This window comes from Amborella trichopoda, chromosome 2 (genome assembly GCF_054954075.1).
Source record: "Amborella trichopoda isolate Santa Cruz 75 chromosome 2, AtrichopodaSantaCruz75HAP2 v2.0, whole genome shotgun sequence".
Taxonomy (NCBI): Eukaryota; Viridiplantae; Streptophyta; class Magnoliopsida; order Amborellales; family Amborellaceae; genus Amborella; species Amborella trichopoda.
In genome coordinates this window covers 61,550,628-61,694,806 of record NC_142337.1, presented here as the reverse complement: position 1 = coordinate 61,694,806, position 144,179 = coordinate 61,550,628, and the positions used below count along the sequence as shown (strand labels likewise).

At 34.5% G+C, this 144,179-nt stretch overlaps 5 protein-coding genes, 3 long non-coding RNA genes and 2 pseudogenes across 61 annotated transcripts in view; 5 read left to right on the top strand and 5 right to left on the bottom strand.

The window, feature by feature from the left end:
- LOC148783405 (cytochrome P450 78A4 pseudogene) overlaps positions 1–618 on the bottom strand; it is a 2,650-nt pseudogene extending 2,032 nt beyond the window's left edge. Inside the window, exon 1 of the transcript XR_016050427.1 lies at positions 1–618. This exon is cut by the window's left edge and continues 321 nt beyond it. The product of XR_016050427.1 is annotated as a cytochrome P450 78A4 pseudogene (transcript).
- Positions 619–19,264: 18,646 nt separating this feature from the next.
- On the top strand, positions 19,265–22,576 carry LOC110008191 (uncharacterized). Of its 2 annotated transcripts, none has more exons than XR_002282803.2 (2): positions 19,265–19,376; positions 22,035–22,576. It is a non-coding gene; the product is annotated as an uncharacterized LOC110008191 (long non-coding RNA). The 2 variants fall into 2 exon arrangements; XR_002282804.2 differs by having other exon boundaries at positions 19,276–19,376; positions 22,026–22,576.
- An 8,742-nt stretch (positions 22,577–31,318) lies between these two features.
- LOC105421517 (uncharacterized) lies at positions 31,319–33,698 on the bottom strand. The gene is made up of 2 exons (XR_967038.2): positions 33,532–33,698; positions 31,319–31,620 (listed from the first exon to the last, which is right to left on the bottom strand). It is a non-coding gene; the product is annotated as an uncharacterized LOC105421517 (long non-coding RNA).
- A 14,704-nt stretch (positions 33,699–48,402) lies between these two features.
- On the top strand, positions 48,403–51,968 carry BMY3 (beta-amylase 3). The gene is made up of 3 exons (XM_006855348.4): positions 48,403–49,199; positions 49,770–50,249; positions 50,800–51,968. Exons 1-3 carry the CDS (start codon positions 48,969–48,971, stop codon positions 51,661–51,663), a joined length of 1,575 nt encoding a protein of 524 aa, XP_006855410.2. The 5' UTR covers positions 48,403–48,968; the 3' UTR covers positions 51,664–51,968.
- Positions 51,969–56,676: 4,708 nt separating this feature from the next.
- On the top strand, positions 56,677–58,573 carry LOC148783404 (uncharacterized). Its single transcript, XR_016049936.1, has 2 exons — positions 56,677–56,912; positions 57,910–58,573. It is a non-coding gene; the product is annotated as an uncharacterized LOC148783404 (long non-coding RNA).
- Positions 58,574–60,583: 2,010 nt separating this feature from the next.
- On the bottom strand, positions 60,584–70,536 carry TLP3 (tubby like protein 3). Of its 3 annotated transcripts, none has more exons than XM_011629111.3 (6): positions 68,996–70,536; positions 66,952–67,039; positions 65,218–65,347; positions 63,275–63,454; positions 61,709–62,244; positions 60,584–61,217 (listed from the first exon to the last, which is right to left on the bottom strand). In XM_011629111.3, exons 1-5 carry the CDS (start codon positions 69,347–69,349, stop codon positions 61,731–61,733), a joined length of 1,266 nt encoding a protein of 421 aa, XP_011627413.1. In that variant the 5' UTR covers positions 69,350–70,536; the 3' UTR covers positions 60,584–61,217; positions 61,709–61,730. The 3 variants fall into 3 exon arrangements, with proteins under 3 accessions (XP_011627413.1, XP_006855409.1, XP_020529780.1); XM_006855347.4 differs by having other exon boundaries at positions 60,584–60,924; XM_020674121.2 differs by having other exon boundaries at positions 60,584–60,921.
- Positions 70,537–82,783: 12,247 nt separating this feature from the next.
- LOC18445205 (SCA7 domain-containing protein SELMODRAFT_431321) lies at positions 82,784–100,782 on the bottom strand. Of its 48 annotated transcripts, none has more exons than XM_088859203.1 (16): positions 100,668–100,782; positions 100,059–100,177; positions 97,135–97,266; positions 96,776–96,862; positions 95,128–95,193; positions 94,914–94,960; positions 93,528–93,585; positions 91,639–92,201; positions 88,634–88,786; positions 88,386–88,494; positions 88,102–88,196; positions 87,795–87,923; positions 87,041–87,270; positions 85,465–85,699; positions 84,811–84,882; positions 82,784–83,081 (listed from the first exon to the last, which is right to left on the bottom strand). In XM_088859203.1, the coding sequence occupies exons 8-15, from the start codon at positions 91,745–91,747 to the stop codon at positions 84,830–84,832; spliced, it is 1,113 nt and encodes a 370-aa protein (XP_088715329.1). In that variant the 5' UTR covers positions 91,748–92,201; positions 93,528–93,585; positions 94,914–94,960; positions 95,128–95,193; positions 96,776–96,862; positions 97,135–97,266; positions 100,059–100,177; positions 100,668–100,782; the 3' UTR covers positions 82,784–83,081; positions 84,811–84,829. The 48 variants fall into 48 exon arrangements, with proteins under 48 accessions (XP_088715329.1, XP_088715332.1, XP_088715315.1 ...); XM_088859206.1 differs by having other exon boundaries at positions 88,658–88,786; XM_088859189.1 differs by having other exon boundaries at positions 92,088–92,201.
- Positions 100,783–104,732: 3,950 nt separating this feature from the next.
- LOC105421516 (pentatricopeptide repeat-containing protein At1g08070, chloroplastic pseudogene) lies at positions 104,733–107,512 on the top strand (annotated as a pseudogene).
- Positions 107,513–109,585: 2,073 nt separating this feature from the next.
- Positions 109,586–112,723, top strand: LOC18445203 (pentatricopeptide repeat-containing protein At2g33680). The gene has a single exon (XM_006855344.3). It carries the CDS (start codon positions 110,048–110,050, stop codon positions 112,655–112,657), a length of 2,610 nt encoding a protein of 869 aa, XP_006855406.2. The 5' UTR covers positions 109,586–110,047; the 3' UTR covers positions 112,658–112,723.
- Positions 112,724–113,575: 852 nt separating this feature from the next.
- On the bottom strand, positions 113,576–125,876 carry LOC18445202 (sodium/hydrogen exchanger 1). 3 transcript variants are annotated; one of them, XM_011629104.3, is made up of 15 exons: positions 125,659–125,876; positions 124,648–125,102; positions 124,376–124,494; positions 123,933–124,030; positions 122,768–122,827; positions 122,566–122,612; positions 122,284–122,478; positions 122,063–122,109; positions 119,661–119,727; positions 119,418–119,518; positions 119,173–119,274; positions 115,356–115,494; positions 115,214–115,276; positions 114,547–114,630; positions 113,576–114,275 (listed from the first exon to the last, which is right to left on the bottom strand). In XM_011629104.3, the coding sequence occupies exons 2-15, from the start codon at positions 124,837–124,839 to the stop codon at positions 113,952–113,954; spliced, it is 1,638 nt and encodes a 545-aa protein (XP_011627406.1). In that variant the 5' UTR covers positions 124,840–125,102; positions 125,659–125,876; the 3' UTR covers positions 113,576–113,951. The 3 variants fall into 3 exon arrangements, with proteins under 3 accessions (XP_011627406.1, XP_088715291.1, XP_006855405.2); XM_088859165.1 differs by having other exon boundaries at positions 124,648–125,124; positions 125,821–125,876; XM_006855343.4 differs by having other exon boundaries at positions 125,821–125,876.
- Between the last annotated feature and the right edge of the window lie 18,303 nt (positions 125,877–144,179).

The following is a 144,179-nucleotide window of genomic DNA, read 5'->3' as shown; positions in this document are numbered from 1 at the left end:
CATTATGTCATAGAAAGCAGCTTCTTGTAAGTGTTTACGTAAACACACACTTCCCTCAATTCTAGCCTCATGCATGATATTACTCATTAGTCTTTGCACCCCAAGCTTTCGGGCCTGGGCCTGGGCTTGGGCTTTGATGGACCTTTGAGAGAAGAGATGGGTCCACGAGACCTTTCTCAAGAGGCGCCAGTACGGCCCGCTAGGAGCGAACCCAATGGCTCGACCGAACATCATGTGGTGGGCTGCTTGTTTGAGTGGGCGGTCGGCAAAGAAAGCCGAGCTAAGCAACTCATGGGCAACATCTGGGTCCGAGGTCACGACTAACGGGCTCGTGCCTAGGCTTAGCGCCATGAGCTTCTTTGCATTATAGTGGGCCGCCATCTCGGCAAGCTTATGGTGGGATAGGCCGTAACTTAGTTGCACCAAGCTACCCAGTACTGGGAGGCCACGAGGCCCGGGAATGCGGCGTTTCCCGATGGGCTTTCCAGCCCACGCGGGCCCACCCGGAGTGAGAAGCCATGAGAAAACAAGGTAACTAAGAGAATGAACAAGTGCAATAGTGAGTAGGAAGTATAGGGAAAAAGGGCAAAGGAAGCTAAGGAAAGTTGGGGCCATTGCTAGAAATGGTGAAGAAAGGCTTAGAGCTTTTGATGGTTTGAGTTGGGGTGGTGGTGGTGTTATATAGAGGTAGAAAAGGTAAAAAAAAATGGCTTTATTTTTGTGAAAAGGAAGAGAGAGAAAGATAAATAATTTGTCCATAGGATTGAGTTTTGACAATCGCATGTAAGAGGTATGGGCTTTCCTAGAAAAACTCTTTCATGCTGTGAGCCTTGTCACCCTGTCCTAACGTGCCACCACCGGCAAGCTGGCCACCATCACCCTCCCTTATGACTTTTCCGGGCATTTTCAAAACTTTTCGGCCATTTTACTCAACTTTCCGGCTGTATTTCTCACGTGACAATTGACAAGTGGGCTGTTGCTTCCTCAATCGACTAACTCCACATGCATGAGAAACAACTCCATTGCACCCTTGCATGTGGTCGATGGTGCATACACGTGATTGTGCACAATAATTCCGATTTCTTTCGATTTCCGGTGTACAATTATGTTGCAGCCATGGATCTATTGGCCTATAATGATCCACTTCCGAGGCATTTCCTCAAGGACACATTGAAAGACGAGTTAAACATGTATATGTGTATGCTCAAAATCATATGGAAAAAGTTTATATTAAGTTATTGTCAAAATAGAAAGAATTTATAATAGGTTGCACCCCTATAATTTGAAAATACAAAACAATAATACAAAGCAATAGAGAGTTCCACAGTTGAAAAACCTTCCAATTGAATATCTTGATCTCGATATGTATGGATATAAAAGAAAAAATGGATTATATGTCTTAAAAATAGTACATTTTGTATTTTCAAGATTTTTCAAATGTTTATAGATCTGCTCGATTTGTACTGATTTTAAAATTTTAAATTTTATAAATAAGATTCAGAAAAATATACAATGAGGTCATTTATCCTTGGTACAAGGGAGTCATAATTAATCTTGACTATTAGATGTGAAATTAAATGGTTGTATTTATTCCATTGACCAAGCTCAAACTTCAAAAGAAATTTTCTTGAATTTTGTGACACACCCAAGCTATCAAATTTCACATAGATGATTGTGAGTAATTGTGATTTTCTTGTATCAAATGTAAATGGTCTTATTGTATACGATCTCTTAAAATTCAATATTTTATTTTAGATCCATTGTATTAGATTTTCGACATCAAAACTATATTTTCAAGTAATATTTACTTGTACACAATACAATACGTGCCCACCGTATACAAACTAGTATTGAAGTTGATGAGAAACACATGCGTATTCTCAAAATCCAATATATACAGGCGATGAGTATAATCAGCTTCCTGTTCTTGTGTTTTTCTTGGGCTTGAGCATGCTTATTTTGGGCAATCGTTTTTGCCCGTTTTTTTCTTAGCGGTTGTTCGCGCATGTGAAGAGCGGGAGCGAGTGGCTGATAGAGTCAGGGCACGTGCGATGGACGTAACGTGGCAGGAGCGGGAGGACAGGTACGACAGCTGTGATGTTGACGGTTGCGGCTGCAGTGAGATGGAGCGGTGTCGGCGGCGGTCGGATCTCCGCCTGCCTCCCCCGCCCCTTTCTGTCGGCTTCCGGTCGGAATCTACAAATAAACCATCCTCCGTTGACCTGTTTGACCCGTAAATCTTGTAGGGTGACCGGTAAATGTGGGTCAGAATAGGTAGTCCTAGAATAGGTCATTTAGGCGTCCACGTGGCCCCTCAATTTATATTGCCGGCCGGATTGAACGGTTCTGATTTTTTTTGGGGCGGGCCACGTGGGATCATTATCTGCGACAGCCAGTCCATGGGATCAAACCGTAGTTCAAACTAGCAACTGCTTCGATCCCCATTAATCTCTAATTCTCGATCTCAATCAGGGATTAGTGGGGATTAATAGACGAGAAGAATGTCAGATTTATTATGGAAAATTTTATATAAGGTACCAACCTTACATTGCACAAGAAAGGTACACCTAAAATATCCATAGGAGAAGGTCGTCCTAACGTTGAAAAACTTTTCAATTGATGATTTTGACTTTGAAATTTGTAGCTATAAAAAATTAAAAAAAAAGACTTCGAGTCTTAAAACACTTCATCTTTTTACTTATTATTTGGATTATCTAAATTTAAGATTTTTATGTATATATAGATCTACTTGACCGTCACCGTTTGCAAACTTCAAATTTCATGGTAGGGGATGGCAATTGATTTTCATTCTAACATAGGGCTTTATGGCTTTAAAACTGCATCTTTTGGAATATTTTGAGGTACACCTTATTTCAATAATATAAGTTTTTGAAATGTTATACAAACCTCACCCAAATTTTGGGGACCCCACCCCTCTATAACCGTCCGATGCGTCTGGATCTCATTATAGGAGCCCTATTTTATTAATCCAAAATAATATGGTCCAATTACAAATCATAATATTGAATTATTGATAGATTTGGGTGTAATCTTAACTAACACCATCCATAATTGTGCCTTTTGGCTATTAAATTTCTTGGTTAGGAGAGAGCTTTGTGGGGAAGAAACAGGACCCAAAAGATCAGGCATCCTTGGATATGTTATAGGGACATGTACCCAGCAGACACCATGACACCAAAATTAATTTAAACATAATCACACCTTTCTGTCTCCCTATGCTCTCCTCCTATTAAATGCCCATACAGTTGTTCTTATTATTGAAATCCAAACAATCAATAAGAATGAGAGGGAATATCTAATGGCTCTTATTTTTCAAATAAAAAGAGGAAAATTAAGCATGTGCTTCCTGTTTTCACAGTGGTCCCATCCGGCAGAGGGGTGTTATTTTAATGACGGCTGTGATTTCGTTTCGTCATAAATAGACGGTTCATAATATTTTTCAAAACATGGAAACGGCACATGTACTTGCTTTGTAATGCGGGGTATGGTTCAGATGTAAGCTTTGCTATGTGTGCATGCATGTTATATATGTTTGGTGCCTAATATTTTTTAATGTTTGTTTGGGGTACGTTTTATGTATGGAAACGCAGCATAGATGTGAATGCCATGTGCTTGTGTGTTTTAGTACCTGGGAGTGCATTCCAGTGGATTCATATTATGTATGTGGTGACGTACGCATGGAAACGCATATGCGGGGCTAATCGGTTGAATCAGTGTTTAAAAATTCAGTCAGACGTAACAATCAACTTGTTTTTGAGTTGAACTAGTAGAAATAATGAGTCGGCTTAGCCAATTTTTTTTACAAACTAACTGGAAATGGAAACAATGCTCAAAAAGTTTAAAGAACCTTAAATCAGCCTGAAAATGATTTTTTCGGTATACTGGAACTTTTTAATGTAATTTTATCATAAATATATCCGAGTCTCTATATAGGGAGGGACTTGGACCGGTCGCCGACCGTTTCCGAGTTGAACTAGAAAAATCGGTGGTTCCAGTACAAATTTTTAAATCTTTAGGTTGAAAATTGTCATGTCCACCTGATATTGTAAAAACATCCATTGGTTTACGTCATGGGGTTTGGGATCATTGTTGAATTGAACAAGTACTTATATTTGTATGAATATATAAAACTGTGGATACACTAATATAAATTTGCCTCAATGCATTTAGACGCATCATCACAATCAATTATGAAGACATCTACATCAATATTCACTCATATAAATGTTTATGGCTTTATTCAAAGAGGCAGGAATATACATGGGCGCATGAATGCATTGTCATATACATGGGTGCATGAATAAATATGTTTATGCAAAGTGGCATAATTATAGATGGGAAAATTTAGATATGACACTAATAGGCGATAAGGTCAGAGAGAGTACACTTAGGTGGGTTGGCTATTTGTGGCGCAGACCCAATACAACACATGTTACTAGGTATGAGTTAATTCAAGTGGAAGGCTATAAAAGGACAAGAGATAGGTCCAAAAGGACATGGTTAGAAATAGTAAGAAAATATATAGGGAGTAATGACCTCACTGAGGATATGACTTTTAACAAAACAGAATGATAGACCAGGATTCATGTTACAAACCTTTTAATTGAAAAAAGTCCATTGATGATGATGAATGCATTGTCATCGTTTTATAAGTGCTAGTTGGTGTTGAAATTATGACCATTCCTGATAAATTTTCTGGACAATATGCATTCTAAACCATTTAATCGACACCTAATATGATTTAGGATTTAGGATCACAATTAAACCTTAACCCTTCGCGTATGTCATCAGAACGTCTAGGAAACTGGAAATTCTTATTATTTTTTTCTGTTTGATATGTTAATCATGAGAATAAATAGTGGGACGTTATATTGAGACATCCACCCCCTAACCACCGATGCCCAACCCCATTCCCATATGCAACTAGATCCTAACGAGGAAACCATTGTCTACTTTCCCATGCAAGGAATCTACCCTGTGGCTCACCTGTCTCATAAGGTCATATTTAATTTCAACAAGGCAAGTTCAAATACTGCAGGGATACCACTATACTTGAAAGAAAATCTAGTTTAACTCCGACAAAGGGAAATATGTCTTCTTTGGGCCATAATAATGGATGTTCTTCTCAATTAGAAGAAGAAGAAGTCGATATTGGCAAATGAAGTATGTGAGGAGAAAACTAAGGCTGAGAATTTACCCTGTTTGGATCTTAAACTTGAATTTTAGATCCTATTCGGATCTGAATATGGATTCAATATTTGGATCCAACGGATCGGCTCCGTATCCAAAATTTGGATCCAAATAGTAATTCGGATCTGATCTAGTATAGGTGGATCCGATCAAGATCCGATCAAATTATTCAATTATTATATATTATTTTATATATAATATAATAATATATAAAATAATTTTTTAAATCCAATCGGATCCGGATCCAAACCCCTTGTATATTTTTTGGATCTGGATCCAAATCTGAATATTCTGGATCTGATATGATTCATATCTAGATCTCATGTATACGTTTGGATCCGAACCCAATCCCACCCATTCTAAACCCTAGAGAAGACTAGTCATAGTAGTGACGTGGGGCATGTGCTAACCATTAGTTATTGAATGTAATTTCTTCAAAGGAGTTGATTAATGGAGTGCCCTTGATGGGCAAGGCTAGACCTGGTTTATGAGTAGTGCCAATATGGAAGGGACATACCCTTACATTTGACCGTTCATCTGGCCGAGGAACTAAACCATTGTAGTTGATGTGACCTGACCTACTAGGGCCTTGTCAAACTCCAAGTTCTAGTGCATTTTATCATGGGAAATTTACATACGGACCGGAAATAAGGTTCGTTATAATAGAATGCCTCACAATTGGGCCATTATTACAAAGAAAAACGGAATCTCATTTTTTTTCTTTTGCGGTTCAATGTTTCAAACATCGGACTACTTTATTTTAACCGCTCTCTTGACACAAAGAATGCCATCAAGTGATGAAGCTGACTCATAGTTAGAGCCCGTTGAGTTGCCAGAATCTTGACCTAAATCCTCAACTGAAAAGTGGGTTTGGTCAGGACTTTCACTGGAAAAGTAGTTCTTGCCTGAACCAAGGGTGGGGCAGCCAGGAAATATGGGTTTCTGGTGAGGCAGGCAGCCTCCACGAAAAGAGAGAGCAAGAAGGATTTGGAGTTCTTTGATCTTCTTTTTTTGTAAAGAGAGAAAGAAGGCTTGTTTCTGATATTTCTGTTGGTTTTGGAGAAAAACAAGGCGTTGGGTGAGGCAATAGGAGCATATCCATTGTAGAGGGACAAAGGGGCTCATCAAGTAGCTGGGGGTGCTACATTCTTGGGCCACGGTCATGTGCTCTCTCTCTCTCTATATTTCTGTCTATCTCTTAGACAGAAAGCTAGCAGATTCCAAGCTTTCTCTCCTTTTTTTCTCTCTGTGAAGATGCCCAAGATAGTAGTCTCTTGGTAGATTTTAAGTAAGTCAGGCCAAGGCTATACCGGTAAAAAAAGAAGGAAAAACTTAACAGGAATGTGGGGTAGTTTTGCAGTTTGATGTTTTTAACATCGGACTGGAAGGCGAACTTGTCAAAACAAAAAATGAGATTCTGTCTTTCTTTGTAATAACGGCCCAATTTTGAGGCATTCCGCTATAATATACTTTATTTCCGGTTATATGTTGGTGGTGGGTGATTCTCCAAGTACAAGTCGGTCTACTTCATGAAGGGGAACTTGGATGTTTTTTTTTTTTCTAGTTTATCGAGTTTAAGAACTCAGTTGAGGAGCTTTACATGTAAATTACGGATAGAGGACTAACAAGTCCAGAGAGTAACATTAAAGATGTTAGGTTTAACTAAAAAAAAAGGGTATTTGGTGGGAAAAGCCATGTTCTTAGACTCCACAACGTAATGCAATTACTTAAAAGTTATAATAATAACAATAATAATAATAATGTGAACAGTAAAAGAAAATTAAAGCACATTCTAGTTTTTTTTTTTTTTGACAAAAAAAAAAAATACTTCTATGGCCGATGCAGGTCTCGAACCTGCGACGTTCGCGTTAAGCACATTCTAGTTATGAGTTTATTATGATTTCATGATAAGAATCTTCCACATGAAACATACGCAGAGGCAACATAGAGTGTTGAACATGTGTTAAAGGAGTACGTCCAAATTCGGGTGAGGAAAAGTGCCATTTTGAACTAAGTTAAACCCTGTACAAGTTATTTTTATGGATTTTGTTCAACTTACTATTTAGTCCCTTACCATAAAAGATCAACATAGAGCTAACTCAATGAAGTATATTTTCATTCGCTATGACACATATTGAAGACTATGGAAATGCATGGAGCCATAGGCAAATATGATTATTATGCCCTGGGATGTAATATTTGATGAAATTTGATCTAATAACACAAAATGGTTAATGCTCTCCTGATCATAATGAGACAAAGAGCGGGGTAGTCATTGTGTAGAGGTCAACATTGGCCTGCCAACACTTCACATACACCCTTTTTTTTTTTTTTCTCGACATGCGGTGCCGAATATGTTGACGAATGGTCATGAAATAGAAGAAAATGAGGTGCACCGCCGGTGCACCCAGCTATGAAAGGGAGGAGAGATCACGTAGGGTGTGGGGAAGTGAAGAGGATGAGTGCTTGAGTGTGAGCGGGGAAGTGAGAAGTATAGAGAGAGAAGGGGGTAGACAGTAGAGAGAGGGGTGAGGAGTAGAGAGAGAGTGTTGAGATGTGATGTGGGGTGGTAGAGAGAGAGAGAGGGAGAAAAGGTGTATTGAGATGTGAGATGGTAGAGAGAGAAAACGATTGAAGTGAGAGTGAGATGGAGCTTAAAGGAAAAGAGGATGAATAGAGAGAGATGGATGCTAGAGAGTTAATTGTGTGCGTAGGACTTGGTATAAAACCCTAAACACACTGAGTGGAGGAGTGTGGGGCCTTCCGTTGGGCGGTGACCCAAGGTGTGGCCCTCACAAGATGTAGTGACATCATTGACATGAGGTACAAGAAGATATCTCTAAAGAGAGAATGAGGCCGTTAGGGCTGTGAGATAAAGAAAGGCCCAATAGAAGTCATGAGAGGGAGAGAGTCCCGGGAAGTACATACTTGAGCGAGAAGGATGTTGTGTGGTGCTTTGTATGTATGCAACTTGTGTGTAAAGATGCACTCGTGTGTGTCCAAGTGTGGGTGAAGAGTATGGTGAGTAGTGTGTGGCATATACATGAGTTGTACATGGTAAAGATAGATGTTTATGTGTATGAGTGATGACATATTTTGTATAAAAAAAAATCTGAAGTAAAAAAAAGGGTTTCTCTCTCTCTTCCAATTTGTTTCGGGCCTATTCTCAACCATTGGTACCAGAACTTCCAAAAATGAGGTTGCTGCCAAAATTTCAAAAAAATTGGGAGATACCTGAGAGACTACGAAGTTTATAAAAATTATTGTAGTATGTTTGCTTGTTTCTTTATTAGTCAAATGGAAGACGAAGAGCCTTCTTGCTTTGATGAAACAATGAGAGTAGGTGTGGCAATGGACCTGACTCGGGTCTGGGTATGGGTCCAAAAATTGGACCCGGCAGGTCGTATCTGCGTGCATGTGGATCCGACCCGGACCCGACTTGAATAGTTTTATTATTGAAATAATATTTAATATATAATATTTAATTAATACTTAAATAAATATAACTACATATTTTTAGTTATAAAATTATATATATATATATATATATATATATATATATATATATATATATATATATATATATATATATATATATATATATATATATATATGTGTGTGTGTGTGTGGATGAAGTTTCTATAAGGCCTAGGCTTTATAAAAATAAAATAAATCCACGCTTAAAATTATCTTCTGAAAAGCACTCTCGATAGAAGAAATATCTATGGTGGCTCTAACATCAATTTCTAAGACTGACAATGAAATTTGAAATTCAAAAAATAGTACAGATCTTGCAGATCCATGAACACTTAATTTTAGGGCGAAATGGACAGTCTAGATAATTTGTTACAATACACAATATTTTTAGTATTTAAAATCCTAATTTTTTTCACAACCATAATATTCAAGCCAAGATGATCGATGTAAAGGTCTTCCGATACTTGAATTGCAAATTCCGATGACTTATGACTAGAGGATTTACTTATTTTGATAGGCCTGCAACCCTATCAAAGCATTTTCACACACACACACACACACACACACACACATATATATATATATATATATGGGATTGTTTCATGTGGGCTAGACCGGATGACTAAATATGCAGTCCAAAAAGTATAAAGCACCCATCTTAAAGATGGATGGAAGTAGGTGTTTCATCTAAGAACAATGAAAACTAACTATTCAAATGTTTTCTTATTAGAATTATTATTTCTAATTTTTAAAATTTACTTATTTTTTCATATTCATGATCTCCAAGTTAGAGAGTACATGTTCTTAAAAATGAAGTCCAAAAATCCATCTCAAAAATAGATTTATTAATAGGCCCGCATTTCTACATATGCGGGCTTGGCCACATATAAACTAGGTCTCTCTCTCTCTCTCTATATATATATATATATATATATCTTTTTTTTTTTTTTTTTTTTTTTTTTTTGAGTTGGGTTCAATCATGTCCAGGTACCCCTATGTCCCATAATCGTTTTTTTTTGGGTCCAGCCGGACCTGAACCTATTGCCACCCTAAAGGAGAGCTGTAGAATTGAACCCCCTGTTAAGAGTTGGTTCCCAGGCTGGGTAACATGATACTGGACATGGAGGTGAGTCTCCAAGTTGAAGAATAAGCCCAAAGGTATAATTTAACGATACAAAGATCGATTTGTTTCCCATGGTTTCAGGCAATAATAGTACGGGTTGGATTATGATGAGGCATTTAATATGGTTGCAATGATGACAAGGTCTGAACCATATTCACCTTGGCCACTACTAAAGGTTGGAAATTATAGAAACTCAATTTAAAGAATGTGCTCTTCTACTGTGAAGTAGATTAGCAGGTGTATAGGGACCATCCAAGGGAGTTCGTGTCTAGGGATTTTCCTCATCATGTGCATCAACTAAAGAATGAATTTTTGAGTATCTAATTTGCTGGAATTACATGATTCTAATTCCAACTTTGGCATGTGTATGAAACAAAGATGCATTTGATTGTATTGAGATATGCGGATTTTTTTTTTTTTTGGATAATTCAATGGGATAACATGCCCTACCCGTTTTTTAATTAGTTAGCGTTTTTTGAAATTGTCAATAGGAATGGAAGTCACAACGTGCAACTGAGGCATGGGGTGTGTTACCACCCCGGCGAGTCCTTTTCCCCATTGCGACATGTGGATGATGCATTTGTTATCGATAATGTGGATTAATTATTATATTATAAATTTGGTTGAGATGATAAACTTGGGGGTGGTTAGTTATATTCTTAGGCTTTCAATTGAGAAGGCAAAAGGTATATTTTTTTCAAAATAAGTATTGCAAAATTTTGTTAGATTATCCTGGAGTGGGGAGAGCAAGCCAGTGGCTACAACCATGAACCTCATCATAGTTAAGAAAGGATGCAGGAAGTTCTAGAAGCTTGAGAAAAAATTTAAGCAACTTATGGGTAGGTTGATATACTTAAACTATTGCTCATTCTTTAGGGTTTCCTCTCATTTTAAACAGAGTTCTCAAGTTCCTTATTTTGCTACAATGGAATGTATTCTTAAAGGCGCTTTCGAGTATAGTTTAATTTACAAGAAAACGGAGATTTTCAATTATTGGATGCAATTCGGCAAGCAGAATTAATGGCAGAAGTTCTACTTTGTAGTTTTGTTATACTATTTCAATACGGGTTCGGCTATAGTTTTGTACTGCTCTCTAGCACTGAGATAAAGTGAGTGGTTGCAAGCATGGCTGCACAAGAGTTTGTATGGCTGAGGCGCTTAGCGGCAACATTTATCAAAAGGTTGACTTTGTGGTGTCGATCCACTATGACAATGAAAGCGCAACTAAATTCACATCCAAACATGTTTTTCAGCCATGGATGAAGCATGTCAAATACCGACACCTTATTTGTGAGATAGTTTTATAAGAAGATATCAAGTTAAAAGTGTTGGGTTTATGCGGCCTTTAAAGGCCCTATGAGTGTGTATTGAAATACTTTCATTATATTGAAACATAAACTCAATGGGAGTGTGGTTCCTCAATAACCATGCTAAGCAAATGATGTTTGCTTATACCGGACTGTGCTTAACAATCTAGGCCAGACGGTTGGAAAACTAAAGTACTTGGCCATAAAGAATTAATCGATGAGGGTTTTGGGTTAGCCCTTAATGAGGTCGGAGCTTATGCCTAGATGAGAGAGCCAAAGAGACCCTTATGTGTGATGGTAGGCCTACTGAGACGGGATCCAAAACCTCATTCATGTTCCATCATATGGCATGCATATTGAAAGATCGTTCGCAAAAGCCAAATATCTACCTTTGGGTGAAGCGTATGCGTGTACAAGAGATACCCTTATGCGCCATAGAGCGGTGGTCGCATCAGGTTGTACTGACCTTGAATCGTCTCTAGGGGAGGACTTATAATCCACAAACTGGGATTGCGATCCCTTGGTTTATCGGCCAGAGTTTGGTGACCCGCTAATGACCCCCTGCTTGGACTGTGGATCATGGGAAACACTGGGTCAGTTTGATAAAGTAAGTGTGGTCTGTAGTCCACAGTTGAAGGTGGAGTACCCCCGTGATTGTTGATAGAATTCCTGAACTATATGGATCCACTTCCCACATATTAATTTAATTGTGTTCATTTTATTATTAAGTTATTTTAGATTTATTATTTGAATTTTTATAAGTCATTTGATATTTTATTTCTTATTTTTGGACTTATAAAAATAAAGTTATTGCTTTACGAAGTTATAATGTTTTAAAATTCATTTTCTTTAATTTTAAAAATATTTATTAAAAAAAGTATATGAGGCCCATAGTGCACATGGGCCCACCATGTGGGTATTAAGTGGGGCCCCACATACCATACATGGATGGCACGCCCCACCCTTGGATACCTTCTCTTGTTGCTTTGTCTTCAAGTTTATTAAATATGATAACTATATCTTGTAGCATATGGTCAAATATTGATTAGGAATATTGACCAGATCTTATCTTGATTATTGAAGGAATATCTTTACTTGATATTATTGAAATATTCTTATAGAAAATATTAGATGGAATATGCAATTTATGGTCTGCATTATATCTTTAATGAATTTAATTTATTTAAACATATAGATGGGAAAATGGTTAAAGGAAAGGGGGATAATGGTTCATACACCTTCCTTAATGTTGATGGCCCATCTATAAAATGGATGGCTCAAATCTCTCACCCCACAAGTCACATTGATCAACGGTCCATATTCAATCTCAAAAAAGAGACAAACTATGTGATACCCTAAAAAAACCCTAGACCTAAATTATGTCCAGGGTTTCTCTCTCTAACCTTCTCTCTCCTCTCTTGACCTAAGAAGAAACTAGGGTAAGAAATCATATGGATGCCTAGAGTTATTTTTTTGGGGGTTAGGGTTTTATAGAGATTTAATGGCCGTTACCTAATTTGGCCGAAATTAGCTTTCTCGGTTCGAGATTGAAGCTAGACCGCTGATCCCACGCCATTGGATGTGGTGACTCGATGTGGGGCGTAAAATGCCCGGTTGAGGTAATCTCCGGCATCTTTTCTTTTATTTATTAGATATTTTATTTGTATTCTCAAGCACATTATTAGGTTGTAGAATGGCATCAAGTAGTTGAGATTTATTTTATTGATGTGTTATTTATTTTTGGAATTTCTATTGTTTGTAATAAGACCATCTGTGAGTGATCTTGTTGCCAAAATTATAAAAAATGATTATTATTAAAATAATAAAATAAAATAATTATATTTCCCCAATAGATCTTTCTTTCAAAAAGAGTATTTGAATTAGGGAGTGTTGAACACCTTCACAAAAGCCATGCCGAAGCTAAATTTGAACTACTGAGACTTCAGAGTCGCCCTTGGGCTGATGGACTACAAGCATCGATTAAGGAGTCGTTTTGAAATAAAAACATCATGTGAGGACTAATTTATTATTGGTTTCCTACACTTGTGATTTCAGTTATGAATCTTCAAGTAAATTTATGGGGGCTTGGATTGGTAAATTACTCACTGGAGAATGTGAACAAGTTATATGAGAAGAAGCTAATGATTAGGGAAAACTTGAGATAGATAGGAAGGCGTGGCTGCTATGTTGAGTTGTTCAAGTCTGGGTCTGACCAACATGGACCTAACTGGGTCTAGGTTGACCCTTTAGACCGTCGAGTTAGGTTCTGGTCGGCTAAACTCAACCCATTTGAATTTCTCTACGTGTGGCCTTTTCATTAGTCCATTTGAAGCGAGTATTTTCGTGTATTTAGCATACCTTATTACCTCTCTCATATATAGTTGTTGCTAAAATGAAGAATAAGGCACTAAATTTGAAGTTCTACCTTGACCTTTATCTTACTGTAGTTTCCTCTCTAGATATTTTAGACTTCAATCCCCTTTAGATGAGTAAGACTCTCATTTTGCTGAAGATTTGGCTTATTTAAATGAAAAAGCAAGAGTTTCAAGGAGTTGTTGCATTTATCAATGCTTTCTTATTACAGTTGTGTGACCTATAGGGGTCATTTGATAATTAGAAATTTTGGTGCTAAATGTCAATTTTTTTTTCTAAATACCGTATTAATTATTAGAAATGTCTACAATAAGACCATTTATTTTTTACACAAGAATGTTGCAATCATCATTGACTATTAGATTTAAAAAATTGAAGATGTGTCATTATTTAGGCACAAAATCTAAAATAAAATTTTTGAATATTATGACACAATTCCAATTATTGGATTAATATCCAATGGTTGTAAATGTGATCTCCGTCTTATAGTAAACAATGCTTAATTACTAGTGTGCCAACTAGGAATACTTAAGTGAGGAGGGAGGTGCTGTGGGGAGGGTGGGGTGTGGTAGACCGCGTTTCTCAAAAATGAGAGACTCTCACTTGTTATTGCCATATTGAGAAAGAGAGAGATTTTCAGTAGGTCCCTCTTACAGCAAGCAATGAATTTTTTTCCGCAAAATTTCGGGGTTCATGTCTCCAATTTTTTATTATCAAATGAGCCCAAATTTCTGTAGGTTGCTCCTTGATATATGGGTTTTCATCCATGTACAGATTGATGGGTTCTTCGACTTGGATCGAGGTCTAAGCAAATCAAAAAGTTGGAAGTTCGCAACAAGGGATGTATATCAGTCCCCATGAGTTCTGCTCACTTTCACAACAATATCTCGCAATCCGTATAGCATTTCGAGCCAAATTTTTGCAAGGAGCTTCCTAATACAGAAAAGAACGTATCCATATATAACAGTGCATTGATTAAATTCAACTAAAGGACGAATATTAATGAGAAGTTACTTTAACTTATGGGGTTTTGTTAAGCTACACCACTCGATGGTGTGTACCTTTAAAGTCCTCGATAATTTTAGACACTTAGATATCGTTGAATCATAATACAAAAGTATGGGCATTTTTGGTCATTTAGAAAGGTAGAATTGATATTTATATAAGAAAATAATGGCATTCTACCTGTAGTTAAAAACAATTAATGCATCTTGAGGGTGATGTCACATAGTATGTGGATGATGTCATTGTCTACTATTGTTAAAAAATGCTTTTGTTTTTGCTATACATTTCTATTTTACCATTGACTAATTAGAAAAGGGTCGTTTGGGTAGAGATAGGTAATTTTAGGAAATATTCGTGCATTTTTTCTACCCTATCTCTGATTAAAAAAAATCTTCTCAGGTAAGCGTTCTCTCTATAATAACTAGTATAAGTGATCCGATTAAAAAAATCTTCTCTTAATAACTAGTATAAGTGATCCGATTAAAAACTCTTCTCTGGTAAGCGCTCTCTCTCCATAATAACTAGTATAAGTGATCCATCTCTTTTTAAGTTCGTCCCTTCATCTGAAAGCATCAACTGTAGTATAAAAACAAAATTAATAAAAATAAAAATCGGTAATCAATGATAAATTACATAACACAATCATGATAAAAAATTTCACACAACACAATCATAATAAAAAATTTCAGACAACATGATCCTCATAAGAGATTACTAAAATCTCAATTGAAATAACATACCTCATTAGTAGCCATCCAATACCTCAAAATTTTATACTTCAATTACCAAACTTTCTAGTTTACTAGTCAAACTTCTTCCTATTTTTTAACTCGTAGCATAGAGATTTTGAATTTAGTGTCATAAATTTATTGTTTATTTGAAATTACATAGAGAGACATTTGAAAGACTTTTATAAAAAATAAATAAAAATAAGGCTTATCATAATAAAATCATGTTATTCCAATCATATTGCTCCAATGACTTATCATGTTGAAATCAATGTTATGTTAGAAGACATGTGATTCCATGTAAGTGCCAAACACACGTAAAATAAGTAGGAAATGGTATCATGATGACTGTAAAATGGTACAAGTTATTATTAAAAAATCTTTTTGGAATGATGATGATGATGTTATTATTAGAAATCTTTATGGAATAGTGTGATGATGATTTTAATTCCATATTTTAATAGAATTTTGTAACAAAAAAGAAATAAATGATAATTCTACATTTTAGTGAAATTCTGTGACAAAAAAAGAAAGAAATAATATTTTATAGGTACATGCTGGTAAAATATTGGTAATGCATTTTTTATATTTTTTCTAGACATAACCAAACAATAACTATGTATTTCCCAAGTTGCATTTAAATACTACCCAAACAGTAACAATCCATTTACAGGTAATGTATTAGGTCAGTAATATATTTCACAGACAATATGTTTTCAGGTATCCAAACGGGCTCAAAACGTTTTGTTAGGTTACACCACGTTTGGCGGAAAGCCTTATCCTGCACAACACTTATGGACAAAACAACCTATCAGGCTAAATAAAAGTTGTTAACTAATATGGGATGCTTTCATCTTTATTTTTAATGCCAGAAATTTTCGCCGGATCTCTCCGCTGCCACCTCCCTCTCTCTTTCCTCTCCTAGTCATAGAACCTCTATCTCTCACACTCTCAAGAACCCTCTCTTTAAAGATTGCCTCTACCAAAACCATGACTTTATCAACCCTCTCTCTCTCGATCGTGGGCTTTCACTTAATACGATTTTCTGTCCACAGACAGGACCAATCTCTCTCTCTCTCTCTCTCTTTCTCAAGAATGGTTGAATGTCATTTCCTGTCTAAGATCGTTGAATGCCATTTGCTATCCACAGAGTGGACCATTTCCTCACTCTCAAGAATCCCTTCCCATTCCAACTGCCATCCTCTCCATTGCATCTCACAAAGCTCAAAAAATCAGGCAAACAAGTGAACTCCAATCTCTCCATAAGACTTTTTACACATTCAGAAAAGGTGGGAAAAATAGCCCCCAATGAAACCTTGAGCAAAAACAAATCACAATTCAAAATAATTGTACAAATAATCCACCAATTTTACTCAATTGAATCCAAACATTGATAAAACAATGGTGTATAGGGAAAAATCATTCTCTTTAGAGAGAAACAAATAGATTATCTAGAGAGAGATATAGAGATATGGCTTTCAGCCCTCTAGTCTAGTATTGCAGGCCCATTACAAATGGGGTGTGGGCAAAGGTCGTGGACAATGCTTGCGGGGCATACACACTCCATATGGGATGGACACTCCAATTCTCTACATCTCTCATCTCAAAGATGCAGAGCGAATGGCAAATTGGGAACCACGACTCTCTTGGAGAGAGATTTGGGGGAAAGTTTTCAACTTAAAATCTTAATGAATATAAATGACTAAAATGCCCTCACAAATATATAAATTATTTGATGTTTTGTATAATTTTGGTCAACTTTTTTTGTGCAGGATAAGGCTTTACACTAAACGTGGTGTAGCTTAACAAAACCCTTATATAAAATACGACAAAAAGTTACTACACTATTGAATAAGGGTATCTAAGTATCCAAAAATGTTGAGGACCCTAAGGTGTTACACTACCGAATAGTATAGCCCAACAAAACTCAAACTTATAAGACCAATTATCAAAAATATTTTAAAATAAAAGAGTCATTATCTCTCCAATCCGGCATCATCTTGAGCTAAAATTTTCATTAAACATCAATCTTGGTTTCTTCAATAAGAATCTACTGGATCATCAAATAGCAGCCATATTTGAGCACAATGACGAGGTGTAGAAATGGGCTTGCAATTTTTATTGAAAATGGAAAATCGAAACTCAAAATTAGGGACACTTGACGAATCGACATATTTTATTCAAAATCATTGCAAAATGATCATGATTGATTGCTCTACAATTTTGTGGAAGAAATTTGAGCTAAAATGATAAAAAAAACAATCCGATTTGATGGGTTTCAGTGAATGAAGAAAGAAGCTCCCTCAACAGTACGTCATTGAAAATTCTAAGGTTTGGGCATCATTTTTTTCCATTTTCATCCCTAGCCCCGTTTTAATTTTAATTGTCCACCTTTCTTTCATATTTTTTCATTTTCCACCCCCCCAATTTTAATATTCCACCCATATTTTTTCATGTCTATAAAAGTTGTATTAATCCTCTATATTAAGGGTTAAGATTAAGAGCCAACTTAAGAGAGAGTAAATATACCCAATTTCTCAAATTACCCCTAAACCTCTATCATACAACCCAAATTATCCTCACATCTTTTTAAAAACTTCAAAATACCCTTCAAGTGCCAACAGAACCCAAAACTTGTTAAGAACCTCTTATTCTTAGTCTTCATCCTTATGAAGCCCAAAATCCAAAAAAAAAAAATTCCCCTAAAAAGCTTAAAACTTCCAAACACCACAAACTTCATAACTTTTTACTTCTATTCCCTAGCCACAGAGTGTGTGAGGGTTAGGCAAGTCCTGAGTATATCATGGTTGCTTTGGGAAGTGACATTCTTCAGCCGGCTTGAGGGTTGCCCTCGTCAGGTTCGATACCGTCGCTCATCCTAAAGAGTAGGGGCATCTCAAGTATTCTATAAATCGGAGTTTTAAGAGGGTCGGTTCTACCGGAATCAGAAGCGAACATCCCCACTTTGCATTTGCTTTATTTTCAGCAATAAAAGATTTTCTATTTAATTGTGTGCATCTGGTTACCGGCTTTTTTATCCAAGCAATTGAGTCATGCAACACGCAAACACGGGCACTCTTTAAGTGACACATATCCCCAACCACCGGATTTCACATCTAATTATTAATTGAGACCTCTTTGTACCAAAAATAAATAATTTATTATACATTTTTCCATTAGACAATGACACCATTGCCCATAACACCGTACTATGCATAGATTTGGCTCAACAATTAACACTCTTATGACCTTTTTTTCGGTCTTTGCACTTGGGTTATATGTTTATGAGAGCAACGAATCTTTCATCTTTGTAAATTAGGATTTTTATATGGACAATGTTTATATAAGGATGTAATTTTATTTGTAGAAATACAAGTATATCATCATTTTATTTGAACCATATAGATGACATATTTTTAAAAAAAATATACCACATTTTTAATACTGTCTTGAAAGACATATCAAATTGATACTATCTTACTAAAATAGATAATGTAGAACATTGTCACTTTACTTTTACAAGTTAGATTGCATATTTATACAGACCGCACCTTTTATATATTGTATATAAAATGCGGATGCGAGCTTAGAGTAAATTTATGCACGACCAAAGGCTAAAAGCCTCAAGTAGGCATGAAATGACATGTCCTTATTGGAGTGTTTATACGACACTCTCATTGAGTAATATGTGAGAGCTTGTTAGCACATGTTGCAAGGGCCTCCTTTTGGTTGAAAACCTCTGCATCTGTAGATCAACTTAAGAATTATCATATGATTATTTTTTCAAGAAAGGTTATTTAAATTTGAGGCTATTGTTTTTTCATTCGTTTGATTTTTTCCAAAGTTTGGTGCTATGTTAAATAGGATAAGTCCTCAAATTTTTGGGTCTAAAAACGTACTATTCTGAAATTTACCCTATCGAGTAAATAAACAGTATGCTCCTTGGGAGTTTGAAATCTTGATCATTGCTCACATGAACTGAGGATATTATGGATATTTCTGAAACATGTAAGGACCACTTTTAAATCATCCGCTACGGAGCTTAAGTGTCCACAGGCCAGAGTAAACCCTAGAAACCCTGAAGCAAGAACCCTAGAAATCTTGGTTCTCCTCTCTGGCGTGGTGGTTTTTCTTTCATTGAGTTTCAATAAGGTGAGTAGCTCAAAAATTTATCACCAATGCACTTCAATATTTTCCTGCTGTTCTCTTGACGTGCTTTAATTTGAATTCAGACCGTTGGCTTACATTCATTTCAACATGCTTGTGCTCTGTATAAATGAGATTTTTTTTCTCTCTCTCTCTCTGCTTTCCGAGTAATTGAAGGATTGTTTGAAAAAATATTCCATATTAATGGAGTACCAATTCCAGAGGAGAATTTTTATATGCCTCGTATATATTGTGTTGGTATTTCAGTTCAGCTTTAGTATTGAAAATGGGGTATTGGTTATGGATTTTGAAAGATTTGGGCTTGTTCCTTTTGTATTCTTTTGGCAACAAACATTAAAACTTGCGAATTTGAAAAACTGTTGATGAGCTTTTTGATGGGTGCAACTGTTCCTAAGCCTCACCCTAATCTTTTTCCCCTGTAACTCTTTCCCAAATTTGTAATATTCAAGTTCCTGCTGGATGTAGTGTACGATGTTCGTTTGTTGGTTTTGCTTCGGTACGGAAATTGAAATCCTTTTAATTTCATTAGTTTTTTTCTGTCGAGAAATTCTCTAATGAGTATCTTTGTTTTTATCATGACTGATACTGATTTTTTTTTAGTATTCTTTTTTGGAAAAAGTTTATATAGAGCGACGCCCTAAACAATCAAATTAGAGCCCACCTTAAACATTTCCCACCGCAAAAATTTCACTGGAAGAGGTTGTTTTGATGCCCAAATATCTGTTTTGATGTCCAAATATCCTCAAATTGATCATCTCGCCATCAAGATTCGACATCAAGACATGAGAAAAAAATGGATTTCAAGTTTTGGAAATAGTCCATCTACCGCTTTTTGGACAGTCAATTTTCAAGATTTTCAAGTTTTCACAGATCTGCTCGATCTGTACTACTTTTTTGGCTTTAAATTTTATAATTAAAAATGAAAATATATTTTAAGGCTATCACAAAGATTTCTAGTACTGAAACCACATTTCTCGATACTATTTGGACACTATTTGAATGTGCACTTCACTTTGATTGTTTAGAGCCTCGGCCCTATACAAACCACACCCTTCTTTTTTTTCTAGTTTTTAGTTTTTTTTAGGAAAAAAGTTATATAAGGTCTCAACCCTGTACTGTAAGGGCAAGGTGCATTTAAAAACACTAGTGAAAGTTACTCCTATGCTGGAAAACTCTCAAATCGATCATCTCGATCTCGAGATTCATAGACATGAGAAAAAAAGGTGGGGGGGATTTCTAGTTCGAAAATAGTTCATCTTCTAACATATTATCTTGACCGTCCATTTCCAAGTGTTTATAGATCTGCCTGATCGTCATCATTTTTCTAGAACTTTAAATTTCAGAATTGGGGATAACAATGTATTTTCATGTCATTGCAAGGCTTTGTGGCACCAAAACTGCTTTTTTGTCATGGTTTTGAGGCACGTTTTGAAATGCAGGCTTAGTTTTGAGGCACATTTTACTTCAATAGTTTAAGGTTGACACCTTATACAAATCTCACCCTTTTTTATTATCGTTAGTCCATGCAATATCTACTATAGAATCTCTCTCTCTCTCTCTCTCTCTCTCTCTGCCTTAAATATAGCTTTGTGATTTTATAAATTGATTTCTTTTATGTATGATCTATTTTAACCCATCAATTAAAGTTGGAAGAATTAAGTCACAAATTATTTAGGGGAGTAAAAGTAGCTAATGGTTTTTTAGAAAAGATATTTTTATGAAAAAAGTTTATAAGATTGCAACCTTAAAATGTAGAATTACAAATGCACCTCAAAACTACATCGGAAAATGTTCTTTTTAATGTTGATAAAACGTCTAATTGATCATCTTGACATCGAGATGTATGAACTTATTGCCTATGATGACAAACAGAAGGCATGAACCTCTACAGGAATTGCGCACCGAGGTAGTTCTGCTACCCGGCTTGTAGAAGGTAAGGAAGAATGTGCCTTTATGCTAATCTGAGGCCTATTTCACATGTTTGTGTTAATGGTTTGGTTCTGTCTGGCTCAAACCTGAGCTTAAAGTTTTAATTTCTAGCTTAAATCAGTTGCTTTCATTTCGTCCCATTGTGCTGGTTTCGATACTTGAATTTGCATACACTTTGTTCACTTAGTTTTTCTTGAATTCGAAGATTTGTTCATTGCATTTTATCTGTTCCAGATGTAAAGATTTGTTGGTCTGTCTTTTGATGTGAAGAAGATTATGTATGCCTTTGAAACTGTTTCCTCTCTCTCTCTCACACACACACACACAAAAAGAGATGGATGGGCATACAAGCTCTCTTCCTGAAAGGAGTTTTTCATGGAGTTAGTCATAAAAATATCCATTTTATTTATATGGGTATTTACATCCCATTGGTTGTTTTCTTCTTCGTGGATTTCTACCAGTTCCCAAATGTCATTTTTTGTCACTGATTTTCTCATTATCTAATACTGCATCTACATATCTGAATCAGACGGATTGTCAATGTTTTATATATACAGGCGTGTTAATCATTTATCTAGGTCTTGTTCTTTAACTTTACTTGCACATGATGATGCTTGTGATGCAACACATTGAAAGCCTTCCATCTTGATAATAGTAATTACTCTTGTATTTTTCTCTTTTTCAACCTATTATAATTTTGTCTAGCTCCCTTAGAGCTAAAAACCTTTGCAAGGGCATGCAGTCTTATCCTGATGAATGCGTGGTGGCAATGATTGATGGAACATGTATGTTGGAGCCTTTGTCACAAGATTGAGTGCAGAAGCTTAGTACAGAGCTATGGCCTCAACAGCAAGCAAGTTCACCTGGATAAAGTCACTTTTGTCTGATCTCATCCTTATCATCTCTGATCAGCATGTTTTGCGATAACAAAAGCGTAACTCATATAGCTGCGAATCCTTTCATTAAAGAACCAAGCAGATAGAAGTGGGGTTATGAATTGTTATTAACACTGGGTAGGTGGCTAAGAAGTTAGTATTCACTAGGGCTCCTTTGGATGTACCGAGTGCCATATTCCAGTCTTGTATTGTATGAAAATCATGAAATTTGGCATTCAATATAAATACCTGGAACAATATCCACTTTTTTTGCTCATAGCCGTAAGAGTGGCTATTTTCTTTTATTAATATTGGTGAGCAGTAGAGGTGTTTTTTTAAATTCTTTTTATTTAATTGCTAAGCAGTTTTTTTATTCCTAAAGTTGAACCTGTGAGTAGTGATGTAGTGGCTATCAGTAGCCAGTAAAAGTTGTTATTACATGGTTATTTTCCGTTGTCCCTATGATTCTTGAAGTGCAACCTTGTATGGTGATGCACCAGCCTGTGAACAGTGGTGTGCCAAGTGAGCACCCCGACCTTTTGGGCTGCCACATAAAAGTTGAGTTTTGACCTGGGACTATGTTTTCATGTGCACTTTTCTCATGGCATAACTCATGGCTCTTTTTTTTTTGCATCTTGCACATGGTGTGAAGTTAGAGTTAGGGGTGGTAATCGGTTCACGTAGACCCAATCTTGGTCCGGATCTAGGTCCAAACCACCTGGATCCAGGTTGGGTCTAGGTCTAGGTCGACCCAACCTAGACCCAACTTGACTCCGAATACATGTACGCACATACACATTACACATCTGTGCACATAAAAAATACACACACAGTTATACATCCGTACACAAAAAAAAATGAACACACATGTATATATATATATATATATATAGGAAAGCACTACGCAACGTCTATAGGTGAAAATGAACAGTGATTTTGCCTATGCTCATCGTTATTTAAAGTTCATCGCACGGTCACAGTTGTCCGGTAACGTTTCATTTTTCTTTTTTTTTTTCTACAAATCAGAATGATCTGAAATTTGAAGCTTGTATTCATCAAAAATAAGAGAATCTAATAAAAATATAAAAATAATAATTTGTAAAATATAAATTGATCAAAATACTTTTAAAAATTTTCAAGGGTATTTTGATCAATTTATATTTTGTGAAATATTTTTTTTCATATTTTTATTAGGTATGTCTTACTAAGATGTACACATGTTCCAAATTTCAGATAATTCTGATTTATAAAAAAAAATAAAAAATTGAAATACTACTAAACAATCATGATCGTTCGATGAAACTCTGGACGGCAATGAGCATAGGCGAAATCACTGTTTATTTTCGCCTATATGGAAGACTTTTCTATATATATATATATCAAGGAAAAGTTTTTATACTTCTCCTACAGCATAGAAGATTTATGCTTCCCCTACCATCCAGCTCTTCACTTTTGATTAAGAGAGCTACTTACCGTTTGATTTTAGATTCGATGTTTCAAAGTATTTTATTTTTAGTTTTTTTATAAAAGTTATATAAATATAAAATTTGTTATGTGTCATTTTCTCATTGAGGCGCACCTATAAAAAACATTAAAAATAATTTTTTGATAAAATATGATGACCAAAATACCCCTTGAAACTTTCAAGGGTATTTTGGTTATTTTATTTTATTGGAAATATTTTTTTATATTTTTTACTAGTACGAGTTTAATAGAGGATTGAATGTACAAAATTTGGTGTTAAAATAGTTTGTAGAAAAAAATTAAAAACAAAATATTGTAGAGATGTGACACTGTGATTGGGGCAATCTTAGCCCTCCATTCAGAATGGACGGTTGGATAAGGGGAATCATATATATAAATATATATATATATATGGTTGTGGCTTCTATAGGGTTGCAACCTTAAACAATCCAATTAAAGCGCACCTCCAAATTTTATCGTTACATGTAACTTTGGTGAAAAAACTTCTTAGGATTATTTCAAAATCTATTTTCATATCTAATTATAAAATTTTAAACTCCAAATATGGTTCAAATCTAGTACATCTATAAACATATGAAAATCTAGAAAATGGACGGTCTAGATGATGTATTGCAAGATGCATTATTTTTAGGATTCAAAATCTTTTTTTTTTTCATATTCATATATCTCGATATTGAGATGATCAATTAGAGGTTTTTTCAACATTAAAACAACCTTGTCAAATAGATTTTTGGAATGCATCTGTAATTCAATATTTTAAGTTAAGGTTGTAACCATATATATATATATATATAGAAAAAAATTCGTAAAAAAAAATTTATAATTCAATTACGAAATATAATTGTGATAATTGGATTGGTCCAATTTCAATCTGCCGTTGAGCTTACATTGTTCCATGGGTTGACAGAAGCTTTTTCATATATATATATATATATATATATATATATATATATATATATATATATATACATTCCGATTTGTAGAAAGAAAATAAAAAAAAAATACTATCGGACAATCATGACCATGCGATAAAGTTTGGATGGTGATGAAAGTAGGCGAACTCATTGTTCATTATATATGAAGGTACTACAAAACACCTAGAGGCAAAAAGGAACAGTGATTTCGCCTACCTTCATCACCATCCAAACTTCATCGCTCAGTCACGATTGTTTAATAGTATTTCAATTTTTTCATTTTTTTTCTACCGATCCAAATTACTTGAAATTTGGAGCGTGTGTACATCTTTGTGCCGTGTACTTAATAAAAATATGAAAAAATAATAATTCGTAAAATATAAATTGACCAAAATACCCTCAAAAATTTATGGAGGTATTTTGGTCAATTTATATTTTATGAATTATTTTTTTCATATTTCTATTAGGTACGTCTCACTAAGATGTACACATGCTCCAAACATATCATTTCGATTAGTAAAAAAATAAATAAATGAAACACTACTGGATAACTATGACTGTGTAATGACGTTTGGATGGTGATGAGGGTATGCAAAATCACTATTCATTTTTTCCTATAGGTATTTTGTAGTATTTTCCATATATATATATATATATATATATATATATATATATGAAAATGTTGAGATTAGCCCACTAGCTCATATTAACATATGTGTTCATAAGAGCCCAGCAACCCAAATTGAATCTGATATCATTTCATGTTTTAAGTTTAATTTTTTTTTACAAATCCAAATAACTTGAAATTTTAAGCGTATATTCTTTAAAAAATAGGAGAATCTAATAAAAATATCAAAAAAATAATTTAAAAGAAATAAATTGACCAAAATACCTCTGAAACATTTTGGGGGTATTTTAGTCAATTTATTTTTTGTTAATTATTTTTAAAATATTTTTATTAGGTGCACCTTGATGAGAAGAATACACGCCTAAAATTTCAATATATTTAGATTATTCAAAAAAATTAAAATTAAAATACGAATGAGGTCGTGATCGTCAGATCGGTCCAGATTCAATTTGAACCGTTGGGTTCATATGTTCATATGAGCTAGTGGACTAATCTCAAGATTGTTTATATATATATATATATATATATATATATATATATATATATTATGTGCGTTTAGGTGTGCACTGCTACAATAAAAGCCCACAGCCTAGATTGAATCTCAGCCGATCTGACGATCACGGATGTCCGATAATGTTTGAATTTTAATTTTTTTCCTACAAATCCAAATCATTTGAAATTTTAAGCGTGTGTTTTTCAAAAATAGGCGAATCTACAAAACAAATATAAAAAAAAAAATTACATGAAATAAATTGATCAAAATACCCCTTAAAAGTTTTGGAGAGCATGGTCATTGTTTTTTGCGAAATATTTTTTTATATTTTTTTTAGGTACGCTTCGATGATAAGAACACACACCTAAAATTTCAAGTGATTTGGATTTGTAGAAAAAAATTGAAAATTCAAAAACTATCAAACATCCGTGAGCGTATGATCAATCACAGAATGGCCCAGATTCAGTCTGGGCCATTCGAGTAAGCCTCACCGCATGACTCATTGCAAATTGCAATTCCAGCATCGAAAAACATTTACACCGATCATCTTAGCTTGAACATGATGGTTGTGAAAAGAAATTGGGATTTCAAGCTATAAAAATAATATATATTGTAACAAATTATCTAATCCATCTATTTCGTCCCTAAAAATAAGTGTCCATCGAACCGCAAGATCTATACCATTTTTGAAATTTCAAACTTTATCATCAGTGTTAGAAATTGATTTTGGAGCCATCATGAGAATTTCTGTCATTGAAAGTGCTTTTGCAGTGAGAATTTGTGGTGATGCTTTATTTTGTTTCGACAAAGCCTAGGCCCTATAGAAACTTCATCCCATAAATAAGTACATCGGAGTTGGGAGAGTGTGTTACATGTAAAACATATCCACAATATTTAATTACAATTCTAATTATATTTGTACAATTGTTTTAATATTTTATAATATTACAATTGCATTATTATTGTTGACGCTAATATTATTTTAGTAAAAAATTAGCTAGAATACTTTAAATTATCTTATAATTAAAGTAATTATATATATTTTATATAATTGTATTTATATTATTGGAAATCATCGAGCCACTTTATTCCATTCAAGCCTATTAGAAAGCATTATTGTTTTTAGGATGTGGATCAATTATTTGAACCTATTCTTAGCTTTTCTCCAAATAAAAGCCAGAACATGGTTTTTATGGGTGGTTAGGCTCGGGCAGTTTTGCGCAGAAAAAACCACTCAAACGATGGCAAAATCAACATAGATACAAATCAAATTGAAGTATTAGGCATAGCAAGTATTTTTTTTTCTTGGAAATAATTTCATTTTTATTGATTTTTTGATATTGTATTTAATTATCATCATTATAATTAATTAAACTATACTTATTAATCATAATATATGAAGGGCAAACTTTTATCCTGCAGCATAAAACTTATATACTTCCTTTTATCCAACCATCCATTCTGAATGGAGGGCTAAGATTGCCCCAATCACAATGTTACATCACTACACTATTTTATTTTAATGTTTTTTCTATAAACTATTTTGACACCAAATTTTGGACTTCTAATTCTCTATTAAACTCGTACTAGATAAAAATATAAACAAAAAATATTTTCAATAAAATAAAATGACTAAAACACCCTTAAAAGTTTCAAGGGTATTTTGGTCATTATATTTTATCGAAAAATTATTTTTAATATTTTTTATAAGTGTGTCTCAATGAGAAGATGACACGTACTAAATTTCATATTCATACAATTTGTATAAAAAAATAAAAATAAAATACTTTGATACGTCGGATCGAAGATCAAATGGTGAGTGGCTCTCTTGATCAAAATTGAACGGCTGGATGGTAGGGGAAGCATAGATCTTCTTTGCTGTAGGGGAAGTATAGAAACATTTCCCATATATGAATTTTTACATTAATATAAATAAAATTTTAATAAAATAAATATATATTGAAAAATTTATAATTGCAAACATATAATTATATTATGGGTGAGGTTTGTATAAGGTTAAGGCCCTAAACAATCAAAAGAAGGCACACCTCTAAATAGTATCAAAATATGAGTTTTCACTAGGAAAAATTTTTGCAATGGTTAGAAATTTCATTTTCATATTTGATTATAAAATTTAAAGCTTCAAAAATAATGTAGATCGATCAAATAATTTAAAGCTTCAAAAATAATGTAGATCGAGAAAAATAGTGAAAATTGACGACCCAGATGATGCATTACAAAACGTAGTATTTCTTAGACTTGAAATTTATTTGTTTCACATCTTTAGATCTCGAGGTTGAGATGATCGATTTGAGGGTTTTTCAATGTCAAAACAACCTCTTCTAGAAAATTTTTTAGACACCCCTTATTTTGATTGTTTAGGGTCTCAACTTTACATAAACTTTTTCTTTATAATATTCATAAAAATATCATTACTTTGTTATTATTTTATTAGTAATATATTATAGCTATTGAAGACATCTTAATGTTAAATTGATTTATTAATTCTTTTTAATTGTAAATTTTAATTTTAATTTCACGTATAGTTTTAAAGAATTTGAATTTTTAAAAATATGGTCATAAAATTGCATATTTTAAAATAAATATTAGAAAGTAACATGTGTTTGTCATTTTATTTTTTACTAGTCAATGCAAAGGAAGATGCTTTTTCTGCTCTATGCTTTATTCGTGTGATTAGGTCATGCTTTGAATGTGAAGAGGCATTTATAGATGCCCTTATATCAACGCTTTATTCCAATTGTCATTTCAATTTCAATTTCAAACTTTAGCATTCGTCATTCATTTTAACTTAAATGAGAATTAATTATAATATTTTCCCTTTGAAATTAAAGCATGGGAAGAGAGTTCCATCGATTTGACATTTAACTTGTAACATTGGAGGAGACTAATTATAAGGGTATGGACTAATTTTTTTTGTTTTTTTGGATAAGAGTGAGGAATTATGGGCTGGCAAATTACACTCATATAATGGTGAATTGATTTATTGTGCATAAACTTTTCAAAATGCATGAAAATGCTTTCAGATTAGAGAATTTTTAAAATGCATGGAAATGCTTTTGGATTTATGGTTTTGATTATGTTTGAAAAAAAAATTATGGTTGTGTTTGAACATTTTGGATATTTTTGTATAAAAAAAAAATTATATAAGGTTGCAACCTTGCAATGTAGAGCTACGGATGCACCTCAAAAATCTATCGGAAAAGATACTTCTAATGTTGAAAAACCTTTTGATTGATCATCTCAACATCGAGATGTATGACCATGAAAAATAAAAAAAATTTAAGTCTCGGAAATAGTGTATTTTACAATATATTATCTACACTGTCCATTTTCAAGATTTTCGTATGTTTATAGATCTACTTGATTTTAACCATTTTTTAAATTTAAAATTTTATAATTAGATATAAAAATAGATTTTGAAATAATCCCAAGAACATTTACATCAAAATTATATACCATGATAAAATTTGAAGGCCTCTACAGCTACGGATGCATCTGCATGCAAACTGCACCCTTTTGTATATGCGACTTTCTATTGTACGTGCTATTTCTTGGGTTTTATTAGTATTTCACCCATTTGCACTTAGGGCTAATTAGAAGGGTACGGACTAATTCATTTAGCTCCGACCCGACTATAGCTTAGGGCACCAGTTTATCCGCCTATTGGCCTAAACGATCCGACACTTTAGGAATTGAAGAGGGAAGATATGGCTCTCTATTTGGCCATTTCCGAACCCATTTTTTCTAGGCTTAGGTTACAGCCCTATTTTACCTAGCTAATACTCCATTTTGTCTAGGCTCAGTTTCCAGCCAATTTGATCTAGTTCGTAGTATTTGGCTTAGGTTAACCATACATATGCTCATTTGCATCAATAAGCTACATGTGCCCATTGGCATCAACCAGTTGTGCCCATTGGCATCAACCAGTTCAGGCTCATGTTCATGCTCCATTTTGACTGGTTAAGACTCTTCCACTATTGCGTCCCCAACTGCATCCCGCGCCGCAAGAGACCGCTCCGCTACTGCATTCGGCCGGTTATGATGGTTATGGTAAATGCAATACAGATATAGCCATTTAGCTAACTACGGTATTCGGCCACTAGAGGTTATGATGGTTATGGTAAATGCAGTGCAAATATAGCCATCTAGCTAACCGCATATTCTTTCCTTTATTCGTAGCTCCAATATATTCATGCCCTATTTTCTATTCAAAATTGAAAAACATATAAATAAACTACGGATATGTGATCATTTTTGTTTGGGATTTACATACATAAAATGGTTGTTATAAATATGATTAATTTCATTTGAATATGAATTGAATATTAAATCAATGTAATTTGAATTGTTATGATTAATTTCATTTGAATATGAATTGAATATTGAATGAATGTAATTTGAATTGAAAGGAATTGATATTAATTAGTTGTATATCAATTTGATTCTCTTGTTAACAAAGATTCAAAAACCATTCCATGAATTCAGATTCATTCACCAGTTAATGATTCCAATTACCGCGCAATCAGCAATTGTGTACTTACGCTTAGGGGTATGTCACGTATGGCTCCCTAGGCCATTATTATAGTTACTTCTGGTGTACTTACGTTTGTCGTCTATACTTACTAGGGTGTTAATATGGGTCACCGTTGTGGTGTTCTGCCATGGTATGGATTGTGGTGCAGGGTTGTTAATATGGGTGCGGTCAAGTATGGCCACCTAGGCCATTATTGTACTTACTTCTGGTGTACTTACGCTTGTCTTGTGGTGCAGGGTTGTTAATATGTCTGGTGCTCTACTATGGGTTGTGGTGGTGTTCTCGTGGGTTATGGCGTGGGTGTTCTACTGGTGCAGGGTTGTTAATATGTCTGGTGCTCTACTATGGGTTGTGGTGGTGTTCTCGTGGGTTATGGCGTGGGTGTTCTACTGTGGGTTGTGGTGGTGTTCGTGTCTAGTAGGGTTATGGCGTCGGTGTTCTACTATGGATTGTGGTGGTGTTCTCGTCTAGTAGGGTTATGGCGTGGGTGTTCTACTATGGGCATGGACGGTCAAAACTTATTTTTCCAAAAAACAAGAAAAGTCTTTTTAAATTTTAACATATATTTTTAACATGTTAATGATCCCAATTATATATTGAAAAAGTTCATATAGAGCCGAGGCTCTAAACAATCAAATTAGAGCGTGCTTCGAAAATTTCACTAGAAGAGGTTGTTTTGATGTCCAAATATCCTCAAATTGATCATCTCGACATCAAGATGCATGGACATGAACAAAAATAGATTTGAACGTTTGGAAATAATGCATCTTCTAATGCATTTTTGGACCGTCAATTTTCAAGATTGTTAAGTTTTCATAGATCTGCTCGATCCGCACTGTTTTTTAAGCTTTAAATTTTATAATTAGAGATGAAAATATATTCAAGGTTATGAAACCATATTTCTCAACACTATCTGAAGGTGCGCTCTACTTTGATTGTTTAGAGCCTCGGCTTCATACAAACTGCACCCATTGTGTATTCTTAAAAATTATGTTGAAATCTCATCTAAAAAATAAACCATAAACGTGGGCGCATATCTACATATCCATTAGTCGAATCATAAAAACGATATCCTATTAATAATTAATCGTACTTTCGTAGAGCATTTTACAAGTGAAACCAAATAAAATGCTCATAACTTTTACAATCACATTCCTAGATAATCATAAATTCACACAATGAAGTAAAGCAACTATTTTGTATTACATATAATCGATATGACAAAGGAACATGAATCTATTAACTTCTAGGAAAGACAGTAGAGATCAGAAGGGACGAGGGCCCGGCGGTCCTCCAAAGAGGGGTCCACAGCAACTTTGTAATAAGCAGCAACAACACAGGAAGTAAAGGCTGCAAAAACCATCAAAATAAAACTACGGATTAGCTAAGGGCGTCTTTGGATGCGTTACTATTTTAATAAAATTAATTCTGATGATAAATTTTCTGTTGTTTGGTAGTATCCTATTTGAGATAAATTTATAGTCTAATTTTACAAGTCTATAAGCAGTTTTTATTTTATGCATGGTCAATTTGCTAAAGTCAAACGTTTTTGTCAACAATGGGCAAAAATAATTGGAACTCCTTGAAAAAGGTTAACTACTTAAATATTATTATACGTAATACACAACTCTTACCACACAACTAACAAAATAATATCATTTAAAAACGAAGATGTTGGTTTAATGCCCAAATATCTTCAAATCATTCATCTCGACCTCAAGATGCATGTACATGAGAAAAGAAATAGATTTCTAAGTTTTGGAAATAGTGCATCTTGTAATGCATTTTTGGACCGCCAATTTTCAAGATTTTCAAGTTTTCATAGATCGGCTCTATCTACACTATTTTTGAAGCTTTAAATTGTATAATTACATATCAAAATATGTTTTAAGTCTTTCACAAGGATTTTCAGTATTGAAACCCCATTTTCTTGACACTATTTGAAGGTGTGCTTTATTTTAATTGTTTAGAGCCTCCGCTCTATACAAACCGCACCTTTAAAAATATATTAGTTTTAAATGAGATAGTCTATTAAAGTAAGAAAAAAGTTTATATAAGGTTGCAACCTTAAAATGTAAAATTAAAGGTGCATCTAAAAAATCCATCATAAAAAGTTGTTTGGATGTTGGAAAACCCTCTAATTGATCATATTGACATCGAGATGTATAACTATAAAAAGAAAAAAAGATTTCGGATCCACGAAATATTGTATCTTACAATATATTATTTGAACTGTCTATTTTCAAAAAATTTATGTGTTTATAGATCTACCATTTTTAGAGTTTGAAATTTTATAATTAGAAATGGCATACATGCTCAAAAAGCCTTAAAAAATTTGAATATCAAAATTATATTTATGATAAAATTTAGAAGTGCGCTTTAATTGAATTGTTTAAAATTACAACCGTATACAAACCACACCCTTAAAAAATATTATTGACATAGTTTTGATGAAACAGCCGTCTCACCAAGACATGTGTGCCCCTAATACATCATATGTCCATCTTAGAGATGGACATCGAAGAATGGCTGTTTCCACCATACCTGAAAATGAATTGTGGAAAACCAATCGAGAAACTATTATGTTATTTTTCAAAAAGGAAAGACAATTCCATAATCATAATCAGCGTAATAGTTGAGATTAATAAATCTCAAAATTTTGGATTTAAAATCCATCTTAAATATCAATTTTCAAAGGGGGCCGTATATCTACAGGCGAGTTGACTGATTCACCAAATACTTTTCATAATATTAGCTGTCATCTAACTAAGCCCTAACATAACACTTACATTTAAGTAATTAGTTTATGTGTAGTACCCATACGTTTGTGGTTTTCATTCCCACTACTAATACCACTCCACTAATACTTTCAAAAAGCTAACTCATTATCTACTTAAAAAAATAGGTAGGGTCCCTCTTCCTCGTTGAAATACCGAAAAAAAAAAAAAAAAACTAATGTGTGTGTGTGAGCATGTAGGAGAGCGAGAGGATATATGAAATATGTTGAAAAGAAAAAAAAAAAAACTAATGTATGTTAGGAGAGAGAGAGGATATATGAAATATGTTGAAGAGTGTGTGTATGTGAAGAGAGAGGGAGAGAGAAAGAGGATATATGGAATATGTTGAAGAGTGTGTGTATGTGAAGAGAGAAAGGGAGAGGATATATGGAAATGGGTTGAAGAGTGTGTGATGAGAGAGAGGGGGAATAAAATATAGAGATTGAAAGTGTTGGTGTGAAGAGAGGTTTGAGGGAAAGATTACCATGAAGAGAGGAAGCCACAGGGGCCGTAACCAGGACCTCCAGGCCCAGGTCCCCAGCCAGGAGGGCCACCAGGACCCGGACCACCTGGACCCATCTCTCTCTCTCAAAACACTAATCCAAAACCCGGGCGACCCAAATGCGAGACCCCTCTTCCAGTCTTTGTACCAAGAGTGGCAGTAGTAGATGAAGCCTTATATAATATAATCGCACTCATCAACCTTCTTCCCTAAGTTTTCTTCATATTGACGTCAAAGTAGCCATCTTTATTTGCAGGAGGAAGCAGATGGTGAAACAACTACCATTCCACAACCACCCTTACCTAAGTTCATAACTCTCTTTCTCTCTCTAGAATTGTAAGTTAGATAGAGAGAGAGAGAGAGAGAGCTACCATTCCTTAACGACTCGTCCATGGCATGACTAGACTCACTCACCCCTACTTCCCCCTCTCTAACGCATTGTATCTACAAGCTTAGTGAAGAGTAATCACTATTTGTATGGAAGGTGTTTTATTGGGGAAAAAGTTTATATAAGGTGAAAGAAAGACCTATGTGATATTTTGTTAGGGAATACAATTTATTTTATTTTATTTTTTTTAATGATAATAATTACCTCTTTTTATTTTGGCAAAAAGATCACTTACATATGGTCTTATTACAATCAATAAATATTTCAAAATAAAATAGCACAACAATAAAATAAAACTCAACCACTTGATATCATTTATTCAACTTAATATTATGCTTGAGAATATAAAAGAGCAAGAAAGTAAAAGAAAAGATGCTAGAGATTACCTCAACCAGACTTATTATACCCGACACCGAGTCACCACATTCAATGGCGCGGGATCAGTGGTCTAGCTTCAATCTCGAATCGAGAAAGCTAATTTCGACCAAACTAGGTAACCCCTTAAATCTCTACAAAACCCTAAGTCATCTCGAACCGAGAAAGCTAATTTCGGCCAAACTAGGTAACCCCTTAAATCTCTACAAAACCCTAACTCTAAAACAATTAGGTTCAAACCCTAATTTTCCCTATCCTTAAATCTTTAGGTCAAGAGAGAGAGAAAAAGAGACCTAGGGCTATTTAGGTCAAGAGAGAGAGAAAAGGAGACCTAGGGTTGGGGCGTGCCCCCTATGGGTCTTAGGAGAGAAAGAGGGTTAGAGAGAGAAAGCCTGAGAGGAGCGAGAGGGGCGTGGCCCCTAAGGAGGAGAGAGAGAGTATATGGGAGAGAGCGAGGTTATGAGAGAGAGGTGTATAGAGATGGGGGAGAGCATCCTTATTTATAGTGAAATTTAGGTCTAGGGTTTTTAGGGTTTCCTATAGTTTGCCTCTTTCTTGAGATTAAATATGGACCGTTGATCAAGGTGACTTGTGGGATGAGAGATCTAAGTCATCCATTCTATAGATGAGTCATCAATATTATAGAAGGTGCATGAACCATTATCCCACTTTCCTTAAACCATTTTCCCATCAATATATTTAAATAAATTAAATCCATTAAAGATATCATGCATTCCATAAAATTCCATTATTCATCTCATATATTCCATAAGAATATATCAAGAAATATCAAGTTAATAAATAGATAAGATATGGTTAATATTTAATATATTACAAATTGATCATATGACATAAGATACACTTTCCATATTTAAATAATTTGAACATAAAGCTATCAAAAAAAGGAATCCAAAGGGGTGGGGCGTGCCACCCCTATGTGGCACATGTGAGCCCCACTCACATGCCACACCGTGGGGCCATGTGTACTATGAGCCCCCTAGAATTTTATAAAAAAAAAATTTAATATATATTTGAATTTTTTTTATAACTTTGTAAAATCAATAACTGTATTTTTACAAGTCCAAAAATCATAAAACAAAATATTGAGAGATTCATAAAAATTTAAATAATAAAACTAAAATCATTTCAATAATAAAATGAATATAATTAAATTAATATGATTGGAAAATGATCCATATGGTTTTAAGAATTCATGTAATTATTGGGTACTCCACCTTCAACTACGAACTACAGACCACACTTGTTTTATCGAACAGACCCAATGTTTCTCATGACCCACAGATCACCAAAGTCTGCCCGATGAGTCAAGGGGTCACAATCCCAGTCTGTGGATTACAGGTCCTCCCCTAGAGACGAGTCAAGGTCACTACAACCTGATGCGACCATAACTCTATAGTGTATAAGGGTACCTGTCGCACATACATACGTTTCACCCAAAAGGTGGAACACTGGCTTTCCTGAACGATCTATCGATATACATGCCGTGTGATGGAGATCTTGGATGAGGTTTTGGTCCTCGTTTCTGCAGGCTTACCATCATACACAAGGGTCATAGAGTCCCTCAGCTCACTCATCTAGGCATAAGCTCCGACATCATCAAGGGCTAACCCAAAAACGCTTCTCGATTTATTCTTTATGCCCAGGTACCTTGGGTTTTCCAACCGACTGACCTAGATTGTCAAGCACAGTCCGGTATCAGCAAACATCGTTTGCTTAGTATGGTTCTCGAGGGACCACACTCCCATTGAGTTTATGTTCCACTATAATAAATGTTTTTTGTTACACACTCATATGACATTTAAAGACCACATAAACCAACATAAAGATGCATCCTTATAATGTAGAACGGTGGATGCACCTCAAAAATCCATCGAAAAATGTGGTTTTAATGTTGAAAAAACCTTTGATTGATCATCTCGACATCGAGGTGTATGACTATGAAAATAAAAAAGATTTTAAGTATCAGAAATAGTGCACTTTACAACATATTATCTACACCATCCATTTTCAATATTTTCATATGTTTATAGATCTACTTGATTTTAACCATTTTTGAAATTTAAAATTCTATAATTAGATATAAAAAAAGATTTTGAGATAATCCTGAAACATTTTACATCAAAATTATATACCATGATGAAATTTGAAGGTGCACCTTACATCTACAGCTACGGATGCATCTGTATGCCAACTGCACCCTTTATTGGGATTTTACGCAAATTGTAATATATTTATTTACTATAAGTATCTTTTTATTGAGATTAATAAATAAGTTCAAGCAATAAGAAGCATAAATATATTAAAAATCTTATAAATGGTAATGTTGACAGTAGTTTCTGACGTGTATCGAATAGAAATATATCCAATTTTTGCTTTAACTTATATATCCAGTATCAATTATTTACAAATTGCTCTTCGCTTTCCTTAAAGATGGATGCAAGTAGGTGTTCCATCTAAAAATAATGGAAACTAACAATCCAAATATTTTTTTACTATAATTATTATTTTTAGTTTTTAAAATATATTTATTTTTTCATATTCGTGATCTTCATGTTAGAGATTACATGTCTTTAAAAATTAAGTCTTAAAATCCATCTCAAAAATCGATTTACTTAGAGGCCTGCATTTCTATATATACAGGCTTGGCCGCATAAAAACCGGGTCCTATAAATGATATTCTTCTTTTCAAATTCAAATAACCGATTTTACTCTCAGATTACATATGTGCTATTATCGAGAAAAAATTTTACTATAAAATATCGCAATAAATTTATTTTACCAACAGATTCAACTATAGAATTTAAATCATAATAAAATAAAATAATTTTATCGAAAATAATTAAGAGTAAGTTTAAGTCTGAGTGAGATAACTGCTTTTGAAGAGTAAACTAGTCTCAACCTTTATTTTTACTGTTGGTTGCACTCTAAAATAATATTTTTTTAAGATTGGCTTTATTGTTCTGCTGCTTGCATTGTGATACTGCTTGCACTCTCAAGACTACTTTTTAAGATTGCTTTCTTTTATAGAGTAACTTTTTTTAAGATTGCTTTCTTGGGCAGCATTACATTAGTAATGAAATGTTTCCTTTATTATAATGTTGCTTGTACAGAGTATCAAGATTGATTTTTTGAGCAGTATTACATAAAAGTTCAATACTCATCCAGAAACTTAATAAAACTCTAAAACCTAAAAACCTAAACGACATTATTGAGGATACATGAATTCAACTAACATTTATATACTATTGAAATACTTGCCCATAACATTCACAGCTATATTGCCAATTGGAACCACATATTGATGACCACATTGCTAATGAGAACGGCAGAACCGTCAGAATTGAACGGGACCAGTAGGTAACAGATTGGCCCGTACTCGAACAGAATGAGACTGGTAGTAATCAAACTGGCCCGTACTCAAAATGAACGGTTGGATAGGGTGAAGCGTATAAGTTTTATACGGTATGAAAAGGATAGAGCTTGTCCTTTTTTTTTTTTTTTTTTTGTTCAAAGTGTTTTTTGTATTTAAATTTTTTTTTATTCGATTGCTGCATCCCATAATATCCAACTAAATTATCAATTTTGAATACTTATACTCATTTTTCTATATTTTCATGAATTATTGGGCCAAATTTCTCTTGTTTTGCTATAACACTCCTGAGTGATTAGGTGTGGATGTTTGGTTTATTCTCTTGTTTTTGCTTAGGTGTGGATGTTTGGTGTATCAGACTTGCCCTAATGCAAATGGGTAGAATACTTGCAAAATCCGGTACGGAAAGTTCTATCACTTGAAAATAAGAAATATCACTTAAACATTCAAACTTATGTTCAAACACTACCAAAACCATATGTACTATAACAATCAAAACCAAAACTTATATCCGTAATTTCTATAAAAAAAAATCTCATTAATTTTGGTAATTCCTCATAAAAACTCTAAAAGATATCTCTAATATTTCAAAATAAAAAAATAAATTATAAAAAAGTCCATACCCTTTCAATTAATCTCCTCCAATGTTTCAAATTAAATTTAAAATGATCTAACACCCTTCGCATGCTCTAATTTCAAACAAAAAATATTATAATTAACTCTCATCTAAGTTAAAATGAATCTTGAATGTTAAAGTCAGAAAATTTAAATTGCAATGACAATTAAAATAAAGCATTTATACAAAGGCATCTATGAATGCTTCTCCACATTCAAAGCATGATAGGCCTAATCACACAAAAATAAAATATATAACGGAAACGGCATCTTTCTACGAAGTAAAATGACAACCGTATGTTTTTTTAATAGTTGTTGTACAATATGTTAATTTTATGACCTTATTTTAAAAAACTCAAATTCTTTAAAACCATATGTGATATTAAAATTATAGTTATAAATTAAAAAATTACAATAAAAAAAATTAATAAACCAATTTAACCTCAAGATATCTGTAGTATTGCTAATAAAATAATAACAAATAATTATGATACTTCAATGAATATTATAAAGAAAAAGTTTATATAAGGTTGAGGCCCTAAATATCAAAATAAGATGTACCTCAAAAATTCACTAGAAAAGGTTGTTTCGATGTCGAAAAACCCTTAAATCGCACATCTCAACCTTGAGATTTATATATGTAAAAGAAATAGTTTTCAAGAAAGAGAAATAATGCATCTTGTAATGCATTTTAATTGTCAATATTTTCAAATGTTTCTAGATTTACTCGATCTACATTATTTTTAAAGCTTTGAATTTTATAATTAGAGACAAAAAAGAATTTTCAGACCATTGAAAAGATTTTTGGTATAGAAAAATCATCTATGAATACTATTTAGAGGTGTGCTTCACTTTAATTGTTTAGAGCCTCAACCTTATGCAAACGTCACCCCTATTATAATTATATGTTTCTAATGATTAATTTTCCAATTTGTATTTATTTTTATTAAAATTTTATTAATATTAATGTAGTAATTCATATATTATGACAATAATAAGTATAGTGTCATTAATTGTTATTAGGACGCGGTTAGCATGCGGCCAAGCCTGCACATGTAGAAAACCGGGCTTGGTAATAAATATATATTTTAAATATAGTTTGTTCCTAATTTTTAGAGAATATATAACCTTTAACATGGAGATCATGAATATGAAAAAGAAAAAAAAAAAAAAGAAAAAAAAAAGAAAACAATTTTGAAAACTAGAAATAATAATTATATTAAGAAAACATTTGGACCGTCAGTTACAATTGTTGTTAGATGGACCACCTATTTGCATCCATCTTTAAGATGGATGCTTAATTAAATTAATAAAAATGGAATTATCTCCAAGAAAATAATGTTTGTTATGGCTAATATATTCAGTTTGATCTGTATCAGTCTTCATTTTGCCCTCATTCGAGTGGTTTTTTCTTAACAAATCTACTTGAGGCCTACCACCCATAAATACCATGTTTTGGCTTTTATTTGGAGAATACCCAATAATAGGTTCCATAGAATGAATAATTGATCCAGATCCTTAAAATCAATAATGCTTTAAAATAGGCATGAGTGATTGAAGGGAATAAAGGGGCTTGATAATTTTCAATAATATAAATGCAATTATATAAAGAGAAAAGTTTATATAAAGCCAAGCCTCTAAACAATCAAATTAGAGGCTACTTCAAAAATTTCACTAGAAGAGGTTGTTTTGATGCTCAAAAATCGTCAAATTGATCATCTCGGCATCAAGATGCATGAATATGGGGAGAAAATGGATTTCAAGTTTTGGAAATAGTGTATTTGTAACGTATTTTTGGACCGTCAATTATTAAGATTTTCAAGTTGTCATAGATCTATGGATCTACACTATTTTTGAAGCTTTAAACTTAATAAATAAAGATAAAGTATATTTCAAGGCTATGATAAATATTTTCAGTATTGAAACCACATTTCTCGACCCTATTTGAAGGTAGGCTCCAATTTGATTGTTTAGAGCCTAGGCTCTATACAAACCGCACCCATATATAAATTATATATAATTAGAGTTAACATTAATAATGTAATTGTAATATTATAAAAATATTAAAACAATTATATAAATATAATTAGAATCGTAATTAAATGTTATAAATATATTTTACATATAACACACTCTCCCATTGAAAATGTAATTATTTTGGTGATCGCTTAACACATATCAATACATTGCATATTTACGAGATTATTTACAGGAAGGGTGCGGTTTCTATAAGGTTGCAACCTTAAACAATCCAATTAAGACGTACCTTAAAATTTTATCATAACATTTAATTTTGTTGTAAAAACTTCTTAGTATTATCTTAAAATCTATTTTGATACCTAATTAGAAAATTTTAAATTTCAAAGACAGTTAAAATTAAGTAGATATAAAAATATATGAAATCTTAAAAATGGATGGTCTAGATAATGTGTTGGAAGATGCACTATTTTCGGGGACTCAAAAACTTTTTTTTTTTCATATTCATATATATCGATGTCGAGATGATCGATTAGAGTAATTTTTCAACATTAAAACAACATTTTCGATGGATATTTTAGGTACATCTGTGATTCTACATTTTAAAGTTGATGAGAAGAATGGATGCCTAAAATTTCAAGTTATTTGGATTCGTAGAAAAAAATTAAAATGCAAACACGAAATGAGATCGTGACGATCGGAACGGCCTATAATCAATCTAGGTCATTGGGCTCATATATTCATTTGAGCTAATGGGCTAACCTCAGTATAAATGGTTAATCTCAGTAAATATCCTATGAACCCCTCACACATATGGGCTGCATAAGACCCTCCGCAATCACCGTCAAATCTCTTTACGGATCTCAATGACGTATGAGTTGATTACTCACCCGGTAAACAAATAGATTGAAATGATGGAGAAACAATTTTCCAAAGTTCAAATCAGTGCAATCTCTCTCTCTCTCTCTCTCTCTCTCTCTCTCTCTCTCTCTCTCTCTCTCTCTCTCTCTCTCTCTCTCTCTCTCTCTCTCTCTCTCTCTCTCTCTCTCTCTCTCTCTCTCAAACCTAGTTAAAAGCGAACTTTCTTCCCCGAACACTGAGCTATTGTGTATGCTCACCATTACTGCACTTGTGTTTCTCAATCTAATAATCCCCAAACCCTAACTTTCAACTAGGCAACATCGAAGCTCTGCCGTTAAAGCAACCTTGATCAAATCATTGAGATCTTTAACTCAACTCTTGAGCTAGCAGACATAGTTAGGGATCAGTATTTGATGGGCCTAACGATTAGGCAGCTTGCCAAAGTCCAATGTTTATTTGAAATCGAAATCTTACTAAAAACTAAAAGAAAATATATCAAATCCCGGAAGTTCTTACATGACCATATTTTCTCTTATGGTCGAGCTAAAATGGTGGAGCAAACCAGTTGCCAGATGGATGAGTTTGGAATCATGGGAAAAAGGCCAATGTCATTACTTAATTTGTTGCTGACTTGTTACTGTAAAAATGGAGAAATTGCGGAGATGGAAAAACGGGTGGTTCCCATATAGATTTCTCATTCATGTTTTTTCTCCATTTTCTCTATGAAATAGATGAATAGGGTTCGCACATGAATGGTTTAAGGACCTTATTAACAAGAAAAAAGCTCCTGATTTGGAGGCTTTTGGCTTTTTAATTAATGGTCTAGTGAGAAATTCAAAAGGAGGAGGAAGTAAGAGAAGTCATCAAGCTAGTTATATATACTAATCTAGTTATCCTAAATAGAGAGAGATCATCAGCTTGAGAGGATATCTCATGTATCCTTTACATGTCTCTATTCCAAATCTTCAATCCCAAATACATCAGGCACTTTACTCCCAAGTCCAAAAAAAAAACCTTATGAGAACTATGCCAGATTTATTCTAGAGACAGTATTCCCGATTTCTTATGTCACCTCCCTTAGTCACTATTGAAAGGAAAACGTGTATAGTTAGTTGTAACCATATATAGCAAGCTACTCAAACATGATACAGGGATGGTAACCCAAATCCTATATTTTTAGGTGAATGAAATAATAAGCACGACTAAAACCGTAGATATAAGTTTAAGAGATCGAACCACATAAAACTATATTTTCTTCATCCTTCTATTCTTCTCTTCTTGCCTCCTCTTATCAATTTCTCCTACATTTTCTTATCATATGACTTAAATTAGAGGGCGGAGAGAGATATTCCAAAGCTTTAATAGGAATTTGATTTTGTACATCTCTTGGACGCACTTTGTTTGGAAGGTTGGATATTTGAACTAGCTATGACTCCAATATTCAATCTCCAAGTGATTGCATTCCAAATCTCACCCATAAAATTTAAATATTTCAGTCTACCCCTTAATTTTCTACTACTAAAAAAAGGCACAAGTACCATAAAAGAAAACTAGTTTAAAAAAACAGAGAATAAATAAATAAATCATAATCATAATCGTAAAAAATAAAAATAAAAGATAAAAATATATGTATTATCTCAAAGTCTACAAGGGAGTCTGTCCCTAAAAAAAACCTTTCGCAGGGCCCAAAATAAACTATTCTTTTCTCTTCTCTTTTTATCTCGTCCAATAGCTACGTATTTATAGAAGAAAACCACCCTAAAATCTAATTTGATCCCCTAATAGACCCCATTCAATATCAAAGTATAACCCTTCATCTTTTAAAATTTAAACATTTCAATTCTACGTCTTAATTTTCTACAACTAAAAAAAGGCACAAGTACCTTAAAAGAAAACTAGTTTAAAAATAATAATAATAATTGGAAATCTAAAAATCAAATATAAAAGATGATATCCGAAGGTCTACAAGAGAGTCTACCCAAAAAAAAAAAAAAAAAGAAATTACAAGGCCCATAATAAACTATTATTTTCTCTTCTCTTTTTATCTAGTCCAATATTTATGCATTTATAAAAGAAACCCGCCCTAAAACCTAACTTGCTCCATATAAACCCTAGTATCAAATTATATCCCTTCATCTTTTAAAATTTAAACATTTCAGTTCTAGCCCTTAATTTTCTTAACTAGAGAAAATATATATTATCTCAAGGTCTACAAAGGAGTCTATCCCAAAAAAAAATCTTTCACAAGGCCCAAAATAAACTATTCTTTTCTCCTCTTTTTATATGGTCCAATAGTTTAGTATTTCTAGAAGAAAACCAGCCTAAAACCTAACTTGCTCACTTGGTGTGCGACTTGTAGTAGAAATCCGGGATGTGAAGTACGGTCCTGATTTCTTCAATTGATCTTATTCTTCATTCCTAGTTATCGAATGTTGTGGTACATTTAAGTTATTATCAACATCTTTCACTCTAATGTTTACCTCGTCATGGTACCACATATATCCAGTTTATTGGATATTTGATCCCAAACGTTAAAAGAAAAAGTTTATATAAGGTTGCAACGGTAAAATGTAGAATTACATATGCACCTGAAAAATCCATAGAAAAAGGTTATTTTATTGTTGAAAAATCCTCTAATTGATCATCTCGACATCGAAATTAACGAATATGAAAAAAAAAAAAGATTTTAACTTCCAAAAATAGTGCATCTTGCAACACATTATCTAGACCATCCATTTTCAAGATTTTCATATTTTCATATTTTATAGATCTACTTGATTTTAGCCATTTTTAGAGTTTAAAATTTACAATTAGATATTAAAATAGATTTTCAGATAATCTTAAAAAAAAATTATATCAAAATTATATGTTATGATAAAATTTGGAGGTGCGCTTTAATTGGATTGTTTAAGGTTGCAACCTTATAGAGATCACACCCAAAGTTAAAATTTGGTGCTATATCTACTGAACAATTACTTTTTCTCGACAATCAATACTTTTTAGTGGCCACATCTATTGATATATTTTGTCATCCTCTTGTCGAATTCTATTGTTATCTCCGCAAATTCAACAAATCTTGCTTCATATGTCTTTTATGACTTGATTTATCTCTCTTTAATATGTTGATTCACAAGCCCCATGATTTGTGATGATATATCCTCGATTGTAAAAGGTCGGGTTGCTATTGACATAGATAGTTAACTTATACTTTAATTGTCACACCTTAGGTTCTATAATATTAACATTTTTGAACTGCGACAGTCTATTTTTAACAAAATCGCTGAAGTGTGACAAATTATCTTTAATAAAATTGAAATTTCTTCTATAAATTGCACAAGACTATCTTATTTTCCATTCATAAATTTCAAATTTTGTTAACGATAGATCATCTCACTTCATGAATGTTAGTATTACAGAACCTGGGGTGTGACATTAATACAAATTGATATAGGGAATAGGGGAAAAATAAATAAATCAAAAAAGTATAAATACAAAAATATGATAGAATATGCCATTTTTTAAAGTCTCAAGGGAGTTCATCCTACAACGACAACTCCCTAAAAAGATATTTTTCACAAGACCCAAAATATTTGTTCTTCTTTTCTCGTCTCTATTTTTTTAGTCCAATAGCTACATATTTATAAAAGAAAACCATTTTAAAAACCCAACTTGCTGCCTAAAAAACCCTGTTCGATATTCAATCCTAATCCTTCATCATTTAAACATTAAAGTTCTAATTTTAACCTTCAATTCTCTACATCCAAAGAAAAACACAAATACCCTAAATGTGACAAAAATGAAACTTTTATTTTCCTCAATATGTGACAAAAAGCTCATTACTTTATATTGCAAAAACCTATTCATTACCCACTACATTCTCAATTATGCATGTCTATATTGAGATTATAACTTTTATAAGGTTTTATTGAGGAAATTCTAAAAGAAAAAGCACAAAAATACAAGAGAAAACACACGAACAAAGGCTTTGAAACTTCTTGTGAGGTCCAAACTTTGAAGACTCGACTTCTAAACACGTTTTGAACGCTGCCGCCTCTTGCGAATGGATTTTCTGAGCACCTTTCATGTAGCTAAAGATTTCTTACTCCCGCGGGAGTACACCGTCCATCTACTGTCATACAGTATGCTCCCACAGGAGCATGCCACACTCTCTGTTGGTCAAAACAGCGCGTTACACCTACGTCAATAAAGGAAAAAATATAGAATGAGATTGCCTACATTCATTTGATACAAGAAGGTCATGCACCGTAGATGTGAAATTGAGTCCTTGTCAAGTTCAAATTAATAAAAAAAAAAAAAAAATTCTAATTTTACAGAGGTATCAAATTTCACATAAAATAATTGTGTCCATCTTGTATAGTGACAAAAAACCACTCATGGATACATACCAAAAGTAAGGTGGGTGGCTCCCTACGCTGCACCCTTATCTTATTAGCTCAACATTCAACCACTAAATCATATGTCACAGCGAACATGGTACAGAATAAGACCCCCTTCGCCAACCCATGTAATTTGACCAGCTCCTAAAAAATAAAAGACACTGGGCCCAAATTGTTTTAGCAAATCACCAATGTTAGCTCGTGCGGGGCCGTTTTAAAACCCCGTGGGAACAATCAATCTTAACTGTTAATTGGTCGGGATCAAATCGATTCTAAAAAAAAATCAGTACAGTTTTAACCTCTCCCCAAACTCCCTGTCGCATTTTTACTGTTTTTTAAATTGAAAACCCAAGACTAAGAGGCGTGGCAAAGAATTCAAAAGTACAGTATTATTATGTTATTTTGGTTTATGTGGAAATGATATAGCGAATGAAGCAGAGTTTTATGCTGCTCTCTTACTAGGATTAAATAATTTGAAGCAAAAGCACAATGGTAGATATTGAATAGTGTAAGGGGTTTCACTCGATGTTATTAGCGGGTGCAATAAAAAGTTTAGACCGCTATTGACCCTGAGATATGTTATACTTAGATGTAGGTCGCGTCCAGGTGACATTTTTTATATTTATAGAGAAGCAAATGAGGTGGTAAACGGCCTAAGTGTGGTATTTCTTTATCAGGCAAGTGTGGTTTATTTGATTCCATTGTAAACACATTTGATCGATAAGAATTAGTAACATTATTGTCAAAAATAAAGAGTAGTAACATCGTTAAAAAAAAATGTATAGGATAATTTTTTTTTAAGGAAAATTATTACAAATATATCTTAATTTTTATCTATTTAGAAAAAAAAACTTTTAACTTTCATAAAGCTCGCCCACACCGTAAAAACTAACTCATGCTATATGAGATTTTAAGTATCGTAAAAACTAACCCATGTTATACAGCACTCAAAATATCTTAAACCATTTTCTCATGTTCATATTTATCTCTTTTATCTCTCTAGTTTTTTTTATGTTTATCTCTTCTTTCTTTCTAATTTTTTTATCTTTTCTTTATTTCTTCTCTCTCTCTAAATCTTTTCTCTCACTAATCTCTTTCTCTTTCTACTTACTTCATCAACTCAACAAACACAATTCCAATGTGATACAAATCTTCTTTTTTTTCTCTCTAATTTCTTTTCTCTTCTTTCTCTCACTAACTCTCCCTACTTACTTCATCAACTCAACAAACAAGATTCCAACGTGATACAAATCTGACTCTGTCCTACTTTCATACGGGATGGGGTTGAAGGCCGTTTTTATAAGGATGGTACGGTATACACATGTTGTTATACAAATCTCCTTCGAGAGAAAAAGAGAGTTAGATAGAGAAATAAGAGATAAAAAAGATTAGAGAGAAAGAAGAGATAAATATTAAAAAGAATGAAAGAGAAAAAGAAGAGATAATCATAAAAAAAATTAAATAGATAAAAAAGATAAATATAAACAAGCTAAAAGAGATAAATATAAATAGGAGAAAAGGGTTTACGACATTTATAGTGCCGTATAAGATTGTTAGTGTTTTTACACTGCTTAAAATACTATGGCGTTAAGATTTTTTTTAATTTTGGTAAAAAAAAACCCTCAAAATTGAAAAAAAAAAGATTGGTGTGAGTGAGGTTAATGGAAGTTAAAGGTTTTTTTTCAAAATAGACTGGTGGTGGTGTAGGTGAGGTTTATAAAAGTTAAATGTTTTTTTCTAAACAGATCGGTAAGGTTTATGAAAATTAAATTTTTTTTTTTTCATAAGTTTAGAAATTATTCTCACCACAAATTTTTTCCAACGTCGGCACGATGTAGTTTGGCTTTCCACGTCATCGAGCGAATGCCACGTCACGTCATCCATTCAAGAAAAACCGCTCACTGTCAACGTCAAAGAAGACGAAACAATTCCCAGTTGTTTCTGAGGCTGAGACGACAGCTCTGACGTGGAGCCACCTAGCTTCCCTATACTTTTCTCAAGGGAAATTTGACAAAATTACCCTTTTGTTTACTTGAGGTCTGAAACGCTTCAGAAATATCAAAGGTGCCCTATATTTAGACGGTGACCAAATTATCCTCCATTATAGAAAGAAACAAAGAGAGAACGAGAACAAAAAATTTGTTAAATGTATCCATTTTTTTTCCCTTACAAAACATCTCACAAAAGTATCATAGTAGAAAATGAGCAATAAAAGAACTATATTTTTGCATTGAACTTCCCATTAATATTGATAGTCCAAAACAAATCAGCTTTTTTCACTAGTGGCCTTCCCTAAGTTATAAACATAAATTACATGTATTTGATATTTTCAAAATTAAGTTTACCTAAAAATTCAACTAGATCAAAATATTGTCAATCGAAATCAAGCTTTATGAGATACATTCTGGTAGCTAGATAAGGGCGGAAAATGTCCTAAATTTTTTAGTAGTCTACGTTATTATATCCCAACACGCTATTGAAAGGAAAAATTATTGAAACACACAAAAGAGATCAACTATTAAATACTTTAGCAATGTCTCTTGATATAATCTCAAAATAGACATTAGAATATACTGACGATGAGTTGCAATAGTTGAAAAGAAGTAAACATTAGTTTTTTAAAATGTAAAATATATTTTGATAAATTTCCTTATTTAAAATGAGCCTACAGTCCAAACCAAAAATCAAATAGTAGGAGTATCCGATAAATGAGGGGCATATATGATCATTCGGTGTAGGAGTATATGAGGGTGTCTTGGAGATTTAGAAAATTGTTAGGAATGTTTTCGTCATTGTCAAGGTCTCCTACAAAATGGGCTATAAATAAGAGATTTATGAGAGCCTTAAAAGGACAAAAGTGGGCGAGAGGAGTTGAAGTCAGTCTTATCTTCTTGCTTTTAATTTCTCCTGCTGTTTTGGTTTTGGGGGGTCAATAAGCCCTTTACTAATCTTCTCTGTTAGATCTTTTTATTGTGTATTTTTCACGATAATTTGAGGAATTAAACTCTGGAATTTAGTTTCCAGATCATAAACTGCGTTTTTCTCTATTAATCCTTACACTGTTTACTTTTTGTTGGTCGGTTTCTTTTTTTACGATTTTTAGTGCACCATCTGTAATTTTATCTTCCTGTATCATATTTGTGATTTTTTTGCATCATTCCAAAATGTTTTTCCAGTAATATTGTTCTGTTTTTTAATCGTTAGTGTTATCGATCTCAGAAGAGATATTGTCTTCGATTTTCTTTTCCTGAAATATTAGGTACTTATTACTTTTCATTGAAATCTCTGGTGGTTAGTGAACACTGTTTTATTAACCCTTCAATTTAAATCATTTTGTAAAATTCCCCCCTATTTTTAGCCATTCTTGTGTGGCTTTGTTTTGTGGAAGTCTTCATATCCCTATTAATCTCGAAAAATGGAGATGTCAATGGTTGGTTGTTCTCAAATGAATGCCGAGAGGGTAGATCTAGGGTTTCAGAGGCTTCCTTGTTGTGGTCATGAGAGGATCTGCAACAAACGGGATCAAATAAAGGTTAATCTCAGGAGTAAATGGAGAAGGGGAGCAATTAGGGTTTCTTTGAAGGAGATTACACCTGAAAAATGTATTGTCCGTGAAGGTTGCTTGAAAATGTCGCATGACAAAACAGTAAGTACTCCTTATTTAATTTTTTGAATTTTTTAGTCGTGGATGTAGCTTTTATGTATTCAGTTCCTTTATATTTTTATCTGATTTCTGTTTATATATTGGCCAAAGACCCGGATTTCAACTGGAATTTGATGGCAGTTTAAAAAATATGGTTTTGTAGGTGAATCAGCCGATGTTTTAGGCTGGATTTTCTGATTTGTTTTAAGTAAGAAATCAAAATGAAATTTTTTTGATGTAAAAAATAAATAAAAACTTGGATACTTATTTGAGAACAGATGATAAGAATAGTTTCATCTCATATCAGGTTTGAAATAGCATAATTTCTGAGTTTTTCATGTAAACATAGCTAAAGTTTAGAGAAATTTTATCAAATAATCACTTGATTCTCTAAAAAACGGGGGAAAAAATGAAACTTGGGTTCTTGAAATTCCAGCCAACTCCAACTTTGTAGAACCGCTGTGAAGTAATTATTCAGTTTCCTAGAATTGTGAAAAGATGAAAAGATGGAAGTTTTATTGGAAAATCTCAATTTATTTTGTTCATGCCTAACCCCAGTTTTTGCTTATGTAGAATCGGCTTCCATTATTTGTCGGCCTCCCCCTGGACACCATATCAGCATGTAACGCCCTAAACCATGCCAAGGCAATAGCAGCGGGATTAAGACCTCTAAAACTTCTTGGTGTAGAAGGCGTTAGTTTTCCAATTTGGTGGGGAATTGTAGAGGGAGAAACAGCAGGAAGTTATGACTGGTCGTCTCATTTGGAAGTGGCTGAAATGGTGAGAGAAGCCGGGTTGAAGCTCAATGTCGCGTTCAATTTCCACGGATCAACAGCAAGGGGAATCACTCTACCAAAGTGGGTTTTGAAGGTTGGTGAAGAAAACCCAGATATATTTTTCACGGACAGGGGAGGGAAGAGGTTCAGAGATTGCTTGTCTTTGGGGACTGATGAGCTTGCTTTGCTTTCTGGGAAGTCCCCATTGCAAGCATATGGGGATTTTATGGAAAGCTTCAAATCTGAATTTTCAAATTTCTTGGGCTCCACAATCACGGTAAGCAATATGGTTCTATGTTTTACTCTCACAAGAATGCATCATGGCATGAGGATATAAATATATGGCTGTTTGCTTGTGTGAACATTTTAAGCCTGTCTTTTGTTCCTTTGTTCTGAAAGCCCCCCTGTTTTTTGTTTGGGGAGCATAACTCTATAAATTTATGATATCACCCAAAATCAGCTGGTAGTTATGAGTAATACTTCCAGTAACGTTTGATGGATGATTTTTGGGTGAATCTTGATTGAGGAATCATAAATTTGGATCCATCTGGCTATGTACTTTTGTTTATTGAATCATGGATGCTTTCCTTCTCAAACTTCAACTTGAAATCGTGCCCAAGTTTGCTAAATTTTGATCACTGTTTGATACACATAATTTCGTTGCAAAGTCCATTCTCCCCCAAATGCAATACAAAAACCAGCTGAATTTTTTTATATCATGATGAAACCTGAGTACTCTATTGTGATTTTCATAAATGTTGAGGCTTAATTCCCATCATATTCTCTAAACCACCATGAATCTGACTTTCACTGTCTGATATGTACAGGAATTAACAATTGGTCTCGGCCCAAATGGCGAACTCCGCTACCCATCTTTACCTGAAAACCCTAATTCCACTGGTGTTGGAGAATTCCAATGCTATGACAAGCACATGCTCGCCAACCTCCAACAACACGCTCGAACTCTAGGGCACCATCAGTGGGGCTATTCTGGACCCCATGATGCCCCACCTTATGACAGCTCGCCTGATTCCAGCAACTTTTTCCGGCAATACAATGGGTCCTGGGAGACTCCCTATGGTAACTTCTTCCTCTCTTGGTACTCTAATTGCCTCATATCTCATGGAAATCGGATGCTCTCAAAAGCTGCTGGAATCTTCAGAAACTTGCCGGGAAATTCTTTTCCAGTGCGAATTTCGGGTAAGATCCCTACCGTTCACCATTGGTGCAATACTAGATCTCATGCAGCTGAGCTTACTAGCGGGTTTTATGAGACAAGTGAAAGAGATGGTTACAGTGATGTTATGAAAATGTTTGCTGAGAATTCAGCTGGAGTAGTTTTACCTAGCATGGATTTATCAGACTCCATTGTTAAGAGGGTAAAGGAGGCTTGTGATGCACATGGGGTATCGGTTTCCGGTGAGAATTCACAACTAAAGGGGAATTCTGGTGGGTTTGCTAAGATTAAGAAGAATTTGGAGATGGGCTTAGCAGGGTTTACATATATGAGGATGGGGGCCGATTTCTTTTCTCCTGAGCATTGGCCTTTGTTTACTGATTTCATATGGCATCTAGAGATGCCAGAAAAAGATTCAGATGATGTTGCAGTGGGATCGAAGGGTGCACAAACTTTTGGTGGGGTCTCTGTATCCCATGAATCAAAGGAGAAGACTCTTCAGTTGCAGGCATGAGATATTGTCCCTCTTTAAGTATTTTTTAGGAGATGCTGTTGTATACGAAGTTCATCTCTTGGTGTAAATAGTATTAGGAGGAGATTTGTCCTTGCTATGTTATAGTGTGAAATATGGGGAAGATATTTTTTTCTCCTTAGGTTATAGCCTAACAAAATTTTATGTATTATATTTATTTATTAGGAGTCAAGAGTCACGCTTTCAAGATGTTTAAGTTCCAAGCCCATGTGGGGTGGAAATTGGGATTTGAGGTAGATTGTCCTCTTTATCCCAAACAAATCTAATGGATATTGGTTTATGTACAATTTTTGCTGAACCTCCATTTTTAGTACCCATCCTGCTTACTACAGCATGATTATAAATGTTCAAGATTATCAAGACTTGTAGAGAAACTCAACCTGTGATTTCACGAACACATGGCTCTAAAATCAATTTCCAACAACAATAAAATTTGAAACTCAAAAAAATGGTATCTTGCGGATTTGTGAACATTTATTTTTAAGGCAAAAAAAATCGTTCTAGATAAGTTGTTATAATATACCCTATATTTTTAGAGCTTGAGATTTTTTTTTTTTTCTTACGACCTTAATGTTCAAGTTGAGATCCAATTTTTTTTTACCACCTTAAATGTTCAAGTTGAGATGATGGAGTTTTTCCATACTTGACTTTTAGAGTGTGCTTTAGGACTTCTTATATAAACTTTTTTCCATTTGAAAATTTAAATATTGAAATTTTAAATATTAAAAACAACATTTTGTATTTCATTTTAGACTTATTTATTTTAAGGGCACTATTATATATTTTAGTGAATTTAATTATTCCAACTCATGATCATGTACCTTTTTTTATGGGTGTAGTTTGCATAACGATTTAATTTTGGCGTCAAAAATGCTTAAGATAGCCTACGAATCTATTTTCATTTCTAGTTATTGAGAATTTAAACTCAAAAAATAATTCAAATCAGGTAGATCTATAAACACATAAAATTTTTGAAAATGGACGGTCCATGTATTATGTTGCAAGATGTATTATTTTTGAGATTCAAATTTTTTTCTTTTCATATCGAGATGTCGAAATTATAGTTATCAAGATCGGATTGAACTGATGGTCTAAACGATCGAACCACTTACCGGTGCCTTGACGGTCCTACTATAAGGTAGAAATTGAGTTTGGTATGAAACTAATGTTTGATCAATATTTGCCAGATAAATCAGTTAGTTGTTCGACCAAATAAAGTTGAAAAATATTTTAATATATCTTATATTTTTAAAAATATTATATCTATTTTTTTTCCTTTTTTTTAAATTTAGTCCAACTAGTTATAACCGATTTTGACCGAACCACCAATCGAAATGATCAATTAGAGTATTTCCCAATATCAAAAAAACATTTTTTGTGATGGATTGTTTTTTATGTGCACCTTAATCTTAATTGTAAGGATGCAAGTTGCCATCTTATATGTAAATTTTTTTACTTCAAAATTAAATAAAAAAATATAGGTCAAATATTTGTTATTTATATTTCCAAAAGAAATCAAAAGATAGTACGGTATATTGAATCAAATTAATCCCTTCTTATATAAATGCGTGTGAATGACCAGCTTTGACTCCATAATCGTGGGAAGCTCCTCCCTGCTTTCCAGAGCGAAGAAACTGGGAGGGACCATTCACTGTATTCATACAATATAAAGCCAAAAGACATTATGTTCCCATACGAGCATATTGTATATTTACTCTCTCGTATAATTTTTGGTAGGACCCTAAATTTTGAAGATGTATATCCTTAACCGATAGATTAACCTCAATTAAAAAAATAACTTCTCAAGATTAAACAGAGATCGTCCAATATTTAGATGGCGTAATCCAAGTATTAGAAAACTAAAAATTCAAATTTTTAATTTTAAGAATGGTTATCTAGTGACTAGCGAGTGATGAGGGTTCCTAAAATTTTAGATCGAAAATATCCGAGGGAATAGATATACACTGTTGATCCGGCGCGAGCATTGTATATACGCTGTAGCATAAAATGGCTTGGATGGGATTGAAAATCTTTAAATAGGGAAATAGAGTTATAAGCGCGTTCAGACAATTTGATTGCAAGCACTGATCAGGCCATCCATCCTGATGAACTGCTGCTCAAAACAATTCTCATTGGTGGAATAGTAGTTGGTCGACTCAGACTCGACAGAGATGAACATTAGTCAGTCAGCAGACTTGAATATTAGTTTGTCGACTCGGACTCGACAGAGTAACTCAGCTTGACACCGCTACCGCTAGGATATTGGTACACTACATATTATTGGAAAGGCCTTAAAAACTAATTTTTTTACCAATGACTAATAAATGAAAAAAGTTTATATACGGTATCAATGTTATAATGTATAGGTACGGCACACCTCAAACTTTTTGTGATGATGGGTGAATTTTCTCATGATATTCTCTTTTTCTTTTTTTGGATTTTTCTAAGTTGTTCCAAGCTATAAATGGATTTTTTCCACTTTCCCTATTCAACATAAATTATTCTTATTTTTTTATACTTTTAATTTTTTTTATAAATTCTTTAGCCTTTTGCTGTTTTTTATTTTTTACAAATTTCTCGTGATTTGTTTTGCAATTTTGATATAAAAAGGAAAATATTCCAGGGGATTGGTTGATTTTTTTTTTTTTTGGGAAAATTAAATGGGGATGACGAATCCCTACCCATTTTTTAAATCATTTGTGCTTTTTGAATGCATGCTCCAATGGAAGCACCGATACCTATGTTGAGGAGAGCCCGAATTTGGAATTTCATGAGCTTTAGCTGGATTAGTTCCTAAACTACCACTCTTGCTTGCTGTAGTCATCTCGTTCCCTGTAGTGTCGACTCCACCCTTACATATGAGCACGATGAGATATCGATACGAGCTCAAGCTCCAATCTTGATGAGAGACCTTGCCCTTTGCCCATGCCCAAATTCCGTCAAGTCAACTCGCAAGTTTGGAAACGCTGCGCCATTCAACTACTACTAAGGATGGATGGTCCATAGTATCGGTCCGAATTGTGTGTGTCGGGAAGAGACAAGATACGCCTGACGAATCCATGTCAAATAGGGACGTGGCGGGATCTGACAATGAGCTGAAAGATCTTAGCTGGGGTACAGGTGGTGCTACCACCACAACCCCAACCCCATTATTGGCACAGTATGAGTTGCTAGACGTTGTATACAAAACACACTACATAATCCCCGAAATCCATGGTTTATTCTGAAGATGAATGGTCCCTTAGATGGGAACACAATGGCAAAAGAACGGTTAAGCTCCACTGTCCACCATTAATATGATCAAATGACCTTAAATTTCTAAGATGAACTAGCAATAGTGCCATGATCAAATGAAAAATACATAAGTTTGTTAAGAACATAGATATGAGAAAAAAAAGTTCACTTTTTAAAGCAGACTTCTTCCTGGTCCTTGGATCCAATTCGCCAAAGTTTGAAAGTGGAAGGCACTTTCGAACTTTAATTTGTGTGAATCGTGCAGCAGACCTTATAAGCTTCTTGATGGACCATCTAGCATTACAATTACAGGTACTTCCGCTTAGGCCGCATTTGAACCACACGAGTGAGTTCGTTTGAGCATGGAAATCAAATATCTCCCCTGGTTTTGGGGTTGCAGATTATTTTTGGCATCCCAACATGGCACATCAGGGTGACCCGTAGGAAATAAAAAGATAGCAGAGAAAATGTAGAGAAGGAATTGTACAAGAAAATAATGAGAACCTGCTGAAATGAAAAATATATATGTTTCGCTTTTCTGGTTCGGCTTTGCTACACGTCCAGATTTCTGGTGCTGTTTAATTGTTTGTTATAACAGATATGGAATGTGTTCATCTAACAACTCCGAGTTTGTTCTTTTGTTTTTTTTTTTTTTTTCTTTAAGCCAAAAAAGAAGCATCCCCTCTTGAGCAATACATTAGAACAGTCAGAATTATCTACTGCCATCAGTGGCTATATTTACCTACAATATTTTTGCTAATACCATTCTGATTCCTGAGTGGATGTTCACGAATATATGTCAATTTTACTTTGCTACTGAGATTTTTGTGTAGCTCATTTTTCATGATGTGACGCATATTAAACAAGTGAAATGTGAGATGGTTTGGTTTTACATGTCGATGCAGTTGAAAAGGGAAATCACCCACATTTGAGGTCATTGTTATCTTTGCAGTACTTCCTAAATGTTGTTGGCACATGCAGGTCCCGTCTGCCAAAAAAAACAACCAAACAAAAAGGTAAAATGATACATGTAGTAGTTCATTCAATGGGATTTTCACTCTTAAAACTTAAGTTAATGTCAGATGAGTGGAACCTTTTAACAGTTACGAAATATTTCATTCGTTTTTAGTCTCCTGTTGTCGTATTTGATAGGAAGGAACCACGATAAACATGTAACACTTTCAAATTTGACAGAGAGATCAAATAATGGGGTGCAACGAGATGAAACTAGGCCAACAGTTTTCTACTTAGATACCATTTTAGTTGCCACCAGCAACTTTTCTGAAGAAAATAAGCTTGGAGAAGGAGGGCAAGGTTCTGTAAATAGGGTAATTCTGTTCTTTGAAATCCTTTGTGTATCTGGTTACAGATGCTTCGAAATAGCAACAATGAGAAAAAAATTTACAGGAGAAGTTGAATGATAGGCGAATGATTCCAGTAAAACGACTTTCAGGGATTTCGAGAGTGGGAGTAAAGGCGTTCAAGATTGAATTCACCTTGATCGCCAAACTCCAACATCTAAATCTTGTGAAGATCCTGCACTGCTGTTTTGAGAGAGAAGAAAAGCTTATAGTTTATGAGTACATGCCCAACAGGAGCCTTGACACTGTTTTATTTGATTTGCATTCTTTCTTTCCATTGATTGTATATGCATGAGAGAGAGAGAGTACACAACTTCAGTTTATGTATGAGAGAGAGTACGCAAGTTCAGACTTCAGAGCATGGATTCTAACTTGCTTACTCTCATGAAATGGTGATCAGATCCTCAAAAGCGCAAACAACTAGACTGGATCAACCGCTCAATATCATAGAGGGGATTGTAAAGGGACTTCTCTATCTCCATGAAGACTCTCAAATAAGAATTATTCATCGTGATCTTAAAGCAAGCAACATATTGTTGGATAATGATTCAAATCCTAAACTCTCGACTTTGGAACTGTCCAACTTTTTGAAGTTGATGAAACCAAGGTTGACCCTATCAATGCTGTTCGAACATAGTAAGTAATTCAGTCCTCCACTAACTTTTCTCTACTTGCCGCATTATCCCCTTCCTAGGTTAACTGTATGTATCAGTGTAGTAATGGAAATCTTGATATATCCTATTCTATTTACCTTTTTATTTCGTGAGTGGTCAAGTATTGGGTTTTACGGTCAACAACAAAGCCCAATAACTGAATCCAGCATAGTTTCAGGTTATCTTCTAGATTACACTTGCCAGCACCAGTGTCAATTTCAGGAATTTGCCTAATGTGTCAGGCATGGTGAAACAGAACATGGACTCGAAGCTTATGCACAATTACTCAAGAAAAAGACTTGTACAAAATTATAAAAATTTTAATATTAAAAAAATATGAAACCTTTGAAATTTATAAAATGAATATTGTCATACACATTACCCTATGGAATAAATTTAAAGTTACCAATCTTTCTTATGTCCCATCCTTTAAAACAAGTTCAATGGATTCTCAACAAAAGAATCAAGAGAATATATTAGTCTTTTGTTTTTTATCAATAAAGTTACCTTTATTGTCAATGTTATGTTTAATAAGATTGTTATGTTTAATAAGATAGTTATGGGATACTTTTGCTAACTGGATTACTTATGATTCAGTTTTCTTTATTGATTAATTGATTTTGATTTTTTGTTTTTGTGTGCGTGTATTCAAAATATATAATCTCAAGAGAACAAATAAAATGTTGCCAAACCATGGCCATGCTGCACACAGATTTGTGTGCAGAGGCACACAGATAACTATCCTGAAGTTTTGCAAGAGAAATATAAAGAGGTTGGGAGCAGTGTGTCAAGTCTAGTAACATTTCTTCAATAATTTTCCTTTTTGTTATGCATAGTGTGTCATTCTGATGTGACTGGTTTATAGTAGTATGTTAGCTCATACGAGTTCATGTAACATGGCAAGACAGACGAGTGATTTTTTCTGAGTTTTCTTGGCTTTCAAGCCCACACTTGCTGACTTTTTGCTCTTGCTTTGCCAGCGGTAGCAAAGCAATATCAAAGCACTCGTTGTTGAGGGCTACTTGCATATTTAAGTTGTGTCCATTTTCAGTTGCTGCATGCCTCCTGAGTACTTCATAGGGCGCTGGCACCTCTCAACAAAATCAGATATCTACAGTTTTGGTGTTTTGCTACTGGAAATTGTTAGTGGGAGGATGAACAATGAGGTTCAAGCATTAGATCTAAGTCAAGGACTCATCAATACAATCTTCTCTTCTGCACTATCCCTGTTTCCTAACGTCTTTTTCTTTTTGCGCATACATTAGTTCAAGAGCACTAACGGGCTCCAATAGAATAGGCGTGGCGGTTGTGGAGTCAAGGAAATGTCCTGGAGTTGATGGATCCATCTCTTGGTGAGATTTACTCAAGAAACCAAGTGTTGACATGCATTCACATTGCGCTTCTTTGTGTTCAAGCAGAAGAAGCAGATAGGCCTTCCATTTCTGCAGTGCTTGCCATGTTGGGAAGTGATTCATCGAGTCTCGCATTGCCTAGGCAACCGCCTATGGTTCATGAGGATAGAATCATTACAGGATCAAATTTATCTTGAAATAAGACAAAAATTACTTTTGAGGTTTCAATGACTAACCTCAGCAGTTAGTAATTATGAATTTTGAAGTAGTTGACAATAACTTTTCAACCTTCTGAGAGAACATGTCCCCATCCTTTGTGATTCAATTTTGGTTTATTTGGTGATTCCCATCTTGTGTTTTGGGAATGATTTTAGTGTAATATTTGGTTATGGAAAAGTCAGACATATGCACACATTTCCTCATTTGGTGCTGCATATTTGTTCTGTTCTTCTGCGGTTTGTTTTAACTTTAACCCAAAATTTTATATTAAATGAATAAGGTTATATCAAAAGTATTTCTGCCACTTTCTCAATAATATTCCACCTAAACTTAGGTGCAATGGCTTGGCTCGGATCCAGGTCGGCCTGGACCTAGACCCGACCCGGAACCAACTCGTTCCAAAGTTTTGATCCGGATCTAGAACCTGACAATTTAAAAAAAAAAAAAATTACTCGAACAAATATATTTTAAATATATAACACACAATCATAAGTATATTGCGAATTTATCAAAAAATTATATATTTCAAACTATCCTATCTAAATGGATGGCTGAAATGACCTCAATTACAATATCACACTTAAATACTATTTTATTTTTTATTTTTTATTTTTTCTACAAATTATGTTGGCACCAAATTTTGGGGTGATCCATCCTCTTACATGGTCAAAGTTAAATATAAAAAAGATATTCATGATAAAATAAAATGACTGTTTATTAACTTCTTAAAAAAGCAAATTACAATTTTTTGGTATACAATATTGGTAAAAATTTAAAAATAAAATATTATAAGACAATTTAGATCAAATCGCTTGTGACATTAAGATAGAAGCTATCTTAACCATCCACTCAAATCAAATAGCCGGTAGTGACAAATAAAAAGTTTTCCTTTTTTAAATGTAGGACCGTATTCAATTGGTTGCTACTAATAAAAAGTTTTCCCTTTTAAATGTAGGACTTTCAATGAACCAATTACAATGACACAAGCGGCGTTTTGATTAATCTGCTTTGATGGTAATAATGTCACGACTGGCACTATAATCTATGACATTACGGCTGTTGGCTAGTAGCCTACCAATTCAAGATCGGATGGCTGTACATAGAGGACCAATAAAAGAGTTCCTCAAAACACCCCAATGTCAAATTGAAAGGCCGAGTTAACGTGCGCATGGCAAGAAGGTTGGATACCCTGAACCACCAATCGCACATAGGTCCCATGTGAATATATAATATTTACCCCCAAATGATCTCCCATACAAGAAGTTTTCGGTCTTGCGTATGAATCAAGGTTTTAAAAAATGGATTGGTAACCGGATTGCCCCTTGAGATTTCTAATTCGGTTCGGTAGATCGACAATCCAGTTGACCAATCAGAAATTTAAAAAAAAATTAAGGTTCGCCCTAGCCAATTCAACAAAATCAGCCAGTTCTGTCACAAGTCCAAACTAGCAAGAACCGATACAAACCAGTCAATTCCCATAATAAAATAACAAAATAAAATAAAAAAATAAGCAGGGCCAAGTATGACTTGTTCTCTTATAGAACCAATCTAACTGTCAAAGAACCAGTCAGAACCAGCCGATTAGTGGGGGACCGGCCGATTAGTAGGGGAAACCGGCTGGTTCCCAACATTTTATGGGATCCAAAACGGCTAGACTAACTCCCGATCCGAATAGGCTGGTTCCGATCCAGATCACCGACTTTTTAAAGGTGTGTGCAAGATACATTCCACAGCTAGAAGCAGTAACATAAAACGCAATTAGACTCGAACAAAAGTGCAAATCAAGATAGACAAGCAAAAGGAAAAGAATAGCAAAGAAAAGCAAACAACACCAAACAGAAATGAAGATTACAGAAGTTTTTCATGGAGAATGAACAAAAACATAAACAAAAATGAGGATTAGTAAGACAAAGGAATCACCAAACACATCTACGATTCAAATAAGATCTCAAACAAGCCAGCTTACTAACCAAAACTTCTGTGCCAGAGAGAGAGAGAACACTGGTTTGACTTACCGCAAGAGACAGCCCGTACCATGTGAATATGAACATCATCACATTGGCTTTCTTCATCTTAGCATATGTTTGTACTTGTATGCAGCATTGAATTACCATATAGATAATAATAATAACAACATTGTTTTCCAATCTCTAGATGCCAAACCATACCAAGCAAAAAAAAAATCTCAAATCACAGAAAGAGGAATTGAGAGAGAGAGAGAGAGAGAAAGAGAGGCACGGGTGAATAAATTAAGAATCTGGCCTTATCAATCCACAAGGCTGCGATTGTTGAAAAATATGTACACCAGACTAGAATACATCATCTGAAGACCAGCAATAATCATCCGATGAAAACAGGATCGAGCTACAACAATCGCCATGCCATCGGCCACATTATCCGGTATCTCTTGCAGAAACTGCTCTGCTTCACATTCATCAAAGAAAAACAATGGTCTGAGCGCACAAGTAGAGTTTTTTTTTTTTTGTCTTTTTATTTTTCTGGATGTCACGTGACTATATAGATATATAAGCACTTGCAATCACTTTGCATGGATGTCGCTGTTCAAACATAACTGCGACCATACATTCGAATACAGGCTTTACCCAAACAACGGGTATGCCACTGTAAACTTTGTGCTTTTCAAAGATATCATGACCGCCCATGAGGTAAGCCACTGTCACCAGACTGCTTTGAAAATCTGAGGCAAAATCCAACATCTTGGAACCAAAAGAAATGGAATTAAAAACCTGCCCTAGGTTGAATGGAATTTGAATAACATGTGCCAAATATATTTCCAAACTTGCGGCTGTGTTTCAGGTCTTCAGGTTAAAATTGGGGTCAAATTATGCCAAGTATTTTCCGTGACAACTCATTTTGGGAGAAACAGTGGGGGAACAAAACCATTGGGAAAGGGACAATTTCAGCCTAAAATGGGTTACAATGGAAGTTAGTTGTATTTTGACCATCATAAAATTGAAATCAATTCAGACAAATGGAACCTCAGTTCCAGTTGACATTGCACTATTGGACTAAATCAGAAAAGCTAACCTTGCAAGAATTTTTCGAAAGGATTGAATTGAAACATTTTGAACTAAAACATACATCATATAAAAGGCATATATCATGCATGCACCCAAGAAAAGCTGAGGTAAAAGCACACATCGGAATAGAGAGAACATAGTGGTTAGTCATTTTGAAACAGAAATACCTATTCTTTACACTTGATTTGTTTATTCGCATGCTATCTTCGTGTCAAAGCTGCTAAGGCATATGGCAAATGCCTGGAAAGCCGACAATGGATACCGGAAATCCATGGTGAACATGTCCTTCCCCACCTTCCCGAACTGCAAGAGCACTGTATCCGAGTCATGGGAGTTGGTATTCCCATTTCCATTTCCATTTCCATTCTCAGAAGAAGAAGAAGTAGCAGCAACCAATTGAAAGTTCTTCACAGAAGCCACGGTAACCCGGCCCCTAAAGTTCAAGCACCAACACTGAAGCTGATCATGCCACCTCGGGGCCTTGTTTCTCAACACAAGCATCCCATCTTTCTGGGGTCCCCCATCAAGGGGACCTGAGAATGACGCGTTGGAGCGCACTGATTTGGAGCGGAAGAAGGGAAGGGCTTGGAATGAGGAGTCCAGGGTGCTCAAGGGAAACTCGGACTGTGTCGGGGCGACACCACCTAGCTCGAGTGAGGATGCTGGGATTGCATCCATAACACAATGCATTCTCCTTGGGCCCCTGGCACGTAGGATTCAGTTAGTCACAAGATTGTATCAATGCTCTCTCTCTCTCTCTCTCTCTCTCTCTCTCTCTCTAGAGATTCAAAAGTTCGCTCTTAAGCTTTGGGGAATGATCTTGGTTCTTTTCCACAGTTAAAAGAGACCACTTAAGAGTAAACAAGTGGAGAGTTTCCCAGCATCACTAACTAAATACATAGTGCTCAACATAACTCAGCCTACCAGCATCATTTCACAATTTTCCAGTAATATGGAAAAGGATACGTGTAGCCAACCCCAAATAGTTGGGATAAGCTCGGATGATGATGATGATGGAAAAACAATGTAACATGCTTTCTGTTCAGGAGGGATGAGTCCAACTAATCATAATTAACATAGTAATCAAAGATGTAATACGAGTTGTATCTAATTGGTAGAACACCAAGTAATATGAATGAAATTTCAGATCTCACTGCAGAGTCAATTAAACCAAAGAACCTGAATCACCATATGTCAGGAGAATCCCTAGAAACAAGAGTGGCTTCAAATTCAATGAGTCCATGTTAATATAGTGATATCCATATGACGCTCACAGAAATCCACCCATTAAAGTGTTGGTAAATTTTCACAGTAGGAAAATAGTATCTTTGAATGAATAAGCTAAGCATAGAACCTCCCTGCTATTGGAGGGTAACTGACCTAGCCTGTGAGAACTTAAAGAAGTCTCAGAAGGAAAAGAAATGGATTTATTGTTTTTGAATAATTTTCTGATGGTGTATGAATTCAAAACGAACATAGTATTGAAGCTTCGGAATGTTGGCCAGGCTATTCTCAGGCTGAAATTGGTTACCATGTGTGAAGCACAAGATGTAAAATACACATGCCTATGTGTTACCATCTGTGCAATGCACAAACATCTGCAGGCCCATATACAAAAGAAAAATAGCACATAATTGTGGTTACTCCTATCATGGGGTTGCTGGTGCCATGTCAATTACAGAACACAAATTTCCAAATAAATAACTTCATGAATTAGTGGACAGTTAAGTTACCTGTTACCAAGGACATTCAATTCATAGGCAATGTGAGCGACTGTGTAGTTGCCAGCAGGGACTCGTGGGGATACTTGCTTCAAGCCCACTCGCCGGATTGAACGGCTCTTTGAGGCCACAGCTCCAGAATGAGGAGGCTGACCATCATAGACTGTGAACTTTGTTCCTAGAAAGTTTGATCTGCTCATCAAAGAGAAAACTGTTAATGGAGGGAAGTAGGCCGTGATAGGTGACACAACATATGCTGATATTGTATACAGGAAATGTATACATTAGTTTACACAAGTATGTAGGTAATTTACATAACAGCTCTTTTAAGTGATGTATGGTATAAGAGGTATAACACGATTGTAAACAAATGGTCATTAAAGTACCCTTCATTTGATATTTGATTAAAAGAACATGGTATTGACAATTTGGTGCAATGATCTGATTTCTCATCTGAACAATTTCTAAGAATTTCTATACAACCAATTTGAGGAAATCAATATTGACAAACAAAGCAGCGATTATTTCACTATCCATGATTTAACTATGCATATCTTTCAAATAACATTTTCATTTCAGTATCTAGGTAGTTTCTAATACACATCAAATACCATCATGATATTGAAATTGAAATGTGTCGACTTTATCAAAAATAAATATAAATAAATCAATAAATTGTCTTCAGTATTATCAAACTAAAGTTGGCCTTGAGTGTACATCACAGCAGGAAGAAAAGGGGTGTCACGACCAAGGACCAAAATATCAAAGATAGAATTAGTCTAAACAGAGATAATATCGGGTGCTCAAGCCTGATAGATACCAAACTACCAGCAAAGTGAAACTGTGGAATGCAGCCACAGCATTTCAGACTGAACTTGAGCCATGGTGCTGCCTCCATTCTTATGCAATGCAAAACGAAAATGCAATACGAAGAATAAGCAAAGTAATACTTCCTTAAGCTCTTAAAGCATATTTAAGAGTGACACCCTCTGGGCTACATGAGATAGCATGATTCTATAAAGCAAATCTTTCAGAGCAGGCCTATCCACAGAGTAGAATGCTCCTTAAAAGAACAGCATATTACCTTCAATATTGTTCAAAGTAGCTAGCTTTATGGTTTTATTAATAAAAACAACATTTCATAGTAAATACAGCAGATCCCCCGTGCCCCTATGATTGCCCATTTATAGTTTAAAACTCAAATTTTACATGAAATGTAACCACTTTTCCAATCTGCTCACTTAGGATACAATTTGAGTCTTTGTCTTTATTTTCAAGAAGAGAAAGATATCCAAATTGCGGAGAAAATCACTACATAGATACTTGATCATTTTGGATATATTTATGCCTAGGTGGTTAATTCAAGATATTCAACGAAAATTAATTTTGAAACAACAAATTTCTGAACCATTTGCTCAAGCAACTTGATGTAACATGTATTTCAACTGTCTATAGGAAAACGTCCTGTAGGACAAAAGTCCAGCTATCTTAGAATCTCAAGCTTTCAAATTTTGCAGTAAATGGCAGCTCTGTGTGACTTTATAATCAGTTAGTGCATTCGCTCTTTAAATAAGGGCACATATGTTTAGAGTAATTATGACACACTAAAGAGTATTTTCTTTTTATTGGAAAACTAAGTATTTTCACTTGACAGGTTTTTTGGGGGGCGGTTTGAGGATCTCAGCGTATTTTCACATCTACAAGGACATTGGATATTGAATTACTCCCGCTCTATGGAGGAACATGAGCATCACAACCACCATTTATACCAGAGTGTTTACAAAAGATTTCAGGATAATTTCAGTAACTTTTGTTCTTAAATAAATCAAGTAAATCTAGAAAGAGGAGAACGAAAAAAGGAGAAAAAGGAACAAGAATAACATATACAAGGGACAATCATGTAAAAGGAGAACACATTAAACATTAGTGGTATTCTTCTATCACATAGTACTCACCTCAATTTTCCAATGTATGTACCACTTCCTTTTGACATATCCTCAGCATCTAGAGAAATGATATAATCAGTACAGGTAGGACGCCGAAATTTACGTGCAGCAAGAAGGAATTTGCCATTGTCAGACAGTGCTGCAAAATTATATTTAGCTTCAGTGTGCAGGAGTTGTATCATTACACTATAAGAAAGATAATTCATGAAGAAAATCAGATAGCTAAAGCAATAAAGAAAAATAACAAAAAGGAAAGGTAAAATAATGAAGTATCAATACACAACTCCTAGCATTACAGAACCCATGAATACATGAATAAATTGGACACAGATGCATGCATTGTTATGTACTATTTAACAACGACATATATGTCATGAGTCTTTAGGAGAATATGATGAGCTAACGCACTAGACAAGCGTGTCAACGTGCAAGGCACGAATACCGTCATGGGAAACCGTGTTGTTATGCAGGTCAGGAAATGTTTATTTTTTTCATTCACAGACATGTTATGTCTACCAGGTGGACATACGAGACATAGCAATGACATGCTGCCATGTGTGTTTAGGACAATAGGCCATGCTCACACACAAGGCACACACGTCAACATGCAAGGCATGCATAAATACAAATTTTGGCATGCATGTCAATAAATTTCCTTCTTTTTTTTTTTTTAATTCACAGACATGGCATGTCTGCTACATAGACGTGTGAGTCCACAGATTGAAAACGCATGTGCGTCCATTTTGTAAGACGAGTTTTGGCATTGTAGGACGTGTGTGTCTGTTTGGTAAGACACGCGTGGGTGCATGTGCCTTATGATATGGACCGCATGTAAGCGCACCTTTTCATTTTTTTTTATTTTTTTCTATTAGAACCTTTTGAGCTGAAATTTTGTGGAGAGATGCGCAAAACTTAGGTGTACAAGAAAAATATTATATATTCATACATAAAACAAAAAATATAAACAAACATTACCCCACACCATCAGTGAACGTGGGCAGTCCGGATTGCTAAATCTGGGCTGTTCTATGCTGAAGCTAAGCTGGCTGGCCCATAAAATCCAGATACACATGAAAACACGTGTCCACATAAAAAAATGTATAAATATAATAACATACCAAGATACACATGTACGCTACTGTACAAACATGCATTTGCCTGTGTCAATACAAATAATCAAATGCAGATGCAATCAGACATGCACATAAAAATATGCACACATGCATCACTTTATGAATATAAAAGATGAATGTATGTCCGTGTTTAGCACAAGCATAGCTATGTAATATATACATAAAACTATGGAAGCATTTATGAGATCTACACATGAATAATGGGAAAATTCGCATCAATCACATAAATTACTTGACGTCCCCCAATAATGATGAAACTCTGCACAGTAACTGCTCCCGGCACTAATTAAGAAACAAGCAAGCACGTTGTTTTCTTCTCTTTCTTTTTTGGCTAGATAAACAAGCAGTATGCATCTTCTTTTATTTTTTGGCTATGTAAACAAGCCAGCATGCTTATCATCAAATAAGCACAATATCAGTAAGCCATATTTCCTTTCTTTCTAAAAGGATCCATAAGCCAAATGGTGGATCTCAATCTGAACCTCATGATCAAGAAGATCATGAGCTCCACACCACTAATCTATGATGCCTTCTAAATGCAAACACCATTTGTGGAAGTGAAGGAAAGTATGTAAGTATGCATATACAAAATAATACTAAGGCAACATACTTTGAGTTAAGCCCATGTAAAGATGGTAGGTTTGTGCTGTTCGGTTCCGTTTTATGTAACACTGCATGAGTGAGTCTCTTGGCCCCGGCTGCAAACAAGCCGAAAAGTATTAGTGGGGACAGGAAATAACTTGCTATCTGAAACAGAAATGAAAGTTAAATGGAAGCTAGGTCGTGAAGTCATTTACAACAACTGGATACAACAAAATATGTGAATCATGTAAAAACGAAATAAGACCATTGTCATAATGATCAGTAAAGCATGCCAAAAAAATAACACTGAAAGCATGCAAGCAGATCAGCTTTTATCATAATTTGAAAACATGAATGCATTTTCGTCATAGAAACATTGTACATAAAAAATTTCAATTAAAAAATAATTATAATACAATAAAATATGCAACAAAATGTATGATACTTTTTTCTTTTTTTTTCGAGGAATATTCATGATCTCAATTATCATCAGAGGCTGCAGATAAGTTAAAACAAGGACGAGGTGTCCAGCAAAATGTTACATCCCACTAGAGTATCCACAATAATTCTTTTGATCAGACAGATCCCAACATTTCCCGACAAACTCAAGCATTAGCTAGTTAACAGATTAGCCTCCATAGCCACATGACAAATATTTATTTCCTTCTCTTTTCCCATCAATCCTAAATCTAAAGAGCAAACCTATAAGCCTCTGCAAGAGAGATCATTGGTCCTATAGGCAATGGATAACATGATAGGAGAGCGAGCAATGAGGGATCGTCACAACAGCATCATCCAAAAGCATGTGGAAAGGAAGAAGTGTGTTTCCAATGTCTACAAAAAACCTAAGAAAACCTTGGGCCCCAAACTCTAGAGAATATCTCAATGACATCAAGAGAACAAGGGTAAATACTAACTGATAGGAACAAGCAGTATGATTGACTGCCAGAAACAAGAGGTGAACAGCCGCTTATAGTGTTTCATTGGCGTAATCAAAATCGTTTTCTTCCCACAGGACAAAGCCCAGTTAGATACATCAAAACACATCTATCAAGTTAACCAATACGTGAAATCCATCGGTTGGCAGCATACAACTTTTCCATATGCCTGCTGGCTCAGCTATCACCAGTGGTGAAGCAGTCATCTTTGGCATCTACCTCAGTCAGTATCATGCTAAACACATCACATAGAGAAAGGCTCTTCCATTCCACAATAGAAGTGGCAAAGAGCCCAAAGAAAACTTCATGCATGGCAGAAAACCTCTTCGGAAATGGCAGCAGCTTAAGCATTCAAGGAGTATACCATAGAGGGAATGATTCAATAACATAAGTAGATGGAAAGGCTGGCAGCTGAAGTGCCATACCTATATAGTTGGTGGAAAAGAGTGAGTGAGTCAAAGGCACAGCGAGTATTGGTCAAGTAGACCTAATATATTATCAGTGGAAACTGGATAACATTTGGCAATTATAATAGGCAGATATAATTCTTTATATCAGGATACGATATATCCTCCAAGTCACACAACTCTAAATCCATTCAGAGGTAGAAACTACAGCAAAAAAACTTATCAAGAAAAAAGAAAAATAAACTACAGAAAATGATAATCGCATGACAATTAATCCTTCGTGATCATATAATTAATATAAGAAAGAATTTTCTATTACCCTATTCCTGTATTCCACTAGAACATGAGAAAACCACAGAAAACTAAGTAATCTTGCAAAGAGATTCAAACAGTGACTGAAATCAGTAAAACTACATTTTGTGTTATAACAAGCTCTGTCGCATAAAAAAAACAAATTAGTGGGCAGTTTTAGCTCATGTTCCAGTCTAGCATCCAGAATTGAACGCAATACATGATACCCTTTTTTTAGTGCTTCCACAAAATGAATGGCCATTCCAAAATAGCCTAAGATACAAGAATCAATAGTCAATAACAAGGAAGTGAGAAGCACCAGTAAAAGTTCTACCAACAACAGAATCAATCCCAACAATAAAGTAAAGCAAAGAAAGGAAAGCAATGGCTGCAATACCATCAGATATTATAGGGAAATAATAGAAGAACTTCTTACCTGCTTCAAAGAAATGGGGAATGTAATCTTGCCAGACTGCTCAAGTGTCTTTACGATCTCTTTTGTGATATCTCTCCAACTCCTGCAAACCCCACCACAAGCAACCACGTTTTTCCTCTGTGGCCACACATCCTCTGCCATCTCCACTCTCGATATCACATCCCTCAAGAGCTCAGGTGGCATATTTGCCCAACAACTCTGCTTAAGGGCGTCAATATTTCCATTGCTGCCACCATCACTAACTGCACTATGCGATCGTGATCTCAATATGTAACCCATCTTCACTTCTAACCCCTTCTTCGTAACAGTGCCATTTTCCCCCCTCCTATCATGAATAATACTCCTAAAAGACATCCGTTCAGCTTGTGCAATGATACCAATGTTTAATTCTCGAAACAACCCGCTGACTCAATGATATGCCAAATTCATCTATGTTTTCTTTTGCAAAATTTGAGACCTTGCAGCTTTATTCTTGATCCAATTGGGAAAACAATATTTACATGAAAGCTTTAAAGCATCTCAGCCAAGGCTTGCCCCACTCTCAAAAGCCACTCACTTTCCATGATCCCCCAATTATTTGTGACTCAAACAAGAGCAACAGACCATAATACATTAATCTTACACTTGCCTTGACGCATCAAATAGAACAACAGATCACAATCATGAAACCATCAAATAATTAACATAACAAATAATTAACACATAAAATGCACAAGGACTGCTCCTTAACAGAAGAATCATTCCACTATTTCCGTTGCATTAAGACTTCAACCTTTCGATATAGTTCCAGGCTTGTGTACTACTCAATTTTTTTTTTGATGAAACTAATCATAATCTTAAAAGCTTTATGAAAAGATAAACAGTTGTTACCTATTCCAATTCAAGACTAATTATGGCTCTTTCCTTTGAAGCTTTTAAGCAATAGTTACTGTTTTCCTCACTTCAAAACATCAAATTATCTCCCTGGAAACTCATTGTAATGGACAAGTCACTGCCTGAAAGCTTCTGAATCCTCAACAGCATTAAATCCCACCCTTTTTCTTTGATAAAAAATCAAATCCCACAACCTTTCTTATGAGAAAGTTTCAAATTTTAACCCAAAGGTAACAGATTTATCTCAAAAAACCATTCCAATAAAATATTACAGGACACCTAGCTAGAAGCAATACCCACTGATCTTCATACAAATATACATACACATAGCATGAGACTTCTCATCAACAAATTGGAAATTTTACCATATATCCACTAATTTACAGCTCCAATCCTTCATTATTTTTTCCACAGACCACAAATCCTTTATAAAAACGAACTTCCTCCATTAATTTCTATCCATGAAAGTTGATCCCAATCTGAGAGTTCGGTCTCATCCCAAGACAAATCATCTTGAAAAAATCTTAAATTTCAGAGTTTTGCAGAGATGGCCGGAGAGAGAAAGAAGGGAGGAGATGGATGGAAGAGATAGAGGCGGAGATGGATAGAGGGGGAGAGGAGATAGAGAGAGAGTGAAAAGAATCTCACCTGCAAATTAGGGCTTCATTTCTTTTTTTCTACTTCCTACCATAAGAGACGGTCAGGAGAGAGAAGGTGGCGCCTCTGGGAAAGCTTTGTACGGTGAGAAACGGGCAAGAGAGAGAAAGAAATAAACAAACTTTATTATTCTGACACGGTCATGAGAGAGAAGCACGGCCTTTTAGTTTTCTCTCCCTTTCTTTCTCTCTCTTCCAGGGTAAAATGGTAGCCGGCTTATTACAAAACGAAATAACCAGAATATCACCGTATTTACAACAACATCCCTAACACTTTATTAAAGCATAACAAATCATTTTTACTCGAGAAAACGAGTATTTGCATTGAATAGCCGGCATCTCGGCAACAAGAAAAACGATCATCTAAAAATACAGAAAAATAGGGAACAGAAAACTAAAATTAGAAAACAAGGAAATTTTTTATGGTACTCAAAAATAAATCGAGCTTTCAGTGTAATGGTTTTAAAACTCGGATTAGGTTGGGCAATGTTTTATAACTCGGATTGGTGGGGCAGATTGTTCACTTACATATTCGTGTTAGATTGTTGGATCAGTAATCTGGATCGAATTTGAATCAATGATCGAGAAAAAAATTTTAAAATAAAATAACATAAAATTAAAATTAAAATTGAGAGTTGACTTAGAAACATTAGAGAATATTCAAAAAAATAAAAATTTATTTGTAGGGTGGTAGGGGAGCTGGGCCCAAATTTATACCATCTTAGAACTTGTTCAATCTTAACCGATTCCCATCCAAGTCAGTGATTCAAATACAAGATAATGGGTATTGAAACTGATTTGGTGTAAATTTGGGTATAAATCTAAACCTAAAGGCATTTTTTACAATAATTCTTTCTGATTTTTTTATGGCGGGGAGAAACAAGTAAATAATGATCAAAATAACAAGGAAGTTAATGTTTGAACAGGTCGAGCCATCTAATGGTGTTTTGGTTTACCCAACAATAACAATACCTAGAAAAAAGGTCCTCTAACTCTTTTTTATTTTTTAGACATTTTTATTAAGAGAAATGATATTATAGGATCATCTCCCATCTATGTGTGTAGGACCCAAAGGATTACCATTTAATTTAGCATGGATCTATAGAAAAGTCAAATCCTACATTCATGTGGTAACCTTTTTAGAGATCTGTAACAACTTTAATAGTAATCCTTTGGGGTCGTATACATAGGTGGGGGAGAGTCCTATAAGATCATTACTTTTTTATTAATTACCTAAAAATACATTCTTATTTTTTAATTCATTTTCCATTTCATCCATAAGTCACGGTGTTTTAAAATCCGACAATCCATAATAGATTCGGTGGTAGGAAGTCCTGATTCCCTCTACCCCAATCCCATCAATTTTCTTAATTTTCCTTTTCATTGATTTTTCATCAATTCAGCCGATCTTTCTCGGGTGTGTGAAAATAAAATTTATTTTATTTAAAAATATTTTATTTATAAATGTGAAGAGGAAAAAAAGTATATGCTTCCTGTTGCAATTTTATTGAGGATAAAATTACGATATACAATTTGTGGTCCACCGCATACATCCACCGTCTATAACAATAACAAACGAGGGAGATGAACTTACAACTTTCACCTTGAGCTGCAGTTCATCATCACCACCCATCTGGATAGCGAATTGCATATGGGACACGTATTTTGCAATCACCTAAAATAAGCTCCTATAGTTATTATTTCAATATAAAACCATTTATTTTTGGTATAAAACATATGCTATACCATAAAAGATGCCGTAGGCATCTCGAACTGCGCATAATCAAATGGCTTGATGTGTGCCCCTCCACCATATCGCTAAGTCAAAAAAATATTTCTCCAACTTTTATCAAAATAAAAAAAATTTCGAACGTATGCGGTTTTTTTGTATTAAAAATAAATCATATCGTGTTATACATTTCATATTATCCACAAGGGGATGAACGACATATTGGATTAAAGTTAGATGGATTAAATCGACCGAGTTAACTGGGTTTAGAAAGCTCAAAGGTAGAGAGATGAAAGAAATTGGTAGAGATCTAGAAGTAGCTTACCATGCCACAATTGCACCTTTGAGATGAGCCTAGCTCATCCAGACCGTCATTTTATTGGGTGGAAAGATATTGTCCATCGAAAAGTGAGAACCCACAGACATCTTACCATGTTAAGTTGAAATAGAACTCATATAAGCTGGGCTACTTTTAAATGAGTTAAAACCCTTGATCATAATTCCCATTTGAAATGTGTTCTGCCGAAGTTTGTGTGAAACAATGAAAGGGGTTGGGTCATGATGGTAGCACCCCCATACTTCGTTATCACGTTGTGGTTTTCAATTGGTGACACTTTCAAAAAAACTAATTTTTTAATTTATTTGAAAAAATAGGTATAGGTTTGTCTTCCTCATTGAATTACTAAAAAAAAAAATTAATTTGTGTAAAAAAAACAAACGCTTGTTGAAAATTTATCACCGTTGGATTTCTAAATCAATGGGCTAGTGGAAATGCAAATCTACGGTAGCGAATTGAAAATAAATTAAAGAATCAAACAAATTTAGAGAGAACCTAATAGAACTTTAAAAAGTAGCTAATGCTGGGGGAATAACCTTGCCAAAGAAGAGGCACGAGAGAATTGCTTAGCGTAATTATTTTTAAATTGTATATATTATTATATAGAGCCGAGGTTCTAAACAATTAAATTTGAGCTTACCTTAAAAATTTAGATGTGGAATGTAGACACCAAGCTTGCGCCAGCCAACAAACAAAGCTCAAGGTACATAAAAGTTTATCTAGAACTTTGTGGCATAACAACCTTAGCCGCCTGATTTAAAATCTAACAGCTAAAAAAAATTGTGAACTTAAAAAAAATTGTGAATCCATTATTGTATAAATATACTCAATCTTACGCATCACCTTAACAAAATTAATGAGATGCTTTTAAGTTTTAACCAATAATTCAAAAATCATGACTTAGAATGAGAAGTGTCTGATACTGTTCGAGAATTGGTTCTCGGTTTTTGCTTGGTTCACCAATAAAATGCCCCTCTATTCTAGTTATTTTCTTTGTTTTTACGTTTAATTCATTTTTTCAGTATTATCTAATGTTTAAAAGTCCTTCCGTCTATTTTATATTAGATTAGATTAGGGTACTTATATAAAAGTATTCTTCTAAATTACAGTATATAATGAGATCATTTACCTTTTGTACAAGGTGGTCACAATTAATCTTGACCATTGGATATCAAATTGGGTGGCTGCATTTATTTCACTGACTAAGCTCAAAGTTAAAAAGAATTTTTCTTGAACTTTATGACACACCTAAGCTATCAGATTTCACATTGGATGTTTGTAAGTAATTATGTCCTCTCTGTAAAAAAGGTAAATGGTCTCATTCTATGCAATCTATTCTTTTAATGTATTTAACTTTTTTTGGACACTCACATACCATTGTTTTGTAATATATATATTTTAATAATGACACTTTTTTTTTAAAAAAAAAAAACATTTGATTTATGTGGGTGATGTTATATGATGAAATCATCATCCACTATAAGTAATAAATATTTTTATTTTAGTTAAGAATTTTAATTTATCCCTACTTGATTATTTAAAATACCCCTCGGTAAAAATATATATATATTTTTTAATAATGGCACTTTTTGTAAATAAAAAAAAAAACATTCGTTTTATGTGGGTGATGTTATGATGAAATCTAATAAATAATCTTATTTCAGTTAAGAATTTTAATTTTATCCATATTTAATTATTTAAAATACCCCTCGACAAAAATGTTACTGCATAATGGGTAAGCTTAATTAGTATCTAAAAATATTAAATATATTAAGTAAGAGTTCAACTAAAGGACAAATATTTATCTGGATTTTTAGTCACTCCTATATTTGAATAAATGATGATTAAACAGTTCTCACTCAGAGGACCGTTTGGTTTTGATGGACTTTGGTCGATCAGCGCGGTTTCAATATGGATCTGAAGTTTCAATTATCCATATATATATATATATATATATATATTTTAATTTGTTTTATTTATTTATTTATATAAATTAATCTAAGATGTTGACAACTCAACGGAGATGCAGCCGCAGCGGGTGGAGGATCGACCCCAACGTTATATTTTCTTCGTACGTTCCTACGATGGAGATGGTGTCATGTAATTTGGGTAAAACTTTAAGCCCTTTATCGTCATTCCCATGTGTAAACATGGGCGATAAAGGGGTATCCACCGCATGTCAATCACCCGTCAAAATCCTGACGTCAGTTTCTACGTTTTTTTCTTTTTTCTTTTCTTGCCCTTTTCTTTAATGGCTGATAATTAGCACCGATGTGACGGATTGTCTCTATGTAACGTCGACGTCTTTGCCCTTGGCATCTGAACTAACGCCTTTGTCCCATTACTGACATCGAATATTCCATCACATTCGACGTCCTTTTGTCCTTTTAGAAAACGATAACGATAACGATAACGATAACGGCGTTATGTTATTCCCATTTTTTCGTTACTGCCCCGGATCTTCGGTATGATAACGTCATCGCTGATTATTGGATTTAATTTAATTTTTTTTGTGTTCTTGTGAGATCTTGGCCGTTCATCTGAAGTGTTCGTTATCCCAAGGCGGCTATGAGCGGTAGGTATGCATGTTTGGTGAGTGGCTGTCAAGATTTTGAGATGAAAATTTGATTCTTTAATTCTTTTTGTTGGAGTAAAAATTGGTGCAAAATTGTCTAAAAGCTTCTGACCATGGATTATTCGTCCATTCGGAATGACCCAAGTCGGATTAGGTTCGAGGGACACTTAGTTTTTAACATTTTATCTTTTTACTCCTATTCCAAGTCAAAATTATGTGTATTTTGATGGACATCTTAAAATTAATTCAAAACGTACGGGTAAAATAGTTAATAGTTAATCTCGCAGGTGATTTCAATAATTTTTCCTTAATTTATTTACTAACTCACAGCCGAACTGACTCGAGAATTGACCCCATTCAGATAAACCATATCAAAATCGGACCGATTCCTTTTTTCAATCACCATCGAGAATAGATTATAATCTTCAATTGGAAATATTCTGATCAACTGTTCGCTCAAGACTTCGGCTTTTAGCCTCCAAATTTATGGCAAAATATTGAATAATTAGGTTAAATTGTTCATTTGACATATAGAGTTTTCATTGATCAAGTGTAACAGTGACGATCTTAAACCTGATCATAGTGAAAAAGTAAGTAGCATATCCTCGTCAATATACAAAGGGATTATATACTATGACACCATTTACCGTTATTATAAAGATGTCGCATTTATTTCTAACTATTAAATGTCAAATTCGACGGCTTGGAATGTGTCACGAAGTTTTTATTTTGGAACTTTGAGTCTAGTCAATAACATTTTCACAACTATCTGATTTGAAATCTGATGAACAAAAATAATTGTGATTTTCTTGTATGAAAAGTAAATAGTTTTTTATATATTTTCTCATATAAAAAGCCTGAATTTTTTCAACATTTATAATATGTATACATTCAAAAATGATTTTTTCGTTTAGAACCTAGTAACATTCTCACTCATGAACTTTTAGTACTTTGCCACATAGAAAATACAAAAAAAAAAACAAAAAAATAAAAAAAATAAGAAAAGAAAAGAAGAAGAAGAAGAAGAAGAGAGAATCGAGTCAAATGAAAGCATGAAATATTAAAAAGCCTTCCAACACAAGGTTTTGCTAACAACTCCAAAAATTCATCATTACGTGTGAAGTTTGTTATCCTGTTGAATGCAATTGCCTTGAAGTGTAAGTTATACCACCTCATAAACGGCTTTGTGATTATATGTATAAATATATAAAGAAAGATATAAAATAAGATTATTTATCTTTGGTACGAGGTCATCATTAATCTCGACCATTAGATGTGGAAATAGATCGCTGCACTTATTCCATTGACCCAACATAAACTTCATAAGAATTTTTTTCAAACGTTGTGACGCATCCAAGTTATCAAATTTCACATTAGATGGTTGTAACAATTGTCATACAGGTTCAATCTAAAAAAAACTTTTTTGTGGATTAATAAAACATATTTAAAATATTAATTATTTAACATTTCACCTATTTTTCAAAAACACATATAAAATTTCACAATTTTAGTTACATTATTATGTTGTCTTTTAGTGCATGTTTCGAAACTAAATTAAAAAAAATGAGTGAGGTATTAAATACTTAATCTCATGGATGCTTTTTCATAAATTTCTCTTTCTACCATTCTCCCTTGTTGTTTTGTGTGGGTGAATAAAGGAGAGAACTCGTAACATTTGGAATAAAAAGGTCACAATCTCTCTTAAACAAAACATCACGATCCCTTTTAACGTTCTAGATTTGAAATTGGAAGGATGAAGTGCGCCGCTTATCACGTTTAGAGTTCAAAAAAGTATTACTAAAATTATGTAACACAATTATAGTTGACAGGATTTTATATTTGACATCTACTAGTGATGGTGACTTTTTTATATCTATTAGGTCTAGTCATAGCAAAAATCATCACCCCCATGTTTATATTTTTTCAAAAGTTAGAGAACAAGCAAGGGACCCTAGTAATTTCTACCAATGATGCATATAATACTCATCCCATCTAGGTTACCTTGGTATAGATTATAAAAATAGTTGGCTTATATATATATATATAGAGAGAGAGAGAGAGGGGGGGGAAAAACATCATCATCTTCCAAACCTTATCCAAAGTATTTAGGGCCAACTTTGTTATTCATGCTCCGCCATTCATATTTAGTGTAACCTCTAAAAAAGAAATACGGTATTCTCATAGTTTTGGGTTGGTTCGTTTAAACTTTTAGAGAGAGATTTCTAAGTTGCTTTGAATGTTAACTTTCAAATAGCTGTGGAAAAGAGGAAAGTCAGTAGATGGTATTGATCGATCGGGAGAGCGGGTTCAAAGGGAAAAATCAACGAGCGTTTTGCCAACGTTTGAAGATATGTATACCTTTTGTGACCAAGACTTATAATTTTCATTTATGATAAGTTTCTGCGTAGCCTACCTCAAATAGTTAGAAAAATAATAAGTTTCTACTAGCCGAAGGCATTAAAGATCGTTATTTGTGGTAAATCACGTATTCTTTGTGTTATTGTGGTGCGATTTTATTTTTACCATATTTCTCACACTCAATTGTATTCATCTCCATATAGAGGATATCCACCCATTTAAGGTTCCTAATTCCTAAAGTGAGGGTTACTGAGAAGTATCGACTACCGAAATATCTCTCGTAATATACAATCCCACAACGTAAAATGGTATTGGAGGTTCTAAATAGCAAAAATGTCCATTTATTTGCTTTATACATGTATGGCAGAGCCTCTGCAAGAGCATACTGTACAAAAACTCCCTCGAGCAAAAGAAAAACTAGGGAGGATTTTTATTTTTCTCGGATTTTGGGATCCATCAATATAAGATATATATTTTTAAATAGATTTTAATTTATTGAACACCTAGATCTTGGCCTACAAAAGTTGGGACGTTATTTTTTAGGCACATAGATAGTCTTATTTAATTTATTTTCCATTTTTTGAGATTAGTTGTCACGTTCTATAGGTTAGTTGTTACTTTCTATAGGTCAGATCCCAAAAATTGGGTCCAAAAAATATTCCTGGCACCATTTTTACCAGAGGGAGCAAATGCACAGCGTACCCCTCTTGGAGCATCAACTCTTCTCACATTTGCTGTAATCTTATGCGTTTCTTGTAGTGCACTTTATTAAGAATAAAATTCAAGGACAATCATACTCCAGTTGATTTTGAAACATATGATCATGTTGCCATGAAGACCAAATACCACTGGCTGAAAGCTGATCAAATTGACCATTTCCTTGAATCATTCAAGACTGAGAGCTCTGTAAGAAGAAAATGGACAGCAGAATATCAGCTTCCTAAAGCCCCGCCTTTTAGTTTTTTTAAAAAAAATTATAAATAAATTTATTTTATTTTGTCTTTATGTTTAAAAATAATCCCATATATTTCACATCTTACAATCAAGTCATTTTTCAGAATACACAATTTTGTTACTTTTTTTATTCATCAGATTAAGCTCAAATTTGATACTTCCACACTTCTCACTATCAAATACATATAAAAATATTTAAAAGTAATTTAAATAAATAAAATTACCAAAGTTACAAAATTGATGTTAATCCGACATATAAAAAAGATGTAAAGTTAAAATACATTTGATGTTATAAAAAATGGGACATAATTATAAAATATAAAACACATGGGACCGTTTTAAAATATATATATATATATATATATATATATATATATATATATATATATATATATATATATAAAAATTTATCAATAAATTTCCCAAATTTTTATTTTTCAGCGATGTTTCTAGAGTCAAACCCCAATGATTGGAATCGAGAATCGCCAATCTAGATTGAGAATAAACAGGGATCAAACCGGTTATGGGAAAGAATGTCCAATCCCCCCACAAACTCCCTTTTATTTTATTTTTTAAATTTTTTAGAGCTTATTAAATATTTTCTTTAGTCTTAAATCGCCTTGTAAGTGACCCCTATAAAACCCTCTTTCTATTTTTTTTATTTCTTATTTTTTAATATTTTACCTAACTGGTGTTCATGTAAATCTTAAAAATAAAAAATAAAAATAGATCTTTACGGGCAATTCAGATGAACCCAAAAAAACATTAGATAAATTTTAAAAAATGGTGGGGTCTTTAGAAGGAGCTATCTGATACTGATACTTTCTCGAATCCCAGCTTATTTCCATTCCAAATTGACAATTCCCGATCTAAATCTCAAACCAAAATGTCTCTCGTACCAAAATATTTAATGGTCATAGACGATGATCATTCTAGTCACGATTCCCATTATTGCCCAAAATCTCTCCATCTCATACCAAAATATTGACTTCTCTCACTAATCAAAATATTGCGCTTTCTCTCTCTCTCTCTTCTTGTCTGGGCCCAAATCCCATACGTCAGATGTAAGAAAAATCCAAAGCCTGCTGCCTCCATAATTTTTTATGTGGTTAATGATATCTTGGGGTTAAATTTTTACTAGAAAATTACCTTATTGAAGTGCCATGTGCAAAATAGTTAGGAGGAAAAGAGAATTTGAGTGTGCAAAAATCTAAATAATTAATTGATCAACAACAAGAGAGACACATTTCAAATTGTTTATCAAAGGAATGAAGAAAACGTGGCTCCCTTAAGGAAGGGACTTGGATACACAGCCCACGGAGGCCACATTTAATTGAAGAAGATAAGGGAGAAGGTACAAGTGTTCCATTAGTGGAAGGAAATGTGGTGTCATGTCCACAAATACACTGCCCAAGATAATTACAAAGAAGGTTAGCATGTCACACTCATACCTCACCTATTTGACTCTCTCTCTTTATCACTCTCTAGGGGTGTCAATGGGTCCGAGCCCAGGTCCAACCGGACCCAGACCCGGACCAGGACCCAGACCCGATAGTACTTGGGTCCAGGTTTTAGACTTAGACCCGACTTTTCGAGTCCAAAATTTGAACCCATACCAGGACCTGAAGTTAGGTCCATCCATGGGGTCCCATGTCTGGTCATCTTTATTGCCACCCCTACCTCAATCAATTCCAAGTATCTCTCTCTTCGTCTATTCATGCCCTCAATCAATTCCTACTAAGTCCACTAACAAATTTGGGTAATGTATTTTTCAAAAGTATGGATTGAAAATTATTTCAGTTCATCATAAGCATGTATTTAATGATGTAGAGGCTCCAAGAAACAGAAGGGATCTAGTATTGTCGTATAGCGAAGAAGATATATAATAAATAAATAATTTTGATTTGTTGGGTGTTTTTTGTGGGGCTTCTTACCTTTAGTTGTTACAAAAAAAGTTGTTGTTAGGGAGACAAGGGGACCAGAAGATGGAAAGCAAGAATCAAATAAGATGAGGTGAATATCTTATCTATTTCTTGTATTAGATTTCATTAGACCTATATGTAGAATCCAGCAAACATAAAATAACAAATAAGGGAACTACTTATGTTTCCCCGGTTTTATATTATGGAAAATTATTTCACGCCGCTGGACCACATTTCTACATATACGGTCCAGAAAGTACAAAGCAACCATCTTAAAAATGGATGCAAGTAAATATTCCATCTAAAAACAATGGAAACTAATGGTCCAGAAAGTATAAAGCATCTATCTTAACAATGGATGCAAGTAAGTGTTCCACCTAAAAACAATGAAAACTAATGGTCCAAATGTTTTTTTACTAGAATTATTATTTTTAGTTTTTAAAATTTATTTACTTTTTTATATTCATGATCTCTTAAAGATTAAGAGTCCTTAAATGGAACATAGAGAAAATGCTTTATGACACAAAAATGGCAATGTCCCAAAATCTAAAAGTTGGTACAATGTACTTGTGCCAAAGCATTTTCTCATAACCAAACACCAAAAGTGCCCCTTGTTACACAATTGCATAATGAAACATGCTGTAAAGAAGTTTGCATTCCATTTAAATGGGAAGTAAAAGCGGAAAGGTGGCAATTAGTAAGAGGGATTGCATTTTTTAACATTTGTTATTGCTAATTCATGAAAGTTAATGTGCATAAAATTACCACCCATGAGTGGTTATAATAACCGCTGATCCAAATCAGAAATTGATAATCCATAATGGAAATCAGTAGCGACTGCCCAATTCCTAGTTAGAACTTCTAATAATTCAGATTTTGATAGACTTGCCTAGTTCCACAAGAAATGGACAGTGATCCAGATCGTTTGAACACACATTTGAATTTTTTTATTTTTTATTTTTCAAAAGCCTAAAAAGAAAAGAAAAAGAGGATGCCCAGGGCGGCGGCGACCTGGCCTCAACCACGCGACCTTTGCTGGTTCAAAGGCGGCCCCTCTTACCAACCAAATAAGAAACCAAGACTTCGAATTGCCAAAACGGCAAATTCACATAATTAATGTCAATACGCCGAAACATTTGACCTAATCACGTAATTCTTGTACCTTGTCAAACCATACAATGTATTTCACTTAGGTTTAGAGAACTGACAAAAACATCTCCGTGCATTTTAAAAATTTATATGTTATAAATTACACGTAAATCCCAATTTTTTTGTAGTGAATATAGTATTTTATGAGAACGAAAGAGAGATAATGACATCACCACTTTCATTCTCTGAGTGAATCGTCCGGGGTCCGAATCCGATCACGTACACATCCCAAAAAGAGAAAACATGACATCACCTCTTTATTTTTAAATATTTTTAGTTATTTTTTACAAATTTGAGATTGTAAGAAATATTAGTGCATTGAATTTGAGCTCAATCCCATATATATAAAAGAAGATAAATTAAATGCTTATGATAGAGTACTCCTACACGTAGTATTTATTTACTTAATGCACTAAACATTTTGGACATTTATTATCCTTGCTTTCTGATAAAAAATTTTAGAGTACAGGCATTTTCGGTCATGAAGAGGGTTAGAATATAAACTTTTATAAAAGAAAAATAATGGTAATTTATAATGTATGCGAATGATATCATTATCTACTACAGTTAACAACTGATTCTTTTTTATCAAAAATTTTTATTTTACCCTTAATTAATTATTAAAATACCCCTAAACAAAAAATTACCAAAATGTAAAATAATGGTATCACGTTTGCTTTGCTAAAATGTTAAATGCATTAAAGAAATACCCCATATGCATATGTAAGAGTACCAATCAACCCAAAATTAAAATACAATACCACAAAATTAAAAGTGAAACTCAATGTAGACTATAAAATACACATTGACTAATTTTAAAGAGATAGCACACTTAGTATTCATCCACTCCCTCGGCCAAAAGACCTACTTGGGTGGATTTTTTCAATCTTCAATTTTGAAACCTCTAAGAATCACAAGATCATTATTATAAAAATAAAAAAATAAAAAGACTTTCGAGTTTTCTAACACTTCGATTCCACCCTCTAAAAATTGAAAAGTTTCTTTCTTGAGACATAAATATTTGGTATAAAGAGCATGCAACTAGTTTTTTTTTTTTTTTTTTCGTGAGGTTAATCTAGGGGTTGAAAGGGTCACATCCCCAGGATCTTAAAATTAATCCTAGATAGGATTCTGCCCGTGGGAATAATAGATAGTATACTCCTGCAAGAGTATAATATCTTTTGGCCTATTCAAATTCTGATAATGAAATGCCAATTCTAAGTCAATTTCCTTAATTTTATAAGTTCAACAAAACTAAAGAAACTTCCATTATTAACAAATGTCGGCATTTTATGTATTTGGTATTTGATGAAACCCTTGGACAAATTCGAAATTGAGAGGAACCGGTATAACAATCAAGCCTGAAAAAAACAAAAGACAAGCCTGAACTGTCTGCTCTGTTGGCTAGTTGGGTTCGTATTGCACATTACATGTAGAACTCCAATCTGCTCTCGATTGAGAGGGACAGCGCCCAATTACTTTCCAACTAGATCAGCATGCAATTCTTTGTACACCTTTGGCACACGTATACATCTGTGAAAGTAGTTTCACGTGAAAAAACTGTCACTAGGCGTGAAAGTAGTTTCAGCCAATTGATATGAAAAAATGAGAAAGAACCCATTGATGTGGAAAAATTCCCATACCTAGTCAAGAAGTTTTTCACGCACACCAAACACACCTTAATAATAGTAAATGGACCGGGTTTTAGTGCGTCAGCTGACACCATTTTTTTAAAATATGATTTCCTTTTTACAAGACAAATATAAAACACAACAATTAAGAATTTAGGCAAAAAAAAAAAAGAACTGAACCTCAAGAATATACAATTTTGAACTTCATCTTTATTTTCTTCAAAGATCATCTGAACAAACTATTTTTTGAACTACAAAAATATGAATCTAATGCCGAATACATCTAGACTAAGTTGGATCCTAAATCCATCTAAAAGAAGGGCTTTTCGATAGGGATCGGATTTGACTAATACTTCATTCAAACTTTTCAATTAGTTAATCGTTAGCTCTTAATGCAGAAATAACTCAAATGTGGTGACGCATGTAGACAGGAAATTACACCCAGACCTCGCATCGTCGGGGACTGAAACCATCTTGCTAAACTGAAATATCTTACTAAATATTCATAGAGACATGGAAAAAGTTTATATACAGACGAGGCCCTAAACAATCACTTAAGGCACACCTCCAAAATTCACTAGAAGATGTTCTTTTGGTATTAACAAATCTTCAAATTGATACTATCGACTTCAAGATGTATGGACATGAGAAAAAATGGATTTCAAGCCTTACAGAAAGTGCATCTTGTAATGCATTTTCTAGACCATCAAATTTCAAGATTTTTTAGGATTCTTATATGTGCTTGATCTACATTATTTTTAAGCTTTAAATTTATAATTAGAGATGGAAATCAATTTTTAGAACATCAAAAAGATTTTCAGTACTGAAACAATACCTTTCGACACCATTGAAGGTACGCCTTACTTTAATTATCTACAGCCTCAGTCTTATACAAACCACGCCCTAAATATGTTCCTCTAAACCCGCCTAACCGCAAGTTTCCAATTGGAACCATACAAATGACAGGAAAAACTTGAATTGCTTCATTGTGTAGTATTTCTTAAACCCTATAATTTAGGAGTTAGAAACCATCATCAAATATGTGAAGAAAGGTTCTCCAAAATTTACGTCACTTCATATAAACTCAATGGAGGTTCCTGTGGAAAACCCAATATCTAATATTTTCGGGTATAGGTATAGGAAATTTTAGAACATTCCGATATTGAGGTACACCCTTTTCATAAATAACAGACTACTGCAAAGATTGAGCATATTATAGTTGATTTCCTTTCCTTTTTCCTGAAGAAATATACATAACTAAAAATGAATTTGCGGTTACCCCCAATACAGAAATGTATACAAAAACACAAATATGTATTACTAAGAAAGAGGAACATGTAAGACATCTGTAGTCAAGCACATTGGCCAACAGAAAGTTAGAAAAATTGGTCAACATTTATAATTTGAAAAGCGAATTGATTTTAAAGCATTTCGTTCAGGAAACGCACATATGCACAAACTGCACTCACACCCTTTTATTTCATGAATATAGATCAGTTCATGCACCAACCAAATTACTGTTCTCAGTAAATTTCTTCCATATCATCATGGAGAATGTGCGGAGAACAACTATAATACATACATGAAATTCAGAAAAATATAAAAAATAACAAATGGAGTAGGAAAATTACCTCTCCATTGAGTTGGAAATTATATCACAGGAACAATCCCATTTGGCTGCTGCATATTTGTGATTGCTGCACCTGCAAATATTCAGATATCGATTCAAAAGCGTATCTTGAATAACATTTTTCAATTTTTCTTTTTGTAACATATGAAATCCATTCGTCATAGCTTTTGCTCTAATATAAATTCAAGATGAATGATTATTAAACTGATAGTTTTATAACTTTGATAATGTCACAAGGCAATGTAGAACGTTCTCCCTTTAATTAGATATCAAAAAACAATCTGAATGTTATAAAAGGATGAAACTGGTTTCTGCGCATAAATATCAAGAATCAGTCACTACTCAGTGACTAATTGGTCCATAATGAGCCAATAATAGACCCTAAAACCATTTTCGTATTTACTTATCCATGATAATAGTAGATATCAATCAATAAGAAATGAACATTGAAGATTTCCAGAGAAAAACACATTGATTTTTTTTTTCGGTCCATTCAACCATGGCAACATAATAAAGGAATTTACCCATGAGGCGACAGACGACAAGGGATATGCTGCACATTTAAAGATGCCCAAGATGTGAATATAATTATGACCTGGCAATAAATACATGGATCTTCTTTTAGAGATAATACATGGAGAGAGAAATTTGATACCTGAGTTGCCAGGAAAAGAGTAAGGGGTTGAAATGTATCGTGTTCTCATAATTCCCATGGGGTTGGCATCTACAGACATTGCAGGACGAGCAAAATCATTATTATTATCTTGGAGCTGACCAGGGAACGCGCCCATAACTGAAGAATATCCTCCTGATAGCCCCAAGCATAGTTCTGAACTTTGTGCCAGTAGTTGGTCGGGTTTCCTCGTGACAGGGAATGCACATAGATCATTCTGCTTCACAAAATCCAAAAAGAAAAAGGAGTATGTACATAGTGAGAAACTCGTATCTCCATATGAGAGAGAGAGAGAGAGAGAGAGAGAGAGAGAGATTTGTGTATAAAACTAAGATGCTATATAATAAGAGATTCTGGAAGGCTTTCAGTCTCTAAGTATGTGCATGATCAACTTCAGTCAGCTTCACCATGTGCAAGGATAAGAGTTCTGAGTGTTACTGATGGGTTCAACAACACCTTCAGTCAACCCCACTACAAAGACACTGGTTAATAAATTTTGCATTATCAGAAAATCATGAGAATTTTCTGGTCTAATGATATCGAATGTGGCAACACATTTTGCATTATCAGAAAACATTTTGCATTATCAGAAAATGATGAGAATTTTCTGGTCTAATGAAATCTGGCAACACGTAGATGTTACCAAACAAACCTTTTTGCTCACAAGCTGAACAAGAGAACTGGGAAAAATATGGTTTGCTAGCCTTTGAAAGGATAGTACAGTAATATGCATGTTAGTATTGCTTCAAGAGATTCATATGGACCAAAAGACCCGTTATCCAGAATCAAATGGAGACTGTAAGGTAAAGTACGTAAATTAGCCCTTCAATGCAGTGCATATCATCGTTCTTTTTCCAAAAGGGAAAAAAACACAATCTGTAGGAGGGCAACTGAACCAATTCAAACACATTTATTGTTTATGTACTGGAATTACTTTTATCAAAATTAAAAAAGAACATAAAGAGAAAATAAATTTGCAAAGCTGTTTTAAGGGAGACACTGGAGCCAAACTTCAATTCAGAAACCGGACACATCAAAACCTCCTCCTAAAACTTGAACTCCTAGCAATATTTTATGGGATTGTATGCTATGAGATTATTTATCTATGATACAAGGAGGTCACAATTACTAATAGCCATCAGATGTCAAATTGGACGGCTTGGAGTGCATCACGAAATTCAAATATTTTATTTAGAACTTTGTGCCTAATGTACGACACACTCACAACCAACCGAAAAAATCCGACAGACAAGTATGATTGTGCCCTTCTTTTAATAGAAGTAAATGGTCTCTTTGTAGACTTTTTCCATATTTATTTTCAAAGCTAGCTTTTCATTGGATTTTTTACAGGCTTTCATAATATCTGTCAACGTATCAAATATTGAGTGTGTGTAGGCCATGACACAAAATATAACTAAAAAATCTAGCAATCTACTCATTCATCCAAATTTTTTAAATGTTAGCAGGGAATTAAACCTTGAAACAATACAAGTTCAAAGAAAAAAAAGAAAGAGACCATAAGCATAAAAAGAAAACAGAAGCAATGAGTACCACATACCTTCATTTGATTTATGGCTTCCTTCCGTGCCTCATGAGACATATTGTTGGGTGACAATACCTGTGAAGATATCATAGAATTTTCTAGGGGTTGTTTCGGACTCTGAGGGTCATTGTGCTGCTGCTCTTTCGCCAATGCCTCACGGTAAAGATGGCCAAGTGCTGCCCTTAGTCGATAACTTCTTTGTCGGGGATACATTTTGGTTGCAAGGGGAACTGGAATCTCGGAAGCTGTTTGCAAGACAAGATAAGAACATTGTAATAACTATTTGCAAAGTTTAAACAAATAACAAAATACTGAAATTAGCACGTCAATAACTTCTTGATCAGCATGGGTAAAACATTACAATGCATCTATACTAGTCACTGATAACCATTTCGTAACAGAAACTATTACACAGGTCAATGACAAAGTCATGTTCAGAATTCAGTCAACTTGAAATGCTAGGGATAAATCTGGGGAAAGGATCTGCAAAACAAACCCTGAAAGCCTTGCTATCCTATAGGAATACTATGCCAAAAGTTGGGAAAAAGATGAAAAATTGAGAATGCTCATTCCAAGTTTTCTTGGCGAAAACTGTCTTACTGCAACGTAAAAAAAACTTGGCAATTTATAAACAGCTCATTGAGTCCATGGCGAACAAGCAAATGCATGCCGTATATATGCACATACACAACAGATAATACATGTCCCATCATTAACTGGTGTTAGCACACGTATAAGAAAGAAATTGCAAGTAAGATATATGACTCACCGCAAATATCATCTTTCGCTGCCGAGTCATGAACATGAAGAGGTAAAGGCTTCTGACGTCCCGTCATAACGTCGTATGGCTGCTGCCTTCCTGCAACAGACCGCTTTGAAGGCTCTGAGTGCACCCTACCTGAATACAGACATTTGGTGAGAGTCAAATCACAATGTACGAGTGGTAGCACTCATAGAAACAGAGCATTTAATAAACCACAGACTAAACATGTTTAAAATTATGGCATAAGTGGCCCATGTACTTAGAAAGGACGCAATACAACAATAATGTTAGTAAAATGCAATAAGAGTTTTACATGTGAGTGAACCTTGACAGCAAGTTCCTGTTTCTGTTACCACACCACACCTTGTTTCCTGACCATCTGATGTGGTCATGCACTCAGCTGGCATCCTGGCACACATTGAAACATAGCCGCTTTCATAATGATATACTTAAGATAACTTATGCAAAAGACTACAACTCACTTTCTTAGCAACAATTAATAAAGACCAATATGGAATGTTGTCAAGCATATCAAACCAATATTTCAATTGGACATCACAAAACTGTAGTAAACAAACAAAAGTGTAGTGACCATACAACTTAGCGCGTTTTGAAGGAGACATCACACCCCCAGAGTTAATCCCACTTCCAGGACTAACTCCAGAACCATCAATTACTAACGGCCCATCCATTGAACTTGAAATTCCTAAACATAGAAAAATGAACACAGATACAAGTATCACTAAAAACAGAAAGACAACTAGAAAAGTGGTCATTCTCCACAGGATCATATGACAACTCGGAGCAATGATAAAATATTCAGAGCAGAACCATGACTAGTAAACCTGAGCACTGGTTTCTGGAATTACTTTTTACTTCTCTTGAAAGTGAAGAAGCCATGCCAGTGTGGTCATCCATATTTGCAGATTCTGAAGCAGCAGTATCATCTCCATCCAAGGACTCGGATCTTTCCTGCTCCCCATTCGCTGTCGCGGGATCTGGTAGATGTTCAGGATTTACGATAACAGCATTCTTCCATGGGCTTGGAGAATAAGTCCAAAGTTGGAAATGAAAATAATAAAAACCATACAGGTAAGTGCCCATAAAGAATTATTTTCAACTATTGCAGCATCAGCAAATGAAGAACACAAGCATTTGAAATTGTGAATCAACAAAATAAATAATCTTTTAAAAGAAAAAGCATCAAGAAATAACAGTAAAATTCCACAGGAGCATCAGAAAATGTTCCAGATTACATACACAAAATAAATGGGATTTGCACAGAATTATAAATTTGAATCAAAGAAGACGTAATGTGATCCATTAATCCAAATATGAAAGTTGCAATAAAAGGATATCTCACATAAGTTACAAGGACATGATTTTGGTGAGTCAGCCAACTCACCAAAATACGTGCATCTCCTCATGTATCACACGTCCATCTCTAAGATGAACGTCAAAAAAAGTACTTACTACTATAGCCAAAATGGATGGTGGAAAACAAATATTCATAAAATGCAATTTTTATTTTTCCAGAGGAAAACATTCCAAATTATAATCAACATTATAGTTCAGATTAACAAATCCCAAAATTTTGGATCCGAGATCCATCTTTAAGATAGATTTTGAAGGGGAGGCACATCTACAGGTTGAGTCGGCCAACTCACCAAACACCACATCCAAGTTAAAATAACAAATCAAGTCACGGCATCAGACAACCAAATCACTTAGCCCATAAGCGACAACCAGTTTTTAAAGGGGAAGTACACTATAATCTTAAGAACTATGAACAAAAGAAAAGGAACATAATACAAGAAAATGATACGGTGATATTGTGGAATGACCACTTGGGACATATGTTGTTCTATAGGGACCCACTCACTCTCGATCCTATCATTTCCATGGACACTCATAACCTCTAAAAAACCTGCTAATATGCTTATTCAAAGAAGGGCAAAGGTAGGTTCTCATTCTAAATCTAATCAACAAACCCATCTCCATGTTCATTGGTTCTTTAATGGAAGCCATAGGTGAAGCTTCCTTCACAATTTTTACATTAAACCAATGTTTAAAAAAGCGGATCCGTGACCCGAATCGGTCACACCCATACCCGCATCGGATAGGTGGATTGGTTCGGAGAATCAGCCGAATAGACAATTCTTGTCCCAAAAGTTTTTCAAAAAATCTCTACAAATATCTAAAAATAGTGTTCTTTTAGTTTCTAAAAGAAATTAGGAGTGCTGCATTATGTACTTTTATTATTTTGTAAAAATTGGCGAATACTGAGACGTTTTCCTGTCTGGATGTCAGTATAATTATTAATTATAATATAGTATTATAACATTGCATCAAAGTAATTTAAAAATATTATGAAACACTTCTATATTAGAAGCTTAAAAATAATAATTTCTCATATAAAGTGAAATTAGCATCACATCAAAGTATCAAACATTTATTAATACGCTTTACTCATCCAAAATTATCACAACTTAACTAACTATAATATCAGATACTAAAATTGAAATTCTTGGTTTATATTTTATAATTATTTAATAAACAAATAAAAACGAATCTAAAATGTATTATAATATCATCTAATTTAAAAAAATATTATTTACAACTATAAGAAAAAATATTACATTACATAATTTATAGAGGGATCCACTCTATAAATTTATACATTATATGTTGTTCTAGAGGGACCCACTCACTCTCCATCCTATCATTTCCATGGACACTCATAACCTCTAACATACATGCTAATATGCTGATTCAAGGAAGAGCAAAGGTAGGTTCTCATTCTAAATCCCATCAACAAACCCATCTCCATGTTCATTGGTTCTTTAATGGAAGCCATAGGTGACGCTACCTTCACAGTTATTACATTAAACCAATGTTTAAAAAAGCGAATCGATGAACCAAATCGGTTACACCCATACTCGTGTCGAATCGATAGATCGGTTCGGAGAATCGGCTGAATCAGCAATTTTTGCCCCAAAAGTTTTTCAAAAAATTACTATAAATCTCTAAAAATAGTGTTCTTTTAGTTTCTAAAAGAAATTAGGAGTGGTGCATTATGTACCTTCATTAGTTTGTAAAAATAGGTGAATACTGAGAGGTTGTTTTCTTGTCTGGATGTCTGTATAATTATTAATTATAATATTGCATCAAAATAATTTTAAAATGCTAGAAAACACTTCTAGCTAAGAAGATTAAAAATAATAATTTCTCATATAAAGTGAAATTAGTATCACATCAAAGTATCAAACATTTATTAATTCGCTTTACTCATCCAAAATTATCACAACCTAACTAACTATAATATCAGATACTGAAATTGAAATTGTTGGTTTTAAAAAAAATCTTATTTACAACTATAAGAAAAATAATACATTACATAATTTATAATGCAAACAAGTTAAGAAATAAAATGCAATATTTGGTTATCAATATATGATTATTAGGTATAATATTATAATAAACATGATGAACAAATTATTAGAATACTATTGAATGCATATAAGGAAGGTTTTAAAATACTATTGAATATGCACCAATAATAAGGTTTTAAACATGAGTCGTATAAATGCATGGTGCCTTAAATAGTATTTTAAAACCTTCCTTAAAGTTGGAAACATGCATATAATGCATGGTCATTTGAGGAAGGTTTTAAATTAAAACTTTTAATAAATGGGTTGTATAAATGCATGGTCATATAAATGTGTCGACGCTCTTGGCACCCTAAACAGTTGTCGTCTAAATGCATGACGCCCAAACAACATTGTCCCACATTGAAAAATTGTGGGGGTGCAGAGCATTATAAAAGTAATTCAATTGCTTCGGATCGTACCAGCGTGTGATGAAGTAGCAAGCACCACCGTGTGGTTGTTTGACTTGTAGTTGGGGTGTGAACACGTGGGCGAAGTGGTTTGATGGGCCCATATTTTTTCATATCCCATTTAGACCGTGGTGACATCCAATTTTCACCATCGAAGCAGTGATGTGTCCGAGTTATTACGCCATAATCGTGATTTATTGTACATAATCGCCGTGTCGTGATGCCAACACAGCGATTCTGTACAAAAAACTCGCCGAATCCCATTTTTTCCCAGGATCTGGGATAGGTTGGACGATAACCGATCCGGCACCAAATTTTTAAACACTGCATTAAACTAACATATGAATAGCCATGAACTTGTGATAATAGATAACTAAATAAGAGATAGGCACATAACCATAAAGTAACATGCACCATATCATTCAATTGAACACCTACAAAAGTAAACTTTGTAAGGATACTATCATGAGCTGTTTGGATCTTTTTTCGGCCTTTCCGTGGAGGTTTCTTGTGCCCAGCACCACCATCAAGCTCTAGACCCGTATCTTCTGCAGAATTTAGAGACTTACAGCGTTCTGTAAACATGAAAGAAGGTCAACAGGATTCCACAATTTGGCTCCCTCAACATAAAGGTCAAAACAAGTATGAGAAAGAAGAGAGCCACATAAGAGGCACTCATATAAGCATTTGTCATACACGAATTTAGTGACACTAACAATCACAATAAATAATGAAAGAGAAAATGATGTATTCAGTCATGGGGATTAGGAGACTTCAAGAAGAAACTAGCAGTTCATCGGAACATTCAGCAAGAAGACAAAAGTTAGGATTGAGGTCTGCAATGGTACTAAAGCATCTTAGTTCAGAAGAGCCAATAGGAACTTGTGAAATGAACTCTGGAAAGCTTGATTAAATAAATTTTAGCGACTAAAGCAATGACATGGTTGTTCAGTGTAAGAAATAGCAACCCATGAAGATAAGTCTCCAGCTAGAAGGCCAAGATTAAGGGGTCCCAGGCTCATTTATCGCAGCTTTACATTATCCAGAAACTATGCAAGATTGTAGGGGCAATAGGGAGGCCAAGAATTACATTATCCAGAAACTAGACATGGCTGGGTTATGCTTCAATGTTATGAGCAGTACCTGTACGAGGACCAAACCTTCAGTAGAGTGTTCAAGCTTAATTTCATTGATAGCTTAATGGGCAACCCATGGCCTGGCCTCCAAAGATGAGCAATGCAAGACAAAAGATGCTACATGAGACTCTTTGGTCTGGTGTCGGACATTTGATCTAATGGAAATCTTCCTCTTAGACAGAAGCCAATGCGGATGTGGTGGGATTCTTTGGTCTCGTGTCTGGAGCGGAAGCTTTCTCTTAGAAAGAAGCCAATGCGCAAGTAGTGGGATTTTGGACTGATGCAAGAGCATTTGACAGACCTGGTATCAATGAGGGTGACTCCTTAATGGTCTTCGAGTGGGGTCTATATGCGAGTTTTGAGTTGTTATGAGTCATGACCATGACAAAGCATGTCATGATCCAAAAAAGGTCAACCTAATCTCTTATCACCCAGTTTTAGTCCTTTTTTTTGTTCTATTTTTTAAGGTAATATTTGACTTATCACCCAGCTTACTTAGGGAGAGAGGCATTTGAGTCTATCAAATATTTTGCTGGCACTGAAAAGACCATATAATCATTGTACTTTCCACATTATTTGTATGAAAAAATTTTATATCAAATGAAAATTTAACACTCCAGGTAAGGAAATAATCAATTTTTGGCTAATTCCTCAATATTCATCTTAAATTTCAGGAACATAATTCTTCAATAGATTTCATTGATATTCATTATTGAAAAAATAATAATAATAATAATATCTCTAGGGGGAAGGAGGGATCCGAACCTGCATGTGCTGCATATTGGCTGGATTTGATTGGTTTTTTACATGCATTGCAACACACCTTGATAAAAAACAATCCCAAACATAAAAAACAATATATTTAGTAACATAGCCAGTAGAAATCAATCATAGGTGTGCATATGCATGAATGAGCACGTGTTCGCATATTATACACAACTAACATGCCAGACTTCTCAAATTAGGATGTAAAATGTGGTTCAATGGAGCTAGTAAAGCTAAAAGGAAGCCCTTGGTCGGGTACCTAATCTAAACAATACTAAAGGGAAAGGTTTCTATACTTCCCCTACAGCATAGAAGATCTATTCTTCCCCTACCATCCAGCCATCCAATTTTGATCAAGAGAGCCACTCACCATTTGATCTTAGATCCGACGTCTCAAAGTATTTTATTTTTAGTTTTTTTATACAAATTATATGAATATCAAATTTGGTACGTGCCATCTTCTCATTGGGGTGCACCTATAAAAAATATTAAAAATAATTTTCTGATAAAATATAATGACCAAAATATGCCTTGAAACTTTCAGGGGTATTTTGGTCATTTTATTTTATTGGAAATATTTTTTTTTTATTTTTCGCTAGTGCAAGTTTGATAGAGGATTGGACGTCCAAAATTTGATGCCAAAATAGTTTATAGAAAAAAAATTAATAATAAAATAGTGTAGAGACGTCACATTGTGATTGGGGCAATCTTAGCCCTCCATTCAGAATGGACAGTTGGATAAGGGGAAGTATATAAGTTTTATGCTGTAGGGGAAGCATAGAAGCTTGCCCAATACTAAATAGGCATGAAATTCTGCACATGGTATATTCCTATGCAGCTAAATTCAGTGTTTATCTCTGATGCACAAACAGTTCAAAACGGTGTTGGATGCTTTATATATATATATATGAAAAATCTCAAAGAGTTGACAGCATAGCCATGTCCATAGCTGTATCCTTGCATCAGTGTCTCTTTCCTTTTTTTTCAATTTTTTTTTTAATATTTTAAAAATGGCAATGGAAGGTGGGACATTATGTTGAGACATTAGCCCCGAAACCCCAAGCCCATTTCCATGGCAGTGTTTATTGTGTATCTTTCTTTTAGCTTCAATATCTGCTATGATTTCCGCACATGATATATTGTGGAGGCAAATTCAGTGTTTAACTGTTTATAACCAAATTTTCTATAGTTCTGTTGTATATATCTAAAATCTACATTAAATTTAGTCTCTACGGAGGAGAAATAGAAACTTTTATGGATTTTTTTTTTTATTCAATTCTTTCTTTGACCTTATGCAAACAGCAGAAAAAAGAAACGAGAACACAACCGACCAGCAGTTTAAAAAAATATTGTCACAAAACTATGCAAAAATATTCTGAGAATTACCAAATGCAAAGGATCGGTCATTGGTTTGCAGTCAAAGACATGCATATCTGCAAAAGGAAATAAGATAAGAAAATAATTACATTTGAATTGTAGTACTTTGTGACACATAGGAGTCTTTTCCAGTAATTCAATAAAATATGAAGGATCCATAACAGCCATATTCATAAATATGAACTTCATAACATTCATCAAGAGCTTGAAGAACTGCCCCAACCTTATAAGTAGAAACACTGACTTCAAATTGTAATGAAGAAAGCAACTCATAAACATTTATATACAACTGCAACAGAAAAGAGGAACAAAATAATCAACAAACAATACCCAGAAACAAAAACAGAAATCCCCTTGGGTTCTCTAGTCAACAGTGCCCTGTGGAACAGGTTTTTCATCCAAAAGATGAGCAATCAGATGTATTTCAGCATGTATCTAGGTCCAAGCCCGAGTCACAGAACAAAGAAAAATATCAGTTTTTTTATATTTATGGAACAGAAAAATTTATGGACAAGTTTCCTCATTTCAACAGGTGATCTTCAAAACCAACGGCATTACCATAAATATATTAAAACCAGTGTTACATAGATCTTATGACATTTTTGTTCTCAATTTATAAAAGAAGTGATAAAGGGAGATTCGATCATTAGAGTCAATTTAAATGGAGCACTAACCAAGATTTGTACTAATAGCTTCCTCACTTGTTCAGAATTAGCACCGCAACTTGTTAAGTGACTTCACTTTTGGAAGACTGACAACACAACCAAATAGTAGCCACTTGCAATAGCCAGGAGAAAAAAAAACTGTTTTTCCTTATTCTAAAATAGCAGAGGAAGAATATCCTAGGTGCACAGTCCAAATTTTGCCCCTAATGAATCTTATGAATGTTCACATTTCAAGTGAACACGCCTACCCAAATTTTACATTATAGTTGCCGTTACATTTTCCCCAATTAATTGGGAAAAAGGCTTTGACAATGATGAATTGCCATGACATTTTCTTTGAATTTTAATACATAACCATTCATGAATAACAGAAAGGGGTATATAACAACACAAAAACCATGTGTCTAAGGATAAAAATGAAGAAGATACCACCTGACACTAAATTTGCCATCCAATGAATGCATGACTAAAGTAGCTAAGATTTTGCCACCATAATTACCATAATGTGACACATGAATGACATCCAAAACCGATAAAACTTGAGGATCTACAATCACTTCTGGGTATCACCAAACAATTCAATTAGCCTGATGATGTGTTGGACATATCTATCTCAACTACCTATGGAACAAAAACAAGACCAACATAAAAAATGACCCTAACTGCCTTCTTGACATTGTAGAGCCTGAATACCCAAATGGCTCACCTAAACCCACATCACAGCCAACATCTTGATAAGCTGCAAAACCTCTATGCATAACAAGAGGACATATTTTTTTCATTTGGTTGACAATAAAATCTCTTAATACAAGCTCTCAACTCTCTGACACATAGATAGCATAGATAAGCTTGTGACCAAACATATCTAGAATATGATGCAGAAAAGGAGAACATCCTTCTTTTGCATGGTTGCAAGAACACCTTTTCTTGATGAAAGCAACACCATCTTCTTAACCAACAACAGTAGACATTTCACCCAATCGAGTAAACGAAGAAGAAGACAAGAAGTAAAATACTTTGGATAAGGAGAAAGGAGGGACTCCATGAGAAACACAAGCCCTTATCCTCTGCTATATTAGCAGTTAGTTGTCAATTTTTTTTTCCTTACAGGTTCCCAGTTAATCATTACTTGTGATCATGAAAACAAATTGACAATGGGGAAAGAAAAGCCACAGCTGGATTGGATAAAAAGAACAATGCAGTTACCCTCTTCCTCCAACAAATTAGCCTCGTCTGCCTCGTTCATCTCCTTATGTATGGTCTTAGCAGCTAGTTTTTCAAGTCTGGCCTCCTCTGCCAAAACATGTCAACAAAAGAAACAGTAGCCGTTCTATAGTCACATCTCAAAAGAGAGGGTGCGTTGTCGTGCACTAAAAGATATCCTCATAACATGAGCCAAGCATACAACAACAATATAAATAACAGCCGCATAAAATTCATTAAATAGCAAAACTAACGCCCCAAAGTTTTCTCAGTCAGTCAGTCAGAGCATGATAAACTTATATAAAAATGGGTGTTTGTATTTTGATGTACAATGAAATAATGGCAACAAAATGATGAGATACCTGCAGATAGCTCCGAGAAATTTCCAGATGTTAGAAGCCTCTCCATGGCTACCATTCTCCCAATAGGCGTTGTTGATATCATTAATACTGAATGGTATGAAATTATGAATAGCTTACAAGTTTATCATCAACCTGTGGGAGAAAAAAGCTTTAATATCTTACAATGTTTCTAGAGAGTGCACATTCAAAAAATATTTTCAATAAAAAATTCAAATGTCCAGATCACTAGCTCTAGCATTATCGTTTCCGATAAAATATAGATCATGTGTCAACTCTCAGTGTTAGCATTCAATCGATTCTTAATTAATTCATTCATACAAATCTCTCTATTTACAAACAAAGACACAAATAGAAAAATGTAGCCGTTTGGGTACCTGTATTTCTATTACAGGGGGATAGATTACAAGGAAATATGCTATTTTCAGTGTTTGAGTACACATAAGATGGCAGGAAATGAAAACACACTACCCTAGATTTCACCGAAAATTGTCAAATCCATTTCACGCTTGGAGAGCTGCGAAATCTATTACGGGGCTTGATGGGTAATATAAGCCTCGGACCCGCCATAAAATATTGAATCAACTTCTATGTTTTGAGGCTCGTTTAAAAACCCCACTCTCTTTCTTGGATGTAGTTCCCTTCCCAGCTGTTTCTCTCTCTTCGCTGGTAAGCCTTCCACCCTCTCTCACTTAGGTTTCGTTTCTTCTTCAAAAGCAAAATCTAAGGCTTGGCTTCTGATGGCAGGTTAGTGTTCGACATAGAGATAGTGGTACAAAGCCTTCTAGAGAGCGATTTGTACAAAACTTTCTAGAGAGAGATTGGTGCAAAATCTGTTAGAGAGAGAACGGCTGGAGGGGGTGCTTTCTTGAACAGGTTGATCTCTAATGTTGTGAATGAGGTTGTGATTAGAAGCATAGCCGATAGGTGATGGGCCATCTATTTCTCTCTCTCTTACTCATGACTTTTGGGTGTTTGTTTTTGCACTTTTGTGATTGTATCTAGGGTTTTTTGCAATGTTTCAAAAAACGCTAGGCGGCCTGCCTGGCCCAGCGCCCAGCACCTAGGCAGGTGCCCAGAACCTCGAGCGCCCTGTAGTTTTTTCACTTTGGAAGTTTTCATATATTGACTTTGGGGGTTAAAAATAAACCCCATAACGTTTTTATACAACCTTGGGGGGCAAAATGGCCCCTTTTGCCCTTTTGGGGGGTTTAAAAACATGAAAAAGGACTTACGGCCCTGGGCGCCCGCCCAAGTACATTTGCCCGTGTGGGGCCGCCTGGGTCTAGGCATGCGGATTTTTGGTCCAGACTGCCTTGGCACCAGGCGGACCGTTCTTTAAAACATTGGTTTTTTGGTACAATTTTCAGTGCATAAGCTTAGATGTTTTCGTATATTTTTTTCTGATTTTTGGTGGTCTTTTGATGCTGCTAATTCATGGTTAAAGCTTTTTTTATCAAGGCAATAGATGGTTAAATGAGAGCAAGGCCATTAATGGCTATCAAAGTAAGGACAAAAACAAGGGATTCGATGGAAAGGGAGAAGCTATTTCAGCTTCTAGAAAGAGAAACAAGGTCATTGTTTCGCCTCCTTAGCTTTCCTCTCAAGCCATACCACCAGAAGGGAACCACAATTCAAGGGTCCTTTTTTCACCAGATCCACCCCAAAAAATAAGAGAGATAGAGAGAGAGAGAGAGAGGCGCAAGTGGCCATGCTTGATACTACCTCACATATTAGAAAATTAAGTAGTTTTAATTAATTATTTATCCTAAAAAGGAAAAAAAGTATTTAAAAATACCACCTTACTATAGATAAAATTAACGCAATACTTCCTAGCTAAAATGTTGGTAATGCATTTCCCAGATTTCTTCCAGACATAGCCAAACAGTAGCAATGTATTTCCCAACTTGCATCTAGATACTACCTAAACAGTAACAATCTATTTACAAGTAATGTATTACGCCAGTAATATAATTCCCAAACAATATATTTCCAGGTACCCAAACAACCTAATGTAGGCATGAACAAACATAGATGCCCATAGGTGTCTTACTCTGCGCAACCAATCGCTTCCAGCTTACCCCAAGGCATTTATAAGAAAAATTCAGTAACTTGAAGTTGAAAACCATGTTTGCTAGAAACCATAACCAATTGGAGAGGAACAGAAGTTTGGACAAGAAATAATATCAGTGGTGTTATAATAAAGAAAAGAGCAGTTAGACATTTCACTATGATTCCTAACCTTTACTTCTTCTTTCTTCATTCTATTGGTAGCTCCAGCCCCTAACATTGCATGTGAATCGTAAGACATTCACTAGAAATTTCTCTGGGGATTTTATACATGATCTTGCAAAATTCGAGCAACTTTACATGGTTTGATATGTCAGATCTCCATCTAAGATTTCAGCCATCAAAGCCAATCAATGATAAATAGTTTCTTTTACACAAAATTGGTCTGAATTTCAGCTATAATTTGCTGTACTCACCAAGGTTCAGCTGAAATTCAAATGATGATAGCAAAAAATGTTACCCAAAAAACTCATTTTATTTAGCAAACTTAACAGAAAACAAGCATTCAAGAGAAGATAAGATTTTATCCTAATTGCCCCTAAATTTTATGAAAGAAAATACATGTTTAGATATGGGCCGTATTCCAGAATATTAGCAAAAGTTTTGATCTAAACTCAACTTAATTTGAGCTGTGTAAACATTGTGAAAACACAAGAAGGTGAAGACAAAAGAACAAAGCTAGCATAACACTCTCATAACTAAAAAACAACATGAAGTTTGATCATAGACCAGTGCCTACTCAACCACCTGGATAATTCACAAGAAACCACCACATAGAACCTCAAATTGAAAGAACAGCAATTAAAACCATAAAAGAAAAAGCAAGCAGGAAACAGAAAGGTGTCATCACAAATCACCTGAGCACTAGCTCAAATTTATTCTTAGTTTTGGAATTCTAAGCTCCATGTCTTCATGAAAGAAAAACCAACTTGCTATAACCTCATAGGTCATCCATAGTTGCAGTTCAGGTAAAAAACTGCATCAGAATAAAAACTACTATAAACATAAAGAATATAAACAAAAAAAATAGACGCTCATTATTCCCAAACCAATTAAGATCACAACAATAACACTCTGGTTAATAATATTTAACAATTACTTTGGCACCATGAAATTTCACAGAGAAAAGCAATGATCCAGGGAAATAATCACCTACTAACAAAAGGGTACGCATAAAATCATAAAAAAAAAACCTGAAATACTTTATAGTATCTCCGAATCAAATGATCATATGCAACATCAGATTCCAAAAAAAAGTAAAGAATTAAAAAAAGAAAAAGAAAAAAATGCATGGATCATATGAACTCATAAATAGAAGGCACCTAAACGCTAAACCCTGCAACTTATCCGCCCAAATATCATGAAGCTAACACGAAATATCAGCAATGAATAAACAGATATGGCAAGTTATATGAATCATCCATCATAAAATTACAAGAAAAAAACCCTAAAATTAGTTTGATTACGCTTCGTTGTATGCAGCTGTGAAGATCGAAATTGTGAATCTCAACAAAGTTCCAAAATCGCATGAATCCAATTGGAAAAGGAAAGGACGATCAATTTCAGGTAAAACCCGAGTCTATGTCGCTTTACCCTATTATCTGAAAGAAAATTAATAAAAAAAAACTGACAGGGCGTGAAAAGAGGAGGTGAATATCCTTTGTTTTATAAAATGACAAAATAGGTCGCGAAAGCCAAAAAGATATTCTGCTGCCGCGGAAGTAAATTGTCCTATAAATATCTATTGGGCACGCTTTCCATGTTTCATCTACTGCATACGAGTTCTCTCTTCCCTTTATCTAACTCTCCACTCATAGAATAGAGGGCTAAGATTGCTCCAATCATAATGTCGTGTATCTACACTATTTTATTTTAAAATTTTTTTTATAAATTATTTTGATTCCGAATTTTGAATGTCTATTTTTCTATTAAACTAGCACTAACGACAAATATAAAAAAAATATTTTCAATAAAATAAAATGATCAATATACCTTTGAAAGTTTCAAAGGGTATTTTGATCATTACATTTTATCAAAAAAAAATTTAATATTTTTTATAAGTGTGCACCAAATTTCATATTCATATAATTTGTCTAAAAAAAATAAAAATAAAATACTTTGACACGTGGGATCTAAAATCAAACGATGAGTGGCTCTCTGGATCAAAATTGGATGGCTATATGATAGGGGAGGATAGAACTTCTATGCTGTAGAAGAAGCATAGAAACTTTTCCCTATCTTTTGGAACCCTAAATTTTGGTAACGTAACCTCTTCAACCATTAATCTCAATAGAAAAGTTTCCCCCCATATATACTTAAAAAAAACATCTCAAGATTGAATAGAGATCATCCAATTTTTAGATCATGAGATCTAAGTGATAAAAAACTCAACTTTCAATTTTTGTTTAGAATAATCATCGAATAATTTTTAAATGATTTCCAAAGTCTCAAATTGAAAAAAATCCTATGAGTAAGCCTGCCGAATCAGTGAGTAAAAATAAACTATGCTCTCGAGATAGACTGATATACTTTATAAAATATCCGGAGTTACAAAAATGACCATCACGACTAATAATGGCTTCAGGGGTCAAATGGACCCACTGATATCGGACGGTTTGGATTCACCAACTTGGGAGGGAGGGACAAATTTGATTCGTTCTTCATGTGATTGATTGCGTATATCCATTGTTATAAGAGCATAGCATACTCGAAATACATACACCTAAAGACACACAAGCAACGTATGTCCATTGTTCTTTCTAGTGATGGATGGCCAAGATGACTATCACTAAGGACCCACCATAGAGAGGACACAATGGGATCAGAACTTGGTTCATCTCTACTACGGTTTAAAAAGCTGACCCGGATCTCATTCAGCAAGTCACAATTTCTATAACTGGGAGTCGACTATATCGTTTCTAAAATGAATTGCTTCTCTTTTTGTACATGTTTCGTTATGTTAAAATACTAATCTCTATGATTTTTATTAAATCTAGAACAATTATAGGAAAATTCTAAAGCATTTTTTTGTTAGGGGGTGGGGAAATTGATCTCCACTCTCATTTTTTACATGCAAACTAGGCAGTAGACACAAATGGGTCTCAACTTTCAAGATGAGGATATGCCTGCGACCCCCCTCTCTGTCTCTCACACACACATATACACTTAAAGGCTTTGCGATATTCCTTTCATAGTACATTTGATTTTTTGGAAGAATTCGGCACTTTCAAAACTTTTAGCACTTCCCGATTTGATTACGGGAAGTGCTACACGTTCTTTTGGAGTCCCAAAACAACATCAAAACTCTAGCAATTCCCCATCATCTCATGATGCTTCCCTATACCTTTTGAGGATTGTGAGCTCCAACTGTGCAGTGGCTAGAAGATGCTTGAAGATTTTTTAGACTAGCTTCTTGCTAAGGCATGCGACACCGGATCAACCTTATATCAGAGGCATGCAACACCGGATCTTAAAAGGTTGCACTAGGAGTATATACTCGAGTGAATTTACAAAGGAGTCCCCAAAAGAAGTAAATTTGGTTTGTGCACATGTGCTTCTTTCCTTAATATGTTTTAAACGCAAATATTACATTTTAATCTCAAATTCACGGGTAGTGAAGTTAATGCTCTATCTCTTCGCTAAACAGATCATTAGGCCATGCGGGTTTTCCGTAATAATTATGTCCCATCCTTTTAGCCAATTTAGCTCTTAATACAGGATCATTCAAGTCAGGTTTCTTTGTTATTGGGATAGGTGAATTCTTATGGATCCATCCCCCGAAAGAACCGGACATGATAATTTTTTATCATCCGGCTTGAGCAACAAAAGAATCAAATGAAATGGTAAAATAAAATCATAGATATCCACAATTCCACAAGTTCAGAATGAATAACTGTCATCCTGTTCAATCCAATTGAGATGCCTCCAGCTCAGACATGTCTCTTAGAAGAAGTAACATGAAGCTCATAATTATAGGTCTATTCAATACTTCCAAATGAAAGAGGAATTGATCCATGGTTGATTCCGTAGTCAAAGAAAGCAAAGATCAGTAGCTGGTCCTTCCGAATGATCAACCGCCTAGTTTTTCTTTGCCTGACGTTGACGGAGCTTAGTAAGAAAGTAAAGCCTTATGGAGCAATGCTGCATGGAGGTAGAAAGAAATCCCACGGGTCGTGAACAAACACACACATAGATAGTTTGGATGTGGATTTGCACAAGAATCCTTCCAATCACTCTAGCTAAAGATGCGACAGGTTCACTTTGCCATTGAGCTCTCCGATGTATGGACAACACATTATCCGTGTCTTAAACAAGGAGAAGTTCTTTATGCCCCGCGGGACTCATATCTACATTTGCGTCACCCGAGGCATAGGACATCCATCTCAAAATAGAGATCGTATAGACAAAAATCAATAGTTTATATTTTTTCTTCCAAAAATATCATTTTTAGTTTTTAAATTTTATTTATTTTTACACATTCATGATCTTTCCGTTAGAAATCGTATATTCCTAAAAAATTAGGACCAAAATCCATCTCAAATAGATTTTTAAGAGAGGACGCATAATGCACATATGAGTCCTAGCCATACATCTGATGTGGCACATGATAACAAAATAAAATAATATTTATTGTGATAAAAAGTTACTAGAATACCTTTGAAACTTCAGGAGCATTTTGCTCATTTATTTTTATGAGAAATATTTTTTTTATTTATTACTAGATGCAAATTGATGGGATCCCACGAAGTTTAGCCAAAAATATTTTGTAAGAAAATATTAAAAATCAAAGAGTTTTCTTACGAGACATTGTGATATGAGCAATCCTAGCTGATGATTCAAATCCAACAGTTGAGAAGTGAAGTCGCATATAATTTATATGTTTGAGAAGGGGCTAGGGGTTGTAGTGGTATTTTCTTTTTGTGTAAGTAACGATGGTATTACGTATTACCACAAGGGTGCAGTTGGCATACGGACGCATCTGCAGGTGTAGAGGTAATGTGCACCTTCAAATTTTATCATGGTATATAATTTTGATGTAAAATGTTCTTAGGATTATCTCAAAATCTATTTTTATATCAAATTATAAAATTTTAACTTTAAAAAATGGTTAAAATCAAGTAGATCTATAAACATATGAAAATCTTGAAAGTAAAGGATGTAGATAATATGTTGTAAAATGCACTATTTTTTAGACTTAAATTTTTTTATTTTTCATAGTGATACATCTCGATGTTGAGATGGTTTTAAATCCTTTTTCTTTTTATAGTCTAAGATGATTAATCAAAAGGTTTTTCAACATTAACGCTTTTCGATGAATTTTTTAGGGGCACCCGTAGGTCTACATTATAAAGTCGCATCCTTATATAAACTTTTTCCCATAATGCCTGAGTTAAGTCACAAATTCCCGAATTAGTTTTCTCTCTGAGTGAGTAATAATACAATATTCTCCCGCGGGAGCACGGTATACTCGTCAATGGGAATACAATGGGCTTTGACTTTTTTTCGCGCTCCCTCTCTGTAAAACGAAACACACTCGCGCACTAAATTGGCCGGGCACGGGCACGGGCAAGGGCACGGGCAGGGGCAGGAGCTATGCCAGAGTGCAGGAATGGCAAGTGTAGCACAGCCTCCATTGGAACTCACGAAGAACCAATTTCTCCACAGACCCAAACACCAACAATCTTTCTCTCTCTTGCTTCATAAACCATTAAAGTTCCACCACCTCAAAGAGATTCAAGCTCAACTTTTTCGCAGAACTCTAGATCAGGACAATATTCTTATAACTAAACTCATAAATGGCCTTGCTTCTTCTGGTTCAATCGACTATGCCATGATTGTCTTTGACACCATCAAAGAACCTGACCTTGTGCTCTGCAACACCATGCTCAAAGGCTGGATCTTAAACCAGCTATTCAAAGAGGCTCTCTCTCTATATATTCTGGTGTTAGAGAGAGGTTTCTGGGGTGACCAATTCACATTCCCATATGTTCTTAAGGCCTGCTATAGTCTTCAAAACATCAGTATAGGCCGAGCAATTCACTCCATTGCTGCAAAAACTGGGTACCAAGCTGATGTTTTTGTGCAAAATTCTTTGATTGATATGTATTTGAAATGCGGGGATTTTGAGTCAGCAATGTTGGTGTTTGAGAAAACGCAAAACCCAAATTCAACTTCTTGGAATCTCATTGTAAAGAGCTCTGCAAATCGAGGGGACATAGAGACTGCTCGTAACGTTTTCGATGAAATGCCCGAAAGAGACATTGCATCTTGGAACACCATGCTTAGTGCCTATGCTAAAATGGGTGATATTAAGAATGCTCGGAAAGTTTTTGATGAGATGCCTCAAAGGAATTTAGTTTCTTGGAATGCAATGATAGCTGGTTATGAGAAAAATGGCCATTTTGATTGTGCATTATCATTGTTTGCAGAGATGAGAGAGACCGGTAGTAGACCAGACAATGCCACCATGTTATCGGTGTTATCTGCAGCTGTTGAAGCGGCTGACATTGAGATGGCTAATAAGTTACTCGATTACTTGGATGTGTGTTTTTCCTCAAAATCTTTCTCTTTATTGACCACGGTTATGAATTTGCATGCGAAGTTTGGTAGGCTAAGGGAAGCTCGCCAAGTTTTTGATGAGATGCCTAAGAGAGATGTTGTGGTGTGGAATGCTATGATCGGGGGTTATGCACAAAATCAAAAGCCCTCTAAGGCTCTTGAATTGTTTCGAGAAATGCAATCGAAAGGGGTTGAACCAGATGAGATGACCCTAGTCAGTGTTTTGTCATCCTGTGGCCAATTGGGTGCCTTGGCTCTGGGGGAATGGGTCCATTCCTACATCAAGAGGAATTGTGTCAAGCTAGACATATTTCTAAGCACCTCACTTGTCGACATGTACGCTAAGTGTGGCGATTTGAAGAGGGCTCGAGAAGTGTTCAATGGCATGACTAATAGAGATGTAGCCTCATGGAATGCTATGATAAGGGGCTTGGCGATGCACGGCCACGGCAATGATGCCCTCTCTCTCTTCTCCATGATGGAGATAGAGGGAACAGCCCCAAACTGTATCACATTTATTGGGGTCCTGAATGCTTGTAGCCATGAAGGCTTGGTAGCTCGGGGCTCCGAGCTATTCGAATCAATGCAATTCAAATATAAGATCAGACCTCGAATTGAGCACTATGGTTGCATGGTTGATCTTTTCGGGAGAGCTGGGCTTCTTAAAGAGGCTCAAGAATTCATAAGAGCAATGCCTATCGAACCCGACAATGTGGTCTGGGCAGCTTTGCTCAATGCCTGTAGAATTCACAAGGACTTCGAGCTAGCAGAGAGGGTGGCTCAACATCTCATTGACCTCGACCCACTTCATGATGGTAATTACGTTCTCTTGTCAAATATATATGCAGCCTCCAGTAAGTGGGCTGAGGTGGAAAAAGTTAGAGAGAGAATGAGCATGCGAGGAGTTCGCAAGACCCCAGGTGTTAGTTCAGTAGAGGTTAATGGCACTGTTCATGAATTCACAGCTGGAGATAAGTCACACCCGCAAGCTCAAGACATATATTTAGCTTGGGATGAGTTAGTCGAGAGGCTTAAGGGTCTAAGTTACTCTCCTGACACTGGTTCGATTTTAAGGAACATGGACGAGGAGGACAAGGAAGAAGCTCTTTACCGGCACAGTGAGAAGTTAGCGATCACCTTTCGCTCATAAATACAGAGCCCTTGGTGCCTTTGAGGATTGTGAAGAACCTTAGGATATGCTCTGATTGCCATTGTGCTATGGAGCTCCTCTCTAAACTCGTGAGGCGAGAGATAACCATTCGAGATCGGAATCGTTTCCACCATTTTAGAGATGGTAGCTGCTCTTGTAAGGGTTATTGGTGAGGATAGGAGTTCCAAATCCTTATTCTTTGTACTGTACATTAATGAAACACGGATCCTCTCTTTGTTACTTGGGTAAGCTACGGTTGGAACCCAAGACATGCTCTCATGCCCTATCCACCAAGGAATTAGGGCAAACACTTGTACAAGTCAAATTGCACCACGTTAAGTTTCAGAGCTCACGCTCCCTGAAGCTTCCACTGTTTAAAGACTTGGCAAGTTTGTGACACTCAAAACCAGCATTCTACCAGTTCTGAATGACCCCGATTCGGATAGCCTGAGTCTTGGCAAAGTCTTGCTGAGTTCCTAGATGAAACCCATCCCCGAGTTTAAGATTCGAGATTCTGCAAGTTGGCTCCGACTTGCCCGGGCTTGTAGCATCAGAATGGTTGCAACAAATTCAATAATTAATGAACTATATCCAATTCCACTTTGTCTCTTGTACACACACTTCTTATCGTACCCAGCTGCATTATCCTGATCGAAGAACATAAAGTTTTCATGATTAAGAGTCACATTGTTCATTTACCCAACATTTTCCCAGAAAAAAAGCAGAAATAATAGGCTCTTGGTTTGGTAGTTATGGCATATGGGCCACGTCACAAACGTTAGAACATACGTTTGAACATTCTAGCTAATCTACTTAGGGAAAAAATAAAAACTACTGTGTCATACTGAACAATTTGTGCAAGTTTTTCTCTCATTTCCAGCATATTTGCCTATGTTTTAATTTGATGAGGAGTGTATCAAACATTTGCTCCCCTATTTATAATCGTATGAGAGTATTATTGGGATCCCAATATTAGGATATAGCTTCTCTAACCGAGTTTCTAATGTCATGGCGGACCAGGATTTATGTAGCCGATTCCAATTAGTTTGAAAAAAGCTTTGACGATGATGAACCAAGCTTTCAATATCCAAAAAGAGAATAAGAAAGCACCGGTGCCTAGAAACACTCAAGTCCTGAAATTGAATAAAGTATAGATTCTATCTAATTTTTGGATGCCAAATCTAAGTACACTTGAGTCCTGAAATTGAACAAAGAGTAGATTCTATCTAATTTTTGGATGCCAAATCTAAGTGTTAAAAACCTCTAAATCCGTCTTCTCCCCCCCCCTAAAAAACAAGCATCACGTGTTTCCGAAGTGGACCCCAAATTGATCCCAAAAGTCTATAACAAAAACATCATTTTCGTTAGCTTTTTCACCCTAGAGAAAAAATATACAATGTAATCCTGTGGGGGCATGCAATGAGTGTGGAAAAGAACTATAACAAAGTTGTGGTCTCGCGAGACTTCTTTCCACACAAAGTTGAGAGTCTGAAACTTGCACTTGCCCTGTCCTATAGAAGATGGCTAATTTGAGAATGATAGCTATATAAACTTTTAACATTTTAAAGGAATAAAAGATAAGGGAGCTATAGGAGCTTCTACTTAAATTCTCACATTGGAAATTTTTACGAATTCTATACCATAAATACACCTAAGAGTTGAAGACTCCGGGGGTTTGTATACTATGAGACCATTTATTCTTCTACAATGAGGTCACAATTATTTTTAACCATTGGATGTGATATTTTACATATTGAAATGTGTCACAACGTTGAAGAAATTTTATTTTAGACATTGGGCTTAGTTAATGAAATATACCCAACAACCACATACCACATGTAACAAACAATAGTAGTTTTGTGATATCTTTGTACTAAAAATAAATGGATCTCGTATGTAAAATTTAATAAAAATAAAGATGGAGAGGGTATTATTTACTCCAGAGGGAGCATAGTTTGCTTCTAGTCCCTATGTTGTATGTTGGGAGTTTTATCAATATGAAATTTTGGTAATCACCTTAAGATTGCTAGATGATTATTCTCAGAAAAACAAAAAATTGAAATTTGAGTTTTCTAACATTTAGATCTCACATTCTAAAAATTGGACGATTATCTTTTCGATCTTGAGACATTATTTTTTTCAATGTTTAATGGCTACAATTAGGAAATATATTTTTATCGAGGTACATATATAAGCAAGAGGTTATATCCCTAAAATTTAGGGTCCTAAAACTAATCCTTGATAGGATTTTATCTGAAGGAGTAAATGGACAGTTTTCTACCAAGGGAGTAGAATATCTTTTGGCTCATTTATTCAGCCAATTGTTCTTTTTGCAACTGTGGGCAGATCCACCTTTTCAAGAGTCGCCGGTCCAAAAAATCTCTCTAGTGTCGAGAAATGTGGTTTTAATATTAAAAATATATGTAATAACTTTAAAATATATTTTTATATATTTTTTTATAAAATTTAAAAATTAAAAAATAGTGTAGATCGATAATTCAATTAAAGCTTGAAAATCTAAAAAATTGACAGTGCAAAAATGTGTTATAAAATGCAGTATTTTCAAAACTTGAAATCTATTTTTTTCTCATGTCCATCCATCTTGATGTCGAGATGGTCGACTTGAAGATATTTGAGTATCAAAACAACCTCTTTTAGTGAAATTTTTTTGGTAGGTTCAAATTTAAATGCGCCTTCACTCTATATAAACTTTTCCCTTAATTTATTTTTTATGGAGAATATTAGTTTTGATTTGGATTTTATCTTTCAATTGAACTATGGAACTCATAGGCAAATACATCATGAGTGGATATTAAATTTTATTCTATTTATTTTCTATAAAATTATGTTTTTCTTTGATTTAATTTGTTTTTCTTGTCTGTCCTCAATTACCCATTTTTCTTCATTTTCCGTAAATTTTCCAATATATAATGAAATAAATTTTTGATAACGGAGTAATGTGCCATTCTGTAGTTCGTTAGAGAGAAAATTTTGCAGAAGATTATCAGACCATACCAGACTTTACAAAGCTTAGAAGGTCTCTCCCTCTGCACTCCTTAAAAACCAGAAAAATAATTATGGGTAACCCATATCGTTTCTCTTCTAGTACGAAACAATGAAGAACAGGGAACGTATATAATGATATTTTCAGTCAAATGCAAGAATCTCATAACCAGAACAGAGCTTCATTGCCTAGCCTGGAGTAGGACTCTCTTTTCTCTTCCTCGTAGCCATGTAAAATCCGAAAACCTCACACCCAATTTCAGTAATGGCGACTCTGATAATCTCAGCAAATCCATCTTCAATCTTTGCTTGAGTGGTCAGCTCAAAGAAGCTATAGAGACCCTCTTTTCCCACTCCCAAACCCAAACCAAAGCTCCATTAACCCACAATGCTTACTCTCGCCTCTTATCCGAATCTATTCGCTCAAAATCATTGGAATATGGATCGATGGTTCATACCCACATGGCCCAAACTGGATTTGTTCCTGATATATTCATACAAAACAACCTCATCAACATGTATGTCAAATGTGGTTCTATCCATGGTGCGATTAAGGTGTTTGATGAGATGCCTCATAGCGATGTCATCTCATGGAGCACCATGATCATGGGTTATGCTCGATGTAGCAGAGAAAAGGATGCATTCATGTGCTTTAGAGATATGGTTTCGAAGGGGTTCATGCCCAATCAGTTCACTTACACGGCAGCTCTTCGAGCCTGTGCTCTTGGGTCTATGGTCAGGGAGGGCATGGAGGTCCATGCATCCATTGTTAAGTCGTTGTTGCTCCCTGATACATGTATAGAGAGTGGGTTGATCGCCATGTATGTGAAATTCAAAAGGAAAGAGTGTGCGTATAAAATTTTCAATAAGATGCATGAGAGAGATGTGGTTTCATGGAATACCATCATGGCTGCATGTATGGGTGATGGGCATGAATGCATTGAGGAATCGGGTTTGTTTAAATCAATGCTTCGTGATGGCTTCATGCCCAATGATGTCACATTCATGAACCTCCTTGGTTCATGTTCATCTCTATCAATGGGTATGCAGATTCATGCTCATGCCATAAAGCATGGACATGGGCTGAATTCATATGTTCGGAATTCACTTATCAACTTTTATTCAAAGGTGGGAAAGTTGGGTCTTGCTCGTCGAGTGTTTGAAAGCATAAAGGAGCGTAATGAAGTCGTCTGGACAGAAATGGTTGGGAAGTATGTGTCAATGGGTCACTCCTCAGAGGCCCTCAGTCTTTTCTCTCTCATGCTTAGAGAGAGAATCAACCCCGATTATATCTTGATCTCAACAATTCTGAGTTCTTGCAATTCTCCAAAAAGCCTAGAAGCAGGTACCCAAATCCATTGCTTCGCCATTAAGAGTGGGTTCAGTTCAGTTACATTTGTTGCCAATGCACTAATGACTATGTATGCAAAGTGTGAGCGCTTAAGTGAAGCTGATTTGATATTCTGTGTGATTGATGAGCCTGATGGGGTGTCGTGGAATGCTATAATCACCGGGCATTTGCATGCTGAGAACCACCATGAGGTTACGGCCTTGTTCTCTCAAATGCATCGAGTGGGCTTATGGGTCAACCACATTACCCTAACTGGTGCCTTGTGTGCATGTGGTAATATAGATGACCCAAAACTAGGCCAACATGTCCATACACTCGTGATGAAACTGGGTTATGAGCAAAATCCATTTGTGGGCAATGCATTGGTCACCATGTATGCACTACATGGTTGCTTAGAATCTGCTGAGACAGTCTTTGCCTCTCTCACTCACAGGGACATCGTCTCGTGGAATTCTATGATCAATGGCTACGGAGAGAATGGGCTCTCAGAGGATTCTCTCATGCTTTTCCGAGAAATGCTTAGAGATGGTTTAGCTCCTAACCATATCACGTTTATCGGTGTTTTGAGTGCTTCAGCCTCTGTGGCATCTCTAGACCAAGGAAATCAGATAGCTGCATGCATTACCAAGTTGGGCTTCAAACCGAATGTCCCAATACAAAATTCTCTTATCAATATGTATGCAAAATGTGGAAGAATAGACTATGCGGTCAAGGCTTTCGAAGAGATTGAGGATCCTGATATAGTCTCCTGGAATTCTCTTATAACAAGGTATGCACACCATGGTTTAGGTGAGGGGGCAGTTCGTGCTTTTGAGCGAATGCAAGCCACTGGTGTTAAGCTCGATTCAGTAACCTTCATTGGGGTGCTTTCGGCTTGTAGCCATGGAGGCTTGCTAAGTGAGGGATTCCATTACTTTGAGGCCATGAGTAAAGTTCATGGCGTGGAACCAAGACTGGAGCATTATGCTTGTATGGTTGATCTTCTTGGGCGACTTGGGTATCTTGAGGAAGCAATGGAATTGATCAGAGCAATGCCAATTTCACCCTCAGGGTTGATTTGGAGAACGCTTTTGGGGGCTTGTCGAAACTATGGGAATACTAAGGTTGGGACGGTGGCCGCAAAGGAATTACTTGAATTAGAGCCCGAAGATGCAGCTGGGTATGCTTTGTTATCGAATATTTATGCACAGGAGGGGAAGTGGGAGGAAATGGGTAGAGTGAGGAAGGCTATGAGAGAGAGAAGTGTGAGAAAGGAAGTGGGTTGCAGTTGGATTGAGGTGAAAGGGAGTGTCCATGTATTCCAGATGGAGGATAGGTTTCACCCTGAGTCAGAACAGATATATGCAGTTTTGGAGGAGCTTTTGCATCAGAAAGAGGTGGGCTGTGTTGAATAATTTGGCCTTTGTTTTCCGTGATTTTGACGAGAAATATAAAGATGGCTTTTTTTTTATTCCATCAAACCACTGAATTGAGAACTTTTGTGAAATAATTGATTCAGGCATTAATTATGTTGCTTTGGTTTCTGAGACTTGTCATTCTCTGGAAACAGAAGAAATTCCCTTTCATTAGAGAGAGGGACACATTTCTATGAGTCCATGTAGAAATGAGAGGGACACATTTCTATGAGTCCATGTAGAAATGTGTCACCTCTTAAAAATCCACTTTTGAGATGGATTTTTCGACTTAATTTTTAAAGATATGTAATCTCTAACATGGAGATCATGAATATGAAAAAATAAATAAAATTTGAGAATTAGATATAATAATTATATTAAAAAAACATTTGAACCATTAGTTTCAAATGCAGTCTAGCCCCGCATGAAATAATTTTCCTAGAGAGAGAGAGAGATTTTTTAGACAAGGACAACTCAAAAGAGTTTATAATAAAGGTATAACCATAACGAATTTGACATGATTATTGCATCTTGAAATCATGACAGCTCAAGACTACACTATGGAGAAAGACAACATTTGTGGAAAGAGACTCCATCATGGATATAGACTGTTTTTATCAAATAGTTAATGAGAAATTATAGTCATTGTTCAACAAAGATAGAAAGGTTCCTCTGAATAAGAATAAATCAACAATGAAAATCTCGGGCTTCAAAGGATTCTCATTGATGACCAATTATGGGCCTTGAAATGAATATGGCAAGAGAGAGAGATGGCTCCCTTGACGAAAATGCAGGCCTGCTAATGAAGCCCTTAATAAAAGAAAAGGATTCTCATTGATATCTCGCTGAGATTCACATATCGGCAAATCTCAATTATTAATCAAATGGTCCTGAATGAGTGGAAGCAAAACCCTTGTCTCAGCCAAAAGCTGAACACCATTTTCTCACTTCACTTGAGGTAAATACATAAATAAATGATCCTTTGAACAATTAAAGTAGTCCATCGCTCAAACATATAAAGAAGACCAAACACAAATAATTAAACAATAATAAATACAAATACCTAGACCTAAGAAAGAAATAAACACAACCTTGAATTAAATACACTCCTTATGCACACCAAACTACCAAAACTCCTTTCATACCAGGCCACAAGCCCGACACACCTGCTTCACACAAATGCCAATCAATTTGACGGAAATTGCTAAGTGGATTGTTTGTTCTTTTTCTTCATTTCTCTCTCTCTCTAGAAAATATCTGGCTTTTCCATTTCTTAATGAAATGTCACTACAATTTACCATACATTGTTGCTACTTTCGGTTGGGGAGCCGGGTATAAAAGGGGTGAAGCCCCTGCCTCCAAACATAGGCCTCATAAACGCATTATCGAACTTCCGCCAATAGTAATGCACAGTGTGGGTTGGTGCCCTAAGAAGCATGCGGAGGCTCGATGGCCTGGCCACACTCCGGGCTGAGTCTGGCCCTTCGCCAGAGCCATTCTCTAAGAAAGGGACGAGGAAGGATTTAGGGCTTGATGGCTCTGAAGATACCCCATGAGCAGGTTTTGAGTGGTGAGGAAGTATAAGCCTGATCAAGGGTTGTGTCATCATGCCAAACAACTGCATTCAAAAAATTCAACTGTGAAAATTCATACCCATGAACAGAGAGAGAGAGAGAGAATTATGTGGTGTTTCATAGAATATTCAAAGGCTTTTATATGTCTTGAAAAGCTCTCTCTCTCTCTCTCTCTCTCTGTGGAGAGCATATGTCAAAAAAAAATATCACTGTGAATGCCGTCCAAAGAAAAGTTTTCTTCAGAATAGCTTTGGGGAAACAGATAAGAACAAATAAATACTAAATATTCTAAAGATGAAGCTAAAGATTTCATACCACTGTGCTAAAAAGAACAACAGTAATGGTGCATGTGATCATGACAGCATTGCCTGGAAGCTGAGTGTAGCCCACTCTTGTAAACTGCAAAACAGAGATGGCAGGTTCAGATAAAGAATTGTAAAACCACTAACATTCTCTTTCTCTGTGTGTTTGTGAGAGGACCAGAGATCCTCACTTGTTTAAACTTGAAAGCTTTATGGATGTCAGAATCATGTGTATTCAGGGAAATAAAACAAGGACAGTTTCTCTGAGTCCTACGACTCATATTTACATATCTGTCCCCTCTTCAAATTCCACTTTTGAGATGGATTTTTGGCATAATCTTTTAGGTATATATGATCTCTAACATAAAGAACATGAATATGTAAAAATTAATAAATTTAAAAACTGAAAATATATTTTTTTGTAGAAAATTTATTGACCATTGGTTTTTATCCTTTTTCAGATGCATGACCACTTAACATCTCTCTTTAAGATGGATGTTTTATGCCTCGGGGGACCCAAAAGTAGATATGCATCCCCGATACATAAAGAACATTTTGATAAACCAATTCCCAATTTTTATTTTGAGAACTAGATAGTCTAGATTTCTGTGCCATTTTTCAAAATTTGATACTAAGTATAAGAAGAATTATGTCGGTTCCTCCAGAATCCTCAACATTACCTGATTATAAGCAAGAGCCATTGAGACTGCACCTCTCATCAGACCGGCCCACCATATGATAACCTGGAAATCCAAAATTTCAGATATTCTACTACACTGTTCCAGTTTTTGAAAGCATAGAACAAAATGAAAGGATCCTTACTTGCTGCCTGAAGGTGATTTTCTCTTCTGGAGTCTTTCTGGTTAAGTTGGAAATAAATGACAGAGGAAACACAAAAGCTGCCCTCCCAAGAAGGACTAGGCCTACCAGCATAGAACTCAACCCAATTGATTTCCCTGCACTGCAGGATAATAACAGGAACAGGAAAATGACTAATGTGAACAGTAAATAGACTAGTTATACACACACACCCAAGCTGTTTTTTTTGTCTGATTGTTAGGACCGAAACTCATATTTCAAGGTCAAAATCTCTAATTAAAAAAAATTGGAGAGGCAGGTAAAGGAAATCATTCTGTTTGCTGATAAAATTTAATTTGAGCTCTGTTCTACAGGTTCTTGCTTGCTGTCATTGTTCATAGACAAGACAATGTGAGGGGCCAAAAGAACCTATTCCTTTCCTGTTTCACTATCACAAGGCTGAGTGGGAGAATACAACAGAAGAATGATGCAATGGATGGATAATATAGGTCAGCTTCAGTCTTCATAGATATTAACTGAAGAATCATTGCAGGCATGTATCCATATGTGTGAGTATTAAAACGTAGTACAAACAGGGCCTATCTCTATTATGATTAGTGTTATTTGTTTAGTCAATAGATTTAAGCATATTAACTACTTATTTTAGCATACTATGCAAGTACATTAATGTACAGACAGATAAACCGATGACAATATAAGAACCAATAAAATGCAACTGTACAAGATGGCGCAATTTAATATCTAAACATCTAAAAAGTGAGTAAAAAATCGTTGATCTGGATTGGGAATCACCCAAGATCGTGCCGGTTCTTGGTCTAATTTGGTGATCCAGTAAATATATGATATGTACTAGATCTGAATGATATTCAAAAGTCTAAATGGCTAAAGCTTTCCGACCTTTGCCATAATGTGGAGGTTTGAAGCCCCGCTGGCTTTTTTCAATATATATATAGAAAAGCCTTCCCAACGTCTATAGGAGAAAATGAATAGTGATTTCTCCTACCCTCATCACAGTCTAAATTTCATCGCGCGATCACAATTGTCCGATAGTGTTTTATTTTTCATTTTTTTTCTACAAAACGAAATGACGTGAAATTTGGAAAGTATACATCTTACTGAGGTGCATCTAATAAAAATATAAAAAAAAATTAAACGCAAAAAACAATTGACCAAAATACCATCGAAACTTTTAGGGGGTATTTTGGTCAATTTTTTCATGTAAAATATTTTTTATATATTTTGCAAAGATTCATCTATTTTTGATGAATACACGTTCCATATTTCAGATCATTCCGATTTGTAGAAAAAAAAAATGAAAAATGAAACACCACTGGACAATCGTGACCACGCGATGAACTTTGGACAGTGATGGGGTAGGTGAAATCACTATTCATTTTCGCCTAAGTGTTGCGTAGTGTTTTCCTATATATATATATATAAATAGAGAGAGAGAGAGAGAAGAAAATGCTGAGATTAGCCCACTAGCTCATATGAACATATGTGTTCATATGAGCCCAACGGTCCAGATTGAATCTGGGCCGATTTGACGGTCACAACCTCATTTCGTCTTTTAAATTTAAATTTTTTTCTAAGAATCCAAATAATTTAAGATTTTAAGTGTGTATTCTTCAAAAATAGAAGAATCTAATAAAATATAAAAAAATACTTTGAAAGAAATAAATTGATCAAAATACCCCTGAAATATTTTGGGGGTATTTTGGTTAATTTAGTTTTTACAAATAAGGTCGTAACCGTCAGATCGGCCCAGATTGTTGGGCTCATATGAGCTAGTGGGCTAATCTCAGCATTTTTCATACATATATATATATATATATATATATATATAGGAAAATGCTAGGGTGAGCCCACTAGCTCATAGGAAAAAATGAACCCACCGGCCCAGATTGAATTTGGGCTGATCTGACGATCATGGATGTACTGTAGTGTTTGAATTTTAATTTTTTTCTACAAATCCAAATCACTTGAAATTTAAAGCGTGTGTACATAAAAAAATATATGAAAAATGTTGAGATTAACCCACTAGCTCAAAGTCTTCCCAATGCCTATAAGTGAAAATGAACAGTGATTTCGCCTACCATTATCACCATCCAAAGTTCATCTCAAAGTCACGATTGTCCGGTAGTGTTTCATTTTTTTTTGCAAAAAAAGAACTAACCAAAATACCCCTGAAACTTTTTGGGGGTATTTTCGTCAATTTATTTCATGTAAAATATTTTTTTTGATATTTATCGTAGATTCGCCTATTTTTTATGAACACACGTTCCAAATTTCATATCATTCCGATTTGTATAAAAAAATTGAAACACTACAGGACAATCGTGACTGTGCGATGAACTTTGGATAGTGATGAGAAAAGATGGGATTAGCCCACTAGCTCATATGAACATATGAGCCCAACGGCCCAGATTGAATCTGGGCCGATCTTAAGATCACGGACGTCTGGTAGTGCTTGGATTTTTTTTTTTTTGTCTAGATCCAAATCGCTTGAAATTTTAAGTGTGTTTTCTTCTCATCAAGGCGTACCTAATAAAAATATAAAAACAATTATCCCCGAAAAGCAAAATGATCAAAATACCCCTCAAAACCTTTCGGGGGTATTTTGGTCAATTTATTTCATGTAAAATATTTTTTTGATATTTTTCAAAGATCCACCTATTTTTTATGAACACACGCCTAAAATTTCAAATGATTTGGATTTGTAGAAAAAAAACTAAAATTCAAACACTATAGGACATCCGTGATCGTCAGATCAGCCCAAATTCAATCTGGGACGTTGAGCTCATATGTTCATATGAGCTAGTAGGCTAATCTCATATATATATATATATATATATATATATATAGAGAGAGAGAGAGAGAGAGAGAGAGAGAGAGAGAAAGAAGATCCTATCAGCCCATGGACTGACAGCTACAGTGTCAACCAATGGCCCAGACGGACTGACAGCTATAGTGTCAGCCACCGGCCCATATTGAATTTGGGCCGATCTAACGGTCATGACCTAAATTTTCAAGTAATTCAAATTTGTAGAAAAAATGAAAATTCAAGCACGAAATAACGTCGTGACTGTCAAATCGGCCCAAATTTAATCTGGGCCATTGGTTGACACTGTAGCAATCAACCCGTGGGCTGACAACATCAATATCCGTGTGTGTGTTTATATATATATATATATAGGAAAAGTCTTCCCAACACCTACAGGCGAAAATGAACAGTGATTTCGCCTACCCACGTCATTGTCCAAAGTTCATCGTACAGTCACGATTGTCCGATAGTGTTTCATTTTTCATTTTTTTTCAACAACTCAGAATGATCTGAAATTTGAAGCGTGTGTACATCTTAGTGAGGCATACCAAATAAAGATATTAAAAAAATAATTTGCAAGAACAAAGTTGATCAAAATACCCCCGAAACTTTTTGGGGGTATTTTTGTCAAATTTTTTCATGTAAAATATTTTTTTGATATTTTTCGTAGATTCTCCTATTTTTGATGAACACACGCTTTAAATTTCAGATCATTTTGATTTGTAAAAAAAAAATGAAAAATGAAATACTACTGGACAATCGTGATCGTGCGATGAACTTTGGATGGTGATAAGGGTAGGTGAAATCGCAGTCATTTCGCCTATAGGTGTTTGTAGTATCTTCCATATATATATATATATATGATATACGGTATATCTTATCAATTTTTTTTATTTTGCCGGATTGCAATCCGGATTGGGATCAGTGGGTAGGAGATCCACCCCACTGATCCGGTTATGAGAACATCAAAATAATGTTTTAGGGAAGAAGCTGGACCTGCTTTTCACAACTCTCCACTTGTCAATATCCAATGCATCCATACCCACATAGAGGAAGATAAATGTCTCAGCAATGAATGACAGCGTGGCAAAAGCATGTCTGCAACAATTAGCAACCACAAAGAATTAGAACAGTAAATCAATAAGCAAGAAAAGCAATGCAGTTAAGGAAATAGCAAAGTACATAGTACGAGTTTGAACTTCTGGGACATTTGGTCCTAATCTTTGGGTTATGATCCATACTTGGTGGTAACTCTTGAACTCTCTGTCACATTGTGCCATGTATAATGAGACATCACAATCCCGCAGAAAAATACTGTAAGAATGCCACTGAGGTAGAACAACTGTAAAATGAATTGAATAGGCAATATTGCAGTTCATTAGGTAATCCCAAACATCAGTGAAAGAAAAATTGCAGAAATCATATTAGGAAGAAAAATAAACAGAAAGAAAAAGATGAAAAAAACACATTGTGACTTATCTTACTTCAGCAAGTGCATAAGAGAGGTAAGCCATGAGTATCATAAGAGCAACTTCGCGATCAGTAGAATGCCTACAACATATAAAATACCATTAAATGCTGAGGAAACATTACACAAAAACAGGCCATTGACTCCCATCTATTTGCAGTACATTAGTTAGTCAGATAAGTCCAGGGTCTCTACCATTTAAGAGTTGTCAAGAGCAGGACATAGAAATTCAGTTTATTTTTTACACTAAAACCTTATTTAAGATCAGGTCTAGTATATCCCTCTCAGTAAAACATTGTGAAAGTAAAAAGGCTAAAGTATCCCTAAAATAAACTCGTTTATATTCCAAAAGTGAAGTCCATCCAAGGTTCTCTAATTCAAAAATAAGCTCTCCAGGTTCAAGTTTCATGCTATCAAATGCAAAAATATTCTGTCAATATATCTAAAGTCACATAAAATCCATTCTAGAAATTATCTAATGCCCCAATCTTCCAAATATGGCTTTAAGCAAACATACAGAGTAAAAAAAAAAATTTCATTTTTTTTTTCAAAATAAGTATTATACTGAGTGAAGTTGTTTTATTGGGTACAAGTTTTTTAATTAGGGATCCGGGTGGTTGGCAGATTACGTTGGTTGTCAGGGGAAAAAAAAATGGAACATTCACCTGATTTCCAACACTCATGAAAATTGATTTACATATTTTCATCCAAAAATAGACTTTGCAAAGCATAATAGAAAGTTTTAAAATGGTGACATTAAGAAATTTTCTATGTTGTATCTTGACAACTGAAATACCCCATTAATCATCTTGGATTCTTCCATAGGGAGTACGCCTCATAAAGCACATCGTGGTCAAACTTCAAAAGCATAAGGCTTCAGAACATGAATATCAAGAGGATTCATCACAATCAAATTTCAGACCAAAGGAAGATGCACGCTTATAGTAAGAAAAGAAACAAGAGAATGTTAAAACCACATCAGCCCCAACCAACTATGCAACGATGCCTTTGGATACTAGTAACCATCACTGAGACAATCTTCTGCTGCATAGATAGTGCATAAGGGAAGAGTGTTTGCTCCTTTCAAAATTCTCAATAAACATTTAATATTTCGCATCTCATTTCAAGTCAAAATATAGGTGTCCAACCTTGCATATGGCTAAATACAATGTTTAAAAAAACTCATGATTTCAGTCATTCCCAAACCATGATCTAGTGTAATAAATTTAGGCTATTTTGGTCCTCAAAAGTGAGTGCATCTGCGTAATCTTTATAATGCTGGTAACATGAATTTTCAAGTTTACAATGCATCAGTGGGTCTTAGGTTGTATCAGTTAAAGGGATAAATCAGTTTTCTTACCTTACCACATTTAGAGATATTCAACAATCCAAACGATATCCCATGGGAATATCGGTACTTACCCTCAAAGGTACTCCTAAAATTTTATTTCAATCGAGCACGAAAAGAATTCTACGACAGAAAACAAGTAAACAAATGCCATAAAAGAGAGGCAGACTCCAAACCAATGTTTTAAAACCCAGATCAATGGGTTGGATTGTCCACCCATAGATCCACGTTAAATTGTCAATTCAGATTTGTTTGAATTGGTGATTTAGAAAAATACTTAAAAAAATAAAAATAAATAAAATAGAGATTCATAAGTTGGCAATAAGATGAGGGAAAGTAGATTTATATGGGTTGATCATGTACAGTATAGACCTAATACAACACCGGTTAGGAGGTGCGGTTGGGTTCAAGTGGAAAGCTCTAAAAGGGCAATGGGAAGGCAAAAGGGCATTGATAGATCATAGAAGTAGTGAGAAAAGATATGATGATTTTTAGTCTTACTGAGGGTATGACCCATCATAGAAAAGAATGAAGGAACAAGATTCATGTAGCCAACCCCAATAATTGGGATAAGGCTTGGATGATGGGATGATAAGGTGGGGATTGTAGAGGGCCTAAGAAAGCATAAGCTTAAAAATATAAAATAAATTGTGAAAGTGGTGGTTTTACGGGGGGAATGGGACAGATACCTTCCGGGAACCGGTTCGGTCCCAAACGATTCTGGGTCCGGGCGATTCCTGATCCAGATTGTGGGGTTTACAAACACTACTCCAAACCAATGCTTCAAAAACTAGTAAGACGGTTTGAAACTGCCCGAGCCAACATGGAGCCGATGGGGGACTAGTCCAGGTCTAAAGACCCCCAGACTTGCATAGTTTCCACCTGTTTATTTTTTATTGCAATTTTTGGTGTCTACATAAATTCTTCTCGGAGACATGCCACTTCTGTTTCGGATCGGTTTAGGGGTTAATCGCACGGTAGGCCGATCCAAGTTCCAGAACACTACTTCAAACTATTGCAAACTTTAAGCAACAGAACATTAAAAGGTAAAATGTCTATTGTTAGGATACCTTCCAAAATACAGCTTTTTGATGATGTAAGCACTTAGAAGACCAGCCTGCAAAATCAAATAAGATAATACCATCTTATGGTCAATGTTTTTCACTTGTGGAAGGTGCTGAAATATACAAGCATGAAAATAAAATATGCAAATACAACTTCTGCTAAAAAAAATATGCAAATACTACTAACACACTGAACATAAGTTGCAAAAGACAGAACATAAACTTACAACTGCTCCCAGCAAGGTGCTCGTAAAAAATAAATAAACAAAGTTGCCAATCAACTGAAAAGCGGTCCTTAAGTCGATGTGATTAAGATCAAAATTTTGGATAGCATTGAAAAGTACCACAGAAGTGGCATCATTGACAACACCCTCCCCAAAGACCAAACTGTAAAGTAGAGGTGTGTCATCCTGACTAAGAACCTGCAGAAATCAGAATCATAAATAGGATAGCTATGATCTTGCAAAATGCAGCACTACATCATCAAAATAGACCATTTTGCAACAAACCTGCAAGGTGCAAACAGAATCCGTAGCAGAGAAGATTGCACCAATTGCTGCAAAATAAAGAATTAAGAGAAGACATTAGACGCAAACTGACAATAAGAAGATAATGCACTTTTGTGCTAAATCTTTGGGACAGGTATGCGGCGAACGTGCACCCACAGAGAGAGAGAGAGAGAGAGAGAGAGAGAGAGAGAGAGAGAGATACCAAGATAATCTCCAAGATCCAGTAGAGCCATATCAAACTTTTTGAACAATAGTATAACACCTGAAAGAATAATCACTTAAAATATTCAGCAAATGAATATAGAAGGAAAGACTGAAAGAACATGATAGCAATGTAATTGACATTTTTTAACACCCAAAACAAATCCTTTAATATAAGTAACTTGCAAAAACTCCATTCACAAAAATAATACACATCTAGAAACTCAATATAATTGACATTTTTTAACACCCAAAACAAATCCTTTAATAAAAGTAACTTGCAAAAACTCCATTGACTAAAATAATACACATCTAGAAACTCAATGAGACATGAAAATACTTTAGAAATAAAGAGAAGAACTATTCTTTAGAGAATATTGTGCAGCAGACCACGAATTGCAGGCACTTTCGAATCCCAACCTCAGATTCTCTTGCAATGAGTTAGGGATGACGAGCGCTGATGAGTAGTACACATATTCGTAGATACCACAACATTATCACCAGTAAATATTCAAGAAACTCAAATAGCGATTTAAAAAAGGGTGCGGCTTGTATAGAGCCTAGGCTCTAAACAATCAAATTAGAACCTACCTTCAAATAGGGTCAAGAAATGTGGTTTCAATACTGGAAATCTGTGATAACCTTAAAATACATTTTCATATTTATTTATAAAATTTAAAGCTTAAAAAGATCGTGTAGATCGACAGATCTATAAAAACTTGAAAATCTTGAAAATTGACGATCTAAAAATGCGTTACAAAATACACTATTTCCAAAACTTGAAATCCATTTTTTTCTCATGTCCATGCATCTTGATGTCAAGATAATCAATTTGAGGATATTTGGGTATCAAAACAACCGCTTCTAGTGAAATTTTTAGGTAGGCTCAAATTGGATTGTTTAGAGCCTCAGCTCTATATAAACTTTTCCCTTTAAAAAAAGAAACTGTGAATATCTGTCAAGTGTTTGCTGTGTGATGACAATTTACACAAATTTAGCATTCCGTTGATTTCATATTTAGGATATTGATCAATTCATACAGAACTCACGAGCAAATTGCATTAGGAACAAGGAGGAATGTCATCGTATGAGTTTTCTTGTTGAAGTGCCAGAGGCACCAAAATATAACTTATCCATAAGAAGCAAAATTAAACAAATAAACATACCAAGTGAGATAATAACAAAGGATATCAAGGTGCCCACTGCGCCAAACAATGTGATGGTCATGAAGTTGCGGAAAAACTGCTTTTTCTTGACCTGAAACCTGTGAAGGAATAATCGAGGTAAGACCATTAAAATTCACATAAACACTCTAGAGAGAATATTTTCAAAATTCAGTCATTAGCTTAAGTTAGCCGAGAAGCAAAATCAGGGAAAGGCATTCAAATATACAGCTCAGTAAGGAAAGAAAGTTAAAATAAAAAGCTGAACGCAAGAAAAACAGTCGAAATAAATTTCTGTGCTCTGTTTTTCTACATTTTGGTGCTATTACGAGAGAATATGTGCCCTATAGAGAAAACTACCTACAGATAAGAGTACAAGTATCAATTCAAAAATATAATTGGATAAAAGAAAAGCAAAGAGAACAGGTGGACCACAAACTACTTACCCAGCATTAAATATAATAGGAGGAAGGAGATAGATAAAAAACAGATCTTCGCTGAAAACTAGAATGTGAGAGCTTTTTCCTCCAGTGGTCAACAGGATAATAACACCACTACACAGCCCCTGCCATTCAAATAAGCCAAAAACAAAGGTATCAGAATAGAGGCATCCAAATAAAACACTAAGAAATAGAAATCAAGCACTAAAGAAAAATCAAAAAGAAAAACTAAGCAAAAAGAGAAAACACAGGTTATAACGAGATGATGAGAAACTTACAATAATTAGGGCTGTGATTGATTCGTTCATCCATCGATTTTCTTCTAGCAAATGACCGATCACAATGCACATACAGAGGAGTGCTACAAACAAATTTATAGAAACTATGGAAGCATGATCTGATGTGTTTACTCCCATCTTCATCAGAAATGACTGAAGGGGTGCCATGCTAGTTACCATATCAGATACCATTAATAAATAACTATGACGACCTTAGGGATCAGCTCAATCAAAAAATAAACCCAATTATTTATTTTCAGTGTGAAAGTGTTGCAGCATGTCTAAGTGACATTAAGATGAGCATCCACCAATATCTCAATCTATGTCTCTTCAGAATCCATTGCATAAACCTCTTAAACTTGATATTTGGAACAAAGATGTGATTCCTCAATAGAATTTAACAGTGCCGGCAGTTTTTATGGCCTAACCAAAGTTAAGACAGCATCCTCTTGTTCCTGACAGAAAAGATCAAAGTCCCTGTTAAAATAAACGTAAAGATGATGAATCAAACAAGCTAAAATGATGAACATAAGTTTTTTTTTTGGGTAAAATGATGAACATAAGTTACCAATTAAACTCTCTCTCTCTCTCTCTCTCTCTCTGAAATTTTAATAAATATCCAAATTCTTCAATCCCTAGAAGCAGAAAGTTTACACCAAGCCCAAATGTCAAAAATCAAGTGGGCATCACTGAATTTCCAAGTTAAACATGACATCTCTGCAAAAACAGAGTCACGCTGAAACAGAAACAACAAACACATACTCAAGTTCACCAAAACAAAAAACGAAAATTACATAAAAAGTTACTTGAACATAAAACAAGCAGCTTTCTTCTCTGAACAAACAAATCATTCACTTTTCAATTCAATGATCGAATTCCAATGGATTCAAAACTCAAAAAAAAAGAAAAAAACAAATAATCAACATAAAATTAACAACAAAAAAACAAAACAAAACCACTAAATTAGATTCCGAACACTCCAGATAACCATGAAAAAACCCAAACCCTTACCTAACCCTAATTCGGAAATGTAGAACTAAACTGACACTTGAGAATAGTTGCCCAAATGAATCTTCATATACACGCGCACTAAAGATTCAATTGAACTGAATTTCTAACGAATTTAATCGTAATGAACATAAAATGGTTGAAAATTTAGGGTTTGATGCTTACGCTTACTGGGATTTTGGAGGGAGAGGAGATGAGCTCGGGATATACCAGAAAAATTTGAGTTTCTTAAAGTGGAGGGTAGGGGAATTTATAATTACTGTTTGAATAAAGAAAGGAGTGCTTTATAAATGCCCCTTTTTATTGCTAAAATATCTGTAACAGAACTAGCTTACCTGGATCATTAGATTTGGGCCTTAAATTAATGGTGTCAGGAAAAGCCGGACCACATTTATAAATGGTTGAGGTTTGTATAGAGCCGAGGCTCTAAACAATCAAAATAAAGCACCTTCAAATAGTGTTGAAAAAATGTGGTTTCGATGTTGAAACCTTTTGTGAAACCCTTAAAATATAGTTTTATATTTAATTATAAAATTTAAAGTTTTAAAAATAATGTAGCTTGAGTAGATAAATGAAATCTAAAAAATTTAAGCATTTTGATGTCAAGACATGGATTTGAAGTTATTTGGACATCAAAACAACTTGATTTAGTAAAATTTTGAGGTGGGCTCTAATTTAATTGTTTGCTTAACAATAAGTGGTGTACCCCAATATTTCAGGAAAATGGTTAGAACCTAACTTTTTTCACAAGAGTTACCAAACATGGTACCCAAAATGTTAGGGCTGGCAATCAAGTCCCGCCGGTTGACCCGAACTGGGAACAGTTCCGGGTCCACCTGAACCCTATTGAGTTCGGTTCGGATAGACCTGGGTATAAAATATATTATAAATAATATAAAAATAAATTTCTCATTTTTAAAATTTTTAGATCCGAGTCTTGGTCTAAATTACTTAGACTTGGAGCGAGTCAATGTCAGGTCCATGTGAAACCTTGTATGGTAGGGTTTAGGTCGGGGTCAACCAATACCCAACCCAACCATTGCACCCCAACAAAACCAACATACCTCATTTACCATTCAAGGAAAAAGTGATGAGATGAAAATGAACTCAAAACTACAAAGGAATTATACATGCCTCTTAATATATAATCGATATAGTGGAGTAAAATATAGTGAAAGCATTTACAATATATATGTAGCTACATATAAATGTTAGAATGAATATATAGGGATAGTATATTATGACATATTTGATTTTGGTATAAGGAGATCACAAACATTTTTAGCCATTAGATGTAAAATCCAATCGAGAAAATTATGTTGCAACATTCGAGAAATTTTTATTTTAGACTTTGTGGACAAACAATGACACATCATTGACCACTCAATTTCAAATCTAACGATCACTAATAATTGTGACCTTGCATAGGCGAAAAACCAAAAGAAAGTGGGTGGGGGACGGAGGATGAGAAATGGAGGGCATAAAGAGAGAATATAGGAAGGACTAGGAAACTTGAAAATAAAAAAAATTGAGAAATTTTTTAGTAAATATTTTTTGATATAAGGATTCAGTTTAGGAGGGAATGTAGGAAGAGATATTCTTGTCAAATTTAATAGATTTGATTAGAGACTTTTGTAGGGAATTCTATTAGACCAAATCAGTAAAGAAAAATCCATACACATACCCTACTCTAAAAGTTTTGTCTATTTGAATAGATAGCTTAACTTAAGCTCCATACTTGTAGGGCTATGTGGAATGCTGAGTGCCTTTCCTTTAATTGTGACTTAATAATATATATAAAATAAATACAATGATCCTTATTTTTCAATCCCAGGAATACTAAATACAAGATAACGCCTTATTTTTCAACACAATTGCTTCATTCATTAAAGCATAATGGAAGGAAGGTGAGACCAAGCTTATTGCATAAGTTGAAGTAGCTTACTAACCGGTGAGGTTTATATAAGGCGTCAACATTAAAAAAAAAATCAAAATAACACGTACTTCTAAATATTACTAGAAGGTGCATTTCTAATGCCATAAAACCTTATAATGACATGAAAATCTATATTTATCTTTAATTATGAATTTTAGAACTTCAAACCTCGTGTTAAAAAATAACATAGATCAAGCAGATTTATAAGTACTTTAAGATCTTGAATAGGAAAATCATCTTTTTTATTATATCCATAGATCTCGAAGTCGAGATGATCAATTGGAGGGTCTTCCAACATCGGAACAACCATTTGCAACGAGTTTTTTAACTTTGTCGTACTTTTTTGTTGTTAACATCTTATATAAGCTTTTTCAATACTGAAAGTGGCACCTAGGCGTCATTGATTTAGGAGAATTTTATCATATCATACTAAACAGTTTAACTATTTAACGTCTTCATCATTAGGTGTGATTTAACAAATTCCCCTAAAGTACCATTTGATAAGCTACTTAAAATTGGGTGCGGCTTGTATAAGGTTGAGGCCCTAAACAATCATGCTAAGACGTGCCTCTAAATAGTGCCGAAAGATGGTTTTTCAATAACAACAATCTTTGTAATTACCTGAAATTTTATTTTCATGTCTAATTATAAAATTTAAAGCTTAAAAAAAAGTATAGATCGAACATATCTAGAAACACTTGAAAATATTGAAATTTGACGCCCCAAATAATGCATTACAAGTTGCAATATTTCCTAGACCTGAAATTCATTTTTTCATGTCCATATATTTCAAGGTGAAGATGATCGTTTTGAAGGATTTTCGACATTGAAACAACCTCTTCTAGTGAATTTTTTGAGATGCGCCTTAATTTGATTGTTTAAGACCTTAATTATGTAAAATTTTTCCTTTAATTTTGATTAAAAGAATGGTGAACTATTTATACTAAAAGAAAAACCCGAGTGAGATAATACATAGTTCAAAAGTTAGGTGTAATATAATGAAATCACGTTTATTTAGCACCGGCAAAAATGCCCCCTATTAGAATATGTCATGGCTTACAGTCCTCAAACTTTAGGTATACAAACCCTTTCTTTTCAGGAGATTGCAATTGCATTCTTAATGAAAACGAATCCAAATAAATAAGTAAATTACCTTTTTTTTCTTTCAGCAAATTTCTTCTTTTTATCATACATCGTGTTTAGAGCAAATAAATAATGTTTACAAATCATATAACGGCAACAATAAATCCAGACGTGGATTGCAAGAGAACATGGTTCTCAATCGTGGGATCGTGGGGATTTATTATGGTTTGATTGAAAGCAAAGAATATAATGAATGAAAGGGTGTGGTTTTTATAAGCCTGAAGCTCTAGACAATCAAAGTAAATCGCATCTTTAAATAGTGTCGAAAGTTGTTGTTTTTGTACTGAAAATCTTTGTAATAGCATGAAAATTTATTTTTATTTTTAATTATAAGATCTAAAGCTTCAAGCATAGTACAAATCGAGCAGATCTATGAACATTTAAAAATCTTAAAAAATGACGGTCCAAAATAGGCTTCACAATATGCTATTTTCAATACTCGAAATCCAATTTTTCTCATGTCCATCCATCTTGTGATTCGATTGAAAGCAAAGAATATAATCAATGAAATGAATCAATGCCATTCATGTATATATTGTTTCAGGATTGTATACAAATATTTTCCACTCAAAGGTCACAAATACTATAAGCTGTCAAATGTAAAATTGGACCCTTATATTTGCTTTTTCTCCACCAAAAGTCGCCAGCACATGAGCATAGTTAATGGTACATCCCAAGTCCTCAATATCGACGAGGCCGCTTGCTTATTACATTGGTATATATTGTTTACGGATTGTATACAATATCAGCTATGTTTCCTTTTTTTCTCATTTTTCAAAGAGAAAACAAATCTCAAGCCCTCAAATGTAAAATCAAGACGTATACTTTTTCACCTGAGGTATAGTCGTTTTTTTTTAAACTACCAGTGTCTTTAATCGGACGTGACGTTCTAATTTCGGCTAGGAGTAAAATTACTTTTTTGTACTAAAAAAGTATATAGTGTCAATAAAGAGGGAGATACCACATGGGGCACACATAATTCAAGGGATCATTTATGAGTGTGGTTTATAAAGAGCCGAGGCTCTAAACAATCAAATTAGAGCCTACCTTTAAGTAGTATCAAGAAATATAATTTCAATACTAGAAAGTTTTGTGATAGCCTTAAATTATACTTTCATCTTTAGTTATAAAATTTAAAGCTTAAAAACTAGTGTAAATCAAGCAGATCTATGAAAACTTGAAAATCTTGAAAATTGACGTTCCAAAAATACGTTACAAGATGTGCACTATTTCCAAAACTTGAAATCTATTTTTTTTCTCATGTCCATGCATCTTGATGTGAAGATGATCAATTCGATGATATTTGGGCATCAAAACAACCTATTCTAGTGAAAGTTTTAAGGTAGGTTCTAATTTGATTGTTTAGAGCCTAGGTTCTATATTAACTTTTCCCCATCATTTATTCATTTGCATATGAAGTTTTTGTCTTCTTTCTCGTTTTGCCATTTCTTTCTTATTCAAAATTAAGCCTTCCACCTTCTATTTATTCTATAGTTTCTTCTTTTGGTATGCTTTAATTTGATTGTTTAGAGCTTAGGTTCTGTATAAACTTTTCCCATCATTTATTCATTTGCATATGTCATTCTTTCTCATTTTGTCATTTCTTTCTTTTTCAAAATTCAACCTTCCACCTTCTATTTATTCCATAGTTTTTTCTTCTTTTGGTAAACGTAACATCTTTTACCGAGTATAATTAGTGATTATAAAAGAAGAGGATGCTGAAAATGATTGGATATGACTAAAGCAAAAGAAAAAATGAGAAGGACCCCTTCAAGACATGTTGCTATCGCATCCTTGGAAGCTGACCGCTATCCCCCACAAAGCTCCGTGTGAATCCGCACATCCACTTATTTAAATAATACTAAGTTGGGACGTTTGATTTGGGAATCAGTTACCTCGTGCCGATTTTACTAATATAAAAAAAACGGTACTTGCTACAATAAAACAACATTTTGTTACGTTAAAAACAGTATTTTTCTACAATAAAAATGCCACCAATTTTTGTGATGCCCAATCCAAACCATGGATCCGTTTTTTAAATCACTATGAACAACCATGTTTTACCCATCTCTCTCTCTTATGGCCGAGTACATCTCTATGTCTCAAACCATGCTTATACATAAATCTCTCTCCCTCTCTCAAACCATGTTTATACATAAATATCTCTCTCTCTTATCGCGGAGTAGATCTCTGTCTCAAACCATGCTTAGCCATAAATATCTCTATGTCCCTCTTTCATGCCTACAGTTGACGAGGTGTGGCATTTCATGTATTGTTTTGTGCGTCAATGTGACTAAGCCTATTTTTTTTTTTTGGATAATTCAGTGGAGAAGATAGACCCTACTTATTTTTTCACATAGATTAGGGAATTCACTTTTTTGAACCATACTTAACCTTACAAGGTCGTAATCTCATTTTCTTTTTAAAATTTGTGATTGGTATAGAGTGAGACTCTTTGCATTCGATTTAAGGAGGTGAGATTTACCTTTGGTGCAAGGTAGTCACAATTGATCTTGACCATTGGATGTGAAATTAGATGGTTGCATTTGTTCCATTGATCAAACTCAAATTTTTAAAAAACTTTTCTCAAACTTTGTGACACACCCAAACTATCAAATGTCACATTAGATAGTTATAAGTAATTGTGACCTCCTTGTATGAGAGGTAAATAGTCTCATTGTATATAATCGTTTACTTTTAACTATCCAATATACAATTTGATGGTTAGGCGCGTCACAAAGTTTGAGAGCATTTCTTTTGAAATTTGAGCTCGAGTAATAGAATAAATGTAGCCATCCAATTTTACATTTAATGGTCAAATTAATTGTGACCACTCGTACTAAAAGTAATATTTATTATTGGTATCTCTATCTCTCTCAAAATATATTGCTAGTTTATCTCTATTTCTCTTTTGAAATTTTATGACCAGTTTTTGTCTCTATTTGTGTTTTGGGTTCACAATATTAATGTGAGGTTTGTATAAGGTGCTCACCTTTTTGTTTGTTTTGAACATTCACACTAGCACGGTGCCACCTTATGTTGTACAACTAAGACACTTAAATTTGTTGGAATATGTAGTTTCGATGTTTGAAACCTCACGATAGCTTGAAAACCCATATGCAAAACTAATTATGAAAATTAAAATGTAAAAAACAATACAAATTGAGCAAATCTATGAACACTTCAAAATCTTGAAACTAGATAATCTAAATAACTTATAATAAGATGAACTATTTTTAGGATTTAAAAGTGTTTTCCTTTTTTTATACCATACATCTCCAGTCTAGAGACTCAATTGGAAAGTCTTTCAACTTTGCAACACTTTTATACTGGATTTTTTAGGTATGCCTTTTTACTGTTATAACCTATATAAACTTTTTCCCATAATCTATTATATTTTGGTACGGTAATTGATTTTCTACGGCAGGAAGGAAAAATTAATAAACAAAAATTTTAAATGCTCAGTCTCCAGGTCTGATTATAATGTGAAACATATATTGACCTATTTTTCTTATCCAAATGGTTTGTGGCGATCTAGATCACGAGTCTAGTAAATAATTTATTCACGCAGAGTAAGAGACTTTCTTATCTAAAATGGTTTGGGGCGATCTAGATCAGGAGTCTAGTAAGCAATTTATTCACGCAAAGTAAGAGACCGAGGAAGAGACATAAATTCGAGAAAAAGGACTTTCCTTCCTTTGTATGATATACATTCTGTGGGTGATTCTCTCTTAGCCTCGTTCTAAGTACTTTTGTGAAAGAGTAAAGTGCAAGGAGGTCACACGTGGCAAACTTCCATCTCTGCTCTAAGTACTTTTGTGAAAGAGTAAAGTACAAGGAGGTTGCACGTGGCAAACTTCCATCTCTATCGAAAACACGATACGGCAAACCTTCAACTCGCCTGCGATGCCCTATGCTTTCACCCATACGCTTAGATGTATATAACAAAGACATTTATAATTATAAATGTAACTCTCATTTTTAGATATATGTGATAAAGACATTTATATTTATAAATGTAACTTTCATTTTTCGATTTGAGATAATTTCCATAAACAATGCATTAACTTAATAAAGTTTATTTCATTTGAAATCTTTCTCTTTCTACTACCAATCTCTTTTATTAAATTTGTTCTAGAAATCTAAAAAATTAAAAATTTGAAAAATTAAAGTGTTATTTCAAAATTTGGTGCACATTCTAATAATTTTTATATTGATAACCAAATCTTTTATTTTATTCGTTAATTTTGTATTATAAATCATGTGATGTACTATTTTTCTTACAATTGTTAATAATACATTTTAAATTTGATCATATTATAAAATATTTTGGAGTTGTTATTATTTGTATAATAAAATAATTATAAAATGTAAACCAACAATTTTAATTTCAGTATATAATATTATAGTTAGTTAGGTTATAATAATTTTGGATTTTAGTTAGTTTGGTTGTAATAATTTGGGTTTTTTTAGAGGATTAGGGTTTTCCGTCAGTTCGATATTTTAGTGGCTATTTTTTCATCGATTTAATCCGCTCTTTATTGTAGTCCATGTAATGCTTATATACTTTGTCCATAATAATTTTATGATTTTTCTTTTGTGTGATGTAAATTTAAAAGTTAACATAATTTCATATAGGGAAAGAACATCTCAATATTCATAAATTGATAAAAAAAAATGAAAGTTAACAACGTAGTATCCTCATTTATTATTGGATTCTTAAAATACAACATTTATAATAATTTTTAATAATTTGATATTTTTTAAAACTTAATCCGACTAAATCGGCCAATTTCCGATCCGAATCGCCTATTCACCGATTCAAATGAGTTTTTGGAGTGCCCAATCCAAACACCAATCCGTTTTTTAAACCACTGGCTAAGAGTGGTAAGTAGCCTCATAATATACAATCCCATAATTTCTAAGTGTGACTTTTTTTGCCCCCCATAAACATGTTTATACCATCTTATTCCAAGGTCTACAAATGGAAAAATCTTCATTCCATGAAGCAAAAATTGGATGAAGTACAAACACATAATGTAACAATGAAAAATAAAAAAAAATGGATCCTAACTCCCCAAATCTCAAATTTAGAAATCCATTGGTAAACATTCTTCAACCCAAATGAGTCCTTGGCTGTTTGGTCAAGTATGGCATGCTCCCCATAGACCATGACATCGTTGCAGACCGTGAAGATCAACGACAAGACCCAAACCAGATCACTGAATTGTTCCACAATTCAAACTCCACCGGCTATCCACAATGGATAAACACTTCAAAAAAGGATATGGGCGGTATATTTGGATCTTAATTCCGATATAGGGAATCAAAGAAACATTATAACTCATCATCAATACCTTTTTTCAACTAACTAGAGTCGGCTACACGAATCCTCGTGTACTATAGACCCAAATCGCCCTTTCCTAAACCTTGAAATGGACTATTAATGATGTGAAAGCATGAAAAGATAAGAGTAAAATTACTGTATAGGTTTTCATATGAAATGGAAGTACACCATCCCTCACTGTGGTGTACATGGTACGCCTCGTGATCCTTCATCTATCCCTACACCGGTAAACGTCCTAATCGACAGCATATGAGTGCTATCCTATTCCATACGCCACTGGTGTATGGTAAATGTCCTAATGGACAACATATGTGTGCTATCGAATGCCATACACCACTGGTGTATGGTAAATGTCCTAATGGACAACATATGTGTGCTATCGAATGCCATACACCACTGGTGTATGATAATACAGTTTCTAATTGTGTGCACGACTCTTGTGCAGCGGTCGTAAGGGCCGTAACCGGGTGTTGGTATGCCTAAGCAAGATCATAGGAAGGGTGCACTGCAAACGGTCATAACGTTTGACTTATGCACAAAGTGGCCGCTCTCAAGACACAAACCCCCGTTTTTACGCTGACTACCTTAACCTTTTACCGTCACCCTTGAATGGTGCAACATGTAAATTCAAGGGTATTTTGGAAATATGTGGAGAGAGGCGATATAAATTCACAAGTATGATTTGGACCGGTCACGAGAGGGACCAGCCTGGTCACATGAAGACCGCTCTCTTGCCAACTTGCATCTTTCAAGCGTGATTCTTCTTCTCATATAGTGACTTTGGGAAAAGTTAAATTAATCCTTATGAAAAATAAATAAAACAGAAATTATTTTATTGAAATTTTTAGTTATGATGTTTAAAAAAATCATCAGATTAATCATCTCGATCTTGACTATTATGGACATAAGAAAAAACAAGAGTTTTAAATCTTAAAAAGTATTGTATTTTATAGTGCATTATTTAGACCTCGTCAATTTCCTAGTGTCTATAAATCAACAATATTTGTAATATTTTTGAAGCATTAGTTTTATAATTAAAGGTGGAAATAGTTTTCTAAGCCATCCTAAAGTTCACATGTGGGAACCATATTTTTCGGTGAAGTTCTGAAGTGTGGCTTTTTTTTTTTTTTCCATAAGCCCATGAGCTATAGAAACTGAATCCTTTATGTTTTTTGATAATTGTTTACTTGACCGATGTGGTTCGGCAATATGAAATTTATTAGGGCGACAATAGAACTTGTATGGAAATACACTTCTGGCATCGAGAGATCTTGTCGTAGTCTACAAATATATTTTAATTTTTTATTATAAAATTTGAAACTCAAAAAATAATGTAAATTTAATAGATTTATAAAATGAAATGGTTGACCAAAAGCTAATTCATCATGGACCATTTTTTGCAATTGAAATCTACTTCATTTTCCAGATCAACGCGGAAATGATCTATTTTCAGATTTGATTTCCCAGTGAAAAATGACTTTTCCAACTTAATTAATGAAATTTATTTAAAAATATTAAATGACTAATAGATTATTGAAATCGACTAGGAAATATGATGCGGTTTTGCATTTGATAATGATATCAATCGCCAATTCCGCTTTTTAACAAATGGAAATCAAGCGTCAATCCCGCCCTTTATTAAGGTGCATGGGTATTTGAGACATTTATAGACAATGATAAGGGGCCTTTGGTCATGTGTCAACTGCAAAGAGACCACGTGGCAACCATTCAACGGGTAGATTTCACGTGAAAAGGTATCACAGTGATGATTATGTAGCCCGTGCATTGCATAAGACCATCAGTGTTTTTGGGTGCAAATTTGTGGTCGTGGTGGTAGTATCATTTGGGTCTATCAGTTTAAGTTTTTTGGTATATTTGAAAATTATTAATTATTTAAAAATAAACCGTGTAAAGCCTATATTTTTTATCGATATGATTAAAAAAAAAAAAAAGGTGAATGATGGTAATTTCATTTTTTGAAAAAGAAAAGTACTCATTTGGCCTTTTTGTTTCAACCACACTTAAAGAAGAAAAATAATTGGAGCTTGTGAGATATTCTTAATGGAGACTCAAATTAGTGGGCAAATAGCTCGCCTCATTGTGTTCGTGTCGGATTGCTGGATCAATGGTCCATCAATTTGAATTGATGATTTAAGATAATTCTAAAAATTAGGAAAAAAATTAAAATAAAGGTGATGGGACGGAGATTTAGTGGGACTTAATAAAATATTAGATAGACTTAAAAAAATAAATGTAGGGTTTTAAGGGAGGAATCAGTAAGAGACTAATACTTTTTTAGAACCAGTCAATTCTGGCCGTTTCTTGGCCATATTCTTACTTCCAATAAGGAATCATAATGAGATCTGTTTTTATTTTTAAATTTTTTGTGTGTTGTTTCATATCGAAAAAATCCTTAGGACCAATCCTCACGACAGGGGAAAACATACTATACTCTAGATTTGTTTGTGTTTGTTGTTGTGAACCTTTTCATTGTGTAAAAAGCAAGCATGGTGTTTTACTGCTCTTTTTTAATAAATATATTTATTTAAATGTGATGTGCTGCTTCAAAATAGTTATAAAAATATGATGATTCAAATATGACACATTCTTCTTCTGTTTCTCATAAATATGTAATAGAATAAAGCTAGCAAATGCTTGGTCATGCGTGTACGGACTGTTATGCTTTGTTAGTTGTAGTTAAGTTATAACCCTTGTGTTTAAGTGATCCCCTTGGTTCATAGTGAAACAAATGATATTGCTAATTCACTAACAAGTAGCAAGGTATAGTGCTAGATCATCTGATGGTACAGTTTCGAGGGTCCGACTGCTTGATTTGATTACTTTTATCTCTTACTTTAGATGTGAGGAGTTGGGATAAGCTTGTATGATGATGATGATGAATATTTCAGTTTAAAAAATGCCTTTATCGTAATTTTGTATCATTTTTCTCGATAAATGAAAGTTGTGCAGGGTGCCTTTCTTGTTGCTGATTTACCTAAAGAAAAGAGTTGAGTTATATCGCTCAATTTATATGATTATTTCATCCAATGTCAAAACGTCTTTTTACTTAGCTTCGTTGAGGGTATAAACCTTAATAGAGCAGAATGACGGACCAAGATTCATGAAACCGACCTCAATTAACTAAAAAAAAAAAACTATGATGATGATGATAATAAAACATCTCTTTATATGAAAATATATTGCTATACAAATGCAGGCATTTTAATAGAAAAAATTTAGGAGCATTTGTTACAGCCAAAGCTCAAAAACATGGTATGATGACTGATATAACAGTAATAGTTATTGGTTTTTTTATGAGATTAACAACGTTATTGTAACCTTATGTCTCACTATTCTTAAAAATAGTGTAGTAATAGAAATAACAGCCTTGGACGTTATAACTACGTAATTCTAGTTTCCTAACCGTGATTACAGCTTATAACATCTAACATACTTTTTTATTTTATTTTTAAAATGACAATTAAACACCAAATATCACTCAGATGAATTGTGATTATGTTAAATTTTCTATCATGAGTTTATTTTGAACCTTTTTTTGTGGACACAGTTTCTATTAGTCCATGTAGAAATAAGTCACCTTTTAAAAATATATTTTTGAGATGGATATTTTTATTTATTTTTTAAGGAAATATAATCTCTAACATGGACATCAGGAATATGAAAAAAATAAATAAATTTAAATTTTTTAAAATACTAATTCTATTAATAAAATATTTGGACAGTTAGTTTCAATTGTTTTTAGATGGACCACCTAAATGTAAAAATACGGTCCCCGCCACATGAAATAATTTTTTTTTTTTTTTTTTTTTGAGTAATTTATTAGGGAAAAACATGCCTCTACTCGTTTTTTCATATAGATTAGGGAGTTTAACGTTTTTGAAAATATCAGTAGGTGGTGTCCCAAACAGAATTGAAAATCATAACGCGGTAATCAGGTATGGGGATGCTACCACCACGACCTAACCCCTTTTCTTGTTTTAAACTTTTTTTTATCATGAGTTCATTTTAAACTTTTATTATGAGTTTATTGATGCAAACATATCGATAAGGGTGCAGTTGGCATACGGATGCATTTGTGGCGGTAGAGGTAAGGTGCGCCTTCAAATTTTATCATGGTATATAATTTTGATGCAAAATGTTCTTAGGATTATTTCAAAATCTATTTTTATATCTGATTATAAAATTTTAAATTTAAAAAATGGTACAAATCAAGTAGATCTATAAACATATGAAAATCTTGAAAATGGACGGTGTAGATAATATGTTGTAAAATGCATTATTTCTGAGACTTAAATTTTTTTCATTTTTCATGGTCATATATCTCGACGTCGAGATCATCAATCAAATGGTTTTTCAACATTAAAACTACCTTTTTCGATGGATTTTTGAGGTGTGTTTGTAGCTCTACATTATAAGGTTGCAACCTTATATAAACTTTTCCCTATAGATAATTCAAGGCTAATAAAATTAACTAAAAAATAAAAACTATAAAATAAGAGCATTGAAGTTCCATCTTTGTTGGACACGATGATGATGTTTTGATCATCACAAATAACAAAAAGACGACATCACTTTAGTAGTAATGGGGAAGAGCAACAATAAAGTCATTGGGTACAAACGATATTATTTATAGTGACCGCTGTTCGACATTTTCATTTTTTAACAAGACACGTGTCCGAGTGTCGCAATCGTGGAACAAGGGCAATATTTTCATATTTTAACACGGGAGGTGTCGGCGTGTCGCAATCGTGTACCACTAGCAACAATCATGGATGGGCTCCACGCTTTTGTCTCCCGCATATATTCCCATGGAAAAGCGGCTTTTCAAAGGTTTTTTTGCTTCGTAAAATAATATTTTTTTATGATTAGATATTGAAATATTTTCACAAATCATCAATCGTCGCAAAGAGTTGCACCGGACCAAATGGTGCCGAAATATTCTCATACCTAGCCATACAGAAGAATTTTTTCACATAAAAATATTTTTTTTATGAAATATTTCAAAACAAATATGCCCTAAAGCCCCATCTCAAATCACACAATAAATTAAGCCAAAAGATATTATACTCCCTTGAAAGTATATTGTACATTTATTTCCTTGGATAAAACCCTACCTAGAGTTACTTTTAGGCACTCAAATTTTGGACACGTAACCTCAAATATAATTTTACACTCTATGCACTTAAGAAAAAAAATCTCAAGATTGAAAAGAGACAATCATATTTTTAGATGGTAAGATCTAAGTATTAGAAAACTCAAATTTTATATTTTTCCTTTTGAAAATAATCATCTAATGATTATTAAGTGGTTGCCAAAATTTGAGATTGAAAAAAATCCTCCCAAGTTGGTCTTCTGAATAAGGGAGTAAAAGTAAACTATGCTCCTAAGGGAGCATAATATACGTGCCCATAACTTAATGTTTTAGTATTGAAAAATCATCAAATTAATTGGCATCGACACTTCTAAAAATAACTTTTAAGTCTTGATCGAGGGTTTTGAAAATCGGGGATTTGAATCAGAATTGGTCGATTCAGATTTGGTGACTAGGTTGCCAGTCAAAACAAAGAATTGGTCCATTTCTCATGGAAAACCTAGATAGCCAATCCCAAAAACATGTCTACAGAGGTGGATTAGCGATCCAACTGTAAAAAAAAAAAACCCTTAAAAGTAATTAAAAAAGAGATCAGGCCAATTTTCGAGATATTGTAGGAACTAGACTACCCACATTAATTCCCAATTTGGATCGCCGCTTTTTAAACGTTGAGTGTATCACAAGATTAACATTATCGTTTGTCTGTCCATTCATCATTGAATTGAACAGTAGATTAGTCCATTAGACTATGGTGTACTTCCCCTTAATTCTATGTTTATTCCTCATTCATATTTCTTGGTCTTCATGTTTATTCCTCATTCATAAAACAAGGCGTTGAACTTCTTATTTTTTTTTCTTTGTTTTTTGGTTTTGTAACGACTTTTGCAATACTCGTGCCTCATCTTAGGTAAGCCGAGTTGATTAACTAATATACAATTGAGATAAGGCTTGAATGATGATAATTAACTAAGATACAAATACAGAAATGTTTAGTAATTTGGTGAGAGGCATCGTTGCATGACCCATGGCGGGGTCTATTTGCAAATTGCAAGCTGTCTCATGGTCCAGCTTTTGTTGCTTAACGAAAAAACAAATTGTAGAGAGAAACAGCGAGAGAGAGATTCCAAGCATGGAAGGAAAGTACACTGTCTCTCATGACCACTGAAGATAGTTGGTCATGACTCATGAGAGTCATAACCATTCAATTAATGCGTGAGAGAAGAATGAAGAAAGTGGGAGCCAACAGCAAGGTTTGTTTGTCACACCCTCTTTATCACCATCCAACACATTCATCGGACAGCCATGGCCCTCATGGTTGAGGGGGAAGGGATGGTTTAGGTCAGGTTTGGGTTGACTTGGACCCAACCTGTTTGTTTCTAAGTTACACTTGGATCCGGATTGGGTCAAGGCAATTGGCCTTGGATTTACCCGAGTAGGGTAGGATCTGGTCCTGTTCTATAATAAAAAATATAAAAATTAATTTATGTATTTAATAGTATGCTCCAGTTCTATAATAAAAAATATAAAAATTAATTTATGTATTTAATAGTATGCAGTTAGTATTATTTATATATATTGTTTCCTAATAAATGTTGTGTCGGGTCAGGCGGGTTGACCTCAACCTAGTAGGATCCAGGTTGTAGTCAAACCTAGACCTAAACTTGGTTCAGGTCAAGATCAAGAGGACCTAGACCCAATCAAGTCCATCGCCTAGGTCCAGACTTGGATCCGATCGGTTCAACCCTTTGGTCTACGGTTCAATTTGACCCCTTTCCCACCCTTACTCATGGGTATATATCTCTTACGTTCATGACCACATGTTCCTTGTGGTCACGAACTAGAGTATCCTTTCCAATGGAAATAGCATAAACATGTGCATAGTTAACTAACACTCTAGGGGGGTTGCATAGAGGTGGGTCCCACTGCCATTGCATAAACGTGCAGACACGTGCGATGGGGCACAGGTTTTACATAACTAAGGAATTAGCCCCATTATATTTATCACCGACCACTTATAATCGACGAATCTATCCTTTAATTGTCTAGGGTTGATTATTTAAGACATTGAAGTAAGGGTTGTACAACGTGTTAATACTAAATAATCAAACCTTAAACAACTAAAGTAAGGGGCATCGTGTTAAAAGATGCAATTTTGGTGCTGAAAGCCTTTGTGATTGTATGAAAATCAATTGTCATCCTTAATTATGAAATTTAAAACTTAAAAAATGGTGTCATTGAGCAGATCTATAGACTACTAAATTTTTTGAAAATGAATGTTATAGCTAATGAGTTACAAGATGCACTACGTATCTGATTAGAATTTTTTTTGTTTTATTTTCATATCAAGGTCAATGATCAATTCACAGGTTCTCTAGCATCGGATCAACCTTTTGTGATGGGTTTTTGAGGTGCTCCTTATTTCAATAATATAAGGTTGACATCCTATATAAACTTTTATTTTTCTAGAATCCTCGAAGCAAAGAAAAGAATAGTTTGTTACTGTTGTAGAATGCGAACTGAGGATGTTACTTGGTATTCCATCATTTGGAATTCATGCTCTCCCCTAGAATTTCGATTCTGGCATGGAGAGTTTTTAAAAAGAGGCTGCCCACTAATGAACAAATACTTAAGAAAGGAGTATCCTTGGCGTCGAGAAGCCAGCTATGCTTGCAACATTCTGAAGACTTGTAGTACGTCTTTATATCCTGCAATTTTGCTGTTAACATTTGGAATAATATTTTTGCTCTATTTGGCATTACTCTTTTCCTTTTTTTTATTTTTTTTCAGGAACTCGTGGAAAGATGGAAAAACCAAAGTTTTCTAGCCCAATTGGTTCCCTTTGGAAATGCATTTTACCGATAGCTATTCATTCCATATGGCAGGAAAGGAATGCTCAATTTTATGATAGGAAGAAATCCTCCCTATCTCAGATCATTTGCTGCAATTAAGTTCTCTATCAGAGATGTTGGCTCTATTCTAAAATGCGTGTGCTCTAATCCTCTTGAGCATAAAATTCTTGATCATCTTGGAATTTATTATTCTTTGCCTAGAGCTCCAAAGATAATGGAATGTGCTTGGTCCTTGCCATCTTATGGGTGGTATAAAATCAATATAGATGGAGCTGCCAATCCAGGCCAAATTGGTTTTGGTTGAATTGTCAGAGATTGGTCTGGCTCTTTTGCTGACTACTTCAGATGTGCCACTAATTTCTATGTTGAACTTACTGCACTTTTCAGAGCTTGCTCGTACCAAACAAATTGAAAAATTATGGATTGAGAGTGATTCCAAACCTCTTATTGCTGCTGTTAACTCTCAGTCTTTTCTTTGAAGATTTCATCAGAGATGGCTTGAGATTACACTATATATATATGGATTCCATTATGTGGAAAATATCTCACATTTTCAGATAAACAAATGTTATTGCAGACAAACTTGTCAATAGATGAATTGAAGTCCAAGTAAATCAAGATTGGAGCAATGTTCTTTCTGGAATGGAAGATGAATTGGCTTAAGATGCCTTAGAAAGACCAAGGTTCAGATTCATTAAAGCCAAGCATTGATTTTCGTTGAGATTTCTCAACTTCTTTTCGGTTTGTTTGATCCAGCATGAATACTGTTGATGACAATGCCGAAGGTGGTATTCATATTGGAAATTTGTGACTTGTAATACGCTCGAAGTATGCCTTGGCATTCATTCATGCACCTTATTCTTTCATTCATTTATAAAATTCATCGCTTACCCTTTAACGAAAAAAAAAATAGTTTGTACAGAATTAGACTGCTATTTGTAGGGATATTCATATTTTGGCCTTTTCTTTTTAGAGTGTTTAATCTAATCTTGTGCATAAAATCACTTGTTTCTTATAATTTACAGTTCTGTTTTGCTTTGCTACAACTACCTTGCTTTACCACACCACCTGGAAATACACCCCCCCCCCCCCGGCCCCCCTTCCCCAAAACAAACAAACAAAAAAAAAAAACATATTGTAACAATAATAATGCATTGAATATCAATGCGTGACACCCCATCATCCATAATGTTTAGGTTCACACTTCTAGCAATGTCTCGAGAATAGAACATATCCTCCTCTGCAATGCATTTAGTTATTTGGAGTTGCTTGGTCTGGAGTTTTATTTGTGTACTCATCATCATCATGACTTTTTCCTAAATATTTGAGATCGATTAGTTTTAAAAGGCGAGGTTTTGATGAGGCCTTGAATTTACACTGCTGCACCTCAAACGTTGCCAGAAATTCAGACCCGTGCTAAATAACATTGTGATGGCATGAAATTCCATTTCGATCTTGACTGTGAAATTGGAGTACAAAAATGATTTGTTAAGTAAAGAATGAGTTCGTGAAGACTGGGGCTTTACACAGCTGCAACTCAAAATCTCATTGAAAAACTCACCTCTTGTGGTCGAGGAAAAGCATTGCAAAAAAAAAGAAAATAAAAGAATGGCCTATTTTAAGAGATAAAGTTGATTTTCTTTTTGTAATATCCATGTTAATCGAAGTGAAGTCAACGAATATAGAGTTTCTAATACCAAGACTTGTTTTTCCTGCATGCCACAGCCTCACCAAGTACTTTTCTTTAAGAAATGATCAAAATAATTAGGCTTTCTTGGGTTTTAGTGGAGCTTATATCATTGAGGTGCCCATGACATCAAAAGGTGCACGGAAAATTACTTAAACGAGGCATATCCACCTTTCAACAAAGTGTTGGAAGGTGGCGATAAAACACTATTAGATATTGTAAAAGGGTAAATGTTTATATAAGGTTCAGATCTCAACATGTAGAATTAATGTATATCTTAAAAATCCCTCAAAAAAAGTTGCTTCCATGTTGGAAAAACATCTAATTGATCATCTCAACATCGAGATGTTCGACATCAAGATGTATGAATAAGGAGAAAAGAAAGATTTTCAAGTCCCAAAAATGGTACATATTCTGACACATTATTTGAACCGCCTATTTTCAATATT

What these genes read in the sequence shown, in the direction of transcription:
- LOC18445205 (XM_088859167.1), bottom strand. Translation starts at nt 97,216, where the DNA reads ATGATATCAACAACGCCTATTGGGAGAATGGTAGCCATGGAGAGGCTT. An exon ending in TTTCTCGGAGCTATCTGCAG is followed by an intron (nt 96,863 to 97,134) that starts GTATCTCATCAT and finishes ATGTTTTGGCAG; the next exon opens with AGGAGGCCAGACTTGAAAAA. An exon ending in TGACCGATCCTTTGCATTTG is followed by an intron (nt 93,586 to 94,913) that starts GTAATTCTCAGA and finishes TTTTTTATCAAG; the next exon opens with GTGTGTTGCAATGCATGTAA.
- LOC18445202 (XM_011629104.3), bottom strand. Translation starts at nt 124,839, where the DNA reads ATGGTATCTGATATGGTAACTAGCATGGCACCCCTTCAGTCATTTCTG. An exon ending in GCACCTTGCTGGGAGCAGTT is followed by an intron (nt 122,110 to 122,283) that starts GTAAGTTTATGT and finishes TTGATTTTGCAG; the next exon opens with GCTGGTCTTCTAAGTGCTTA. An exon ending in TGGAGAGTTGTGAAAAGCAG is followed by an intron (nt 115,495 to 119,172) that starts GTCCAGCTTCTT and finishes ATTATCCTGCAG; the next exon opens with TGCAGGGAAATCAATTGGGT.
- BMY3 (XM_006855348.4), top strand. Translation starts at nt 48,969, where the DNA reads ATGGAGATGTCAATGGTTGGTTGTTCTCAAATGAATGCCGAGAGGGTA. An exon ending in AAATGTCGCATGACAAAACA is followed by an intron (nt 49,200 to 49,769) that starts GTAAGTACTCCT and finishes TTGCTTATGTAG; the next exon opens with AATCGGCTTCCATTATTTGT. An exon ending in TCTTGGGCTCCACAATCACG is followed by an intron (nt 50,250 to 50,799) that starts GTAAGCAATATG and finishes TGATATGTACAG; the next exon opens with GAATTAACAATTGGTCTCGG.
- LOC18445203 (XM_006855344.3), top strand. Translation starts at nt 110,048, where the DNA reads ATGATATTTTCAGTCAAATGCAAGAATCTCATAACCAGAACAGAGCTT.
- TLP3 (XM_011629111.3), bottom strand. Translation starts at nt 69,349, where the DNA reads ATGTCTTTTAGGAGTATTATTCATGATAGGAGGGGGGAAAATGGCACT. An exon ending in TCCCCATTTCTTTGAAGCAG is followed by an intron (nt 67,040 to 68,995) that starts GTAAGAAGTTCT and finishes GCTTGTTTGCAG; the next exon opens with CCGGGGCCAAGAGACTCACT. An exon ending in ACATACATTGGAAAATTGAG is followed by an intron (nt 63,455 to 65,217) that starts GTGAGTACTATG and finishes TTTGATGAGCAG; the next exon opens with ATCAAACTTTCTAGGAACAA.